Here is a 144,179-nt window from a genome sequence, read left to right on the forward strand (position 1 = left end):
AATCTTTAAAAACTATATAAGAATTAGTTACATAATATAACAACCAAATAGATGGATCTGATGGCTGTAGTCTGTGTCTGAATCTATTTTACCGGGGGATCTCCTAGTGACGCCAAAACCTCAATTCCAGTGCTTTATCTGATAGGTACTGCTGTTTCATCCTTGGTTTTCGTTTTTGTTATGTCAAAGGGCTCTGTCGTGAGTATTTCTGTACATTTTCAAAGAATGCTGTCATGCAAATGTGTTATTTTGCGTTTGATTTCATGCAAGCAAGACGCATTTGTAGGATTTTAGTTACGCAAAACCATAAGTAATGAACAAATCTCCATACTCCATGTGAAGATCAAGATTCTTTTGTCTGAACCATTTGCCGAAACGGCGCGAAAACACTGGCGTCACGATATCTACCCGATGGTCCGTTTGCTACGCCGCAGGGAACAGAGCGGCCATAAACTTAATCCCATTAGGGAGACAACAGTGATTTGTGTTCAGCGTAAACTAGCTAATCGCTAATTCATGACTACAATCTTTTGATCCTGGTGAAACTCCCGGAAAAGGACAATTCCCCAAAGATCGTCTTCCCCCCTCGACATTCCACGAAGAGCCAGTTGTCTCGCGCACTTTGGCCGAGACCATCATAAACTGAGTCACGAATAAACAAAGAACATTGATCAATTCCAGATTGCCCGTTCTGGCCCGCCGAACTCTTACTGACCTCCGCTCAAGCAGCGTGGGGTTTTTCCACTCAAAACCCAGAAATACCCCACCGCGCAAAGAATGTGCGGACAAATATGATACAGAAAAAAAAAAAAAGATACCAAGAACGCTATTTCGATCACTCGAACTTACTATGCAAAAGGATAGGACACCCTCCTTTCTGTATGTCAATGGGTGTCGTGTATTCATGTACTTTACTATACCTTGTGCCTTAATTAATCAAGTTATTTAGCGTGTATCCCATGTGTAACCTTATAGTTCTGTATTTAGTCTCTTTCGAAAGATCATAACGACTGCAGGTTGTCTGAGTGAATGAGAATTTCATTTTGTGTGTATTGTATGCATTACGCTAGTTAACAGAAGTTAATAACTAAATCGCAGAGAAATCTATATCCCAAATAAAATTACATGCTAGGAGGAGTGGCATGGGTGCGGGACCCCGCCCCGTGGCCACCCCATTGGTTCGCAGCCCTCGGGGTGGTACTTAGGAAGACCCTTTAAAACTTACTGACCCGAACCAGAAATTTGGCTTGAATTGTGCTTGAAGTGCTGACTTGAACTGACCGAGAAGAGCCCTGGAAAACATCCTGAAAGACTCTAAACTTTCTCTGCCGAAGATCGCCTGCTCGTTCCAACTACAAGGCATTCTTGCCCTCCAGAACTCACAAGAAACTGCAAAAGACTTTCGCATCTCGATTTGAACCTTCAGAGCCTACGCGCCTCGCAACCCAGGCGCCAATCGAACTCTGAGAGCAACTCCGGTTGTCCAACCCTCATCCTGAGGAATTCCCAAAGACGTCATCCCGAAAGACCGACTAGCAACCAACCAACCAAGTCATCCGCTGAGACGAGCCTCCAGCCCGGACGGAATCCCCATTCCGGCCAAGAGCAAGTAAACAAGGTCTCCCATTTTCTTGTTGAAATCTGGTGCGTTTGGTTTAAGTTAGATCTCTGCTTGGTGATTGTCTGAGGTTGCGATTTGAGAAGCTAGTAACGGTAACATAACAAGTCTTGGGTTTTCTCAAAACTCATAAAATCCCATCTCTGAAACTGTATGAGTGTGCGTGTGAATGTGTGTGTGTGTGTGTGTGTGTGTGTGTGTGTGTGTGTGTGTGTGTTCGTGTTTTGAGTAGTTTAGCTTTGTAATCCTAGTGTAGTTTTCAATAAATCATTGTTTTCATTGAGAGAATTGTCTTGCCTTTTGTGTTCACAAAGTACTATTTTGCCTAGATCAAGCTACCTGGCTTTAGTTTCCCAAATTAATATTTAAGTTTATTTACGCTCCTGCAAATGAGCGTGAATAGACTTTGGAATTGATAAAGTGTATTGATTTGACCGATTCGGTGGACGACCGGTCAGGAAATATAAACTATTAATTCTAAATTGATTTCCCTGAAGTTTAGATTCGATTCTATATCCGAATCAACATTAAATTTGAGTTAATTTCTACACATTTTGCTTTCACTTTGCGTATGTTCAGATTTCCAAAGAAACATACTAATCGGTGGTTCAAAAGACCAAGACCTATGTTTATTGGTTGAATAGATGACAGTTTGAACCAATCTGGGCACAGGGGTGGGACTAAGCATCAACAATCGTTCCTGTTTGGCTCAGGACCGAAACGTATTGATTTCATCTGACGAATCAGTGCTGAGGAAATGCGATGACGTAATCACGCTCACCACGGAGCCTGTGAATATCCAAATGAGACAAATGCGATATCACTGAAAAGAGTAGACTCTGTACATTACGAGACTTTTTCAAAAGTTATTAAACATTTAAGAACAATAGTTATTTTTAGCCGCCGGCGGCGGTATCGGTCTTTGAGGGTTAAAGTGCAGTTGTCGCCATCTCCTGGCGAAGAGGATAAACGTTGCTCTACAAACGTGTTAGAAGATTTCGTTTTGATCGCTACTGTAGACAATGAGTGTTTATATCCAAACTATAAGCTTATCCCAACGAAGTCTGTAACGAAGAAATATTGATGATTATGTGGTTAAAAAGGCTGTTGCTTTCTGAAACCGCAGCAGTAAGAATGCAGATTTGAATGTCTTCAATAACTTTCACATCGTAAGCGTCAGTGGAGCTCGTGAAAGAGTTGTAATAGTAATATAATAATTTAAGTTTGTCTCGTTTACTGTGTAGAGCCCAGGTTGTATTTTGGCAATAGTTATCCTTTAACTAATGATCTCTGTCCTCCGAACTGTTACAGCATGCTCTGATCTGATCTACCAGTGTCTGGAGCGCAGACCAGAGAAGCGGCCAACATTGGAGCAAGTCTTACAGCACGAATGGTTTGAAAGTCCAGCATGAAAGCAGGCGTGGGATTCTTCTGTCATCTGGGTCAGACGTCAAACCCATGTCTGATGCATATGGTGCACTTAACTGGAAACACTTCTGGGCCTGTATTCATAAAACATCTTAGTGCAAAGAATTGCTCCTAGAGACAAAACTCTTAAGAAAATTCTTAGAAAATGTGGGTGTTTCCTCTTAAAATTAAAGAAAAGATCCTAATAAAGAGAAATGTAATTCACCATCTGAACCCTTAAAAGAGGTCTTAAGGTCCAAAATTGTTAGGAGTACGGACAAGGACTTTTAAGAGTTTCTTTAGCAGTGGAGAAAATTGACAAAACATGAGGAGGGCAATGAAATATTTTGCACACAAAACAGGAAAAATTATGGCTATAATTTCAAAGTGAAGGCTTAAACTAGACCCTACACTTAAAAGTGCCATTGCATTTCCTTCTTGGACAACCAACCAATCATAGTCTTCTAAAGGCTGTGTCATCGCTACCCGCCTCCTCACTAAGATAAAAGTTTTAGTCTTTTCTTCGCTCAGAGTTGCTCTTAGATTGGTCCTGAATCACTCTTAAGCTAAGACTCCTACATAGGGATTTTTAAGCTAAATTAGGAGCTTTCTGAGAGGATTCTTAGAATACAGGCCCAGGAATGTCGAAGTCGTCATGTGATTAGTTGAATTTGATCGGATTTCCGGTAGACGCGAGTGTCGCGTTTATTTTCGGTCCGCCGGGAAACAAAGCACAGACTGATTTACTCTGTGTTTTGCTAAAAGATGCTTATGCAGACGCCATTGTTGCGACGTTCACGAACAAATGACTGACTTACTGCTTGTTCAACCTCTTCTTCGTTAACTTTCAATGCTGGTTATTTCAATGACTGACTTGTTGCAGGCCAGTCTGTTGTGGGACATCTCCACTTCCGAAACGTGACGCTGAATGAAACAAACTGTGATTGGTTGTTTGACATGTCGATCAAACGGCCTTATGGGCGGGCCTTGGCCAATGAAAGCTGCAATGGATTCCAGACCTTCAGCCGTCAGTTTAGACAAGACGTATGGTAACGTAACAGGGCGAGTAGAAAACTACATTTGTTCATTAGAGGTCAAGTACTGTTGTATTTTTCAATTCTAAATTCTGATCAAAAACAAAGCAGCTATTGAACAGTACTGAACTGACTGGAGGCCACATTAATGTTCTGGTCCTTTTATAAATAACGTGACTAGATGATGATGTCAAGAATAATATGTTTAATTTAATTTACACACAACATCCAGTCGGCTGAAGAACACTGGACTAGATAGGAAATAAGACCCAGAGACAGAAACAATGCCAAATTTGAACAAAAACAGACCTCTAAAGGACCAGAGTGGCCATTTCTAAAAATGTTATTGGCTTCATAATGCAAAAGAGTGAATGCAGCGCTTCCAGGTTCTTCAGTCAATTAGTTTTTAATGATGGACATAACCAGCGCTGCGGCTCTGATGATCTGTTACGCTTTAGAATATGTAATGCGTAATAATTTATTATAATTCATTATCAATTCTTTTACAATTTGGTACAATAAAGTTTTTCACAGAAGGAATAAAGATATTTAAAGCATTATTCTAGAAGTCTTTCAGAGCTCCTTAATTTGAAAAATATATATATTACAAATTAATGAAAAAATCTATATATTAAATTATTTAATTTACAAGTGTCATGTTTGTGATTTTTATTTATGACTTGTGATTTTAACAAGTTGCTGCTTTATTTATACAGAAACACAAGTATCTTAATGTTTTTTATGCATTTCATTATTCAGTCAAAAGATTTTCAGGAAGACATATCGGCATCTTTTTAAACAAATCAGCAAAGTTTGCAATTTAAGACTTTATCGGCCAATTCCGGTAATGGTCCGATAATAACGTGCATCCCTACATTGGGGTACAAGCAGGGCTTGAATGAGTGGATGGTGTATTTATGAATAGTATATTATGAATTTAAATGCATCCATGCCCCCTCTCAGCCTCATTAAACAAAACTTGACTGGTTTAAATTGAATTCATTGTTTAGTTAAACATTTTAAAAGTTTTTTTTTTTTTTTAGATGAGACATTTACTAAAGTTAATAAAGTTTTTGAATTAAAAAATGTCATTACAAAGGTAAATAAAAATAAATAAATGAAAATGCTGGTGCAATTCACTTTAAGAAGTCAAATATCATCTCATAATGGGGAGGTTAATTTCTGTCATTGATCAGAAGATGCTCTTAAAAATTAAATATAATCTACAAATCATGTAATAATGTACTACTAAATAAGAATTGTTTTTGTGGAGGGCTTAGCTAGTCAGGCCATTTAGAGACTAATGATTCTCTTTTTTTTTATTAAATCATACTTTCATTTCACAAATCAATTTCTTTTCATTTTTTTTTTTAAATTTATATATAAAATAAGGGGTCATTAATGATGCTTACGTTCTAATGTGCAAATTCACACACAATGTATCTTTAATTTGGAGAATTGCTGGGTGCCTTGCTATCCAAGAATGTTTGGAGAAAATGTGATATAGATTGGAAAGGGTTTTTTAATTAAATACAATTGAACGGCAATCTAAAACTTTCTAAAATGACCATTTTTACCCACCCCTGGTTACAAGAGATCCTTCAAAAATGAGAAAAGTTGGGACAATCCATCTTTGCTTAGTATGCTATTGTTAACCAAGTTAAAAAATTTTAACGCGTTATTTTTGTGTAATTAATTAATCTAAATTAACGCGTTAAAGTCCCGGCCCTAATAATTAACAAAGTAGGCTTACTAACAAAAATCGACTTTTCTTCAATTAATTTTTATAATGTAAGAATTGTTTTTTAAACATTAATTACAAGATCGTCTCAGCTGTTTTTCCAGGTCAACCTGCAGCTGCCAGTCCGAGGCTTTGTGGAGGAGGCCTTTTGCTCATTGTGGGTTTCTCTCCAGCTTTAATGGAGACTGACTTCTTTGGAGCATGATGGTACTTGCTAGTGCTGATAGCTTTCAGCCTTAAACTCAATTTACTCTTTCTGAAGTTCGATTTATTTTTCAGCTGTAAATGTAGTCATTCCTTATGACAATTCACCATGTTATTACCATAGTGAAAGCCTAGTTGTGTTTTTGGCTGATCGATTACAACTGTATGAACACAGTCTTACTATAAATTAAAATCTGAATTAACAAAAAAACGTTATGCTTGTGTTCATTGTCATTTACCATGGTTTTACTATAGTGAAAGTGTAGTAATCATGTTATCTTTTCATGCCTTGCCTATAATCTCACATATTAAACACAGTTTGCTTGTAATCTTACTTATTAAACTCAATATAAACAGTCTAACTATAAATAAAATCATGAATGAAAAAATCACCATGGTTTTACTAATGTGAAAGTGAAATAATCATGTTTGGTTTTCATGACTTGCCTAAAATCTCACATATAAAACACCATTTGCCTGTAATTTTGCATAATAAACACATGTATTCTTTTTTTTTTCAGTTTGATTTGGATTTTAAAAATGTTTCGTTGTAGAAATAGTCATTTCTAATTAAAATGTAATGTGATTTTGCTATGTGTGACTGTAGTAATCAAGTTTTGTGTTTGCAGATGGATTACCATTTGTATAAACAAAGATAAAAGTGCTACAAATAATAATTAAAATGAAAACGCAATGTTATATAGACATAAAGGGAGGGTAACACTTTATTTTACATTGTCATTAATACACGCTATATGTAGTTACTATAGCAATAACAGTAAATTATAAATAATTGGATGCAACTAATTATAAACCAAACAAAACACTAATCTTACCCCTATAGTAACTGCATATGGTAATTTAATATTCAAATACTTATATGCATAATTGTAGTTTAACACCTTTGAATAAAGTGTAATCTTATTTTGCTTTATTAGTAATAAAATAATGTTTTATTGTTGTAATGGGTGCCATGATTTAGTTAGCTTGAATAGATATGATTGTATCATGATAAATAAATTCAAAACATTTGTGTAGTTGTCCAATACTTGCAAAAATACACATTACTAACTATTATTTCCCTATTATATTTAGATGAGCACTAAGCCAAAGAGCCACAAGGTCATGGGTGATGGCGAGTGGATGGCCAGGTCGAGGACTTTTGCCAGCTCTGGGGTTTGTCCGTCTGGAGGCAACAGACCAGCACCACGGCAGCGGAAGTGGTACAACCTCTATCAGAAGGTAAAGTTACCTGTATCTCATTGTAGAATATGTATGTGAACATTATTTGTCAAACATTTTTACACATGACTGTGTTTAATGTTTTTGAAAGAAGTGACTTTTTAAGCCTGCATTTATTTGATCAAAAATACTGGAAAAAACAGCAAAATAACTTGTACTGCATATTTGTATTTACTTTTTATTTTTTTTTAATGAAAACTGATATGTTTTGCAGAATTCATTGATGAATAAAAAGTTAAAAGAACAGCATTAATTTCTCTTTTGAACAGTCCTGTATATCGTTAAAGAAGATTTTCTATTTGATTTCTAATGCTGTTCTTTATTGAACTTTTTATTCTTCAATGAATCCTAAAAAAAGTATCACAGATTACATAAAAAAATACATTAAGCAGCACAACTGTGACCAACATTGGTCATAAATTAAATTCTAAAATGATAGCTAAATATTCAGCGTTGATGACAGAAATAATTTAAATTTAAAGTTTATGGAACTATAAATTTAAACTGTAATGACATTTTACAATATTACTGATGTTTTCTTTATTTTTATCAAATAAATGCAGGATCGATGAGCATAAGGCACTTCTTTCAAAAAACATTAAAAATAGTAATGTGTCCAAACTTTTGACTGATCCTGTATTTGTGTTTCTTTTTATTATTATTTATATATTTTTTATTTTCATAGGAGAGCTGCTTGGTGTTGACTACTTCCTGAGTCAGACTGGACAGCCCCTGGTAGTGGACCCTGACTCAGAAGAGACAGAGAACATGCTGGAGGATGTGGATGAAGGCGAGGATGAAGAAGACGAGGGCTTTGAGGAGGACCAAACACTTGACATTACTGTGTCAAGTCTTACCGATGACCCAAGCTTCTCTCTGTCCTCCACCCAGCCTGTGCCTTCCTTTACTCAGCCTGATGCCTCCTTCACGCCAGGTGCCTCAGCATCTCCTGACGAGTCTGTGGCATGTAAATATCTTGTTGTATGCATGTATGTAATTGTGTTTTATGTAATATTGTTAAATTTCTAGGAAAATATATATTTATATGTTTGTTTATTTTGTTCCACTTCACTGTACTCATAATGTTGTTCATTTCTGTTTTTTTTTTCTTTATATTTTTTCTCCCAGGCTTTGGATAGTGCTGGTGTGCTGGACAAAGTGGACAGCCTTGTGGAGTATCTTGTAGAGCTCAGTAATCAGCCATCTTTGGCTCTCACCAACCAGCAGGTCAGTTTCTCTACTTTTTCTTCTTGACCTGTCATATGTTAACACTACCACTTGTTTTGTTTTCTCATTTGCCATGTATTATATGCTCTTTCTGCTTAGGTGAGCAATATAGTTGGCAGAACCTGCTGGATTACGATAAGAAGAGAGTGGTGTTTGCTGCCAGACACCAGAGCAGGCTGGACACAGGTTCACTCCAGGGGTGGAGAGCGTGAAGAGGCATACATTCACCACCACTGCTCCACTTGCCCAGTGGCCAGATTGTTGTCGCCTGATAGAGACCATTTCAAGTTCTGTGCCATCCATAAGAGTCCAAAAAAGAAAGGGGATAAAGTTTTATTTATGTGTATTGTTTTGTGCTTTCTGTTCTTTTGCATTTGCAATGAATGCACTAGTGCCATGGACATTAAGACAGTTTTATTTAATAGTATAGTTTTGTTTTCTGTTCTTTAGCACTTTCAAAACATCCACAGGAGTCATTAATATTTTAAAGTTTTATTCATTTGTATTGTTATGTGCTTTCTGTTCTTTTCACATGCAGTTAATGCACAAGAGCCATGGACATTGGACGGTTTTATTTATATGTATAGTTCTGTTTTCTGTTCTTTTGCACTTGCAAAAAATGCACAGGAGTCATGGACAATAGAAAGTATTATTAAGAGATATTATTCTGTTTTCTGCACATGCAACATAACTATAAGAATAAAAATGTAAAAAAAAAAAAAAGAATAATGAATAATTGGCTATGACTGATTGAAAAATAAAAGTTTGGTCATGATTAAATAACTCTTTTTGTATGTCTTTGTTACAGTATCATTTAACGGTTATAGGCCCTTTTAAAAATGTTGATAAATTTGGGGATGATTTAATAAATAAATTTACTATTTTTTGTACTATAAGTTTTAGAACATAACTACAGCAGAAATATATTTAAAGTGCAAAAACTTTGAATAAGATATCAATAATCAGTAATATAAATCTAATAAAATATTATTTTTGTAATTTCAGAAATAATTTCATTCATTTGGACATCATTTATGTGATAATTACTGATAAATAAAACATTCAGTAAACACTTCAATGTATGGCAACACTAATATGAACTGGAAAGCTTGTGATCATCCTTACTCCCATATAAATGTACAGGAAAATAGAGAAAACATTTTTTTTCAGATAATTTATTGTAAATATACACTCCAAAAACAGTTCAAAGAGATAAAATTCCCTTTCATTTCTTTTCTCCTCATTTTTTCCTTTTTTCTCTCTCTTTTCTTTCTTTTTCTCTTTTCCCCCTTCTTCCCCCTCCTTCCTTTTCTTCCCCCCCCTTCCTTTTCTCCCCCCCCCTTCCTTTTCTTCCCCCCCCCCTTCCTTTTCTTCCCCCCCCCCTTCCTTTTCTTCCCCCCCCCCTTCCTTTTCTTCCCCCCCCCTTCCTTTTCTTCCCCCCCCCCTTCCTTTTCTTCCCCCCCCCCCTTCCTTTTCTTCCCCCCCCCCCTTCCTTTTCTTCCCCCCCCCTTCCTTTTCTTCCCCCCCCTTCCTTTTCTTCCCCCCCCCCTTCCTTTTCTTCCCCCCCCCCTTCCTTTTCTTCCCCCCCCCCCCTTCCTTTTCTTCCCCCCCCCCCTTCCTTTTCTTCCCCCCCCCCTTCCTTTTCTTCCCCCCCCTTCCTTTTCTTCCCCCCCCTTAAAAGACTATTGTTCCCCAGCTTTGGCGCAGCTGGTAGAGCGGAGGACTGTAGGTGAAGCGTTCGCAATCCTTATGTCGCTGGTTCGACTCCGGCTCGAAGGAGGTTGTTTTTCATGTGCCCACCTTTTTTGGGGGGGGCGGCCTTCTGAAAGCCCCCAGCAGAGCTTGATTTCACAGTCCGCCGTTTGGGGGGAGGGGGGCAAAAGAGAGTTCCCTGACCGGGAATCGAACCCGGGCCGCGGCGGTGAGAGCGCCGAATCCTAACCACTAGACCGCCAGGGAAGGGCTGATCTGATGCTGGCCTGCTAATATCATGAGAACAAGCAGACAGCAATACAGGCTTCTGTCATGTCGAAAACCAACAAGTCGGGCGCAAGCACAATGTGCTCCAGCCGGTGGGCCAGTGATGCAATGGATAACGCGTCTGACTACGAATCAGAAGATTCTAGGTTCGACTTCTGGCTGGCTCGCGTTACTCTTTTTGCGTAACGCAGTTTGGTTTTGATGTCACGGGCTTGCCGAATTGTTGAGCTATTCCTACGTGCCACCCAGGCTTTGAGAAAAAGTTGGACACGAAATGAAATCCGAACTAGCCAATAATCAGCAACTTATCCGGTTAAAACCGCATCTCAGTTTCATTGCTAATCTCATGATTTTTTATTTCTGTATCTTGACAGACCGGCGATAGGCTGTTTTTCCTTGAGATAACGGTTACAATGCAAGACCACGCTTGTTTTTTCGAATGCGTGGCGTGACTATTTTTGGAATCTTTTTTTTTACCCGGACAAGGCTTCCACTGACCAGTTCCAATATGGTCTAGCGATCAGGATTCCTGGTTTTCACCCAGGCGTCCCGGGTTTGACTCCCGGTATGGGAAGGCGGGTATGGGAAGGCGGGTTCTTCTTGGCTTTCCATTTCGAACGGGCCGCACGTCTTCCTGCGTCGAAGGCTGTTTTTTGGCCAGCAGTCGAGCTGCAGAAACCTAATAGGCCGAGGTTGTGACCCCACGTACCTGTGCCTTTGATAACTCAGCTGGTAGAGCGGAGGACTGTAGGTGAAGCGTTGGCAATCCTTAGGTCGCTGGTTCGACTCTGGCTCGAAGGAGGTTGTTTTTTCATGTGCCCACCTTTTTTGGGGGGGCCGGCCTTCTGAAAGCGCCCAGCAGAGCTTGATTTCACAGTCCGCCGTTGGGGTGGAGGGGGGCAAAAGAGCATTCCCTGACCGGGAATCGAACCCGGGCCGCGGCAGTGAGAGCGCCGAATACTAACCACTAGACCACCAGGGATGGGCTGATGTGATGCTGGCCTGCTAATAGCATGAGAACAAGCAGACAGCAATACAGGCTTCTGTCACGTCGAAAACCAACAAGTCGGGCGCAAGCACGAGGTCACCCAGTTGGTGGGCCAGTGGCGCAATGGATAACGTGTCTGACTACGGATCAGAAGATTCTAGGTTCGACTCCTGGCTGGCTCGCGCTATGCTTTTTGCGTAATGCAGTTTGGTTTTGATGTCACGGGCTTGCCGAATTGTTGCCCTATTCCTACGTGCCACCCAGGCTTTGAGAAAAAGTTGGACACGAAATGAAATCCGAACTAGCCGTTAATCAGCAACTTATCCGTTTAAAACCGCGTCTCAGTTTCATTGCTAATCTCATGATTTTTTCATTTCTGTACCTTGACAGACCGGCGATAGGCTGTTTTTCCTTGAGATAACGGTTACAATGCAAGACCACGCTTGTTTTTTCGAATGCGTGGCCTGACTATTTTTGGAATCTTTTTTTTTACCCGGACAAGGTTTCCACTGACCAGTTCCCATATGGTCTAGCGGTGAGGATTCCTGGTTTTCACCCAGGGGGCCCGGGTTCAAGTCCCGGTATGGGAAGGCGGGCTCCTCTTTGCTTCCCTCTTCGAACGGGCCGCACGTCTTCCTGCGTCGAAGGCCGTTTTTTGGCCAGCAGTCGAGCTGCAGAAACCTAATAGGCAGAGGTTGTGACCCCACAGACGCGTGCCTTCGATAGCTCAGCTGGTAGAGCGGAGGACTGTAGGTGAAGCGTTGGCAATCCTTAGGTCACTGGTTCGAATCCGGCTTGAAGCGTTGCTTTGGCAATCGTTAGGTCGCTGGTTTGACTCCGGCTCGAAGGAGGTTGTTTTTTCATTCGCACTCTTTTTGCTACCGTTGAGAGACTAACAAACCCCCCTAGTCAGATCCCTGGTGAACTGCTCTCTGACAGCAAGTGCGATGAGTTTGCTTCGTTCTTTTCTGAGAAGATCAATAATATCAGAAAGACAATTAGCACACCCTCAAGTTATGCAGAGGTCAGACAGATTCGACCGCAATTTCAAAGAGAAGTCATTATGTCTACTTTTGAAGAAATCGATAGCAACATTTTGGAAGAAACAGTACAGCCCCTCAAATCGTCAACCTGCAACCTTGACACACTTCCCACATCTTTTTTCAAAACTTTGCTTAACTGTTTAAAAGCAGATCTTTTAGAACTGGTGAACACCTCACTTCTTTCTGGGACTTTTCCAAACTCCCTGAAAACTGCAGCTGTTAAGCCCCTTCTGAAAAAGAAAAATCTTGATAACACCATACTGAGCAACTATAGACCAATATCAAATCTTCCTTTTATAAGCAAAATTATTGAAAAGGTTGTTTTCAATCAGCTAAATCACTACATAAACTCAAATGGATACCTGGACCATTTCCAATCTGGCTTCAGACAACATCATAGCACAGAGACAGCGCTCATAAAGATAATAAATGATATTCGCCTAAATTCAGATTCTGGCAAAATATCAGTGCTGGTACTACTAGATCTCAGTGCTGCGTTCGACACTGTCGATCATAACATTCTTTTAGATAGACTGGAAAACTGGGTCGGGCTTTCTGGGATGGTTCTCAACTGGTTCAGGTCATACTTAGAAGGGAGAGGCTATTATGTGAGTATAGGAGAACATAAGTCTAAGTGGACGTCCATGACATGCGGAGTCCCACAAGGCTCAATTCTAGGGCCGCTGTTGTTCAGCCTGTATATGCTCCCACTAAGTCAAATAATGAGAAAGAACCAAATTGCATATCACAGCTATGCAGATGATACCCAGATTTACCTAGCCTTATCGCCAAATGACTACAGCCCCATTGACTCTCTCTGCCAATGCATTGATGAAATTAACAGTTGGATGTGCCAAAACTTTTTACAGTTAAACAAGGAGAAAACGGAAGTCATTGCATTTGGAAACAAAGATGAAGTTCATAAGGTAAATGCGTATCTTGACACTAGGGGTCAAAAAACAAAAAATCAAGTCAAGAATCTTGGTGTGATTCTGGAGTCAGACCTCAGTTTCAGTAGCCATGTCAAAGCAGTAACTAAATCAGCATACTACCATCTCAAAAACATTGCAAGAATTAGATGTTTTGTTTCCCGTCAAGATTTGGAGAAACTTGTTCATGCCTTTATCACCAGCAGGGTGGACTATTGTAATGGTCTCCTCACCGGCCTTCCCAAGAAGACCATTAGACAGCTGCAGCTCATACAGAACGCTGCTGCCAGGATTCTGACTAGAACCAAAAAATCTGAGCATATTACACCAGTCCTCAGGTCCTTACACTGGCTACCAGTTATGTTTAGGATAGATTTTAAAGTACTTTTACTTGTTTATAAAGCACGCAATGGCCTAGGACCTACATACATTGCAAATATGCTCACTGAATACAAACCTAACAGACAACTCAGATCACTAGGATCGAGTCAGTTAGTAATATCAAGAGTTCACACAAAACAAGGGGAATCCGCTTTTAGCTATTATGCCGCCCGCAGTTGGAATCAGCTTCCAGAAGAGATCAGATGTGCTAATACATTAGCCACATTTACAGTTTTTTACAGACGCTAGGACTCATTTCTCAATACTTAGGTCACTTTTGCAAAACTCTTCACACAATTCTCCTAACCGACTTTCAGCTTGGCAAAGCAGTTCATTTCACATTCAAAATGCACTACAACTACCAAAACACTTTATTCAGGTCTCAAATAAACTCATTCTTCCAGAACACTAGCAAAGGTTGACAGAAGACAAACACACTTTGTCACCCACAAAACAATGAGCTAAAAAACACTAACAACATGTAGTATTACACACTGTTTTCTTGTGTAAAACAAGGACACATCTCTGTTTATAATTGCAATATATATTGTTTATAACTGCAATATATGTTACTGGAATGAATCAGACATGATGCAGAATTCGTCAGTATTTTATGTTGTTGACTCATTTTTATTTTTTTGCACTAAGTAATTCCAAAATACAAGAATTTGTATACACACCATCCACTGTTACAGATACAATAGTAATGCTAATCTACTTGCATTTTTAGATTTGAAATATGTTTCAATAAAATATTGCTGTTGAATTTTGCTGTCTTATTCAGTTTTGCATTATGTTATTGTTTTGAACATAAGTTTAACAGTTTTGAAAACAGTATGTAAGCATGCGCAAAATGTCCTGTACGTACAAAGATTTTTGGCAGTTGTTGTGTCTGAGTGAGAAAAGAATTCATGAAATTTGAGAGTGAAGAAGGTTTTTATTAATCAGAATCAAGTATAATCAATGTGATAATAGCCATTTATGCATCACTATTATAATCATGTATCTTTCTGGGGGTGTAAGGGCCTGCAGGAGAATGGAATGTGCAAACATTGCAAAAGTCACATATGGTGGACCTCATGTGATGACGCTATATGGTTTGTTTTGACAATAGACAAAATATATGTTGAGGTACACTAGCTAGGCCATGTCCACTAGAGAGGCCAGGGTAAGGAAGAATTTGTTATGTTAGGGGCCTCTAGCTGGTCCATGGTGGAGAAGAACATCTGTTTATAATAATAATGGTAAATCTAAGGACCCCCCAGTAATTCAGTATGACATGTGTGCGTGAGAAGGCAGGTATAAGAACCCTGCCTCGACAAAGCTAAGTTAGTTCTCTAGGACCAGACTGCAGAGCCTGTTCTCTGTGGATGGCTGGGGTGCTCGGCTTGATTGTTTCGGCAATAAAGTCTATTCTTTTGGTATCAAAACCCAAGTCTCAAAAATGTTTCTTCAATCGAGAAAGAGGGAAACCACTTCAAGAGATGTAGTCATTGAATGCATTTTGTGCCAAAACAATGATAATTGATCCTCAGTTTAGCCCACATAGACTTCTGTTGTGCTCACTGTGTGAAGAGTTTTGCAAAAGTGACCTAAGTTTTGAGAAATGTGTCCTAGCGTCTGTAAAAAACTGTAAATGCAGACTCAAAACTCACCTGTTTAGTTGGGCATTTATTGAATGAGCACTGTGCTACGTCCGAACAGACTGCATTATTTTATGTATAATCATTTTACTGTGCAAATTAATTTTAAAATCAAATTTTTAAATCATCTTAAATGTTCTTAAATTCTCTGTTTTTATTGTTTTAATTAATTTTTAAATCAATTTTTAAATAATTTAAAATGTTCTAAATCTGTGATTGCATGGTTGGGCAAGACAGAGTATAGTCTGACTGTCTGATTAGTAATTACTGTTTGATTGCGTAGTAAGGTAAGACAGAGTATAGTCTGACTATCTGTACTGACGTAAGAATACCCTCAGCGAGAGGCTGGGAAGAGCGCTATACAAATCGAAATACTGTGTGATTGCATGATTAGGCAAGACAGAGTATAGTCTGACTGTCTGATCAGTAATTAATGTTTGATTGCGTAGTAAGGTAAGACAGAGTATAGTCTGACTATCTGTACTGACGTAAGAATACCCTCAGCGAGAGGCTGGGAAGAGCGCTATACAAATCGAAATACTGTGTGATTGCATGATTAGGCAAGACAGAGTATAGTCTGACTGTCTGATCAGTAATTACTGTTTGATTGCGTAGTAAGGTAAGACAGAGTATAGTCTGACTATCTGCACTGACGTAAGATGATTTTTATGCTTTTTATGTGATGTGATGTGATGTTCTATTGTGATTTTAATTCATTTTTATGTACAGCACTTTGAATTACCATTGTGTATGAAATGTGCTATATAAATAAAATAAACTTGCCTTGCCTTGCCTTCATTGAAATTTATTTGAGCATCTTTTTTTTGTCATTTTTATATTTCATCCAAAAAAAGCCAGTCATCATTTTCCTGGAAAAAAAAATAAATTATATGTATCACGCAAGGTCATCAATAGTGCTCTGTATGAAAGTTTATTTTTACTTACTTTGAAGTTCCTTTTTAAGCAACTCGATTTCTAGTTGAACTTTTTGCCTCAGAGTTTGAAGTTCGATTTCACCTAGAAGCTTTTGTTTCTTTAGCTCAATATACTCCATTTTTTGCTGGAGACTTCTCTTATAGAGCAAACGGATGTCACCCTGTTTCATTTGTAGAGACAACATTTAACGGTCAATACATGTCATATAGGAAGTAAAATTAATCACAAGACTGCCCACCTCTGTATCAGGCCTCTCTGCTGGCCTTCCTGCCTGTCTCTCTGCCGGCCTCTCTGCCTGTCTCTCTGCCGGCCTCTCTGCCTGTCTCTCTGCCGGCCTCTCTGCCTGTCTCTCTGCCGGCCTCTCTGCCGGCCTCTCTGCCTGTCTCTCTGCCGGCCTCTCTGCCTGCAAATCATACTGCAGTCAGAAATACATAGAAGTACACAAGTAGATACAAATTCAGGCCAAATTATGCATGCACTTACAGGTACTTCCTCTAAACCACAGTCATCTGACAGGGTTGCTTCACTGCCCTGTGCAATGGAAACAAAATGGTGTTACAAAGGGATGTGGTACTGCCTATTGGTCTAAATAATAATAAAAAAAGTAATATATATATATATATATATATATATATATATATATATATATATATATATATATACATACACATATATACACACACACACACACACACACACACACATACTCGATCCCAACTTACTGTGCATGCTTCAGTGACCCCTTGCATGGGAACAGGTAAAAGTGATGGAGTGTTATGCAAAACTACAAAAAAAAACAAAAAAACACAATGTCAATAAATGTCAAAGTACAAAAAGCATTTTAATTAAGGCAACAACCAAATATTTTACATTGTACAAATACAATTAAACACTCATTTACCAGTTATGAAGGTGCTGCTGCTACTGCACCCCGGCTGCTGGTCTAAAGAAGAGCTGCCCCCAGGGATGCCCTCAACAATGGGTCTAGTGGCATTCAACCCTAGGGCCAGCTCCTCTGCCGGGGTGTGACGAGGGGGTGCAGGACCACCACCTGTCTTTTTTTGCTCTGCCCTTTTCTTGGTTGCTGTTATAAACAAACAAACAGATTATTTCAGAGTCTCTTTTCAAGAGACTAAAAGCAATATAAGTGATAAATATTACCATTCTGTAGAATATTCTTATATTTCACTTTTACTTGTTCCCATGTTCTAGTGGGTCCTGTTGTGGCTCTAATGTGAAAGAGGATATAATATAATATAATATAATATAATATCATATAATATAATAATATAATTACAATTACTTACGAGTTTAATTTGTCAGCACCTTTCTGCCAGCCCTCTCTCCTTGCTTTTGCAGCCTTTGCAGTGTTCCCTTGCGTTTTAATTAAACTCTGAAACTCCTGAAATCCCTCAATCAAAAGTTCTTGCTCTGCTGCAGAAAAATACTGAGCGCGCTCCTTCGACATTTTCGCCGACCAATCAAAGAGTTGCCGATCAATGTTTCTACTATCGATACGTAGCCCCTTTTAAGCCACCCAGTGATCTCAAATTACTTCATCCAGCTATACTAATCATCAACAACAGGTGCGTTCGGAGAACCGGAAAAGCGAGCTCATAGTTAGCGCGATGATTTGATCTTGGATGTGTCATTTGATCTTGGATGTAGTAAGCGAGGTACGGAGAACGGACCCAAGGTCGTTAAGCAAAATACATCACCTCTGGGTTCAGGACCTCGTGGCGCAACGGTAGCGCGTCTGACTCAAATCACCTTGAGGTCAGACAATCTGTTTTTGATCTCCTGAGTATGAAGTCCAAAATCAAGAATGTTCCTTGAGCACCGTATATTTACCGATTTGCATTCTGTGTCAAGGCGGTTAAGCAAAATACATCACCTCTGGGTTCAGGACCTCGTGACGCAATGGTAGCGCGTCTGACTCCAGATCAGAAGGTTGCGTGTTCAAATCCCGTCGGGGTCATGTGATTTCTTGTTGACTTGTAATGTGAAAGAGGTCCTGTTGTTGTGTGCTGCAGTGGTTTCCAATCCCACCGCTCTGTATGTCTCCCTTATTAACCACACTTGATTCAGATCATTAGCTCGTTAGGAGAGAGCTCCATGAACTCATCTGGTTGTGTCAGAAAAAGGAGACAGACAAAAATGCAGGGCCGCGTCTTCCAGAGTCATCGTAACCCTAAGTTGATTGTAACTCTATTGGTTTCAATGCGTCTACGTTGTATTAAGGACTGCAATGCTTTTGGGAAACACAGCCCAGAGCAGGGGGTCACCAGGATCAGGATTGAAAACCACCGGTGTACTGTGATAGATTTGTATCTTGACCTGTTACTTTTATTAAGCCTGAGATCTCATGTAATAACCATTCCTGTCATTGTGTACTGCAGGGGTGCCCAATACGTCGATCGCGATCTACCGGTCGATCGCAAAGGTGGTGTGGGTAGATCGCACGGCATTAATTAGACGTCAAATAAAGTAGACGATCAGCCAATGTAGTCAGCCAATCATCCGTCCTCACTATTAATTTTGTCACTTGATTGACGTACAAGGCAGCCAGTCTGACATCTGTCCTTTTATGACACGAATCACCGCGCATGAACGTGCATACAGCGGCGCCAAGTGGCTGATTCCATTCAGTGCAAGTCATCAGAGTAAAGTAATTACAAAAAAATGTGCTTGTATGTAGTTGTATTGTGCAATATGGGTTCATGTAGTTAAGCAAGCTACACCAACATATAAAGAATTCACAATATATTCATAAATAAATATATGTTTTTTTTATAGTAGGTAGATCATTTTGACTTCGTCATTTTATAAGTAGCTCACAAGCCGAAAAAGTGTGGGCACCCCTGGTGTACTGTGACAGATCTGCCTCTTGATGTGTTACTTTTTCATATCTTGCCCTGCAATCTCTGATAAATCGTAGAAACATCTACGTGCCGAATTCAAAAGCCAGCTCCTTCAAGCCGGAATCAAACCAGCGACCTAAGGATAGCCAATGTATCTTCTACACTCCTCCACTCTACCAGCTGAGCTATCAAAGACATGGTGACAAAAGGTGGCTTAAGCAGGAAACACCGGATAGGTTTGTGGTGTCTTGGGGTACAACGGTAGCATGGCTGAATGCAGATCAGACGGTTGCATGTTCCAATCACATCAGTTGATCTCTTCTTGACATCCATAGTATAAAGTCTACAGCCCTTTACCGTGATTGATTTGCAAATTGAATCAAAGCAATTAAGCAAGGAACGCCGACTTGTTTTCTCGACCTCGTGGCCGCGTCAGAGTCCGCCTGACCCCGGATCGAGAGGTTGCGTGTTCCAATTATGTTGAGGTCAAGCGATCTGTTCTTGACTTTGTGAGTGTAAAGACTAGCTGATTTGCAGAGTTTATCAAAGTGCTTAAGCATGAAACACTAAATAATTTTTCCGCTATCTTGTAGTGCAACGGTAGAGTGTCTGGCTCCAAATCACCTTGAGGTCAGACAATCTGTTTTTGATCTCCTGAGTATGAAGTCCAACATCAAGAATGTTCCTTGAGCACCGTATATTTACCGATTTGCATTCTGTGTCAAGGCGGTTAAGCAAAATACATCACCTCTCGGATCAGGACCTCGTGGCGCAACGGTAGCGCGTCTGACTCCAGATCAGAAGGTTGCGTGTTCAAATCACGTCGGGGTCATGTGATTTCTTGTTGACTTCTAATGTGAAAGAGGTCCTGTTGTTGTGTGCTGCAGTGGTTTCCAATCCCACCGCTCTGTATGTCTCCCTTATTAACCACACCTGATTCAGATCATTAGCTCGTTAGCAGAGAACTCCATGAACTCATCTGGTTGTGTCAGAAAAAGGAGACAGACAAAATATGCAGGGCCGCATTTTTCAGAGTCATCGTAACCCTAAGTTGATTGTAACTGTATTGGTTTCAATGCGTCTACGTTGTATTAAGGATTGCAATGCTTTTGGGAAACACAGCCCAGAGCAGGGGGTCACCAAGATCAGGATTGAAAACCACCGGTGTACTGTGATAGATTTGTATCTTGACCTGTTATTTTTATTAAGCCTGAGATCTCATGTAATAACCATTCCTGTCATTGTGTACTGTGACAGATCTGCCTCTTGATGTGTTACTTTTTCATATCTTGCCCTGCAATCTCTGAAGAAATCGTGGAAACATCTACGTGCCGAATTCAAAAGGCAGCTCCTTTGAGCCGGAATCGAACCAGCGACCTAAGGATAGCCAATGTATCATCTACAGTCCTCCGCTCTTAGTTTAGCTAAACGGCCCTAAACCGTTTCCCATTCATTCTCAATGGTAGTGCTAAACCACTACGGATGCAATATTATTTTGTCCACTGACGCTCTAGTGGCGCTCTTCCGTGTTTCGTCTCCCCGGGAAGTTTGAAGTCGCCATTTTCATACCGACTCGGAGCGTGAAATACACTCAGTGAAGATCTGCCTCGTTCATTTTATTCAGCACATCTATCAAAGGTAAGCTACTTTATTTATATTTATTACCGTATAGCTTACGTTTTTGGTGCCGTTAATAAGGATATCCAATTAGTTGTTGAGCGAAAACGCCCGCTTCGCTCCATTGGTCGTCATTAAACTTTATGCTGTCTGCTTTTGTTTACTATTATATCATCAAAGGTTGATTTGCACGCAAAGTTATGAATGAACATGATCGTTTTATATGTTCATGTGTACAGTTTTTATGTCATTCGGTTAAATTATCCGTTTAGTTACCATGACATCACTCGTTTGGCTTGTGGTAAATACAAGCTAAATAATGAATGAATATGTTGTTTTTTTACGTTTATGTGAATGGTTTTCATTTGGTGATGTTAAATAAGCTATGTATGGCATAGATTTCAGTAGTAATGTGTTGATAACTCGCAGATACACATTGCACTGTCTAAGGTAGCTTACTGCTGTAAATTCTTTGTGCAAATTAGATAAGGTAGCCTTTAATATATGTCCTTTACGTTGCACAAGGCTTAATAGCCTAATTTTAGAAACAAATGTATGGGCTTTATAATAATTTTACAACTTTCAATGTGTGAAATAATACACATCCATTAAACAACATAACCTTTTGAGATAAAGCTACCAAACCATCTGTAAAAATATCTAAATAGTCATGCACAAGACAGAATATTCCTTAATTATTTTTATATACACTACTAATAATAAAAGGAATATTCTGAAAAAAAAAAACTAGTCTTGTGCATGACAGGGAACAATATTTATAGATGTTTACAGTTGATTTGATAACTTTATCTCAGACTGTATGTGTGTGCATATATATATATATATATATAAGCCTTGCGCAACGTAAAGGGCATATATGTTATAACATAACAGTGCAAAGAGTTTGATTGGTTTTGACAAATAAACCTAAAATTCTGTTTTTCTTTCATGGTAGATCAAGATGCAGAAAAAAGTGCTGTTCTTCCCAGGGAGAATGTGCTTTATACTAACTGTCCTAAGCACTATGAATTTGTGCCATGATGAATTGATACCAACTACAATGAGGGTAAGTATGAATTTTTGTTCTGCATTCATGTTTCATTGGGTATTAACACTTGAATGCATGCTTGTTCACTGAGTCAGATTGCTCCTTGTGGGATTACAAATTTAAGAATCTGTTTATGATATGCTGACCCTAGATTCTTACATAGCATCACCGGAAAACCTAAAGTGAAGTACATTGAATTTATGTTCATGTGAGTTGACAGTTCAAAGAAGATTAAGTCAAGCAGCCCAGTCTTGATTGAATCAAGGATCATCCCTCTGCTTTGTTTGACTTGTCTCCACCTCCAAAAGTCCCACCTCCTTGTAAATGTATAAAAACTATACTGTATAGAACTCAGACAGACTTTGGTAACTGCAGCTACCGACAGCTTGTGATCTCAATAAAGAATCCTGCTGAAGATACAACCAAGTCTCCTGGTCTCTGAGAGAAAAGTTTACAACAGTTTTGGTGCCGTGACCCGGATAGAGTTCCAGCTTCTTCACCTGAATCCAGATTGAAACAGCAAGCTCAACAGAAGATCTGCTTTCAAGACTGCATCTTTTGGAATCCAGAGCGAAACTTCCAGCTGAACAAAGATTTCCATGAATCTTCCTTTACAACCAAGGGTTGGTGAGTGCTACTCTATTCAAAAGAACCGCTAAAGACCAGTACATATAGTTATCCTCTGCGCCGTCAGAGAAGAGTTAACAGACAGCTGTAGGGTTTAGTTAACTAAGTTATCCTCTAAAGGTGTTCTTTTAGAGATGAAAAGTTACCCTCTGTTAATTCAGGGAAGTTTAGCATTACGTGCTAAAGTTGTTTATCCTCTTTTCACTCAGGGAAGATTAACATTACGTGTTAATATTTGTTATCTTCTGTTTATTCAGGGAAGGTTAACTACAGCTATTACAGTTTAGTTAACTAAGTTACCCTCTAAAGTTGTTCTTTTAGAGAAGAGTTGTTTATCCTCTGTTCACCCAGGGAAGTTTAGCATTACGTGCTAATATCTGTTATCCTCTGTTTTAAGCAGGGAAGTTTAGCATTAAAGTGCTAAAATTTGTTATCCTCTGTGTTGGCAGAGAAGTTTAGCATAAAGTGCTAGTAGTTTGTGTTTACCTCTGTTAATTCAGGGAAGGTTAACAATAGTTGATCTGTGTTAACAAGCGTACCCTCTGTTGATCAGAGAAGTTTTAGTGTTGTTATTGTGTGGTAACAAAGAAACTCGCAAAATGGTTAGAAAGAATGCTAGGCTGATCCCCACAACTGAAAAGGGTGGTCTCGCAACTCCTTTGTGGTCAGATAGTGAATTCAAATCACTGTTAGGAGAGCAAATGAACCTAATAGTAACTGAAAAAGTTAGACAGGAATTAACTAAGAAATATGAGATCCATCCAGACAAGACTTGGTCAGTAGATGAGTGTAAGAAAGTCCTTGGAGCATGTATTCGTAAGAACAATGTGAAAGGCATTATCTGCTGCCACAGAGAATTTGGTTTAGCGCTAGCTACACAACAGTCTCAGCGTAACTCAGAGCTAGAGGAACAGAACAAAGAACTCCGGGCTAGAATATCCGCTTTGACTAAAAAATTTAACCGCAACAAAGCTTCAGAAAAAACTGATATGGAAGTTAATCAGCCTGATAACAGTTATCCTGACTTACAAGCTTTCTTTGAAAATGATGTAGCCATCCAATCAGTGTCTGATGTGCCTGTAGATTCGGTGAGGGTTTGTGGTGCTAGAAGACGATCTCAGGGAATTGAAGGAATTGAAAATATTCCTCCCAACTCTTCTGTTGTTCAGGTACAAGCAATTGCAAGAATGCTTGGACCTGAAGATATAGAGAGATTGTCCCAGAGCTTACCTTCAGCACGCACAAGTTTTTCTGAATTCAGAAGAGCATTGAACAGCAAAATGCGTCTTTATGACATGTCGTTAGCAGAAGTCACACAGCTGATGTCACAAATTCTAACTGAATCTAAATTCAACAGTTTTGAGTCTGCTGTTACTTCTGAACTACAACATGTCAGTAAAGGCGATTTGAGAGAAGGTGTTTTGAAAATTCTAAAGAATATCATAGGACCCAAAACAGACTGGTCCAGAATCACTAACTGTGTGCAAAAGAAGGATGAAACTATAAGTGAGTACACTGAAAGGTTTTGTCAGTCAGCTGCAGCATACAGTGGAATAGCTGACACTCCAGAGAAGGTGCTAGATGATAAAGGACCACTAGCTCGTACATGGTTTGATGGCCTTTTAATTGAATATAGAAATGCACTGCCTTTCTTAGATCTCACATGGTCCAATAGAACCCTGCAAAGCAACTTGGACAGGTTAGCTACTTGGGAAAGAAACTCTGATGTTAAAGCCAGAGTAAAGATTGCAGCAGCTTCCTTTAAGTTGAAAACAGAGAACCGACAGGAAAGTAAATGTCCTAAGAGAGAGGGTAGTTGTCATTACTGCGGTAAACCTGGACACAGGATGAAAGAATGCAGGAAAAACAAAAAATACGTAAAAGAAATGAACAATGTAAATCAGCTTTTACACAGTCTGCTAGCAATGCTAAAACAGCACCTCCCCACTACACCAAACTCACTGGGCAGCTTGCTGAGGTGCTAACTGTTAAGGCTGTGAATTCTTAATTACCCCAGTAATCTACAACAAAGATGAAAGACTCTTTGTTAACAGAGCAAAGGGAAGTTGAATATCACTCCCCCCAAACTTGGGGACACTTGGTTAAGTACACTCACAGCCATAACTGTTATATTGAATATTCTATTCAGTCACCCATCCTCTGTTATGATGTCTACCAGGACTGATGTTTAATTAGAGGACTGAAATGTAGTGATTGCATTGTTTTGGAAATACATGTATTTTTGTTCTGCATTAGGAACTTATGTCTCACACTATACAGTGTGCACAACACCTACAGGGATAGGATAGGACACACAGACCAGTGAGGAGCCCAGGGAAGAACCGAATGCATCAGGCTTTCGGGGGTTAACCCTGAGGTGAAGATTTTCCTCATAGGCCTTCCCCATCCACTAGTCCATCCTTACCTCACTGTTTCTTTAGGTGTCACGGGAATTAAGAACTAGGGAAAGAAGGAACAACAAGACTAGACTCAGATTGAACAGAGGATACAACTCTATTGTTTGCAGTCTTTTACAGAAAATACTGCTCTGTCGTCTTTTGTTTTCTTTCTTAATCTGTGCAGATACCCCTGGATGGCTATCCTGAGACCTATACACATCGACTCCCTCACCTGTGTATAAAGCTACAAAGACCTACTGCCGAGCCAACTGTCACGGAAGACAGAACATAAAAAAAAAACAACGCAGAGAATCACATGAGAGAACTTCAGTCATCCATCAACATGATCAAGATTGCCATTCTAGTAATCACCATGAACATTGCAACAGAATGCAACAAGACATTCTTGATCTTTCAGCAAAATTACACCAGATGACTGAAGATAGTTCTTCATGGTTTGGAAACTTGTTAGGAAACCCTGGCTGTGGATCAAGGAAATAGCAGTTCTGCTATTGATTCTCCTACTGGTGTACTATCTATGCGTCCACAGTATCAAGTGTTTCATTCAGCAAATGACCCACGACCATCATGCTGAAATGACTGGTCCAACCAGAAAAGACTATTACCCGTAAGAACTTAACGGGCCCTAGCTGCATGTTTGTTTCTGTGTCAACATGCCGTTACAAACATATCACCACAGAGCAATTACTATGTGCCTGTAACAATCAAAGGTTACAAGAACGAACTTTTAAATGTTTAAATTTGTATTATGTGAGAGTTATTAGAACTCTCAAAGGGGGAACTGTGGGATTACAAATTTAAGAATCTGTTTATGATATGCTGACCCTAGATTCTTACATAGCATCACCGGAAAACCTAAAGTGAAGTACATTGAATTTATGTTCATGTGAGTTGACAGTTCAAAGAAGATTAAGTCAAGCAACCCAGTCTTGATTGAATCAAGGATCATCCCTCTGCTTTGTTTGACTTGTCTCCACCTCCAAAAGTCCCACCTCCTTGTAAATGTATAAAAACTATACTGTATAGAACTCAGACGACTTTTGAAGAACTGCAGCAACGAACAGCTAGGATCTCAATAAAGAGAAACTTCTGCTTCAAAGATATCCAAACGTCTCCTGGTCTCTGAGAAAAGTTCACAACATCCTCCTACATTGGTTTGGCATGTCTGTGGGATTTAATTAAGTTTTACTTATATAGCTATCTTCAGGGTTAGGCCACATGTTTCCAAACATGATTGGGGCCATTCATGAATTGAATTGAGAATGAATGGTAAATTCCAGTTCACTTCCTGGAAGGGAATTGGATTTGGAATTGGAAAGTCAGGAAACAGAATTGAAATCAAATAAATTCCACTAAATTCCACTTGTGTTGCCAAATAAAATAATTTGAATTGATTTGCTTTATAGTTTATAGTACATCAAATATTGTAAATCACATAAACAACAAACATATAAAAGAAATACAAAGTACTGTATGTTTAGTATGTTAAGCATGATCATTTCACATGCCACATTTCAGGAAATGATGATAATTCGATGCAATAGAAAGTGAATGAAATACATGAATGAACATGATTCATTTGTTTGTGAGTTGAGACATATCTTATGTGGTAATCATATATTGAATGTATAGTACATCCAGAAACTTATCACCACTGTTATTCAATTATTACAGTTTTTTTTTTCAGTCTCTAACAAGCGTTTGTCCAAACAGTTGTCACATTTTCAAAACTCTAAACACAATTAGCACAGCATCGGTCTTTTGTGGCCATACCATTCACACATTTCATGTCGTTTTCACCAAATATGGAGTCAGTGAACACATTTCCACAGTGCTTACATTTTCTTAACAGACAAGCTATACCTACCAACAAAATTATGGATTGTTTTTGTAGTATTTACGAATGTTAACACACAACATCCCACAATAGCAACATCCAACAATATTCCAAACCTTAGATACAGTATAAAAACCTCTGCTTCTGCAATGATATCGGTTCAAAAACAATATCAATATCAATATCAAAAATATATCTCAGCTGATAATAAACAATTGAATAATTGACACACAGCTGATTTATGTTGGGTAAATTGGGCCAACCACAGCTGATTCCAGTGAGAGATGCAGTGAGAGGAGCAGGAGCAGTGAGAGATGCAGTGAGAGGAGCAGATGCAGTGAGAGATGCAGTGAGAGCAGTGAGAGGAGCAGATGCAGTGAGAGATGCAGTGAGAGATGCAGTGAGAGCAGTGAGAGGAGCAGATGCAGTGAGAGATCCAGTGAGAGCAGTGAGAGGAGCAGATGCAGTGAGAGATGCAGTGAGAGCAGTGAGAGGAGCAGATGCAGTGAGAGATCCAGTGAGAGCAGTGAGAGGAGCAGATGCAGTGAGAGATGCAGTGAGAGCAGTGAGAGGAGCAGATGCAGTGAGAGATGCATGTATTTTTGAGACGAAAATTATCCCTTTGGCTAATTATGTTTTGTAGATGTGAGTCTGTGTTAAGAGTTTAGAAAAAGTATCTGAAGTATGGGTAAGCGCTTGTTAGCGATTGAAAAACTGTAATTCATACTTTTTTACAGGATACAGGTTTTTATACTGTATCTAAGGTTTGGAATATTGTTGGATGTTGCTATTGTGGGATGTTGTGTGTTAACATTAGTTAATACTTCAAAAACAATCCATAATTTTGTTGGTAGGTATAGCTTGTTTGTTAAGAAAATGTAAGCACTGTGGAAATGTGTTCACTGACTCCATATTGGGTGAAAACGACATGAAATGTGTGAATGGTATGGCCACAAAAGACCGATGCTGTGCTAATTGTGTTTAGAGTTTTGAAAATGTGACAACTGTTTGGACAAACGCTTGTTAGCGACTGAAAAAAAACTGTAAGATGGTCTCAAGGTACACAGTGTGTAAATGTAAGCATTTTAAATCTATGACAGGCAGGAGAAGGAAACATATGGCTGTTTTAGTTCCTACTAACACCAACACTATACTATTACTAGCATATATTGTAAACTCTGAAATGACTGATGGTTTTGTATGTTGTAGTTCCATCTGCTGCACTATCCAAACCAACTCCTGATACAAGTGCTGGATTGAAGGCATCACCAGCTGATGGTAAAAACACTGTAATCTAGATCATGTAATCAAATGTTGAGTTAATTTTGGTTGCATAAATATAATAATTGGTCTTTTTACGTTTGTGTAGCTCCAGCCTCTCCAGGCCTAAAGGGGAAGACACCTGTGCTCTTCCAGCGGAACTGATGTTCCTAGTGAAGGAGACCTCAGCAGAGAGGCCTGAGTCAACTCCAGGTATGTTTTCATTTTAGTGTAGGGCTGATGATCAGACAGGGTTTCCGCGGGGCATTAAAAGTATTAAAGTCAAGAAAATTACATATGATGTAGCCTAGTTAAGCAACGTGAGTGGACCAAAAGAGAAAGCTGTTTTCAGGACATTACCACGATTGCAGATTTGTCATTCAATTAACAAGTATTAATTAGTGTTTTGTTACAGAATAAATCAGCAAGTTTTTTTTTAGTTTAATAATTTGAGTCAACGAATCATTGATACATTCATAAAGACAGACACTTGATTGATTCTTGAATGAATCAGCAGAAAACTATTTAAGGGGAAGATATCATGAATATGCTGATTTAAGTAAGGTTAGAAGTGATGCAGTTTAAATTATAAAGATTTTCTCACATATCCAAGACTATCATCATTGCATTGTCAAATTCAATGGCACTTAATTTAAAACATATAACCGGTCAAAGTTTGGGATCATTAAGATTGTTTAATGTTTTTGAATAGTCTATATAGTGTGACCCCCACATGGTGTTCAGGTCTTGTATATATATTGTATTTATGATGTAAATATGCTCATTTCTATGTATTTATATAACTTTATTGTCATGAATGAATATATTAAGGAAAACAAAGTTGCATTTTCTAAACACTAAGTGGCAGTTGAGAGAAGAGTTGCCATGGCGACTACGGCGCATCTTCAGTCAACAAAGAAGACTGCTTAACTGAAGGCAAACTCTTGTCTCTCTCCTTCTTTATTGCAAAAAAGGTTAGTAAAATGATCAAATGTCAAGAAAAACAGCTACTATTCACATTCTTTACTGTCCAATGAATGTGTTTTCAGTTAGATATGTATTTTATTAGTAATTTTAGAACAGTTGTCATGCCATAGGGTTCACTTGTGTTTTACATTTTATTGACTTTGAAGTGGTCAAGTTTATGAGTAACTGTACATAAAGTAAGCATTTCAGTGTATTTACTAAAAGAGTTTGTTTTAATGTTAAAGTTATAAAATGTCAGTTAGTGTGTACAAAATGGTATGGGTACAGATTACCAGACACTGTTGTTACTTACCTTTATTACTTACCTCTGTTACTTACCTGAATCCAGTCTGCTATGTGAGTTGTGGGAAACATTTATAGGATTTTGTTAACTTGTTTAAATGTTTATTTGCTGACAATGAGTACTTGTATATACTTATACATCTTTTCCTAATGTGGAGTACTGTGTGTTGAAGTTTCATGAATGTTCATGTGTATTAAAAGTCAACAAAGAAGACTGCTTAACTGAAGGCAAACTCTTGTCTCTCTCCTTCTTTATTGCAAAAAAGACTATTCTCATCTGTTGAGTGGACTCCCAGAGCGGGGTCTGCAACAGATTTGTGGGGGCTCGTCCGGGATCAACTTCGTACAACGCAGTGAAGCTGATCCAGAGATTTCTGAACCGTGGGACCAGAGACGTGGTGGTACTGGAGCCGTGGTGCCGGTGATCGCCAGGTCTACAGAGACGTCGAGTTGCAGAACGTGTGAAAGTGGTGAAAAGGACGGCTGACTCTATCTTGGGAATCTGACTGAGACAAAAGGGACTGCGGGAAGTGTCATCATGGCGGATCGTGCGAGAAGCCTGGTGTGGGACATTAGGAAGTGTTTGATCACGCTGTCTGCTGATGAACTGCTCCGAGTTGCCAAGATCGTTGGTCCAGTACCAGGAAGAGACCAGTCAGAACTAGATCCAAAAGACTCTGAGAGTTGTTTTGATCACATTAATGCCTTCATGTCCAGTGAGTTTTTGCTTGAATCAGAGGACCAAGGTATGAGTGAATTGTTATCGTTGCAAGAGACTGTGAATTCTGTTAAACAAATGTGCACAGGTGCATACTCACAAGAGATTAACAAAGACATACACACTACATTTAAACCTCAATTACTCAACACTACTGATCCTGTTCAGTCAACATCAACATTCAATGTAATTGGATCAGGGGACATTAGAAACATCGGAGTTGACACAGATACAGAAGTACAGAGGATGCTTTCTGATTATGAAGAGCTTAGTAGGAAACTTCGTCAATATGTGTCTACACCCACACAACATATACAAACTAGTGAGACAACACAACATACAAGTCAACCTGAAGTTGCAATGCAGCTCCACTCTGATAGGGTGTTCCCTATAAGCAGCCTTTCTTACATTCCACACAGGGAATTTAAGATATATGGGGGTCAAATTGGGGATCACACATCAGATATTACCTATAACAATGTTTGTAGGCAAATAGATAATGGTGTAAAAGAGAACTTCAGTGATGCGGAAATAGTCAGAGGGGTACTACGGATTATAAAGCCAGGGTTTTTCAAGGACATGCTAATGAACAAGGAAGACATGACCATCAGAGAACTTAAGGGGTTTTTACAGTCGCATTTGGGTGACAGAAGTAGCACTGAACTATTTCAGGAGTTAATGTGCACCAAACAAAGTGAACATGAAACACCCCAACAGTTTCTGTACAGGGTCATGGGGCTTAAACAAAAGATACTCTTTGTACGTCTAGACATTGGTGAGGGCCTCCTGGAGATACACTCGAAGACTAGCCCTTATGTGTCTATACCTATTGGGAACAACACTTGGAGTGATGTGACAATACCACGAGGTACAGTAATTGGAACAGTACAGTTAATCGACAAAATAGTGGACCTTAAACAATCAAATAAAGCAACACACACTGCAATGATTCAAACTGCTGCCACTGCAGAAGATAAGGTGAATTCTCCATTGTGGCATCCACCCATTGATCTAAAACATCTAAATGAGAGACAGCAAGGAATCGTCAAGAGAATGCTGTATGAGGAGTCTGGAGCATTTAGCAGAGACACAGATGACATGGGGTGTATACCAAGCTTACAAATGCAGATAAACCTAAAGGATGACATCCCAGTTCAACGAGCTTATTCATCGGTACCAAAGCCTTTGTTTAAGGCGAGACACGGCAGGCAAAAACATCGTTTTTTTTTTTATTGGTCAATTTTGAGATTTTTGGATATTTGTCTTCAATAACATGTCTTCTTTTAGACTTGTGGTGAAAAAAAGTCCGAAATACACATTTAGGTCTTCATTTTACTGCACTTTGTCTGTTTGCGTCTGTAGATTTCTCATAAATTCAACAAAAGTTGGCGTTCTAAATCAACATGCTGCTCCGCGATCTCTGTCTGTACCCAGTCATCACGTACACTGCTGGAAAGCTCTCTCTCTTCTGTTCAATGCTGTCGGATCCAAATATGGTTATTTCCTTTTTATCAGCAACCAATCGTGAAAGTAAAAGAGGGGATTTAACTCTAAATGCGCAATCTCATTGGCTGAAGATAATTTCTGACAACGTGATTCGTTCAGAATCGTCACATGGTATGCTTTGACGCTTCCTTGTTTGGTTTTGCTTTCCGCGGTATCTTTTGAGTGAATGAATGAAAATAACTTCGCGTCAATCATCGAAAAGAGTACAGCAGTTGTCACTTGCAAGGGGGAAATGAAAATTAGTAATGGATTACATGGTGAAATTCCCTCGGGAAGCGCATCTGAACGTAAGCTGTCGATGGGAACCCAGGGTGGTTTAGATATAAGCCAATCTATAAATAAAGTGCACTCTACACAACAGTGGCTGCTTGTTCATGTATTTGTGGTTCTCTGTGGTTAGTTGAAGGTCTTATTTGGCAATGTTGTTTTATTCAGTTTACATTGTTATAAATAATTACTTGGCCAGTTGTTTTGCTTGTTAGCAATGTTTTCATATAAAAATGTGTGGAATTTTTACAATATAAATTTTTAAAGCCCATTTTCTCAAAATGACTTTTCTCTCATACTCCAAGTCCGAAATCTCCACTTCAGTAGCACCTATATACACCAAACTTTCCAGTCTTGTACCTAGTTATATTATGAAGACTATTACAGAGGGATTTGTAAATATATTATTCCTAGCCTGATTTATATAACATTTTATTCCAAAAAACATGGCGAAAATACATTTTTTAAGGCTATTGACAGTTTATTCTAATTTACAGGATAACAAAAGTGGATATCCATAAATCCCTCTGTAAATTTTTTCCCATCTAATATGTGAACACAATGAAAAAAGAATTTTGAACCTGGCTTCATCCAATTCTGAGATTTCGTTTTTTAAAATATAGGCAAATTAGCGCATATTTACTTAGATAATGCCTAATTTGCATATTTAAACATAAAATTACAAAAACTTTGTAATACATTTTTTTCTCATCTTACTGTAGGTAATCAACTGGGAAAGTTTCATGGTGATATCTGCTAGTTAAAAATTTTACCCTATTCACCTGTAGTGTCTCGCCTTAATGAAGTGAAAAGTTATATACAAGACCTCTTAGCGAAAGGATGGATAGTTAAATCAAAGTCTCCATTTGCTGCTCCTGTGGTCTGTGTCCGAAAGAAGGATGGCAACCTGCGGCTTTGTGTTGATTATCGCCTTCTGAACAAAAAGACAGTCCCAGACAGACATCCATTACCCAGGATCCAAGACTTGATTGATACTCTCGGAGGTTACTCCTGGTTCAGCATCTTAGACCAGGGTAAAGCATACCATCAAGGTTTCATTGCAGAAGGATCTAGGCACATGACAGCCTTTATCACTCCTTGGGGACTATATGAGTGGGTCAGAATACCCTTTGGCTTGTCAAATGCACCAGCAGCATTTCAACGCAGCATGGAAGAAATGCTTGACTCTCTGAGGGATGAGTGTTGCATACCTTATCTGGACGATATACTATGCTATGCAAAGTCCTTTGAGGAACATGTGGAAAGCATACGTAGAGTTCTTAGGGCCCTCCAACATCATGGCGTCAAGTTGAAACCTGAGAAATGTGAGTTATTTCGCAGTGAAGTCCGGTATGTTGGACGCCTGATATCAGCTGAAGGGGTGCGAATAGATCCTAAAGACTTGGAAGCTGTTCGATCGCTTACAAATAAGACACCCCACACTGTTGGTGATGTAAGGAGACTACTAGGCTTCCTTAGTTATTATCGTTCTTACATTCAGGACTTCTCCAGAATAGCAAAGCCATTATATGAGCTGCTACAGGCAAAACCTGATACTCCTAGTGGTCTGCATAGTCAGAGGAAGGTCAAAGGTCCACAAGTTCCATCCAGAAATCCAGTGGAATGGACTAACAACCATCAGAAAATTCTGGAAGAGTTAATCAGCATGTTAGTAAGCCCACCAGTGCTGGCTTACCCGGATTTTAACTTACCATTTACGCTCCACACTGATGCATCTGAGAGGGGTCTGGGAGCTATCCTCTACCAACGTCAAGATGGAAAGTTAAGGGTCATTGGCTATGGTTCCAGAACGCTGACTGCAGCTGAAAGGAATTATAGACTACATAGTGGGAAGCTTGAATTCTTGGCGCTAAAGTGGGCAGTGTGTGAGAAGTTCAGGGACTACTTGTTCTATGCTTCACATTTTACCGTATACACTGATAACAACCCCCTGACCTATGTCATGAGTACAGCAAAACTCAATGCTGTGGGACATCGCTGGGTAGGAGAACTGTCTGACTTTCGGTTTGATGTCAAGTACCGTCCAGGAAAAGCTAACATTGATGCAGACACACTTTCTCGCATCCCCCTGGATATGGAAGCATATGAGGCAGAGTGCACAGAGCAGTTTTCCCTTAGAAGCAGTGCAGGCAACATGGCAGGGAAACCATGCTGCTAAACAGAAAGATGTGGCTTGGATTGCTGCCCTTCATGTGTCTTCTGTGAAGGATGAACAACTCTTGCATAGCACATGGATACCAACGATAAGTCAAGATGAGCTGATCAGGGCTCAAGAGGAAGACTCAGTAATCTCTCAAGTAATGAAGTGGAAGAATGAGAACATCACACTTACCAATGAGGTGAGAGGAGAGGTGACAGGGGTTAGCAAAAAGCTCTTGTATGAGTGGAACAAGTTATGCCTGGAGGGAGGACTTTTATACCGACGGACAGGGGAGAGGAAGCAGCTCGTCCTTCCTAACAAGTACAAACAATTAGTGTTGGAGTACCTTCATGACAAGATGGGGCATGTGGGCACTGAGCGGGTGCTGAATCTAGTGAGAGAGAGGTTTTATTGGCCTTACATGAAGAAGGAAGTGGAGGAGTACGTTACTAAGAGATGCCCATGTATAAAGCAGAAAAAACCTTCTGTTCATGTTCGAGCACCTATGGGCAGCATAACATCACACTCTCCAATGGAACTGGTGTGTGTTGACTACTTACACCTGGAGCCAAGTCGTGGAGGTTACGAATATATCCTTGTAGTCATGGATCACTTCACAAGGTTTGCGCAAGCCTACCCTACAAAAAACAAGTCGGGACGGACTGCTGCTGAGTGCCTTTTCAATGATTATATTCCACGATTTGGTTACCCTGCCAAGTTGCATCATGACCAGGGTCGAGAGTTTGAAAATGAACTCTTCCGTACACTTCAACAGTTTGCTGGAATCGGCCACTCACGAACATCACCGTACCATCCTCAAAGTAATCCAGTCGAAAGGTTCAACCGAATTCTCTTACAGATGTTGAGGACTCTGGCAGACAAAGAAAAGGAAAGGTGGAAAGAACACCTACCACGAGTCGTGCATGCATACAACTGCACTAGGCATGAGTCCACTGGGTATTCCCCTTTCTATTTGTTATATGGACGAAATCCTCACCTTCCAGTAGACCTAATCTTTGGTCTTGTGGAGAAAGCAGACGAGGTCACACATAAAGGGTATGCTGACCAATGGGCAACAAGAATGGCTGAAGCATACCGAATTGCAGAGGAGCACAGCCGACAATCTAGTGCTAGGGGTAAAGAACAGTATGATCGGAAAGCAAGAGGAGTCATTCTGAAGCCAGGGGACAGGGTACTTGTCCGAAACCTTGGAGCACAGGGAGGACCTGGGAAGCTGAGATCCTACTGGGAAAAGACAATTTATGTGGTGAAAGAACAGGTGTCAGACAACCCTGTATATGTAATTTGTCCAGAGAACGGAGGTAACAGAAAGACCAGAACGTTACATCGGAACCTACTTTACCTGGTGAACGACTTACCTGTGGAGGCTCCACTGGAGTCACTGTGTTCAAAGAAACCTGCAAAAGAAAGAAATGCACATGTACAGACAAGCAAACACTCTAAACACAAAGGAAGAAGAAACTTTATCAGAGACAGTGACACAACAGACTCAGATGAGGATGGTGACTTGGGAGGATACTGGTTGAGAGTCCCAGTCAGTTTAACAGAACCTGGGAGAGATGATCCACCTGAGCAAGTACCTGCAGTACCTGTAGAACAGTTTGGTCAAGCACAAAAAAGAGACAGTCAAAACCAAGTACCATTCAGGAAGAAACAAAGAACACTATGGAGACATGATTCACCTGAACAAGTGCCTGAGCGAGTGCCTGCAAGAGAACTACTCAGTCAAGTGCAAAGAAATGAACCCATACTTGATCATACCCCACTTGCTATTGACCATGACAATGGTGCAAATAGTGTGCATGCTATACCTGAAGAGATGTCAGATGTAGTAGTTGAAAGCCCAGACCTGGATGATCTAGTTGAAATTAGGCGATCTACCAGAGATAGGAGACCAAGGCAGACGTTCATGTATGAGGCATTAGGTCAGCCAAGATCACAGTCACATACAACAGTTAACACTGTAGGTTTTTTTGGGTCACCAGCTAGATACGGGGGCTATACATCATACTATCCTACACCAACATACTTACCTCCATACTACATTCCTCCAGGTGAACCTTTCATGCCATGCCAGACATTCACACCATATACTTACCCTGTATGTGTATATTGAGACTAATGGTGTTCAAAGACATTGGGAGATACTATCTTCTTTGTCTGGGAGAGTGTGACCCCCACATGGTGTTCAGGTCTTGTATATATATTGTATTTATGATGTAAATATGCTCATTTCTATGTATTTATATAACTTTATTTCCATGAATGTATATATTAAGGAAAACAAAGTTGCATTTTCTAAACACTAAGTGGCAGTTGAGAGAAGAGTTGCCATGGCGACTACGGCGCATCTTCAGTCAACAAAGAAGACTGCTTAACTGAAGGCAAACTCTTGTCTCTCTCCTTCTTTATTGCAAAAAAGGTTAGTAAAATGATCAAATGTCAAGAAAAACAGCTACTATTCACATTCTTTACTGTCCAATGAATGTGTTTTCAGTTAGATATGTATTTTATTAGTAATTTTAGAACAGTTGTCATGCCATAGGGTTCACTTGTGTTTTACATTTTATTGACTTTGAAGTGGTCAAGTTTATGAGTAACTGTACATAAAGTAAGCATTTCAGTGTATTTACTAAAAGAGTTTGTTTTAATGTTAAAGTTATAAAATGTCAGTTAGTGTGTACAAAATGGTATGGGTACAGATTACCAGACACTGTTGTTACTTACCTTTATTACTTACCTCTGTTACTTACCTGAATCCAGTCTGCTATGTGAGTTGTGGGAAACATTTATAGGATTTTGTTAACTTGTTTAAATGTTTATTTGCTGACAATGAGTACTTGTATATACTTATACATCTTTTCCTAATGTGGAGTACTGTGTGTTGAAGTTTCATGAATGTTCATGTGTATTAAAAGTCAACAAAGAAGACTGCTTAACTGAAGGCAAACTCTTGTCTCTCTCCTTCTTTATTGCAAAAAAGACTATTCTCATCTGTTGAGTGGACTCCCAGAGCGGGGTCTGCAACATTATATAATATGTAATATATATAGTATAGTATATAATATAGTATAATATATAATTTCAATTTATGATCATTTTTATGTGAATGCATTTTAAAATATAACTTATATTATATGTGATTGTATTATGTGATTCAATTTGAATTATAGCATCATTATGCCAGTCCTTAGTAAAGTCACACTAAAATGCTGATTTGCAACATTTCTAATGATCAACATATACACACACATATGTTTTTGCTTCACAATTTTGTTGAAATCATGATACATTTTATTTTTCAGAATTATTTGATTAATAGAAAGTAATATATAATATTTCCCAAGGACAAATTAACTTGATCAAAAGTGAAAAGACATTTTTTATGTTAAAAAATATTTTATTTCAAATGAATGCTGTTATTTTTTTTACTTTCTTCCATCAAATAATAATACAAAAAAAAACAAAGATCATGATTTCCACAAAAATTGAAAATTAAAGGGAAAAAAATGTGTTCAATATTAATAAGAAGAACCATGGATAATGTTTGAGCACCAATAATCATAACAGAGCAGCAAATCAGTATATTAGAATGATTTCTGTAGGATCATGTAACACTGAAGACTGGAGTAATGATGCTGAATATTCAGCTTTTATCACAACAATGAACTACATTTTAACAGATACTAGCGTAGAATTTTTTTTTTCTTTAGCCTTGGTAAGCAGAACAGAATTGTTTTTAAACATTAAAAACCTTTGACCAGTTATATATTTATGCGCGTTTCTTCAACTAAGCTGAAGAAAATAAAAATGTGCGAAAGTCACATTACACAGACTCAAATAGTTTGTCAAGTTTTAAGGTCTCAAACTTAGATTACAAGAGAAATTGTTTATATTTTACTATTTTTTTGCAATGAACAACTGTAATTTCCACCACATCACAATATACAGCTGTTGTTTAAAAATAGAATAACTTATGTCACTCAGGAATTGTCTTAAGATCATTTTTGTAACTAGTTTTACCATTTTTTTTTTTCAGATTGTAAAATATTTATACAGTTGTCAACAAGACAAATTAACTGCCCTAAGGTCCAGATCATGAACTGTACACCTGTCACACTCTGAAACTAAACATTGGTTTGGGTAAGATCTTATTAGATAATAAATAACTTGAATTTTTATATTAAGTAGAGCATGATCTCATAAATTGTGGATGAATGTTTAATGAGTGATGAGACCTTTTGAAATATTTAAAAAAATGTGTGTGTTGGTGGAAATGACATGGAATTAACGTAATTGTAGGGAAACTTCATACCAATGCTGGAACGAATGACTGGATTGAAACATTTGCAGTCCTGCAAATCTACTGTCGATCTAATCCATATTAATTGTACTTTGTAACCATGAATGTTATTTCCACCACAAAGGACAGTGTGGTGGAAATGAAATTTCTGTAGATTATTTGTGGAAAAAATGGAAGATAGCTTCACTGATTGGCTTTGAATTAATACTTAGCATTTCATGTGTTTAAAATACTCTTATTTACCGAACATTTTTTGCTTTTTAATAGCACCTTTGAAGGAACAGCATGTGGTGGAAATTACACATAATAAATATATTAACTGATCAAGCAATATTTACTTTAATGTTTCTTAATTTGTTGTTGCTTGATGTCAGTCAACATTTTCATACAAACACACAGTGTTGTGGTGGAAATGACACCAAAACTGTGCGACAGCTATATTTTGTATAATAAGTAATTCTGACAGAGGTCTCGAATTAAATACTATAATATTTTTTTTTTATTATTTTATTAGTGCTTAATTCAGGTACATTAATAGTTACCAGATAAGTAATATTTATAAACTGTATTTTCATTGTTGAAGTTTAAAAGTCTGGGTGTGCAACAAGGTGACCTAAAAGGAGGTTGAAAAGTATGGAAAAATCATAATAGTAAAGTAGTAAAAAAAAAATTAAGGTGGTTTTAATTTTAGCTTAACAAAGGAAGAGGAATTTGTAAAAAAAAAATGACCAAAGAACAAAAAAAGTACCTATAAGTTAAGAATCACCTTTTTATTATATATTTATGTTAAATATTTATATATGGGTCGTGCGTGGCAGTAAAAAAATTAAATGCATTATAAAAAGTATTACATTTGATTTGATGAGACCAGCGGAAACCCTGTCAGATTTAGTTTAGTATCGTTATCACAAACACAACCAAAATTTGTCATCGTACTATGATGCTAATAACCTGTTCAAATGCAAAACATAAAGACTGTACTTTGTTTCAGAACTCTGCACAAGTGCTGCTGGCACCGCTTCACACAAATCACTTGCCTTTGAGGACAGTGGTGAAAATGGTAAGAATGAACAACATGTAGACAACCCCTCCATTTTGTAAACTTCTCTGACACTAAGATGTTGTCTTAACTCTGCTTTAGTCATTTTATTTATTTCCATCATTTCCATATTAACTCTGCAATTTATATTAACCATGTAATTAATTATTTTTACCCTGTCCATTTTTTTTTGTCTTTCTTAAATCTTAAACTTCTTTTTAATTCCTAGTTCCCTCAGCTCAGCCACCCGTTCTTGTTCTTCTGCCTAAGCATGACCATGGCATGAGCAGCTGGAGCTGTTCTCGAGCAGACCGCCTGTGCAGATTCTGCCACATAGTCCTTAAACAGGGACCCTTGGAGTGGCAGGAAAATACATTTACTGCCCAGAAATAGAAATAGAAAATAGAAATTCTAATTGTAATCATCCATTATTTTCATGTTGCACCATTCTGTTGCTCCATCCAGTCCTTTCAGTTACATTTTAATTGGTCATTGTTTTTGTCCTTAACATCCATTCTAGCACATAAGGACCTAAATGGAGCATATTCTGGTAAATTGCAACTGTTTGTAAAATGTGTACTGATTAATCTGATTGTTATTTGCTTGTGTACATATATCTAATTGACCTTGTTCTTTTTGTCCATTCCCATTGCTTTGCAGCAGCTATAATTTCCTTGGTTATACTTGTGTTTTGTTTTTTTTCTTCTTTTTTTGTTTACACTTGTTTTAGAACTCTCTAAATTCCACTGAAGGCATGTTTGAGTCAATTTAATAAAACATTGATTTTAAGTAAAGAACTTGTCTCACCTGATTTAATCTTCAAACACTATTTGGCTTATCATCAATTAGAATAGTGGGTTAAATTGTTTATTTTGTAGATAAATTTTTGAATGCAACATATTATACTGATATTACATACTTTATGGTCATTCTCTATACAAAAAAATATATACACATTTCAGGCTGAACTGATGTAGATTTTAACATACCTCTCATGTGAAATTTTGAATAACTAGTTCAGCACCTTTTAATCCACAACTCATGTCAATATTATTTTTATGTCATATAAATTAAAATGTTGTTTTTTTACTTTTAAATCTTTTGTTAATTTGATGTTTGTAGATTAAAACCTGACATTCATAAATAACTTTTATTTCTGCTTAATTTTGTCTGAGCTAAACTGGCCAATAAACACACATTTACAAAAATAAGCAAATAAAATTAATAAAGTAGAAATGCAACTAAAATACATCACACTTGTTTGTACCCACAAAAACATGTAAACTTTAAAAACAAATTTACAGGATTTACAGTTGCAAATTATATATATATATATATATATACAGTTGCAATCGAAATTATTCAACCCCCTTGACCTGAAGACATTTTTCTGCAGAGAACACAATTTTGTAAAAGCAACTCAACAAAGGCATCAGTACACTATTAGAGAAATGTATAAATACACATTTGAGTCATTCTGAAAACGGAAGCTGATGAATAATAATAAAAAAAATTTAATTGGCTCTAAATGTTCATGTTCAAAATTATTCAACCCCTAAAAGTCAAATTTTGTGCAGAATCTTTTATTCTTTAAAACTGCCAATAAACGCTGCCTGTAAGTGCTTTGAAGCTTCTGTCACCTCTCTACTGCAATCTTGGCCCATTCCTCACCTGAAAAAGCTTTGAGATCACTGATAATCTTTAGTTTTCACTTTGCCACTGCTTTCTTCAAATTAAACCAAATGTTTTCAATGAAAATTAAACCTGGAGACTGAACAGGCCACTCAAGTACATTCCATAACTGATCCCTGAACCAAGCATAAGTAAATTTTGGATGTATACTTTGGGATGACTGTCCTGCATATATGTTTTATTAAATCTGATGCTGTCCAAGGTGCTGATTCAATACTGTAGCTACTTTGGCCAATAACCACACATAAAAGAAATATCAATAATTGTTTCATGTAAATAATGATGTAACGTTTTTACTGGAAGGCTGTAGGGTGTCTTTTTTTGTTTACATTTGCTTTAAGTTCACATTTGAGCAGAGTGCAAAACTGCAGTGAGCGGGATTCGAACCCCAGTCCAGACGTTTACCCCAAATAATGTGAAAAAATCTGATTGGTTGTCGGTGTAATTCAAAACCTTGGACAGCGGCAACAAAGCTTGCATTTCATTGGCTGTCAGCGTGTTCCAACTATCCACGGCTGGCCACGCGGTGTTAGGCAAAAGTGATGACCACTACAGAACAGAAACTTGATTAGGATCCACCGTTCTTTTAACTCGGCTTGGCAGAAGGCCTTTGTAGTGTTGACGAAGAAAGCAACAGATCCCTACTTAAGCAATTTTGGAAAAAGCCACCAGCTGTTGCCGCCCAGTTTCGAACTGTGGAACTTTCGCAGGAGGGGAACGTGACAACCACTACACTATGGAATCCTGTTCAGAGAGGACTGCCAGCAATCTCCTGGTGATCGCTTGTGGAAGAGCGAACTAAGGAAAAGATAATTAAACACCTCACCTGACTTTGCAAACATTTCATGTTTTCCCACAAAAGAGAAACACTGTCTCTGCTCGGTAAATCCACTTGGCAGAAGGCATTTGTAGTGTTTACGAAGAAAGCAGTAGATCCCTACTTAAACAATTTTGGAAAAAGCCAACAGCTGTTTCAGCACAGTTTCAAACTGGGGACCTTTCGTATGTGGGGTGAATGTGATAACCATTACACTACAGAAACTTGTGCAGAGAAGACATCCAGCAATCTCGTGGTGGTCGCTTGTTGAAAAACCTATAAAGGAAAAGATTACTAAATCTCTCGTCTGACGATGCAAACAATTAATGTTTTACGTCCAAGGCAAAAAGCTGTTTCCGCTCAGTTTGGAACCGAGGACCTTTCGCGTGTAAAGCGAACGTGATGACCACTACAGAAACCTGACGGGGAGTCTCTCTTCTTTTAACACTACTTGGCAGAAGAGGCCTTTGTAGTGTTGACTAAGAATGCAGCAGAGCCTGGCTTATGCAATTTTGGAAAAAGCCAGTAGCTGTTTCCACCCAGTTTCGAACTGGGGACCTTTCGCGTGTGAGGCGAACGTAATAACCACTACACTATGGAAACTTGTAAAAAGAACACAGCCAGCAATCTCCTGGTGATCGCTTGCTGTAAAACGAATAAAGGAAAAGATAACTAAATCCCTCCCCTGACTTTGCAAACGGTTCATGTTTACCCACAAAAGAGAAACACTGTTTCTGCTCGGTTTCGAACCGAGGACCTTTCGCGTGTTAGGCGAACGTGATGACCACTACACTACAGAAACTTGATTAGGATCCACCGTTCTTTTAACTCGGCTTGGCAGAAGGCCTTTGTAGTGTTGACGAAGAAAGCAACAGATCCCTACTTAAGCAATTTTGGAAAAAGCCACCAGCTGTTGCCGTCCAGTTTCGAACTGGGGAACTTTCGCAGGAGGGGAACGTGACAACCACTACACTATGGAATCCTGTTCAGAGAGGACTGCCAGCAATCTCCTGGTGATCGCTTGTGGAAGAGCGAACTAAGGAAAAGATAATTAAACACCTCACCTGACTTTGCAAACATTTCATGTTTTCCCACAAAAGAGAAACTCTGTTTCTGCTCGGTTTCGAAGCGAGGACCTTTCGCGTGTTAGGCGAACGTGATGACCACTACACTACAGAAACTTGATTAGGATCCACCGTTCTTTTAACTCGGCTTGGCAGAAGGCCTTTGTAGTGTTGACGAAAAAAGCAACAGATCCCTACTTAAGCAATTTTGGAAAAAGCCACCAGCTGTTGCCGCCCAGTTTCGAACTGGGGACCTTTCGCAGGAGGGGAACGTGACAACCACTACACTATGGAATCCTGTTCAGAGATGACTGCCAGCAATCTCCTGGTGATCGCTTGTGGAAGAGCGAACTAAGGAAAAGATAATTAAACACCTCACCTGACTTTGCAAACATTTCATGTTTTCCCACAAAAGAGAAACACTGTCTCTGCTCGGTAAATCCACTTGGCAGAAGGCATTTGTAGTGTTTACGGAGAAAGCAGTAGATCCCTACTTAAACAATTTGGAAAAAGCCAACAGCTGTTTCAAACTGGGGACCTTTCGTATGTGAGGTGAATGTGATAACCATTACACTACAGAAACTTGTGCAGAGAAGACAGCCAGCAATCTAGTGGTGATCGCTTGTTGAAAAACCTATAAAGGAAAAGATTACTAAATCTCTCGTCTGACGATGCAAACAATTAATGTTTTACGTCCAAGGCAAAAAGCTGTTTCCGCTCAGTTTGGAACCGAGGACCTTTCGCGTGTAAAGCGAACGCGATGACCGCTACAGAAACCTGACGGGGAGCCTCTCTTCTTTTAACACTACTTGGCAGAAGAGGCCTTTGTAGTGTTGACTAAGAATGCAGCAGAGCACTGGCTTAAGCAATTTTGGAAAAAGCCACTAGCTGTTCCCACCCAGTTTCGAACTGGGGACCTTTCGCGTATGAGGCGAACGTGATAACCACTACACTATGGAAACTTGCAAAAAGAACACAGCCAGCAATCTCCTGGTGATCGCTTGCTGTAAAACAAATAAAGGAAAAGATAACTAAATCCCTCCCCTGACTTTGCAAACAGTTCATGTTTACCCACAAAAGAGAAACATTGTTTCTGCTCGGTTTCGAACCGAGGACCTTTCACGTGTTAGGCGAATGTGATGACCACTACACTACAGAAACTTGATTAGAATCCACCGTTCTTTTAACTCGGCTTTGCAGAAAGCCTTTGTAGTGTTGACGAAGAAAGCAACAGATCCCTACTTAAGAAATTTTGGAAAAAGGCACCAGCTGTTACCGCCCAGTTTCGAACTGGGGACCTTTCACATGAGGCGACCATGACAACCACTACACTATGGAAACTTGTAAAAAGAACACAGCCAGCAATCTCCTGGTGATCGCTTGCTGTAAAAAGAATAAAGGAAAAGATAACTAAATCCCTCCCCTGACTTTGCAAACAGTTCATGTTTACCCACAAAAGAGAAACACTGTTTCTGCTCGGTTTCGAACCAAGGACTTTTCGCGTGTTAGGCGAACGTGATGACCACTACACTACAGAAACTTGATTAGGATCCACCGTTCTTTTAAATCGGCTTGGCAGAAGGCCTTTGTAGTGTTGACGAAAAAAGCAACAGATCCCTACTTAAGCAATTTTGGAAAAAGCCACCAGCTGTTGCCGCCCAGTTTCGAACTGGGGACCTTTCGCAGGAGGGGAACGTGACAACCACTACACTATGGAATCCCGTGCAGAGATGACTGCCAGCAATCTCCTGGTGATCGCTTGTGGAAGAGCGAACTAAGGAAAAGATAATTAAACACCTCACCTGACTTTGCAAACATTTCATGTTTTCCCACAAAAGAGAAACACTGTCTCTGCTCGGTAAATCCACTTGGCAGAAGGCATTTGTAGTGTTTACGAAGAAAGCAGTAGATCCCTACTTAATTTTGGAAAAAGCCAACAGCTGTTTCAGCACAGTTTTAAACTGGGGACCTTTCGTATGTGAGGTGAATGTGATAACCATTACACTACAGAAACTTGTGCAGAGAAGACAGCCAGCAATCTCGTGGTGATCGCTTGTTGAAAAACCTATAAAGGAAAAGATTACTAAATCTCTCGTCTGACGATGCAAACAATTAATGTTTTACGTCCAAGGCAAAAAGCTGTTTCCGCTCAGTTTGGAACCGAGGACCTTTCGCGTGTAAAGCGAACGTGATGACCACTACAGAAACCTGACGGGGAGCCTCTCTTCTTTTAACACTACTTGGCAGAAGAGGCCTTTGTAGTGTTGACTAAGAATGCAGCAGAGCCTGGCTTAAGCAATTTTGGAAAAAGCCAGTAGCTGTTTCCACCCAGTTTCGAACTGGGGACCTTCCGCGCGGCAGCCGAAAATAGTTAAGCTTAACTTCCCTTAACTTTTCCCATTCATTCTTAACGGTAGTGCTTAACACTACGGATGCTATATATATTTGGCCACGTGTAGATTTCATGGCGCTGTTTCGCCTTTTCCCGTGGCGGGGAATTTAAGAAGTCTAGTGTCATCTGTCAATCATTCGCTGTGAGTGGAGGAGGGGAGAACAGTTTTACGATCGGTGGGTATCTGTTTACCGAATTGTTGTACAAAACAAAACTATTTTGCTGACAATAATTTATTGTCTAAAGTACCTTTGCTCACACTTTACCTTTTTCAAAAAGTGACCGCTCAGATGACCGCTGTTTTTACGTCGAGTTCGAGATCAACGCAATTAAAGCCATCAAACCGAGAAGGTAAGTTGAATGCTATACTTTAGCAGTATTAACTTACTCTATTTTATTTACAAAATCATATAAATTGCATGTATATTCTCATGTATTGGTTTTGTGAGAGTGAATGTTTCATCATTGATCTCTTACTATGTACTTCAAATGTTTAAACAAATGTTAACATTGATAAAATACTTATAATGTAATTAATATGTATTACACACATATATTACCTTTAAATGACAAAAAAGTGCATGTAATTTACTGTCATAATTTAAAAGGTGTGTATAAAACAACATTTTTAATTAGTTAAACTTGTTTTTATTTATACATTTGCATATTAAATATTTTTATATACACACTCACACATATATTAAATGAAATATATAATAAATATTACATAACACAAATTTATTAAACATTACTTTAAATTTAATGTATCTTATGCTCTAAGTCTGCATTTATTCAGCTAATAAACAGTTATATTATTAAATATTATTGCAATTTAAAATAACTATTTTATATATAACTGATGCTGATGTCTTATTTCATTATATTATGTATTTTCATGTGGCCATGATTTCAGAGCAGCATCATGAAGAAAACAGTTTTTTTTCCTGGGACAGTCAAGGTGTCTTTCAGGAAAGGACCATCGGGTCATTTACGCCGGGACCCATCAGAAGAGGCAAAAAGAATTAAAGACAACCCTTCACTGCAGGATAAGTCAACACCTCAAAGAGAAGATCTGGTCAGGATGAATGCCCGTTCTGTTGTCTTACAGAGAGGAGGGGATGTCTCTGACAGGCAAGAGGTGTTGGGAGAATACATTCTTCAGTTCGGCAAGTACAAGGGCAAGCCTTTCAGGTGGTTATTGGAGAATGATGTCGGCTATGCTTTGTACCTGTTCGATAAGGTTGAGGAAGAAGAACAGGCTGGGCAGTTTAACCCAGAGGGTCCTTGCAAGGACAGCCTCATTTCCTTTCTTGAATACTCAAGAAGCTTTAAGGAAATTGAGGATCTTAAACGGTATCTGTCTCAAAGGCCAAATCCAGTGCCAGTTTTGATAGAGGATGACAATACTGTTGGATTTGGAACAAGAGCAAAAGATACTTGGAGAAAAATTTGGGATACCAGGGCAGACGGATATGCTTTCTTTATAATGAAGCAGAAGTGTGTTCCAGGCAGCAAAATGTACAACTTGCAGCAGTATCTTTTAAAACTGCAGCAAAAACAGCTAACGATAAACACTCCTCCATTGCAATCACCATCAGCTTCTACTGGAAGACCACCTGTTACTTCCAGTAGTGCCTCTGATCAGCCTGGTAAGTTAATAAAATTCATGCAAATTTGCTTATATTGATTATTAAAGCCTACTGATGCATTGATTTTGTTTTATAGTGATGGAGGAGGATGAAGAACTGGAGAAAATTATGCTGAGTCTTTCTCCAACAAAATATCTAACACAGCTGAGTAAGTGAATTAAGAATCACGTCATGTGTGTTAGACAGAGCCATGTCAAGTTCAGCATGTTTATGACGCATTAAATTGCACACACTGGAGGAAAACTATTCAAATTGTAATGCTTAATTTTCAGGATCATCTGAAGCCATGGGATCCACAGTCGTTTCTACAGCAGGTTAATTTATCACATCAGATTTGGAGGCTTATTCTGTTACATACAGACTTCTGATCCTCCATGTCTGAATTTAATTATCTTAGTTGTTTTTTTGGCAGTGTTCTTGCCTGTTCTAAAAAACATGTTCTTTTGTTCTAACTACTGTTAAGGGTTGAACATGCCAGTGGTGAGGGTGAGTGCACTTCATGAATTGTATGCATGGTATTTAAACTGGTCTTATTTGTTGTTGTGGAATGTTTATTATAACTTGCATTACAAGAATAAATAGAATGATAGAATAAACAATGATTCTAGTAGTTTAATGTAGTCAAGACAATTAAATACACATTGTGTACATTCTGTGTTTTAATATATATTTTTATTTTCTCCTTGTGCTGTTTCATGCAGGTCTGCTGCAGCCTCTATCTACATCAGTTCCTGTGTGTAGGCCTTCTCCATGGAGTGAAGTCTCTTTACCACCTGCAACAACACAATCAACACCTGCACCAATGCCGTCTGCACTGACCAAAGCCCCTGTTCCCAGCTACTCGACCAAAAAAGGTTAAGATAGTTAACCACACATCATGTGAATTAGATGTTTTGTTATGTTTTTAATTTCCTCCTTGTGCTGTTTCATGCAGGTCTGCTGCAGCCTCTATCTACATCAGTTCCTGTGTGTAGGCCTTCTCCATGGGGTGAAGTCTCTTTACCACCTGCAACAACACAATCAACACCTGCACCAATGCCGTCTGCACTGACCAAAGCCCCTGTTCCCAGCTACTTGGCCAAAAAAGGTAAAGACAGTTAAATGCATATCATGTGCAATCAGTGTTTTACACACGCGCACACACACACACACACACACACACACACACACACACACACACATATATATATATAAATATAAATTAATAAATTTACTTTTACTTTGGGATTTATGCAGTTCTGCCGACATCACGCGCAGTCTCTAGTCCTCCCAGTCCCAGTATGCCTTCTTCACAGACTGATGGCTCTGTACCATCCCCTGCAGCACAATCAGCACCTACAACTCCTGCATCAATGCCATCTGCACAGACAGAAGCACCTGTTCCCAGCTACTTGCAAGATATTAGCCGCTGGAACTGTTCTCTTTATCAAAGAATTTGGATGAAGACAGAGATGGAGTCCATGGGGCTCTGGCCAGGATCATACCCAGTAAGAAACCTCATGAATATGGTCTCCTTGTGGCGCTATCCACCTCAGCCTGAGCTTATAGAGACAAACACTGGTCTTCCGTCACCCAAATACTTCCAGCTCCATCCCTTTTTCATTTGGAAACCTGAGCACAGTATAATGGAAAGGCTTAGGAACAATTACATCCTGCCTTGTCTCTACGGCTGTCAAAGTCCTAATGTTGTGTCCTCTGGTGTGGGAAGACCCCGAGTGGTCCTTGGTACTACCAGCCAATATTACATCCTTGCTTCACGTCTGTGTTGTAAGGCATGCAAAAAATACTGGTTCGCTAGACATGCTACCACAGCGATTCACAAACATCTTGCCAGCCTTCCTCACCCATAAGAAGGCAATCTGTAAAACAGTAATGGATGAACTGAGGCGCTCTGGAAAATCCCCTAATGACATGGCCAACCAGCTGTCTGAGGCACTTCACCTTAAATATGAAAGAGCCCATCTGGCCTACCTTCTCAGTGTGCAGAACGTCAGGGATGCTGAAGCAGGGCTGTATGGTCAGAAAACCATCACTGGGGCACTGAGGAAGGATGACACACCTGGACCGTTTGGGGGTTACGAAGACACTGATGGGTGGCATGGGGTGTCTGTCTCTGCACACTATTTAGTAGAGTGCCTTCTTCATGAATATCAGCGGCAGGAAGCAGCTCTCACTCAGCTCCTACAAGGCACTTTTGGACAGGTGTTCAGGTCAGATCACACACGCAAAGTTGCTAGAAAAGTGACCCTCTCATCTGGCACAATGTCATCCTATGCTGTGATGAATGAGAACTGGATGATTCTGTCCTGGGTGATGCTGCAGAGTGAAAGTGAGCACTCCCTGGAGTCAATGTACTGTGGGCTGGCCAATCGCTACAGTGCTGCTGGTATTCCCAAGGCCAAGTACCAGTGGGTGGACAGGTATGAATCACGAATCAAGGTTATGCATGTCAAATACATTAAACTTAATTTAACTTTCCCCTTTTATGTAATTAGGGACTGCTGTGCCGCTTTCAGAGTGATGGACCCAGGACCTTATGAGCACCAGCAGTGGGAAGCCTGGAGGACCACTGAAGCTATTGTGGCAGAGGTTACATCAGGAAACCTCAAGAATTTACATGCCGCTTGCCGGAAGTTCAATGAGGACATGGTTGTTAAACTGGACTTGTTTCACTGTATGCGGCGGTTCACCAGGGAGTGTTTTTCGGAGCACCATCCTCTGTACAGCTCATTCTGCCAGTTCCTCTCTTCTGCCTTCTCTGTAGTTGATCAAAGTGACATGGAAAAACTGAAGAAAGCATACAAATTCTGTGGTATCGAGCCTGCTAATCCCACCAAGCAGCACATCAGAGAGCACTGCAGGACAAAAGTGCCACATCCCAGAGAGCTGCTCCAAAGAGTGGAAGAAGTGCTTCACCATTTCCATCTGGCAAAGGATCCCAACAACATCTTTCTTTTTAAACCATCAATGTTAAAAATGTGGTGGATTCAGCGTATCCACATTCTTAGAGGCTGCCTAAGTGACCCTGAGGTGGAGGAAGGAATCCTCTACAGGCATGGTGGAACCCTACAGCTCAATCATGTCAAGGGTGATGGAGCTGCTGTCCCCATTTGGATCCCCGTCAGAGGCACTTCCCAGCAGGAGGGGTTTCATTTTCACCAGGCTCAGTGGGTAACAGGCAATCGCGTCTCTCCTGAGTTGTTCCAGGCACAGGGAATGACTGGTGTGGCGCGCTGGAATTATCAGCGGCTAGTGGACCTGAAGCAGCCTGGGGTTGTCTTACCTGGAGTGTTTGACCCTGTTTTGATGATGGAGTTAAACAGGGCATCTATAAGAGTGACAGGGCAACCCAAATATCCAGCTCTGCACATCTCCAGCAGGGACACAAGAGAGAGGTTTGGCCTGCAATATGTGGAGCCAGGCTGTCGACCTGTGCCTCTTGACTTTGGCAAACACAAAAGCATGAAGACAGACCTAGGAGATGCAGAGATGCAAGAAGTGTCTTCATCTGGCATTCCATTCTCATTTCCATCTCAGGTGAGCCTTTAAACTTTTTTGATAACAGACTATGACTATTGATTAAAAAAACTAACATTTTTTATTACACTCATTTTGCTCAATTTCAGGAATGCTTAGACGATACCTCTTCTGCTGAGACCCCTCTTGCTCCAGAACCAGAGACCACCCCACAGACTGTCATTTTTCACCAGTTTTCCACTCCAAGTGCTGTGTCAGTGAAGGAACAAACATCTGTGGAGTGTCTATTAGATGCAGGTAATCATATTATGCATACAGGCGTCAATGTGTGTATTCTGTCTGCCTCATCTATGCACACAAAAAATAAATACTTAATTTAGTACTTTTGTGAATCTCTTTTAGAACTCCCAAGCACATCACCACTGCCTGTAGCTGCTTCTCCCTGTGCTGCTCGCACTGGACCGATTAAGACAGGTGGCAGAGTCTTTGTGTTGGACCATAACAGATGGACGGATCCAATGAGAAATGCCATTGATAGTTTGCTGGCTAAGCACCATGGGAGCAAGGACCTACTTACAAAGGTGGATGCTGAATATGCTGCTATGGTACAGAGTGCCTGCACTGACCCCAACAGCCTTCTGCACTCAACCACAAAGCAGCACATAAGCAGGTACATAAAACACCTTGCTAAAAAAAAGAACACCAATGCTTCTCTCAACACCAGCCCTGAAAAGCTCTTGGAGACACAACAGTTGTGGCAGCGTCTTCACTCAGGTAGTGAAACTACCAGTGTCCCAGTGACAGTACTGCCACCTGCCCCAGTCAATCCACCTGCAAAGACTGTTCCTGAGGCTGTCCCTCTGGACCAGACAGCACTCGAGAAGATGGTGAAGGACATCGTAGAGAAGCAGCAGGCCTTTCAGCAGCAACAACAACAGCAGCAGGCACCACAAAAAAAACAAACTAGATCCTGTTTAGCCTGTGGCCAGCCTAAGTCTCGATACATGGGTGATGGCTCCTCAATTCATTTCTTTTATCAAGGTAGTGATGTTAAATACTTCTACTGCTCCAAGAAAGTATTTGACACATATTCAGCAGAGGGCCTGACGAACCCCAGAATGCCTTTTGAAGACTTTGCAGAGACTCCTTTTTTTCAGCGGGAACTAGAGGCCTCTAAGCAGAGAGGGGCAGAAAGGAAGAAGGTCACTGAGGAGAGGAGCAAGCGGAAGTCAGCAGTGGAGCATCCTTCTGGCCGTTTGTGCAGATTCTGCCACCTGCCACTAAAACAAGGACCCAACAGTCCTCATATACATGCTGGTTTCCCTGGAGTGGCTGGCAAATACATTTACTGTCCTGCTAAAGTGTTTTCCCTTTATCAGGCTCAGGGAATGAATGCAGAAATGTCGTGGAGAGACTTTCAGCAGTCTCCGTTCTATGAGGCTGAGAAACAGAGGTGGATGGAGGAAAAGAAAAAATGACTTCACTGTGTTACAAAACAGTATTTGAGGTCTGGGCATGTCATTTGCCAATAATAATCCTTGCACAAAGTTATGTATGTGGGTATATATATTTTGTTGCACTTTTAAAATTATTATTTTTTTAAATTATTTAATTTATTTCTATTTGTTCACTGAAATACCACAAGTATTGTATTTTATTATATTTTATTATATTTCATTGTATTTTAGTGGGGGTTTATTTTGTTGACTTGCATTGTTTGTGCCCAGTTTTGTAAACACTATATGTTAATAACGGTTACTGTTAAACTCTGTACATAATTATTTAATTTTAAAATATTTGTTCATGTCTTTTCCTGTATTATCTACAACTTAAGTTTCTATTATTATTATTTATTCTATAATTTAAAATTATTTAATTTATTTCTATTTGTTCATTAAAATACCAAAAGTAATATTGTCTTGCATTGTTGTTGTTTTTTTTGTTGTTGTTGTTTTTTTATTGACTTGCATTGTTATTTGATCTTGCTTAGTTTTCTAAACGTTAGTATAATAACTGTTACTATTAAACTCTGTATTTAATTGTTTTTTTCCACTTGTGTTTTAAACAGCTTTAGATTTTGTTATTATTATCATTATTATTTAATCTTTAAATTTAAATTGTTTCATTTATTCCCATTTGTTCATTAAAGTACCAGTATTGGCCACATTTGCATTGTGTTTTGGTGTTTTGTTAATAGACTTTTATAGACTTAAGTTAATTTTATAGACTTGCATTGTTATTATCTTGCTCAGGTTTGTAAACACTAAATGTTAATAACTGTTACTATTAAACATTCATAATTGGTCATAATTATTTAATAAAGAACATATTTTTCTAGTTTTTCCTGTGTTCTTCACAACTTTAGATTTTATTATTGTTGTTGTTTAATCTATAATTATTTAATATATATTTAACTATTATATATTTTGGTTAGTACTGTACTGTAATTACATTTTTTCAGTTTTATATAATATGTATATTATTGAACTAGGCCTATAAAAAAAATTAGAAACTTACTTTTTTGCTGTTTATTGGTTATATTTCATATATAGGGGTTTTCTGAACATAGTTATACAAATATGAAGTGAATGTCTCTTTAAACATAGAGGTCTAAAATATGATCAAAATGTTATTATCAGTTAGTCACATTCAAATATTTTCTATATCAAACATAACTACACCCTATTATAATGTAAATGTTTATTAAGATTGTACATTTTGTACATTCTACACAAGAATAATTATTTAACATTTTATTTTATCTTTGTGCACAAAGTTCGTTTATTATATATAAATCGTTCTTAGCGTGTATCTACATGAAAGACGATTACAAATTCATTTTGCGTTATTTGTGGCCGAGGCGGGATTCGAACCTCTAATTGTGTGTAATTTATTCGGCCCGCCTCCATGGCCCGTCCTTTGTTCCTATTGGCTAGTCAGCGCTCTACACCTACGTGCGGCTGGCCTCCGCGTGTGAGGCGAACGTGATAACCACTACACTATGGAAACTTGTAAAAAGAACACAGCCAGCAATCTCCTGGTGATCGCTTGCTGTAAAACGAATAAAGGAAAAGATAACTAAATCCCTCCCCTGACTTTGCAAACAGTTCATGTTTACCCACAAAAGAGAAACACTGTTTCTGCTCGGTTTCGAACCGAGGACCTTTCGCGTGTTAGGCGAACGTGATGACCACTACACAACAGAAACTTGATTAGGATCCACCGTTCTTTTAACTCGGCTTGGCAGAAGGCCTTTGTAGTGTTGACGAAGAAAGCAACAGATCCCTACTTAAGCAATTTTGGAAAAAGCCACCAGCTGTTGCCGTCCAGTTTCGAACTGGGGAACTTTCGCATGAGGGGAACGTGACAACCACTACACTATGGAATCCTGTGCAGAGATGACTGCCAGCAATCTCCTGGTGATCGCTTGTGGAAGAGCGAACTAAGGAAAAGATAATTAAACACCTCACCTGACTTTGCAAACATTTCATGTTTTCCCACAAAAGAGAAACACTGTCTCTGCTCGGTAAATCCACTTGGCAGAAGGCATTTGTAGTGTTTACGAAGAAAGCAGTAGATCCCTACTTAAACAATTTTGGAAAAAGCCAACAGCTGTTTCAGCACAGTTTCAAACTGGGGACCTTTCGTATGTGAGGTGAATATGATAACCATTACACTACAGAAACTTGTGCAGAGAAGACATCCAGCAATCTCTTGGTGATCGCTTGTTGAAAAACCTATAAAGGAAAAGATTACTAAATATCTCGTCTGACGATGCAAACAATTAATGTTTTACGTCCAAGGCAAAAAGCTGTTTCCGCTCAGTTTGGAACCGAGGACCTTTCGCGTGTAAAGCGAACGTGATGACCACTACAGAAACCTGACGGGGAGCCTCTCTTCTTTTAACACTACTTGGCAGAAGAGGCCTTTGTAGTGTTGACTAAGAATGCAGCAGAGCCTGGCTTAAGCATTTTTGGAAAAAGCCAGTAGCTGTTTCCACCCAGTTTCGAACTGGGGACCTTTCGTGTGTGAGGCGAACGTGATGACCACTACACTATGGAAACTTGCAAAAAGAACACAGCCAGCAATCTCCTGGTGATCGCTTGCTGTAAAACGAATAAAGGAAAAGATAACTAAATCCCTCCCCTGACTTTGCAAACAGTTCATGTTTACCCACAAAAGACAAACACTGTTTCTGCTCGGTTTCGAACCAAGGACTTTTCGCGTGTTAGGCGAACGTGATGACCACTACACTACAGAAACTTGATTAGGATCCACCGTTCTTTTAACTCGGCTTGGCAGAAGGCCTTTGTAGTGTTGACGAAGAAAGCAACAGATCCCTACTTAAGCAATTTTGGAAAAAGCCACCAGCTGTTGCCGCCCAGTTTCGAACTGGGGACCTTACGCATGAGGCGAACGTGACAACCACTACACTATGGAATCCTGTGCAGAGACGACTGCCAGCAATCTCCTGGTGATCGCTTGTGGAAGAGCGAACTAAGGAAAAGATAATTAAACACCTCACTTGACTTTGCAAACATTTCATGTTTTCCCACAAAAGAGAAACTCTGTTTCTGCTCGGTAAATCCACTTGGCAGAAGGCATTTGTAGTGTTTACGAAGAAAGCAGTAGATCCCTACTTAAACAATTTTGGAAAAAGCCAACAGCTGTTTCAGAACAGTTTCAAAAGGGGGACCTTTCGTATGTGGGGTGAATGTGATAACCATTACACTACAGAAACTTGTGCAGAAAAGACAGCCAGCAATCTCGTGGTGGTCGCTTGTTGAAAAACCTATAAAGGAAAAGATTACTAAATCTCTCGTCTGACGATGCAAACAATTAATGTTTTACGTCCAAGGCAAAAAGCTGTTTCCGCTCAGTTTGGAACCGAGGACCTTTCGCGTGTAAAGCGAACGTGATGACCACTACAGAAACCTGACGGGGAGCCTCTCTTCTTTTAACACTACTTGGCAGAAGAGGCCTTTGTAGTGTTGACTAAGAATGCAGCAGAGCCTGGCTTAAGCAATTTTGGAAAAAGCCAGTAGCTGTTTCCACCCAGTTTCGAACTGGGGACCTTTCGTGTGTGAGGCGAACGTGATGACCACTACACTATGGAAACTTGCAAAAAGAACACAGCCAGCAATCTCCTGGTGATCGCTTGCTGTAAAACGAATAAAGGAAAAGATAACTAAATCCCTCCCCTGACTTTGCAAACAGTTCATGTTTACCCACAAAAGAAAAACACTGTTTCTGCTCGGTTTCGAACCGAGGACCTTTCGCGTGTTAGGCGAACGTGATGACCACTACACTACAGAAACTTGATTCGGATACACCGTTCTTTTAACTCGGCTTGGCAGAAGGCCTTTGTAGTGTTGACGAAAAAAGCAACAGATCCCTACTTAAGCAATTTTGGAAAAAGCCACCAGTTGTTGCCGCCCAGTTTCGAACTGGGGACCTTTCGCAGGAGGGGAACATGACAACCACTACACTATGGAATCCCGCGCAGAGATGACTGCCAGCAATCTCCTGGTGATCGCTTGTGGAAGAGCGAACTAAGGAAAAGATAATTAAACACCTCACCTGACTTTGCAAACATTTCATGTTTTCCCACAAAAGAGAAACACTGTCTCTGCTCGGTAAATCCACTTGGCAGAAGGCATTTGTAGTGTTTACGAAGAAAGCAGTAGATCCCTACTTAAACAATTTGGAAAAAGCCAACAGCTGTTTCAAACTGGGGACCTTTCGTATGTGAGGTGAATGTGATAACCAATACACTACAGAAACTTGTGCAGAGAAGACAGCCAGCAATCTAGTGGTGATCGCTTGTTGAAAAACCTATAAAGGAAAAGATTACTAAATCTCTCGTCTGACGATGCAAACAATTAATGTTTTACGTCCAAGGCAAAAAGCTGTTTCCGCTCAGTTTGGAACTGAGGACCTTTCGCGTGTAAAGCGAACGCGATGACCGCTACAGAAACCTGACGGGGAGCCTCTCTTCTTTTAACACTACTTGGCAGAAGAGGCCTTTGTAGTGTTGACTAAGAATGCAGCAGAGCACTGGCTTAAGCAATTTTGGAAAAAGCCAGTAGCTGTTTCCACCCAGTTTCGAACTGGGGACCTTTCGCGTGTGAGGCGAACGTGATAACCACTACACTATGGAAACTTGCAAAAAGAACACAGCCAGCAATCTCCTGGTGATCGCTTGCTGTAAAACGAATAAAGGAAAAGATAACTAAATCCCTCCCCTGACTTTGCAAACAGTTCATGTTTACCCACAAAAGAGAAACACTGTTTCTGCTCGGTTTTGAACCGAGGACCTTTCGCGTGTTAGGCGAACGTGATGACCACTACACAACAGAAACTTGATTAGGATCCACCGTTCTTTTAACTCGGCTTGGCAGAAGGCCTTTGTAGTGTTGACGAAGAAAGCAACAGATCCCTACTTAAGCAATTTTGGAAAAAGCCACCAGCTGTTGCCGCCCAGTTTCGAACTGGGGAACTTTCGCATGAGGGGAACGTGACAACCACTACACTATGGAATCCTGTTCAGAGAGGACTGCCAGCAATCTCCTGGTGATCGCTTGTGGAAGAGCGAACTAAGGAAAAGATAATTAAACACCTCACCTGACTTTGCAAACATTTCATGTTTTCCCACAAAAGAGAAACACTGTCTCTGCTCGGTAAATCCACTTGGCAGAAGGCATTTGTAGTGTTTACGAAGAAAGCAGTAGATCCCTACTTAAACAATTTTGGAAAAAGCCAACAGCTGTTTCAGAACAGTTTCAAAAGGGGAACCTTTCGTATGTGGGGTGAATGTGATAACCATTACACTACAGAAACTTATACAAAGAAGACATCCAGCAATCTCTTGGTGATCGCTTGTTGAAAAACCTATAAAGGAAAAGATTACTAAATATCTCGTCTGACGATGCAAACAATTAATGTTTTACGTCCAAGGCAAAAAGCTGTTTCCGCTCAGTTTGGAACCGAGGACCTTTCGCGTGTAAAGCGAACGTGATGACCACTACAGAAACCTGACGGGGAGCCTCTCTTCTTTTAACACTACTTGGCAGAAGAGGCCTTTGTAGTGTTGACTAAGAATGCAGCAGAGCCTGGCTTAAGCATTTTTGGAAAAAGCCAGTAGCTGTTTCCACCCAGTTTCGAACTGGGGACCTTTCGTGTGTGAGGCGAACGTGATGACCACTACACTATGGAAACTTGCAAAAAGAACACAGCCAGCAATCTCCTGGTGATCGCTTGCTGTAAAACGAATAAAGGAAAAGATAACTAAATCCCTCCCCTGACTTTGCAAACAGTTCATGTTTACCCACAAAAGACAAACACTGTTTCTGCTCGGTTTCGAACCAAGGACTTTTCGCGTGTTAGGCGAACGTGATGACCACTACACTACAGAAACTTGATTAGGATCCACCGTTCTTTTAACTCGGCTTGGCAGAAGGCCTTTGTAGTGTTGACGAAGAAAGCAACAGATCCCTACTTAAGCAATTTTGGAAAAAGCCACCAGCTGTTGCCGCCCAGTTTCGAACTGGGGACCTTACGCATGAGGCGAACGTGACAACCACTACACTATGGAATCCTGTGCAGAGACGACTGCCAGCAATCTCCTGGTGATCGCTTGTGGAAGAGCGAACTAAGGAAAAGATAATTAAACACCTCACTTGACTTTGCAAACATTTCATGTTTTCCCACAAAAGAGAAACTCTGTTTCTGCTCGGTAAATCCACTTGGCAGAAGGCATTTGTAGTGTTTACGAAGAAAGCAGTAGATCCCTACTTAAACAATTTTGGAAAAAGCCAACAGCTGTTTCAGAACAGTTTTTAAAAGGGGGACCTTTCGTATGTGGGGTGAATGTGATAACCATTACACTACAGAAACTTGCGCAGAAAAGACAGCCAGCAATCTCGTGGTGGTCGCTTGTTGAAAAACCTATAAAGGAAAAGATTACTAAATCTCTCGTCTGACGATGCAAACAATTAATGTTTTACGTCCAAGGCAAAAAGCTGTTTCCGCTCAGTTTGGAACCGAGGACCTTTCGCGTGTAAAGCGAACGTGATGACCACTACAGAAACCTGACGGGGAGCCTCTCTTCTTTTAACACTACTTGGCAGAAGAGGCCTTTGTAGTGTTGACTAAGAATGCAGCAGAGCCTGGCTTAAGCAATTTTGGAAAAAGCCAGTAGCTGTTTCCACCCAGTTTCGAACTGGGGACCTTTCACGTGTGAGGCGAACGTGATAACCACTGCACTATGGAAACTTGTAAAAAGAACACAGCCAGCAATCTCCTGGTGATCGCTTGCTGTAAAACGAATAAAGGAAAAGATAACTAAATCCCTCCCCTGACTTTGCAAACAGTTCATGTTTACCCACAAAAGAGAAACACTGTTTCTGCTCGGTTTCGAACCGAGGACCTTTCGCGTGTTAGGCGAACGTGATGACCACTACACAACAGAAACTTGATTAGGATCCACCGTTCTTTTAACTCGGCTTGGCAGAAGGCCTTTGTAGTGTTGACGAAGAAAGCAACAGATCCCTACTTAAGCAATTTTGGAAAAAGCCACCAGCTGTTGCCGCCCAGTTTCGAACTGGGGAACTTTCGCATGAGGGGAACGTGACAACCACTACACTATGGAATCCTGTTCAGAGAGGACTGCCAGCAATCTCCTGGTGATCGCTTGTGGAAGAGCGAACTAAGGAAAAGATAATTAAACACCTCACCTGACTTTGCAAACATTTCATGTTTTCCCACAAAAGAGAAACACTGTCTCTGCTCGGTAAATCCACTTGGCAGAAGGCATTTGTAGTGTTTACGAAGAAAGCAGTAGATCCCTACTTAAACAATTTTGGAAAAAGCCAACAGCTGTTTCAGCACAGTTTCAAACTGGGGACCTTTCGTATGTGAGGTGAATGTGATAACCATTACACTACAGAAACTTATACAAAGAAGACATCCAGCAATCTCTTGGTGATCGCTTGTTGAAAAACCTATAAAGGAAAAGATTACTAAATATCTCGTCTGACGATGCAAACAATTAATGTTTTACGTCCAAGGCAAAAAGCTGTTTCCGCTCAGTTTGGAACCGAGGACCTTTCGCGTGTAAAGCGAACGTGATGACCACTACAGAAACCTGACGGGGAGCCTCTCTTCTTTTAACACTACTTGGCAGAAGAGGCCTTTGTAGTGTTGACTAAGAATGCAGCAGAGCCTGGCTTAAGCATTTTTGGAAAAAGCCAGTAGCTGTTTCCACCCAGTTTCGAACTGGGGACCTTTCGTGTGTGAGGCGAACGTGATGACCACTACACTATGGAAACTTGCAAAAAGAACACAGCCAGCAATCTCCTGGTGATCGCTTGCTGTAAAACGAATAAAGGAAAAGATAACTAAATCCCTCCCCTGACTTTGCAAACAGTTCATGTTTACCCACAAAAGACAAACACTGTTTCTGCTCGGTTTCGAACCAAGGACTTTTCGCGTGTTAGGCAAACGTGATGACCACTACACTACAGAAACTTGATTAGGATTCACCGTTCTTTTAACTCGGCTTGGCAGAAGGCCTTTGTAGTGTTGACGAAGAAAGCAACAGATCCCTACTTAAGCAATTTTGGAAAAAGCCACCAGCTGTTGCCGCCCAGTTTCGAACTGGGGACCTTACGCATGAGGCGAACGTGACAACCACTACACTATGGAATCCTGTGCAGAGACGACTGCCAGCAATCTCCTGGTGATCGCTTGTGGAAGAGCGAACTAAGGAAAAGATAATTAAACACCTCACTTGACTTTGCAAACATTTCATGTTTTCCCACAAAAGAGAAACTCTGTTTCTGCTCGGTAAATCCACTTGGCAGAAGGCATTTGTAGTGTTTACGAAGAAAGCAGTAGATCCCTACTTAAACAATTTTGGAAAAAGCCAACAGCTGTTTCAGAACAGTTTTTAAAAGGGGGACCTTTCGTATGTGGGGTGAATGTGATAACCATTACACTACAGAAACTTGCGCAGAAAAGACAGCCAGCAATCTCGTGGTGGTCGCTTGTTGAAAAACCTATAAAGGAAAAGATTACTAAATCTCTCGTCTGACGATGCAAGCAATTAATGTTTTACGTCCAAGGCAAAAAGCTGTTTTCGCTCAGTTTGGAACCGAGGACCTTTCGCGTGTAAAGCGAACGTGATGACCACTACAGAAACCTGACGGGGAGCCTCTCTTCTTTTAACACTACTTGGCAGAAGAAGCCTTTGTAGTGTTGACTAAGAATGCAGCAGAGCCTGGCTTAAGCAATTTTGGAAAAAGCCAGTAGCTGTTTCCACCCAGTTTCGAACTGGGGACCTTTCGCGTGCGAGGCGAACGTGATAACCACTACACTATGGAAACTTGTAAAAAGAACACAGCCAGCAATCTCCTGGTGATCGCTTGCTGTAAAACGAATAAAGGAAAAGATAACTAAATCCCTCCCCTGACTTTGCAAACAGTTCATGTTTACCCACAAAAGAGAAACACTGTTTCTGCTCGGTTTCGAACCGAGGACCTTTCGCGTGTTAGGCGAACGTGATGACCACTACACAACAGAAACTTGATTAGGATCCACCGTTCTTTTAAATCGGCTTGGCAGAAGGCCTTTGTAGTGTTGACGAAAAAAGCAACAGATCCCTACTTAAGCAATTTTGGAAAAAGCCACCAGCTGTTGCCGCCCAGTTTCGAACTGGGGACCTTTCGCAGGAGGGGAACGTGACAACCACTACACTATGGAATCCCGTGCAGAGATGACTGCCAGCAATCTCCTGGTGATCGCTTGTGGAAGAGCGAACTAAGGAAAAGATAATTAAACACCTCACCTGACTTTGCAAACATTTCATGTTTTCCCACAAAAGAGAAACACTGTCTCTGCTCGGTAAATCCACTTGGCAGAAGGCATTTGTAGTGTTTACGAAGAAAGCAGTAGATCCCTACTTAATTTTGGAAAAAGCCAACAGCTGTTTCAGCACAGTTTTAAACTGGGGACCTTTCGTATGTGAGGTGAATGTGATAACCATTACACTACAGAAACTTGTGCAGAGAAGACAGCCAGCAATCTCGTGGTGATCGCTTGTTGAAAAACCTATAAAGGAAAAGATTACTAAATCTCTCGTCTGACGATGCAAACAATTAATGTTTTACGTCCAAGGCAAAAAGCTGTTTCCGCTCAGTTTGGAACCGAGGACCTTTCGCGTGTAAAGCGAACGTGATGACCACTACAGAAACCTGACGGGGAGCCTCTCTTCTTTTAACACTACTTGGCAGAAGAGGCCTTTGTAGTGTTGACTAAGAATGCAGCAGAGCCTGGCTTAAGCAATTTTGGAAAAAGCCAGTAGCTGTTTCCACCCAGTTTCGAACTGGGGACCTTCCGCGCGGCAGCCGAAAATAGTTAAGCTTAACTTCCCTTAACTTTTCCCATTCATTCTTAACGGTAGTGCTTAACACTACGGATGCTATATATATTTGGCCACGTGTAGATTTCATGGCGCTGTTTCGCCTTTTCCCGTGGCGGGGAATTTAAGAAGTCTAGTGTCATCTGTCAATCATTCGCTGTGAGTGGAGGAGGGGAGAACAGTTTTACGATCGGTGGGTATCTGTTTACCGAATTGTTGTACAAAACAAAACTATTTTGCTGACAATAATTTATTGTCTAAAGTACCTTTGCTCACACTTTACCTTTTTCAAAAAGTGACCGCTCAGATGACCGCTGTTTTTACGTCGAGTTCGAGATCAACGCAATTAAAGCCATCAAACCGAGAAGGTAAGTTGAATGCTATACTTTAGCAGTATTAACTTACTCTATTTTATTTACAAAATCATATAAATTGCATGTATATTCTCATGTATTGGTTTTGTGAGAGTGAATGTTTCATCATTGATCTCTTACTATGTACTTCAAATGTTTAAACAAATGTTAACATTGATAAAATACTTATAATGTAATTAATATGTATTACACACATATATTACCTTTAAATGACAAAAAAGTGCATGTAATTTACTGTCATAATTTAAAAGGTGTGTATAAAACAACATTTTTAATTAGTTAAACTTGTTTTTATTTATACATTTGCATATTAAATATTTTTATATACACACTCACACATATATTAAATGAAATATATAATAAATATTACATAACACAAATTTATTAAACATTACTTTAAATTTAATGTATCTTATGCTCTAAGTCTGCATTTATTCAGCTAATAAACAGTTATATTATTAAATATTATTGCAATTTAAAATAACTATTTTATATATAACTGATGCTGATGTCTTATTTCATTATATTATGTATTTTCATGTGGCCATGATTTCAGAGCAGCATCATGAAGAAAACAGTTTTTTTTCCTGGGACAGTCAAGGTGTCTTTCAGGAAAGGACCATCGGGTCATTTACGCCGGGACCCATCAGAAGAGGCAAAAAGAATTAAAGACAACCCTTCACTGCAGGATAAGTCAACACCTCAAAGAGAAGATCTGGTCAGGATGAATGCCCGTTCTGTTGTCTTACAGAGAGGAGGGGATGTCTCTGACAGGCAAGAGGTGTTGGGAGAATACATTCTTCAGTTCGGCAAGTACAAGGGCAAGCCTTTCAGGTGGTTATTGGAGAATGATGTCGGCTATGCTTTGTACCTGTTCGATAAGGTTGAGGAAGAAGAACAGGCTGGGCAGTTTAACCCAGAGGGTCCTTGCAAGGACAGCCTCATTTCCTTTCTTGAATACTCAAGAAGCTTTAAGGAAATTGAGGATCTTAAACGGTATCTGTCTCAAAGGCCAAATCCAGTGCCAGTTTTGATAGAGGATGACAATACTGTTGGATTTGGAACAAGAGCAAAAGATACTTGGAGAAAAATTTGGGATACCAGGGCAGACGGATATGCTTTCTTTATAATGAAGCAGAAGTGTGTTCCAGGCAGCAAAATGTACAACTTGCAGCAGTATCTTTTAAAACTGCAGCAAAAACAGCTAACGATAAACACTCCTCCATTGCAATCACCATCAGCTTCTACTGGAAGACCACCTGTTACTTCCAGTAGTGCCTCTGATCAGCCTGGTAAGTTAATAAAATTCATGCAAATTTGCTTATATTGATTATTAAAGCCTACTGATGCATTGATTTTGTTTTATAGTGATGGAGGAGGATGAAGAACTGGAGAAAATTATGCTGAGTCTTTCTCCAACAAAATATCTAACACAGCTGAGTAAGTGAATTAAGAATCACGTCATGTGTGTTAGACAGAGCCATGTCAAGTTCAGCATGTTTATGACGCATTAAATTGCACACACTGGAGGAAAACTATTCAAATTGTAATGCTTAATTTTCAGGATCATCTGAAGCCATGGGATCCACAGTCGTTTCTACAGCAGGTTAATTTATCACATCAGATTTGGAGGCTTATTCTGTTACATACAGACTTCTGATCCTCCATGTCTGAATTTAATTATCTTAGTTGTTTTTTTGGCAGTGTTCTTGCCTGTTCTAAAAAACATGTTCTTTTGTTCTAACTACTGTTAAGGGTTGAACATGCCAGTGGTGAGGGTGAGTGCACTTCATGAATTGTATGCATGGTATTTAAACTGGTCTTATTTGTTGTTGTGGAATGTTTATTATAACTTGCATTACAAGAATAAATAGAATGATAGAATAAACAATGATTCTAGTAGTTTAATGTAGTCAAGACAATTAAATACACATTGTGTACATTCTGTGTTTTAATATATATTTTTATTTTCTCCTTGTGCTGTTTCATGCAGGTCTGCTGCAGCCTCTATCTACATCAGTTCCTGTGTGTAGGCCTTCTCCATGGAGTGAAGTCTCTTTACCACCTGCAACAACACAATCAACACCTGCACCAATGCCGTCTGCACTGACCAAAGCCCCTGTTCCCAGCTACTCGACCAAAAAAGGTTAAGATAGTTAACCACACATCATGTGAATTAGATGTTTTGTTATGTTTTTAATTTCCTCCTTGTGCTGTTTCATGCAGGTCTGCTGCAGCCTCTATCTACATCAGTTCCTGTGTGTAGGCCTTCTCCATGGGGTGAAGTCTCTTTACCACCTGCAACAACACAATCAACACCTGCACCAATGCCGTCTGCACTGACCAAAGCCCCTGTTCCCAGCTACTTGGCCAAAAAAGGTAAAGACAGTTAAATGCATATCATGTGCAATCAGTGTTTTACACACGCGCACACACACACACACACACACACACACACACACACACACATATATATATATAAATATAAATTAATAAATTTACTTTTACTTTGGGATTTATGCAGTTCTGCCGACATCACGTGCAGTCTCTAGTCCTCCCAGTCCCAGTATGCCTTCTTCACAGACTGATGGCTCTGTACCATCCCCTGCAGCACAATCAGCACCTACAACTCCTGCATCAATGCCATCTGCACAGACAGAAGCACCTGTTCCCAGCTACTTGCAAGATATTAGCCGCTGGAACTGTTCTCTTTATCAAAGAATTTGGATGAAGACAGAGATGGAGTCCATGGGGCTCTGGCCAGGATCATACCCAGTAAGAAACCTCATGAATATGGTCTCCTTGTGGCGCTATCCACCTCAGCCTGAGCTTATAGAGACAAACACTGGTCTTCCGTCACCCAAATACTTCCAGCTCCATCCCTTTTTCATTTGGAAACCTGAGCACAGTATAATGGAAAGGCTTAGGAACAATTACATCCTGCCTTGTCTCTACGGCTGTCAAAGTCCTAATGTTGTGTCCTCTGGTGTGGGAAGACCCCGAGTGGTCCTTGGTACTACCAGCCAATATTACATCCTTGCTTCACGTCTGTGTTGTAAGGCATGCAAAAAATACTGGTTCGCTAGACATGCTACCACAGCGATTCACAAACATCTTGCCAGCCTTCCTCACCCATAAGAAGGCAATCTGTAAAACAGTAATGGATGAACTGAGGCGCTCTGGAAAATCCCCTAATGACATGGCCAACCAGCTGTCTGAGGCACTTCACCTTAAATATGAAAGAGCCCATCTGGCCTACCTTCTCAGTGTGCAGAACGTCAGGGATGCTGAAGCAGGGCTGTATGGTCAGAAAACCATCACTGGGGCACTGAGGAAGGATGACACACCTGGACCGTTTGGGGGTTACGAAGACACTGATGGGTGGCATGGGGTGTCTGTCTCTGCACACTATTTAGTAGAGTGCCTTCTTCATGAATATCAGCGGCAGGAAGCAGCTCTCACTCAGCTCCTACAAGGCACTTTTGGACAGGTGTTCAGGTCAGATCACACACGCAAAGTTGCTAGAAAAGTGACCCTCTCATCTGGCACAATGTCATCCTATGCTGTGATGAATGAGAACTGGATGATTCTGTCCTGGGTGATGCTGCAGAGTGAAAGTGAGCACTCCCTGGAGTCAATGTACTGTGGGCTGGCCAATCGCTACAGTGCTGCTGGTATTCCCAAGGCCAAGTACCAGTGGGTGGACAGGTATGAATCACGAATCAAGGTTATGCATGTCAAATACATTAAACTTAATTTAACTTTCCCCTTTTATGTAATTAGGGACTGCTGTGCCGCTTTCAGAGTGATGGACCCAGGACCTTATGAGCACCAGCAGTGGGAAGCCTGGAGGACCACTGAAGCTATTGTGGCAGAGGTTACATCAGGAAACCTCAAGAATTTACATGCCGCTTGCCGGAAGTTCAATGAGGACATGGTTGTTAAACTGGACTTGTTTCACTGTATGCGGCGGTTCACCAGGGAGTGTTTTTCGGAGCACCATCCTCTGTACAGCTCATTCTGCCAGTTCCTCTCTTCTGCCTTCTCTGTAGTTGATCAAAGTGACATGGAAAAACTGAAGAAAGCATACAAATTCTGTGGTATCGAGCCTGCTAATCCCACCAAGCAGCACATCAGAGAGCACTGCAGGACAAAAGTGCCACATCCCAGAGAGCTGCTCCAAAGAGTGGAAGAAGTGCTTCACCATTTCCATCTGGCAAAGGATCCCAACAACATCTTTCTTTTTAAACCATCAATGTTAAAAATGTGGTGGATTCAGCGTATCCACATTCTTAGAGGCTGCCTAAGTGACCCTGAGGTGGAGGAAGGAATCCTCTACAGGCATGGTGGAACCCTACAGCTCAATCATGTCAAGGGTGATGGAGCTGCTGTCCCCATTTGGATCCCCGTCAGAGGCACTTCCCAGCAGGAGGGGTTTCATTTTCACCAGGCTCAGTGGGTAACAGGCAATCGCGTCTCTCCTGAGTTGTTCCAGGCACAGGGAATGACTGGTGTGGCGCGCTGGAATTATCAGCGGCTAGTGGACCTGAAGCAGCCTGGGGTTGTCTTACCTGGAGTGTTTGACCCTGTTTTGATGATGGAGTTAAACAGGGCATCTATAAGAGTGACAGGGCAACCCAAATATCCAGCTCTGCACATCTCCAGCAGGGACACAAGAGAGAGGTTTGGCCTGCAATATGTGGAGCCAGGCTGTCGACCTGTGCCTCTTGACTTTGGCAAACACAAAAGCATGAAGACAGACCTAGGAGATGCAGAGATGCAAGAAGTGTCTTCATCTGGCATTCCATTCTCATTTCCATCTCAGGTGAGCCTTTAAACTTTTTTGATAACAGACTATGACTATTGATTAAAAAAACTAACATTTTTTATTACACTCATTTTGCTCAATTTCAGGAATGCTTAGACGATACCTCTTCTGCTGAGACCCCTCTTGCTCCAGAACCAGAGACCACCCCACAGACTGTCATTTTTCACCAGTTTTCCACTCCAAGTGCTGTGTCAGTGAAGGAACAAACATCTGTGGAGTGTCTATTAGATGCAGGTAATCATATTATGCATACAGGCGTCAATGTGTGTATTCTGTCTGCCTCATCTATGCACACAAAAAATAAATACTTAATTTAGTACTTTTGTGAATCTCTTTTAGAACTCCCAAGCACATCACCACTGCCTGTAGCTGCTTCTCCCTGTGCTGCTCGCACTGGACCGATTAAGACAGGTGGCAGAGTCTTTGTGTTGGACCATAACAGATGGACGGATCCAATGAGAAATGCCATTGATAGTTTGCTGGCTAAGCACCATGGGAGCAAGGACCTACTTACAAAGGTGGATGCTGAATATGCTGCTATGGTACAGAGTGCCTGCACTGACCCCAACAGCCTTCTGCACTCAACCACAAAGCAGCACATAAGCAGGTACATAAAACACCTTGCTAAAAAAAAGAACACCAATGCTTCTCTCAACACCAGCCCTGAAAAGCTCTTGGAGACACAACAGTTGTGGCAGCGTCTTCACTCAGGTAGTGAAACTACCAGTGTCCCAGTGACAGTACTGCCACCTGCCCCAGTCAATCCACCTGCAAAGACTGTTCCTGAGGCTGTCCCTCTGGACCAGACAGCACTCGAGAAGATGGTGAAGGACATCGTAGAGAAGCAGCAGGCCTTTCAGCAGCAACAACAACAGCAGCAGGCACCACAAAAAAAACAAACTAGATCCTGTTTAGCCTGTGGCCAGCCTAAGTCTCGATACATGGGTGATGGCTCCTCAATTCATTTCTTTTATCAAGGTAGTGATGTTAAATACTTCTACTGCTCCAAGAAAGTATTTGACACATATTCAGCAGAGGGCCTGACGAACCCCAGAATGCCTTTTGAAGACTTTGCAGAGACTCCTTTTTTTCAGCGGGAACTAGAGGCCTCTAAGCAGAGAGGGGCAGAAAGGAAGAAGGTCACTGAGGAGAGGAGCAAGCGGAAGTCAGCAGTGGAGCATCCTTCTGGCCGTTTGTGCAGATTCTGCCACCTGCCACTAAAACAAGGACCCAACAGTCCTCATATACATGCTGGTTTCCCTGGAGTGGCTGGCAAATACATTTACTGTCCTGCTAAAGTGTTTTCCCTTTATCAGGCTCAGGGAATGAATGCAGAAATGTCGTGGAGAGACTTTCAGCAGTCTCCGTTCTATGAGGCTGAGAAACAGAGGTGGATGGAGGAAAAGAAAAAATGACTTCACTGTGTTACAAAACAGTATTTGAGGTCTGGGCATGTCATTTGCCAATAATAATCCTTGCACAAAGTTATGTATGTGGGTATATATATTTTGTTGCACTTTTAAAATTATTATTTTTTTAAATTATTTAATTTATTTCTATTTGTTCACTGAAATACCACAAGTATTGTATTTTATTATATTTTATTATATTTCATTGTATTTTAGTGGGGGTTTATTTTGTTGACTTGCATTGTTTGTGCCCAGTTTTGTAAACACTATATGTTAATAACGGTTACTGTTAAACTCTGTACATAATTATTTAATTTTAAAATATTTGTTCATGTCTTTTCCTGTATTATCTACAACTTAAGTTTCTATTATTATTATTTATTCTATAATTTAAAATTATTTAATTTATTTCTATTTGTTCATTAAAATACCAAAAGTAATATTGTCTTGCATTGTTGTTGTTTTTTTTGTTGTTGTTGTTTTTTTATTGACTTGCATTGTTATTTGATCTTGCTTAGTTTTCTAAACGTTAGTATAATAACTGTTACTATTAAACTCTGTATTTAATTGTTTTTTTCCACTTGTGTTTTAAACAGCTTTAGATTTTGTTATTATTATCATTATTATTTAATCTTTAAATTTAAATTGTTTCATTTATTCCCATTTGTTCATTAAAGTACCAGTATTGGCCACATTTGCATTGTGTTTTGGTGTTTTGTTAATAGACTTTTATAGACTTAAGTTAATTTTATAGACTTGCATTGTTATTATCTTGCTCAGGTTTGTAAACACTAAATGTTAATAACTGTTACTATTAAACATTCATAATTGGTCATAATTATTTAATAAAGAACATATTTTTCTAGTTTTTCCTGTGTTCTTCACAACTTTAGATTTTATTATTGTTGTTGTTTAATCTATAATTATTTAATATATATTTAACTATTATATATTTTGGTTAGTACTGTACTGTAATTACATTTTTTCAGTTTTATATAATATGTATATTATTGAACTAGGCCTATAAAAAAAATTAGAAACTTACTTTTTTGCTGTTTATTGGTTATATTTCATATATAGGGGTTTTCTGAACATAGTTATACAAATATGAAGTGAATGTCTCTTTAAACATAGAGGTCTAAAATATGATCAAAATGTTATTATCAGTTAGTCACATTCAAATATTTTCTATATCAAACATAACTACACCCTATTATAATGTAAATGTTTATTAAGATTGTACATTTTGTACATTCTACACAAGAATAATTATTTAACATTTTATTTTATCTTTGTGCACAAAGTTCGTTTATTATATATAAATCGTTCTTAGCGTGTATCTACATGAAAGACGATTACAAATTCATTTTGCGTTATTTGTGGCCGAGGCGGGATTCGAACCTCTAATTGTGTGTAATTTATTCGGCCCGCCTCCATGGCCCGTCCTTTGTTCCTATTGGCTAGTCAGCGCTCTACACCTACGTGCGGCTGGCCTCCGCGTGTGAGGCGAACGTGATAACCACTACACTATGGAAACTTGTAAAAAGAACACAGCCAGCAATCTCCTGGTGATCGCTTGCTGTAAAACGAATAAAGGAAAAGATAACTAAATCCCTCCCCTGACTTTGCAAACAGTTCATGTTTACCCACAAAAGAGAAACACTGTTTCTGCTCGGTTTCGAACCGAGGACCTTTCGCGTGTTAGGCGAACGTGATGACCACTACACAACAGAAACTTGATTAGGATCCACCGTTCTTTTAACTCGGCTTGGCAGAAGGCCTTTGTAGTGTTGACGAAGAAAGCAACAGATCCCTACTTAAGCAATTTTGGAAAAAGCCACCAGCTGTTGCCGTCCAGTTTCGAACTGGGGAACTTTCGCATGAGGGGAACGTGACAACCACTACACTATGGAATCCTGTGCAGAGATGACTGCCAGCAATCTCCTGGTGATCGCTTGTGGAAGAGCGAACTAAGGAAAAGATAATTAAACACCTCACCTGACTTTGCAAACATTTCATGTTTTCCCACAAAAGAGAAACACTGTCTCTGCTCGGTAAATCCACTTGGCAGAAGGCATTTGTAGTGTTTACGAAGAAAGCAGTAGATCCCTACTTAAACAATTTTGGAAAAAGCCAACAGCTGTTTCAGCACAGTTTCAAACTGGGGACCTTTCGTATGTGAGGTGAATATGATAACCATTACACTACAGAAACTTGTGCAGAGAAGACATCCAGCAATCTCTTGGTGATCGCTTGTTGAAAAACCTATAAAGGAAAAGATTACTAAATATCTCGTCTGACGATGCAAACAATTAATGTTTTACGTCCAAGGCAAAAAGCTGTTTCCGCTCAGTTTGGAACCGAGGACCTTTCGCGTGTAAAGCGAACGTGATGACCACTACAGAAACCTGACGGGGAGCCTCTCTTCTTTTAACACTACTTGGCAGAAGAGGCCTTTGTAGTGTTGACTAAGAATGCAGCAGAGCCTGGCTTAAGCATTTTTGGAAAAAGCCAGTAGCTGTTTCCACCCAGTTTCGAACTGGGGACCTTTCGTGTGTGAGGCGAACGTGATGACCACTACACTATGGAAACTTGCAAAAAGAACACAGCCAGCAATCTCCTGGTGATCGCTTGCTGTAAAACGAATAAAGGAAAAGATAACTAAATCCCTCCCCTGACTTTGCAAACAGTTCATGTTTACCCACAAAAGACAAACACTGTTTCTGCTCGGTTTCGAACCAAGGACTTTTCGCGTGTTAGGCGAACGTGATGACCACTACACTACAGAAACTTGATTAGGATCCACCGTTCTTTTAACTCGGCTTGGCAGAAGGCCTTTGTAGTGTTGACGAAGAAAGCAACAGATCCCTACTTAAGCAATTTTGGAAAAAGCCACCAGCTGTTGCCGCCCAGTTTCGAACTGGGGACCTTACGCATGAGGCGAACGTGACAACCACTACACTATGGAATCCTGTGCAGAGACGACTGCCAGCAATCTCCTGGTGATCGCTTGTGGAAGAGCGAACTAAGGAAAAGATAATTAAACACCTCACTTGACTTTGCAAACATTTCATGTTTTCCCACAAAAGAGAAACTCTGTTTCTGCTCGGTAAATCCACTTGGCAGAAGGCATTTGTAGTGTTTACGAAGAAAGCAGTAGATCCCTACTTAAACAATTTTGGAAAAAGCCAACAGCTGTTTCAGAACAGTTTCAAAAGGGGGACCTTTCGTATGTGGGGTGAATGTGATAACCATTACACTACAGAAACTTGTGCAGAAAAGACAGCCAGCAATCTCGTGGTGGTCGCTTGTTGAAAAACCTATAAAGGAAAAGATTACTAAATCTCTCGTCTGACGATGCAAACAATTAATGTTTTACGTCCAAGGCAAAAAGCTGTTTCCGCTCAGTTTGGAACCGAGGACCTTTCGCGTGTAAAGCGAACGTGATGACCACTACAGAAACCTGACGGGGAGCCTCTCTTCTTTTAACACTACTTGGCAGAAGAGGCCTTTGTAGTGTTGACTAAGAATGCAGCAGAGCCTGGCTTAAGCAATTTTGGAAAAAGCCAGTAGCTGTTTCCACCCAGTTTCGAACTGGGGACCTTTCGTGTGTGAGGCGAACGTGATGACCACTACACTATGGAAACTTGCAAAAAGAACACAGCCAGCAATCTCCTGGTGATCGCTTGCTGTAAAACGAATAAAGGAAAAGATAACTAAATCCCTCCCCTGACTTTGCAAACAGTTCATGTTTACCCACAAAAGAAAAACACTGTTTCTGCTCGGTTTCGAACCGAGGACCTTTCGCGTGTTAGGCGAACGTGATGACCACTACACTACAGAAACTTGATTCGGATACACCGTTCTTTTAACTCGGCTTGGCAGAAGGCCTTTGTAGTGTTGACGAAAAAAGCAACAGATCCCTACTTAAGCAATTTTGGAAAAAGCCACCAGTTGTTGCCGCCCAGTTTCGAACTGGGGACCTTTCGCAGGAGGGGAACATGACAACCACTACACTATGGAATCCCGCGCAGAGATGACTGCCAGCAATCTCCTGGTGATCGCTTGTGGAAGAGCGAACTAAGGAAAAGATAATTAAACACCTCACCTGACTTTGCAAACATTTCATGTTTTCCCACAAAAGAGAAACACTGTCTCTGCTCGGTAAATCCACTTGGCAGAAGGCATTTGTAGTGTTTACGAAGAAAGCAGTAGATCCCTACTTAAACAATTTGGAAAAAGCCAACAGCTGTTTCAAACTGGGGACCTTTCGTATGTGAGGTGAATGTGATAACCAATACACTACAGAAACTTGTGCAGAGAAGACAGCCAGCAATCTAGTGGTGATCGCTTGTTGAAAAACCTATAAAGGAAAAGATTACTAAATCTCTCGTCTGACGATGCAAACAATTAATGTTTTACGTCCAAGGCAAAAAGCTGTTTCCGCTCAGTTTGGAACTGAGGACCTTTCGCGTGTAAAGCGAACGCGATGACCGCTACAGAAACCTGACGGGGAGCCTCTCTTCTTTTAACACTACTTGGCAGAAGAGGCCTTTGTAGTGTTGACTAAGAATGCAGCAGAGCACTGGCTTAAGCAATTTTGGAAAAAGCCAGTAGCTGTTTCCACCCAGTTTCGAACTGGGGACCTTTCGCGTGTGAGGCGAACGTGATAACCACTACACTATGGAAACTTGCAAAAAGAACACAGCCAGCAATCTCCTGGTGATCGCTTGCTGTAAAACGAATAAAGGAAAAGATAACTAAATCCCTCCCCTGACTTTGCAAACAGTTCATGTTTACCCACAAAAGAGAAACACTGTTTCTGCTCGGTTTTGAACCGAGGACCTTTCGCGTGTTAGGCGAACGTGATGACCACTACACAACAGAAACTTGATTAGGATCCACCGTTCTTTTAACTCGGCTTGGCAGAAGGCCTTTGTAGTGTTGACGAAGAAAGCAACAGATCCCTACTTAAGCAATTTTGGAAAAAGCCACCAGCTGTTGCCGCCCAGTTTCGAACTGGGGAACTTTCGCATGAGGGGAACGTGACAACCACTACACTATGGAATCCTGTTCAGAGAGGACTGCCAGCAATCTCCTGGTGATCGCTTGTGGAAGAGCGAACTAAGGAAAAGATAATTAAACACCTCACCTGACTTTGCAAACATTTCATGTTTTCCCACAAAAGAGAAACACTGTCTCTGCTCGGTAAATCCACTTGGCAGAAGGCATTTGTAGTGTTTACGAAGAAAGCAGTAGATCCCTACTTAAACAATTTTGGAAAAAGCCAACAGCTGTTTCAGAACAGTTTCAAAAGGGGAACCTTTCGTATGTGGGGTGAATGTGATAACCATTACACTACAGAAACTTATACAAAGAAGACATCCAGCAATCTCTTGGTGATCGCTTGTTGAAAAACCTATAAAGGAAAAGATTACTAAATATCTCGTCTGACGATGCAAACAATTAATGTTTTACGTCCAAGGCAAAAAGCTGTTTCCGCTCAGTTTGGAACCGAGGACCTTTCGCGTGTAAAGCGAACGTGATGACCACTACAGAAACCTGACGGGGAGCCTCTCTTCTTTTAACACTACTTGGCAGAAGAGGCCTTTGTAGTGTTGACTAAGAATGCAGCAGAGCCTGGCTTAAGCATTTTTGGAAAAAGCCAGTAGCTGTTTCCACCCAGTTTCGAACTGGGGACCTTTCGTGTGTGAGGCGAACGTGATGACCACTACACTATGGAAACTTGCAAAAAGAACACAGCCAGCAATCTCCTGGTGATCGCTTGCTGTAAAACGAATAAAGGAAAAGATAACTAAATCCCTCCCCTGACTTTGCAAACAGTTCATGTTTACCCACAAAAGACAAACACTGTTTCTGCTCGGTTTCGAACCAAGGACTTTTCGCGTGTTAGGCGAACGTGATGACCACTACACTACAGAAACTTGATTAGGATCCACCGTTCTTTTAACTCGGCTTGGCAGAAGGCCTTTGTAGTGTTGACGAAGAAAGCAACAGATCCCTACTTAAGCAATTTTGGAAAAAGCCACCAGCTGTTGCCGCCCAGTTTCGAACTGGGGACCTTACGCATGAGGCGAACGTGACAACCACTACACTATGGAATCCTGTGCAGAGACGACTGCCAGCAATCTCCTGGTGATCGCTTGTGGAAGAGCGAACTAAGGAAAAGATAATTAAACACCTCACTTGACTTTGCAAACATTTCATGTTTTCCCACAAAAGAGAAACTCTGTTTCTGCTCGGTAAATCCACTTGGCAGAAGGCATTTGTAGTGTTTACGAAGAAAGCAGTAGATCCCTACTTAAACAATTTTGGAAAAAGCCAACAGCTGTTTCAGAACAGTTTTTAAAAGGGGGACCTTTCGTATGTGGGGTGAATGTGATAACCATTACACTACAGAAACTTGCGCAGAAAAGACAGCCAGCAATCTCGTGGTGGTCGCTTGTTGAAAAACCTATAAAGGAAAAGATTACTAAATCTCTCGTCTGACGATGCAAACAATTAATGTTTTACGTCCAAGGCAAAAAGCTGTTTCCGCTCAGTTTGGAACCGAGGACCTTTCGCGTGTAAAGCGAACGTGATGACCACTACAGAAACCTGACGGGGAGCCTCTCTTCTTTTAACACTACTTGGCAGAAGAGGCCTTTGTAGTGTTGACTAAGAATGCAGCAGAGCCTGGCTTAAGCAATTTTGGAAAAAGCCAGTAGCTGTTTCCACCCAGTTTCGAACTGGGGACCTTTCACGTGTGAGGCGAACGTGATAACCACTGCACTATGGAAACTTGTAAAAAGAACACAGCCAGCAATCTCCTGGTGATCGCTTGCTGTAAAACGAATAAAGGAAAAGATAACTAAATCCCTCCCCTGACTTTGCAAACAGTTCATGTTTACCCACAAAAGAGAAACACTGTTTCTGCTCGGTTTCGAACCGAGGACCTTTCGCGTGTTAGGCGAACGTGATGACCACTACACAACAGAAACTTGATTAGGATCCACCGTTCTTTTAACTCGGCTTGGCAGAAGGCCTTTGTAGTGTTGACGAAGAAAGCAACAGATCCCTACTTAAGCAATTTTGGAAAAAGCCACCAGCTGTTGCCGCCCAGTTTCGAACTGGGGAACTTTCGCATGAGGGGAACGTGACAACCACTACACTATGGAATCCTGTTCAGAGAGGACTGCCAGCAATCTCCTGGTGATCGCTTGTGGAAGAGCGAACTAAGGAAAAGATAATTAAACACCTCACCTGACTTTGCAAACATTTCATGTTTTCCCACAAAAGAGAAACACTGTCTCTGCTCGGTAAATCCACTTGGCAGAAGGCATTTGTAGTGTTTACGAAGAAAGCAGTAGATCCCTACTTAAACAATTTTGGAAAAAGCCAACAGCTGTTTCAGCACAGTTTCAAACTGGGGACCTTTCGTATGTGAGGTGAATGTGATAACCATTACACTACAGAAACTTATACAAAGAAGACATCCAGCAATCTCTTGGTGATCGCTTGTTGAAAAACCTATAAAGGAAAAGATTACTAAATATCTCGTCTGACGATGCAAACAATTAATGTTTTACGTCCAAGGCAAAAAGCTGTTTCCGCTCAGTTTGGAACCGAGGACCTTTCGCGTGTAAAGCGAACGTGATGACCACTACAGAAACCTGACGGGGAGCCTCTCTTCTTTTAACACTACTTGGCAGAAGAGGCCTTTGTAGTGTTGACTAAGAATGCAGCAGAGCCTGGCTTAAGCATTTTTGGAAAAAGCCAGTAGCTGTTTCCACCCAGTTTCGAACTGGGGACCTTTCGTGTGTGAGGCGAACGTGATGACCACTACACTATGGAAACTTGCAAAAAGAACACAGCCAGCAATCTCCTGGTGATCGCTTGCTGTAAAACGAATAAAGGAAAAGATAACTAAATCCCTCCCCTGACTTTGCAAACAGTTCATGTTTACCCACAAAAGACAAACACTGTTTCTGCTCGGTTTCGAACCAAGGACTTTTCGCGTGTTAGGCAAACGTGATGACCACTACACTACAGAAACTTGATTAGGATTCACCGTTCTTTTAACTCGGCTTGGCAGAAGGCCTTTGTAGTGTTGACGAAGAAAGCAACAGATCCCTACTTAAGCAATTTTGGAAAAAGCCACCAGCTGTTGCCGCCCAGTTTCGAACTGGGGACCTTACGCATGAGGCGAACGTGACAACCACTACACTATGGAATCCTGTGCAGAGACGACTGCCAGCAATCTCCTGGTGATCGCTTGTGGAAGAGCGAACTAAGGAAAAGATAATTAAACACCTCACTTGACTTTGCAAACATTTCATGTTTTCCCACAAAAGAGAAACTCTGTTTCTGCTCGGTAAATCCACTTGGCAGAAGGCATTTGTAGTGTTTACGAAGAAAGCAGTAGATCCCTACTTAAACAATTTTGGAAAAAGCCAACAGCTGTTTCAGAACAGTTTTTAAAAGGGGGACCTTTCGTATGTGGGGTGAATGTGATAACCATTACACTACAGAAACTTGCGCAGAAAAGACAGCCAGCAATCTCGTGGTGGTCGCTTGTTGAAAAACCTATAAAGGAAAAGATTACTAAATCTCTCGTCTGACGATGCAAACAATTAATGTTTTACGTCCAAGGCAAAAAGCTGTTTCCGCTCAGTTTGGAACCGAGGACCTTTCGCGTGTAAAGCGAACGTGATGACCACTACAGAAACCTGACGGGGAGCCTCTCTTCTTTTAACACTACTTGGCAGAAGAGGCCTTTGTAGTGTTGACTAAGAATGCAGCAGAGCCTGGCTTAAGCAATTTTGGAAAAAGCCAGTAGCTGTTTCCACCCAGTTTCGAACTGGGGACCTTTCGCGTGTGAGGCGAACGTGATAACCACTACACTATGGAAACTTGTAAAAAGAACACAGCCAGCAATCTCCTGCTGATCGCTTGCTGTAAAACGAATAAAGGAAAAGATAACTAAATCCCTCCCCTGACTTTGCAAACAGTTCATGTTTACCCACAAAAGAGAAACACTGTTTCTGCTCGGTTTCGAACCGAGGACCTTTCGCGTGTTAGGCGAACGTGATGACCACTACACAACAGAAACTTGATTAGGATCCACCGTTCTTTTAACTCGGCTTGGCAGAAGGCCTTTGTAGTGTTGACGAAGAAAGCAACAGATCCCTACTTAAGCAATTTTGGAAAAAGCCACCAGCTGTTGCCGCCCAGTTTCGAACTGGGGAACTTTCGCATGAGGGGAACGTGACAACCACTACACTATGGAATCCTGTGCAGAGATGACTGCCAGCAATCTCCTGGTGATCGCTTGTGGAAGAGCGAACTAAGGAAAAGATAATTAAACACCTCACCTGACTTTGCAAACATTTCATGTTTTCCCACAAAAGAGAAACACTGTCTCTGCTCGGTAAATCCACTTGGCAGAAGGCATTTGTAGTGTTTACGAAGAAAGCAGTAGATCCCTACTTAAACAATTTTGGAAAAAGCCAACAGCTGTTTCAGCACAGTTACAAACTGGGGACCTTTCGTACGTGAGGTGAATGTGATAACCATTACACTACAGAAACTTGTGCAGAGAAGACATCCAGCAATCTCTTGGTGATCGCTTGTTGAAAAACCTATAAAGGAAAAGATTACTAAATCTCTCGTCTGACGATGCAAACAATTAATGTTTTACGTCCAAGGCAAAAAGCTGTTTCCGCTCAGTTTGGAACCGAGGACCTTTCGCGTGTAAAGCGAACGTGATTCAATTCAATTCAAGTTTCAATTCAAGTTTATTTGTATAGCGCTTTTTACAATACAAATTGTTGCAGAGCAGCTGTACAAAAGTTTTAGGCTACTACAATATATTTAGTAGCTTATTAGTGGTGAATACTGTATGTTGAGTCAATGTACATATGATATAAATATTAAAATCAGTAACTGTGTGATCAAACAGATGATGAACACTAATTGCAATGGTTATGTGCTGTAATCGACTTGTAGGAAAATTATGTAGTGCTGTATGTTGTTTCAAGGCTGGCATCATCTGCGGTCCTCTGAGGGGTTGGCATCATCTCTTCTTCTGAATCCAGGCTGAATCTTGTGTAAACCCTAGTTACCACGGGATGGAATCCCGTGGCAGAGACAGAGAAACAAAGAAATAATTAGCGTAGCTGCTGTTCCAACTTCCGACCAAACAAAAATGATGTGTTTAGCCCAAGTTGAGGAATATTAATGTGCATTTGATCAGATGTAACTGAAATTACAACGTTATGAGATACATTATGTGAATGCTTGGCTAAAGAGATGAGTCTTTAATCTAGATTTAAACATAGAGAGTGTGTCTGAACCCCGAACGTTATCAGGAAGGCTATTCCAGAGTTTGGGAGCCAAATGAGAAAAGGCTCTCCCTCCTTTAGTGGACTTTGCTATCCTAGGTACTACCAAAAGTCCAGAGTTTTGCGACCTTAGGGAGCGTGAGGGATTGTAGCGTAGTAGGAGACTAGTTAGGTATGCAGGAGCTAAACAATTTAGGGCCTTATAGGTAAGAAGTAATATTTTGTAAGTGATACGGAACCTAATAGGTAGCCAGTGTAGAGACTGTAAAATTGGGGTAATATGATCATATTTTCTTGACCTGGTAAGGACTCTAGCAGCTGCATTTTGGACTACCTGTAGCTTATTTATTGAAGAAGCAGGACAACCACCTAGTAGTGCATTACAATAGTCCAGTCTAGACGTCATGAATGCATGAACTAACTTTTCTGCATCAGAAACAGGTAACATGTTCCGTAGCTTAGCAATGTTTCTAAGATGAAAGAATGCTGTTTTTGTAACATAGGAAATATGATTTTCAAAAGACAGGTTGCTGTCTAATATAACACCCAAATTTTTGACTGTAGAGGAAATAACAGTACATCCATCTAGTTGCAAGTTGCAGTTTAAGAGATTCTGTGTACTGTTTTTTGGTCCAATAATTAATATCTCGGTCTTATCTGAATTTAACAGTAGAAAATTATTGGTCATCCAGTCTTTCACATTTTTAACACACTCTGTTAACTTTGCTAAGTTAGAAGTTTCATCTGGTCTTGTTGAAATATATAGTTGAGTGTCATCAGCATAACAATGGAAACTAATCCCATATTTCCTAATAATATTACCGAGGGGTAACATGTAAATTGAAAATAGTAGAGGACCTAGGACAGATCCTTGTGGCACTCCATACTTTACTGGTGATAACTGCGATGACTCCCCGTTTAAATAAACAAAGTGGTAGCGATCGGACAGGTATGATCTGAACCATCCTAAAGCCTGCCCTTGAATACCTGTATAGTTTTGTAATCGATTTATGAGTATTTCATGATCTATAGTGTCGAACGCAGCACTAAGATCAAGTAAAACTAGCAATGAGACGCAGCCTTGATCTGACGCAAGTAGCAAGTCGTTTGTGATTTTTACAAGTGCAGTTTCTGTGCTATGATGGGGCCTGAAACCTGACTGAAATTCTTCAAAGATATTATTATTTTGCAAGAAGGAGCACAATTGAGCAGACACAACTTTTTCTAGAATTTTAGACATAAATGGAAGATTAGAAATGGGTCTGTAATTTGCCAATTCACCAGGGTCTAGCTGTGGTTTCTTAATAAGAGGTTTAATAACCGCTAGTTTGAATGGTTTTGGGACATGACCTAAAGATAACGATGAGTTAACAATATTAAGAAGCGGTACTTCTGCTACAGGTAACAACTCTTTTAGTAATTTAGTGGGTACAGGATCTAATAGGCATGTTGTTGGTTTAGATGTGGTGATAAGTTTATTTAATTCTTTCTGTTCTATAGTTGTAAAGCACTGGAGTTTTTCTTCCGGTGTAATGACTAATGTTGAAGTATCAGTTGCTGTGGTATCTATATTAGTTATTGTGTTTCTAATGTTGTCTATTTTATCAGTAAAGAAATTCATAAAGACGTTACTATTAAACTGTGCAGGAATATTCAGGTCAGGAGGTGTTTGGTTATTTGTTAATCTAGCCACTGTGCTAAATAAAAACCTTGGATTGTTTTGTTTTTTTTCTATGAGTTGGTGGATATACTCGGCTTTAGCAGCTTTTAAAGCCCGTCTATAGCTGGACATACTGTTTTTCCATGCAATTTTAAAAACTTCTAAGTTAGTTTTTCTCCATTTACGCTCAAGATTACGAGTTTCTTTTTTGAGAGAATGGGTATTACTGTTGTACCATGGCGCAGTACGTTTTTCTCTAACCTTTTTTAGCTTGATTGGGGCAACAGCTTCTAATGTGTTAGAGAAGATAGTGCCCATGTTACTAGTCATTTTGTCTAGTTCATGTTTATTTATGGGTGCACAGAGCAGTTGAGATAAATCAGGCAGGTTATTTGCGAATCTATCTTTGGTAGCAGGAACAATAGTTCTGCCCAGACGATAGCGCGGAGCTATATAGTTAACATCTGTAATACGCAGCATGCACGATACGAGGAAATGATCAGTAACATCATCGCTTTGAGGTACGATATCTATATCAGTAAGATCAAGTCCGTGCGATATAATTAGATCTAGTGTATTATTAAAACGATGAGTGGGCCCAGTGACATTTAGTTTGACTCCAAAAGAGTTTATCAGGTCAGTAAACGCAAGTCCTAACGCATCATTTGTATTATCAACATGAATGTTAAAATCCCCAGCAATTAATGCTTTATCAAAATTAACCAATAGGTCAGAAAGGAAATCTGCAAATTCTTTTAGGAATTCTGTATACGGCCCTGGAGGTCTATACACAGTAGCCAGAGCAAGAGATAGGAGAGATTTATTTTGCATATCTGACAGAGTAACATTAAGTAGGAGTACTTCAAATGAATTAAACCTGTACCCTGTTTTCTGAGTAACATTGAAAATATCACTATAAATTGTTGTAACACCAACGCCACGACTAATCTGACGAGGCTCATGCTTATAACAGTAGTTTGGTGGAGTAGACTCATTCAGACCAATATAATCATTTGGTTTTAGCCAAGTTTCAGTCAAGCAGAGTACATCAAAGCTATTATCTGTGATCATTTCATTTACAATAAGTGCTTTGGGTGCGAGTGATCTAATTTTTAGGAGCCCAAGCTTTAAAAATTGTTTTTGTTCATTTACAGTGCATTTTTCTGGTTTAATCACGATTAGATTTTTTCCAGATCCTGCATAAAATTTTAGTTTTGACCTCACTATTCGAGGAACAGACACAGTCTTTATAGATTGCACAGCACCAATACTATCGTTTAAATGTGCATAACAAAAGCCATCAACACAACTATTTGAAGATTTGCTTACTAGTCAAATGGAGCGCAGCGTCCTGGAGATGTTGTCCGACAGCAGTTCTGCTCCGACTCTGCTGGGGTGCAGGCCATCAGCGCGGAAAAGCCTAGGGCGCTCCCAGAAAAGATTCCAATTATTGACAAAGAGCAGTTTCTGTTCTTTACACCATGACAACAACCATTCATTTAGAGCAAAAAGTCTACTGAAACTTTCGTGTCCACGTCGATACGTGGGAAGCGGTCCTGACACGATGATTCTCGTCGCGGGCGCTGTGCTGCGAACCGTCTCGATCAGGCTCCTGAAATCCCTCTTCAGGACCTCCGTCTGCCGCAGCCTGATGTCGTTCACCCCCGCGTGCAGGACGATCGCGCCGACGCTCACATCGTCCTTCAGGATGGCAGGTATCTGTGAAGAGACATCAAGATCGCGAGCACCAGGAAAACAGCGAGTGTGCACTTTACCGTTAGCTAAGTTAGCACGAACGTACCGGACGATGGAGTCTCCGACGATCACAGCGTCGCGTTCCGTCTCGCGGAGGGGAGCGAAGCGGTGCCGGGTGGAGATCTGGAAGACCGGAGGCGGGGAGGTCCTGGCCCGGGGCCTGGCTCGCGCTTTCCTCTGCTGCTGCACCCAGGGTCCGTGGTGTCCCGGCGCCGGAGTGAACGACATCTGGGAGGATCGCGTCCTGGGTGCGCCGGATCTGTGCAGAGAATCACACGGGGTAGAGGTTATGGGAGTGTTAGGATCGAGCTGTACACTTACCCGGGCAAATTCGAGTGCGGTCTTTCGTTTACGCAGCTCGATCTGCCTAGCCAGGAGCTCCTGGATCTGCTTCTCCACGGCCTCCAGCTCCACCAGCACCGGGTGCAGCTCGAACGTGTCCTGCACTCAAAGGTAGACACAAATTCGCCATTAAAGCAAGTAACAGTGAGTAAACAGTTGAAATGTGTGTGAATAGAGAATAAACAATGTATGCAAGATTAGCCGCGACCGCGCTGGAAATGCTAAACGGGCTATAAGCTAGCTGAGTAGCAGACTCGGGAAAGCAAAAATAAAAACTAATGATAGCAAGGCGTTCCGATTTGTTTTTGTTGTACAACACGACAGGGGGTATATTCACATGTTATGAAAAACAAAAATGATGGTGTATAGAATTGTTTTTAGGTTTAAAAAATAGAAAATAGTAATTTGACTCGACGGAGCTTCAACTCAAGGTGTGCGCTACGACAAACGGGAAGTGCTTGGGCTAAACACATCATTTTTGTTTGGTTGGAAGTTGGAACAGCAGCTACGCTAATTATTTCTTTGTTTCTCTGTCTCTGCCACATCCCGTGGTAACTAGGATTTACACAAGATTCAGCCTGGATTCAGAAGAAGAGATGATGCCAACCCCTCAGAGGACCGCAGATGATGCCAGCCTTGAAACAACATACAGCACTACATAATTTTCCTACAAGTTGATTACAGCACATAACCATTGCAATTAGTGTTCATCATCTGTTTGATTACACAGTTACTGATTTTAACATTTATATCATATGTACATCGACTTAACATACAGTATTCACCACTATTAAGCTACTAAATATATTGTAGTAGCCTACAACTTTTGTACAGCTGCTCTGCAACAATTTGTATTGTGAAAAGCGCTATACAAATAAACTTGAATTGAATTGAATTGAACAAGGACAGGTGTACACAATAATCCAAATCAACACAAACGAGGAGAGGAAGTCCATACAAGGGCAATGGGTGAAACCAAGAACACAGAACAATAGGGGAAGACAATGGGAGAAACCAAAACAGAACAGTCCAATGACCAGAAACACAAGGAGACACGTAACAATAGGAAAGACTTGATACACAAAGAGTGGATTTGTACATTACTCTCATCAGTTTCATCAGTCTCATCAACTCCTCTGCTTTTTGAACATCATCATCAGTGATGCATCCCAATCTGAAATTTGCCAACTTTAAATTTGACGTCAAATAATTGTGAGCATTTCTGTGATAGCCTACTTCTAAAAGATCATTGATTTCTTGTGCATGGAATCATAACTCGCAATAAAATTACACCCATCCTTTTCCATTCACAAGCTTGTGATTGAGTCAACCAAACACCTGGAGTCCATGGAAGCTGTCTTTATGACAGAATATTCTTCAAGAAATCTGTCTATCATTAGACAGAGCAAATTCCAGCAACTATTGTCTTAAAATTAATCAATTCTATCAATCAATATTATTTATTATAATTATTTTAAAATCTCCTTTCAGAACAGCATTTTTTCCCTGACATCTTTCCCTTTTGCTTTACTGACTTTCCCTTGAAATTAACCTGTTATATATTGTTAATCATTTGATGTTAACTTTTACTTCAAATTGTTGGCAAGACAATTGTTTATATTCACAAAGTTTTATAAATATGTAAGTTGATGTATGGAATCTTATTAAATAACCTTCGTCTGAATATCATTGTGCTTAACATTTTTATTACTTTCAATAGTTACAGTTTCCCAAGCTGGTGTTTGTGAAAGAGTTAGGGGGTTTATGAGTTTAACGAAAATCTAATAATTAATTAAATCATTAAAAAATGGCAAAAAAAATTTAATGAAAAATGAAACCTTTGTTAGGAGCAGTTTGGAGAAAACATATTTTTTTTAGATGAATATGAAGTTGGAGATTTTGCTTGTATTGATCACCATTGTGTGTCATGTTCATGATTCACCAATTTCAAGACTTCATAATTCACCAATTTGGTTTTGAATTGGGAAAAAATTTGACTTTTTTTTCTGAAAACAAGACAATCATTTTTACTCATCTAGAAAATCCTTCTTGATTTAGAATTTTTAGATATTTTCATAAAAAAATTCATAAAAAAATCTAAGCTAGTAAAGCATTTTTTGCAGTGTTAAAGTTGTTATAAGTCACAAAAATGTATTATATTTCTTAACATTTGTATTACTTTTCATGTGAGAAAATAAAGTCATATATGTGGGACAGTGTGAAGTTGAGTTAATTTGTTAGGAAATATTTTTGTTTGCAATATACCCTTAAACTGTTTCAGTTATAATTCAACTATATCAACTATAAAATTACTGTTAGATAACTTAATTGTCTTTTGGTGTGTTTTCATCAAAAAAGTATTTTTTGACATTTGGTGAATGCAAATGAGTTTTTAATATTATAGTTTGCCCAAAATATTTTAACAATTTGCAATAATGGAAAAAATTGGCATGTTTTATTTATTTATTTATTTATTTATTATTATTATTTTTATTTGTGGTCATGCGTTTGTTTCATGTATTTGAAATGTTGAAGAGTGAGCAGGACTTTTATTTTGGAGTGGTGCTGTGAAGTCATGCTGCAGCGTCTCTCTCCTGCATCTGTTGTGATTCTGCTGAGTTAAAGGATTTTTTTTTTTTTTTTACATTTACACTGTTTTAAATCAGTGCAACCCGTCGAGTCTGTTTTATAGTTTTTACTAACAATGTAAAGTTAATTTGTTAAAATTGACTGCAACATTAATGCTTCATCTAACGTTTATGCAGGTTATTTTGTTCGAGTAAAGCGCATTCACAGGTGAGTAACGTTAAAGGAGAACTCCGGTGTGATATTGACCTAAAGTGTATTGAATCATGATACCGAGTGTAAACGTACCTTGCATATCTCATTTCGTCTTGTCCACTGCTGTCCGAAATCTGGGGTCAGTTAGCCGATGCTCACAACAGCTTGTCAATGAGACCAATGGGGCATCGAAGCAGTCATGTAAATAAATCACTGTTTTACGCCATTTACGAGGCACAAAGTAGCGCCACACTTCATCGGTAGACTTCCAAGGGCCCCGACATTTAAAACGCGACATTGAAAACTCATAAAAAGCACCGGTAGTTTATTTACGAGAAGATTTATACAGACAGTAACTTCAAGGAGTTTAGCGATCGCCGCCATCTTGAATGTAGTCACGATAAGTCGAATGTCGAGCACGAAGGAAACTACAACCTGATAAGTTGAAAACCTGATACGTTCCTTCCTGCTCGTCACTCGACTTAACGTGACTACATTCAAGATGGCGACGGCCGCTAAACTTCTTGCCGTTACTGTCTGTATAAATCTTCTCGTAAATAAACTACCGGTGCTTTTTATGAGTTTTCAATGTCGCGTTTTAAATGTCGGGGCCCTTGGAAGTCTACCGATGAAGTGTGGCGCTACTTTGTGCCTCGTAAATGGCGTAAAACAGTGATTTATTTACATGACTGCTTCGATGCCCCATTGATCTCATTGACAAGCTGTTGTGAGCATCGGCTAACTGACCCCAGATTTCGGACAGCAGTGGACAAGACGAGATGAGATATGCAAGGTACGTTCACACTCGGTATCATGATTCAATACACTTTAGTTCAATATCACACCGGAGTTCTCCTTTAACAGAATCGTGTATCAGTTTATCATACACATTATTAATTATTATGTATTCATTTATCGTGTCAGTTTTTAATCTTTTGTCTAATTTTGGCCTGGTTTTACAGACGAGGCTTAGTTTAAGCTGGCACTTCAATTATTTGAGTAGTTTTTATAAACGTGTCTTAGAAAAAAACATTGGTGGTGTGCATCTTAAGACAAAACAAAGACACTGAGACATTTTAAGATCAGTCAGTGAGTTTCTGTAAGTTAAAACAGATCAGACTTACATTTGAATCTAAGCCTTGCCTGTGAAACCATAGGTTTTTCATTTAAAGCCATCAATTATCACTCTGAACAAATCCATTACAAGTGTGCTGACTACTGAACTCTGGATTTAGTTTAGATGTATTATTATTTTTTGGATACTTATTCTCATCTAAATCATGACAGGTTGTCCAAAAACAAAGAAAAACTCCTGCTGACATCCACACACTATTATAAAGATGGCGTTTATTAAAGAGGAGGGTGAAGACGTGACGATTGGAGACATATTCATAGTCAAAATTGAAGATACTGAGGAACAAACAGGTTGGTTTTCATTTTCATTCAGTCCTTATTAAAATGCCAAGCTCTACCGGAATGCATGATCATTTTGAAGCATGTCTAGGGGTGTAAAATACTTGAGAAATGTAACTTAATTATTGTACTTTTTACTTTGGGGAATTTGTATTTTACAACTGAAACCTTTTGAACTTTTCCTTGATTTTATTTCTGAAGAAAAACTCATACTTTTTACTTGTCATAATTTTATTTCAATTAAATAATTTAGAAGTTGATACAATTAAATTAATTGTAGGGTAGTTGTGTCCACACACTGCTAAGACACCATGTAAAATCATGTAAAAGTGAATTTTGCATCTGATGACCCCTTCAACAACTAGAGCAGAAACGCATTGAGCTTAGCAGAATGTAACGAATGTAGACTCGGAAATAAACACCCATACTGATACACCTAACCACTGAGATGATTGACTATATCCTTCACAGATAGATGCATAAATACTCAATTGGTGACCACATAATAAAAACTGTTACTCACACTTGGGTGTTGCAACATTTTATGGCAAATAGTTTAGATGCTAGAACCTCATTTATTGGTTCCTACGCACACCAGTAAGTAAATCCCACATGTTCTTAAAGGAGTAGTTTACTTTCAGAATGAAAATTTACAGATAATATACTCACCCCCTTGTCATCCAAGATCATGTCTGTCTTTCTTCAGTCGTAAGGATATTATTTCACGTTTTCTCTCTATATAAGGGACTTCTGTGGTGCCCCCTGAGTTTGAACTTCCAAAATAAAGCTTCAAAGGGATCTAAACCAGTGGTTCCCAACCAGGGCCCCCTCCTTTACTGGTCAATTTTGCAAGGCCCCCCTTTGACTGACATGTCCTTATACTGTACTTCCGCTGTAAAAAGTATTTATTTTTAGACCTTTTTTTAATCAACCAAAACATTTGTTTTGCCTTATTATTCTTCCACTGCATGTTTAAAAAACCCCTCAAAATTCAAACTTTAAATAATACTTTATAACCTCAAGACAACCTGCTCAATTCGAACTTTTTAAAATAATAGATATATAATATAATATAATATAATATAATATATATATACACACACACACACACACACACACAGATTTAAAGTTCCTGATTTTTTGACATCAGAGTACTTTCCTTAATAAGTGAACCTACCTACCAAAGAGGACAATAAAGGAGATGCCAAAAGACTCACTAAACCTCCCTTTGAACTTGACTGAATATCTACTGTTTGTATCCACAAAAAAAAAACTTGATTAAAAATACAGCAAATATATTCTAAATCTGTTAAACACATCAATCTGAAGGCTGATCGGCAAAGATCAGTAAACTCCGTCAGAGTGAGTCTGCTGCTCATAATGACCGAACCTCACCAGATCCTCCTCTATCGGTGAGCATCCATTATAAAACACTCACAGGAAATTAATTTGGACAACTAGGCAAATGTATTTAGATTTCACACAAAAATACAATAGGGATCAGAGTCCAGAGAGCGCACATAGTTTGTGAATCATTAGCGGACTTATGCGTGCCTAATGTAAGATTCTTATATACACGAGTGTTATATATATAGGCACGCTCAAGTTCGTTATTATTACTCGAATCGTGTAAAGTACATTAGTGCTACGGTATTTCCTTCATGCATGTAGCCGAGATGTAGAATGCGCGCAGTGGTTGGAAGTTTTGAGCCGCCATTCAGTCAGTATTTAACAGTGCGTCGAGTCCGAAGCAATCAATCACAGAACGCAAGAGGCTGTGCTTTGATAATTTTTTATTTAGCTATAATATAATGAAATAAAACAATTATAGGATAATATTTAAATTAATTTTAAGATATCTCGCGGCCCCCCTGGAGGATCACTGAGGCCCCCTGGTGGGCCGCGGCCCACAGGTTGGGAACCACTGCTCTAAACGATCACAGCCGAGGAAAGAAGGGTCTTATCTAGTGATGCTCCGATTGATCAGCCACCGATCATGATCGGCCGATATTGGCTTAAAATAGCTTGATCGGTGAACCCCAAAAGCGCCGATCAAAAAAGCCGATCACTTGACGTAAATTACTCGCGGGACTTTTTCACGTGTGCATGCACGGCGCACAGGTAAACAACAGCAGAGCTTAACAGTGGCAACATGAGTACTAAATTCCTTATTTGTTTTGTAAGGGTGGTCTTGTTATTGGGCATGTGACTAAGTTGTGCGTGTACAGAGCGCTGACTGTAGTTTTGCCCAAGTTCAAGTTTACTTTAGGTTTCATTCTCTGCTATCTTCAGGGAGCGGTAAATGTGCGTGCTTGAATGTAAATGAATGTATCTTTCTATACCCGTCATACTGCAATAATGTTACCGTTGAATGTCTGATTGTTGTCATCAATTCATGTTGTAGTTCAGGTCATATTAGGAGAAACGGTGCGCGTGTAATTCACGTGCGTATGTTTAGCGCCAATTTATCCCATTGTAATTAAGCAATAAGGTACGAGAGGCCGTGCTGTATCATGAATACAGCACGGCCTCAAGTACCTTATTGCTTTTATAAAACGGTTACCACACAATAAAAATATTAAAATCAAAAATATATATTGATTTATATATATTAAGTTGTACGTTTTCATAAAGTAAAATCATTAACTGCCTTCCGCTGTAAAAAGTAGTCCCTAACTGCTGCAGCTGTGTTTACGTTGCTAAGGGGGTTCAATGATACACAAAACCGTTGAGTGAAGCAGTCATAGCAGTGCCGTATCATGAATATGACACAGCTGCTGACCAATCAGAATTGAGGAATGGAACTAACCGTTTTATAATTCTAATTAACGCATACAGATGTTACTGAGGTGAATGTTTATGTTTCCTATATACAGGCGGATTCTGATATCATATTTAATTCAGTCTAAACCACATTTTACTACCTTTATCCTAATGACTGTGCAATGCTGGATAATGTAATCCTTACATCATCTTTAAAAGCAGCCACCATACCTGCAAACGTGTCGCTTTTCGGCGACAATTGCCGTTTTCATTGTCAATTGGGTCATTCACGTGAATCATGTAGAACCAGAGAGTTTTCTTGGGGGGGTTTGGGCTTGCGTTAATTGACATCTGGGCCGATCGGAATCTCAACTGAGCTCGCGCCTGTCAAGAGAGGGAGGTGGGGGTGGGCTTGCGTGCCATGTAGGCCATTATTGGACAATTCTTATAAATGACATTTTTCCTGGACCAATCTCAGTGCTTGCTTCAGTATCTTGAAACACACTGCCATCTGTGTTCTCGCCTGTCAAGAGACACATGACCTACTGTGGAAGATCGTAAGTTTCCGCTAAAGCTCATATTATATGTGCTATATATTAGGTGGACACTCTTGAGACTGATCTACTGCCTTGTTCTTATCAGAAACTGAGAAAAATGATAATTGCAACATTATAAACAATGTTAGCGGCGTGAACATTCAGTTTCTTATTATTTAACAACATATCATTTAAATGCGGAGCCTGGTAATCCCGTACTCTCCGTATCTGCACAGTTGTACATTTAAATGCTGACAGCTAAACACTATCATAACTTGTTTAGGCTAACGTTAGCTAGCAAGCCATACTTCTCTTCAAGGACATCTTAATCGTATTCTTGATAATCACTAACTTGCCTTCAAAGTCATGAACACATTTTTTAAATCTTATCACAACATTTTAAAGCCTTTATTATTTTCCAACTCTACAGCTGTGAAATAAAATGTACTTCAAGCACTCATTTTTTCATTCATAAAAAACTGCATCGGACAAAATTGCTTTTCGCAGAAAACAACGTCTTTTTTAAAAATAATATGGAATGACCCATATAACTGTTACGGGTCCCGGCTGCGGAACTCGTAGGCAGATTAAAAGTGCCTGAATTATCAGGAGAAACAAAATCACATAAAAACGTCAGTGTCTTTCCTCAAGCGCAGCTTAGTAGCGTCTCTTTATTAACATTCATATTACAGCAAAAACATCCTAACAAATCATATTTCATGTAATCAAACAAACAGTTTTGTTCCCTTCTTTTGTATAGTTCTTATACAACAATAAAGTCATCAAATACTTATACACTCTGTGCACTTTTATATAACACAATTAATTATTATACCTGCTGTATATTTATCAGTATGATACAAAAAATACACTTTAAATTCTTTCAGTCAGACATCTTTCTCATTTTTCTCTGTAAATACCTCCATATATAACCATTTACCATTGAGCTACTAAACTCAATTGATACAATCATGCGTCTGTTATTTGTATCATTTAAATTGTAACGGTTACACTTGACACCAATCACCAATGTTACTCTCATAAACTTTATACATTACTCTAACACATATTCATTTACGTTTTCTAAAGTCATTTTATGTTTAATTATCACGTACTGAGATAAATAGATATTATTTATAGGGGAGACAGTTGTAACAAACGTAACTCAGACCAACTGTCATTTTACCGGTACTTTCATCTGAATGACTTTACTCAATTCACTACCGTAAACAAGCTATTCGCTTTCAAACACATAGGAAATTTGTACTTGCATGTATTTACATTCATGATAACAAACATATTCAATTTTTATGAAACATACCTGAATTATCAGGAGAAACAAAATCACATTAAAACGTCAGTGTCTTTCCTCAAGCGCAGCTTAGTAGCGTCTGAGGTAAACACAACGTGCATCGCCATGGTAACCCACAGCGCGTGCTTTCTCCAATGCTGATGATATTTTGTTTTAAACACAGACGTTAGTAGTGACAATTAATAAATGACTTTTCACAGTATAAATATATAAATAAATATATACATTAATAACAAAACAAACATTACAATTGTGGATACACAATGGTGTATCACACACTCCCCGACAAAGAAAGATGGCTCCTGCCAGCATATTTTTTATAACACCTCTTTTATCTTTAACCTTCTAGTACCCTATTATCATAGGAGGTACCCAAAATGGAAATGTGACTTGTGGCGTAAGGAGGGAATAAGGTGTACTAATGTAAGGTGTAATGTGGTAAGGTATAGTTTGGTAGGATGGTAACCCCCAATGTGGTGTCTGATTCATCTCGTAAGTCTCTAAACTGTTTACTGTCGGGTATGACTGAATTGCTGGCTGACCTAGCATTTCATAAGTTAACCTAGGTGTGGGTCTTCTGTCACGTGTGGATCTTCGGACTTGGCTTGTTTGGTCAGTTTCCTCTGAACTCAAGGTAGGTATTTTGAGAACCTCTTGCTTAGGTGTGTCACCTTCATCTGTCTCACTACATTCTCCCTCAACCTGTTCCTCTTCTTTTTCAGATTGTCCTGCCAGTGTTTCTGCCCATGTCACTTGTCTTTCACAGGTAAGTTCATTCTCATCAGGAAGATTACAGGTAAGTCTCTCGTTTTCTGTAGGTTGTTCTCCCCAAATCTCTGTCCGTTTTCTTGGTCTTTCTCTTTCAGGTTGTTCACGGGATTGTCGTCGCAAAGGATCACAGGTATGTTTCTTGTTCTCTCTAAGTTGTGGTCTCAGGGTCTTCGTCCACTGTCTTTGCCTTTCTCTTTCAGGTTGCATATGGTATCGTTGTTGTGGAGGATCACAGGTAAGTTCCTGGGTTGGTTGGTTAATGTTAAGTCTTTGGTTGTTCTCTCGGGTGTCTCGTATCCTTAGCCAATAGTAGTTCTCGTCATCCTGTTCATCACTATCAGACTCACAGGGTGATCCGGTCTCATTTTGCGGCCTTGTTTGATTTCTCTTGGTTCTGTGCTTAGATGTTTCCTCTGGGATCTCTACTGGTAAGTCATTTACCTGATGCAGCAGATTCCTGTGCAGAACTCTCGATTTTGAGCTGTCCGTCTCTGCGACCACTCTGTAGATTGGTCCATCATTTATTTGCTCCTTGACAACGTACACAGTTTGCTCCCAATATGATCTCAATTTTCCTGGTCCACCTCTTTCGTTTAGGTTTCTCACAAGTACTCTGTCACCAGGCTGAAGAACGACTCCTCTGGACTTCCTATCATAGTACAATTTTCCTCGGGCACTTGAGTTCTTACTGTTTTCCGACGCGATTCTGTAAGCTTCTGCCATTCGCTTTGCCCACTGTTTAGCATATCCTCTTGGATCGTTACTTTTCTCTCTGTTAGTCACTTTGAACACAAGATCAATGGGTAATCGTGGATGTCGTCCATAGAGTAGGTAAAACGGTGAGTATCCTGTCGCTTCATGTCGTGTGCAATTGTATGCATGCACAATCTGTGGTAAATGTTCCTTCCATTTTTCCTTTTCCTTCTCTGCCAGTGTTCTCATCATCTGGAGTAGTGTTCTGTTAAACCTCTCAGCAGGATTGCCCTGAGGGTGATATGGAGAAGTTCTTGAATGGCTCATTCCTGACAATTGGCGCAAAGTTTTGAAGAGGTCATTCTCAAATTCTCTACCCTGGTCATGATGTAGTTTAGTTGGGAATCCAAACCGGGGAATGAAGTCATTGAAGATTCTTTCTGCTGCTGTTCTTCCAGACTTATTTTTAGTCGCATATGCCTGGGCAAATCTTGTAAAATTATCCACTAGAACTAGTATATACTCATAACCCCCTCTGCTACGTTCCAAATGCAGATAGTCTATTGACACTAATTCAAATGGGGAGCTAGTACTTATACTACCCATCGGAGCTCTCTCGTGTATCGCAGGCTTCTTCTGTTTGATGCAAGGACATTTTCGTGTAACATATGTCTCAATGTCTTTCTTCATGAATGGCCAAAAGAATCGGTCTCTTGCAAGGTTCAATACTCTCTCTACTCCCACATGACCCATGTCATCATGTAAGTGCTGGAATACTCTCTGCTTGTATTGAGCTGGTAGGACAAATTGACGTCGTTGCTCAGTTCTCCTGTACAATAGTCCATCATCCAGGTGTAGTCTTGACCATTCGTGCATTAGTTTCTTTACAGGTCCACTGGTTCTGTGCCTCATGTCATTAGTGATGCTTGCATTGGACTCTTTCATCCTAATAATCTCACCAATAGCTGGGTCCAGTCTCTGTGCCTTCCGCAGTTCATCATGACTTAGATTTTCTAAGACTTCACCAGCATCGCTCTCCAGTTGTTCTTCCTGAGCCTGGTTAAGAGCAGCGACCCAAGCAACATCTTTTTGTTCGGCAGCCTTCGTGCCTTCCCATGTGGTTTTGACAATGTCACTAGACAACTCTTCTGTGCACTCTGTGATGTACTGGTTGATGTCCAGTGGGCACCGGGAAAGAATGTCCGCATCCACATTCATCTTCCCAGGTCTGTACTTGATATCAAACCTGAAGTCTGACAGTTCCCCAACCCATCTATACCCCACAGCGTTAAGTTTGGCAGTACTCATTATGTAGGTCAGAGGGTTGTTGTCTGTATAAACTGTGAAGTGCTGGGCGTAAAATAGGTAGTCCCGAAACTTTTCACAGATTGCCCACTTCAGTGCAAGGAATTCAAGTTTGCCTGAATGGAGTCTGTAATTCCTCTCTGCCGGTGTCAGTGTCCTTGACCCATATCCGATGACTCTCATTTTGCCATCTTGCCGTTGATAAAGTACAGCTCCAAGTCCCTTTTCTGAGGCATCTGTATGAAGTGTGTAAGGCAAATCAAAATCAGGATACGCAAGGATAGGTGGAGTAGTCAAAGCTTCAACTAGTCTGCACAGTATCTTTTGATGTTCTTCCTTCCACTCAATAGGTGTTCGTGATGGTAGTTGAACAACTAATTAACAAGATTAAAAGTGCCTGAATTATCAGGAGAAACAAAATCACATTAAAACGTCAGTGTCTTTCCTCAAGCGCAGCTTAGTAGCGTCTGAGGTAAACACAACGTGCATCGCCATGGTAACCCACAGCGCGTGCTTTCTCCAATGCTGATGATATTTTGTTTTAAACACAGACGTTAGTAGTGACAATTAATAAATGACTTTTCACAGTATAAATATATAAATAAATATATACATTAATAACAAAACAAACATTACAATTGTGGATACACAATGGTGTATCACATAACCAATAGATGGCAGCAGAGGATTATTTATTATGCAGCTGCCTTTTAAACTCCCTATATTTTTCAAGACAGCTTTCTTTTTGATTTATTATACAATATCTAGTTTAATAAATTGTAGTACTTTTACCGTCCTTAAGTATATATATATATATATATATATATATATATATATATATATATATATATATATACTGTAGCAAGTGCAGAAAGACATTAAGCTCACACACAAACAGCCTATAAGGGTGAATTATTTAAATACTTATATATAGTTCACTACAAATACGTTAAATATTGATGGTATAAAAATTAAATAATGCACTCAATATGAATCGATAATTCCGATATATTGAAATATTTCATAATTTAATAACTACATCTTTTAAGTTTTATCTTGAACTGTAAAATATATTAAATAGTTTGTGAATGTATTTCAGTTTCTCTCCATGGCGTTTGTGTGCGTGTGTGTGTTTGTGAAACCCTTGTCCAGGCTAAGAAGGAAAAAATAATGTTTTTCAGTATAATATAATTTGTGTTTTGGTTCTTTTGTGTTTTGGTCACCTTTTTTCTTTTTCTTTTTTTCTTTTTTTGAGTTTGCAGGTCTGAGCTACAAATAACAAGCAAAGAACATTTTACTTTATCCAAAAAGTTCATCACTAACTAGTGTAGTCTAGTCTAGTGCGAGGTGCACTTTAAAAAAAAAGACTCCCGTCATAATCAGTTATCTATCTACTAGAGGTGGGCATAGATTAATTTTTTTAATCTAGATTAATCTAGATTAATTTTGGAATTAATCTAGATTAATCTAGATTAAAATGGCTAATTTGAATTCTGCTGAAGGCATTCAGAATATGTGTGCTAACCAAATAATGAGTAAAAGTAGCCTAATTCTTTGAGAACGGGTTTCTTAAGCCAGGTGGCGCATTAGACCAGGGCCCATCTCCTGTTTCCAAAATGCATCACAAACTGCTTGACAATTGCATTTACAACACAATTAACTATACAAACTTGTGTAACCAACTATTTCCACACTGCATGTAGCCTACTTCTGAGTAAAAGGCTGCGCGACGTGCGCGTTGCAGATTAATACACAGATGCACAAGGGCATGGATATTAGTGGTGCAACAGATCACAAAACTCACGATTCGGATCACATCATGGATTTGGAGTCATAGATCGGATCATTTTTCGGATCAGCAAAAAACAAACAAAACAAAACAAAAAAGTTTGTTTTTTTACTAATTACTGAATGCTTACTTTAAGTAGGCTACTTCTAATCCACAGCAAACACTACTAGCTGAACTAATAAAGTCAGTAACAAAACAAGAACAATTACACAAATATCAAGTGTAAATGAATACAACATAAAGTTACTAATAAAATCAATAACCCTAGAATTCAGGTGCGGAAATTTAATAATTAATTGTAAAATAACTAGTGCTTCTCACTGCAGGTATTTATAGGATGCTGTCTCTTTAAGGCCTAATGCACGTACCGACTACTGGCACGCATCTCTTTCTCAGCTGTTTCGGTTCACTGAAGACATAACCGACTGTGTTTACCAGAATACCAAAACGGGTATTAAGACATGACTTTGTATGTGTGTTTCCGTTCAAAAAGAAGTTAATAAGAAGGAATCAGTGTGAATCTCGCCTCTCTCTCTCTCTCTCTCTCTCTCTCTCTCTCTCTCTCTCTCTCTCTCTCTCTCTCTCTCTGAGCGGATGTTGGGGGTGAGTGGGCGGAGTTTGCTGCGAGAGTGTTGCTGGAGTGTGTGAGTTTCCCTGCTTTCTCTTAACTTTTACAGTGTTTCTGCTTAAAAGAGAATTTACTTAAATCATTCTCTCGTGTTTTGGTTATTTAGTACAGATTAGAGTTTATTTGGGTAGGAAGAGAATCGCTGCTATCCAGCGTTTGCTGGGTGGTAATGGCGTCTTCCGAGCGGGTGAGCTTGGACCGGTTGTCGCGTAGACACGGTATCAAGCTCGCGCCTGTGAATAATGTTTCGGTGGAGCAGTGTGCTTTGGCTGTTGGACAAGTTGTCGGTTTCGACAGTGTACTATCAGCTTCCCGCATGAACGGTGCTGTTGTTGTTTTCCTGGATTCTGTTGAAAAAGTAAACAGCATTGTACAGAGTGGTGTTGTCATACAGGATACCTTGACTCCGGTAATGCCGCTGCTTCAACCGGCGAAAAAAGTAATCTTGTCCAATGTTCCCCCGTTCATTAAAGATGAGCTTTTGATAGCAGAGCTTTCTAGGCATGGTAAAATAGTATCCCAAATGAAAAAGATTCCGCTTGGATGTAAATCACCGCTACTTAAACATGTTGTTTGTTTCAGACGTCAGGTTTATATGGTTTTGAAAAATGATGCGGAGGATTTAAGCGTGACTTTTAAATTTCGGAACGATGGGTTTGACTATGTGGTTTTTGCTACTTCTGATATAATGAAGTGCTTTCGTTGTGGAAAACTATGATAATGAAGAGTTGGGAGAGACTGTTGAAGCTGGGACCAGTGCTGCTGTTGCTGGGGAAGACATGCATACAGATGATGTGAGAGTTGAGGCTGAGGTTGTAGGGGAAAACGTCAGTGATAGAGTAACAGGTGCAGGCATTTTACATGAAGATGTGGCAGATGTGGTAGAATCTATTGTGACTGAAGAAAGTTTAGATACTGAGATGATGAGGGATGAAGCACTTTTTAAAATTCCCTCCACAAAAAGAAAGAGACCAAGAAGAGGCCTAAAGCCAAAAAGTAGTTGGCAGGGGACTGAAGAATCAGTTAATAAAAGTGATGATACTGAGTGTAGTACACTAGAGGATTCTGATGGTGAAGCTGCTGTTAGCAGGAATAGACAAGATCACCAAGGTGTTTACACATTTGGAAAAATAAGATCTTTTTTACAAAAAAACAAGAATATGAAAAATGTTCAGGTTGAGGACTTTTTTTCCCGATCGTAAAATGTTCATTGATTCAGTTGCAATGATGATGAGGGGTGATAGTGAGGAGCATTTCACTGCTCAGGAAGTGTTCAGGTTGAAGAAGTTTGTTTCAAAACTGAAACTAAAACAAAAAACTGAGGATGGTTTTGAAACGACATAGTTTTTTGTTTTTTTCTAAGCCACTGTTTATATCTTATTTTCTGGTATTATATCTCTTAATGAGTGTGGTAAAGTTGGGTCAGGGGCGCAACTACACTGTTTTCGGGGGGTATGCAACATCGATTTCGGCGCCCCCCCTATACCCCCCCCCCCATACCCACCCCCCCTTTGGCACAAAAATAAAAGCATGTTTTAGTTAGGCTACAGAGGCAACAGATTTATTAACACGTATTTACACATATTACACATTTACACATTACACATTATCACAGTTACTATCCAGCCCACTGGCCTAAATGGAACTCAGTTCCCACTGGAACTAAATTGTGACATGTCGTGCCTTAGCACTTGCCCATTTGTCAAGTATCGACTCAAAGGAAATAGACCTGGCCAGAGTATTTTCAATAGAGATCACTGACAGCTGTGTTAATCTGTCATTACTCATGGTTGACCGAAGGTAGGTCTTTATCAGCTTCAGCTTGCTGAAGGATCTCTCAGCAGAGGCAACGGTCATTGGCATTGTCAGGAACACTCTGAGGGCCACAGTCACATTGGGGAAAACCAGGTCAAGATTTTTCTGTAGCAGATAGTTCAATTTGTCTATAGCCTTTTTGCATCCCTTTAACAGGCGGCTAGCAGGATATATCTCTTGAATTATGTCTCTAGAGACATCACTGGTAGACAGGGCATATGTGGTCACAGATTCCTCTAACTCTGCTTGTGTCATCTGGTCCATCTGGGCTATGAACCGGAATCTTTTGGACACAAGAAACAGATTTTCAAATCTGTCTGACAGCTCCTGGATGACAGTATCAACAATTACATTGAAAACCATGCATCTGAAGTTCTCTTCAGGTTCCTGGTGCAGACGTTCACTGCTGCTGGTGTCATCATAAAACCTTTTTGGTTTTCTGACACGCCTTTGTTTGAATACTGGACATCCGTCCATTTCAACTGCTAACTTGCGTGCAATGTCAACTGATTTCTGGAACCCCTCCTCTCTATACTTGAACATGAATTCCTTTAAGGAATCAATCATTCTGATAGCCATGTCCATTGAGACATCAGCTGCTTGCAGGGCTTTGCTAACAAAGCTGATTTCAGACAACAGGTCATACCAGATTATGAGGCACACAAGGAATTCCATGCAAGTCATTTCTTCAGACAGTGATTTTGCCTCTGAGACAGTTTTGCTATCATCAGAGGTTTCTTCTAGCTGTTCCAAAGCATCGAGAATGCCCCCTAATTGATAGCGTACAGCTTTCACTGACTCAATTTTGGCTTCCCACCTTGTGTCACTCAAGGGTTTAAGGGTTATGTCCACAAACTTCTGTAAGACATCCCATCTCTTTACCGATGATGAGAATGTAGTGTAGAGCATCTGTAGTGTTCCAAAGAATGTCAGACACACTTTATTTGAAGAGGCTGCATCACATAGCAGAAGGTTAAGACTGTGACTACAGCAGGGGATGAACAGAGCCTCTGGATATTTCTGTTGTACTAGGGCTTGAACACCTTTGTGCACTCCTCTCATATTGGAACCATTATCATAACTTTGGCCCCTACAGTTAGCAAGATCTAACCCCAGACCATCAAGAACAGCAGACAGGGTGTCAGTGAGGCCTTGCCCAGTGGTATTTTTTACAGCGGTGAAACCCACAAAGGACTCGTGTATCGTTGCCTTTTTGTTTTCGTCTGTATGTACATAACGAATGATTACTGAGGCCTGCTCTTGTTTTGAAATGTCAGGTGTGCAATCCAGTTCCACAGCAAAGTACTTGGAGGCTTTTATCTGAATGCAAATTTTTCCAAGTACACATTCAGCAATAGAATGCAAAAACTCATTCTGTGTGCACCATGACAGGTAACTTGTTGTTTCTTTGGAGGCTACCTTTTGTAAATGTGCTGCCATAATCAGGTCATATCTGGCTAAGACCTCAAGAAAACCCAAGAAATTTCCATTTTTCGGACTGCCTAATTTAGCATCTTTTCCCCTCAGAGGGAGGTTTCGTTCAGCAAGGAAGAGTATACAATCAACCACCCTTGTGAGCACACCTCTCCAGTGTGCCTTTTCACGGTCTAGTGCCCTCTGTATGTCATTATCGATTGTTTTCCCTGTGCGCAAACGGGCTGCTAGTTCCTTCCACATGAGGTAAGCATTGATGTGAGACGTGCTGATTTCATGATTTTGTAAAGTTTTGGAAAGGCACTGCCAGTTACTGTACCCCACAACAAGGCGCTTATCCACCACTTTAGCTCCACCAAAAAGCTTACATGCAAAGCAGTACACTTTGTTTGCAGTTTTGGAGTACAATAGCCAATCCCTATGTACTTTTTCTCCATTGGATAAAAGGCGTGAGCAATAAGCTTTAGAAAAACACCTTCTGCTTTTCTCTGATCTGGGGTATGGCCCATCAGGACATTTCGGTGGGCCATTCTCTACCATGAGCTGTCTCAGAGTGTCCCCTATCTCATGTGGTGCAGGCCAGTCAGATGGGTCTTGTGGCAAAGTTCTTTCTCTAGCAGCTCCTCTTTGTTCCACCTGCACTTCTTCCTCTACCTCAAGTGGCTCTCCATCACTCTCTGATCTATCATTTTCCAAAAGGACACAGTAAAAAGGCCAGTAAATAACTTTCAACCACCCTGCATTAGGTCTGATTTTGTGTAATCAACACTAAAATGCTTCCTACCTGATGTCATCATGGGCCTCCTCCTCCTCCTCTCTGCCTGTTGCCATCTCCTTCTCCTCCTCCTCTCTGCCTGTTGCCATCTCCTTCTCCTCCTCCTCTCTGCCTGTTGCTGTCTCCTCCTCCTCCTCTCTGCCTGTTGCTGTCTCCTCCTCCTCCTCTCTGCCTGTTGCTGTCTCCTCCTCCTCCTCTCTGCCTGTTGCTGTCTCCTCCTCCTCCTTTCTGCCTGTTGCTGTCTCCTCCTCCTCTCTGCCTGTTGCTGTCTCCTCCTCCTCCTCTCTGCCTGTTGCTGTCTCCTCCTCCTCCTCCTCTCTGCCTGTTGCCATCTCCTTCTCCTCCTCCTCTCTGCCTGTTGCCATCTCCTTCTCCTCCTCCTCTCTGCCTGTTGCTGTCTCCTCCTCCTCCTCTCTGCCTGTTGCTGTCTCCTCCTCCTCCTCTCTGCCTGTTGCTGTCTCCTCCTCCTCCTCTCTGCCTGTTGCTGTCTCCTCCTCCTCCTTTCTGCCTGTTGCTGTCTCCTCCTCCTCTCTGCCTGTTGCTGTCTCCTCCTCCTCCTCTCTGCCTGTTGCTGTCTCCTCCTCCTCCTCCTCTCTGCCTGTTGCCATCTCCTTCTCCTCCTCCTCTCTGCCTGTTGCCATCTCCTTCTCCTCCTCCTCTCTGCCTGTTGCTGTCTCCTCCTCCTCCTCTCTGCCTGTTGCTGTCTCCTCCTCCTCCTCTCTGCCTGTTGCTGTCTCCTCCTCCTCCTCTCTGCCTGTTGCTGTCTCCTTCTCCACCTCCTTTCTGCCTGTTGCTGTCTCCTCCTCCTCTCTGCCTGTTGCTGTCTCCTCCTCCTCCTCTCTGCCTGTTGCTGTCTCCTCCTCCTCCTCTCTGCCTGTTGCTGTCTCCTCCTCCTCCTTTCTGCCTGTTGCTGTCTCCTCCTCCTCTCTGCCTGTTGCTGTCTCCTCCTCCTCCTCTCTGCCTGTTGCTGTCTCCTCCTCCTCCTCTCTGCCTGTTGCCATCTCCTTCTCCTCCTCCTCTCTGCCTGTTGCCATCTCCTTCTCCTCCTCCTCTCTGCCTGTTGCTGTCTCCTCCTCCTCCTCTCTGCCTGTTGCTGTCTCCTCCTCCTCCTCTCTGCCTGTTGCTGTCTCCTCCTCCTCCTCTCTGCCTGTTGCTGTCTCCTCCTCTCTGCCTGTTGCTGTCTCCTCCTCCTCCTTTCTGCCTGTTGCTGTCTCCTCCTCCTCTCTGCCTGTTGCTGTCTCCTCCTCCTCCTCTCTGCCTGTTGCTGTCTCCTCCTGCTCCTCCCTGCCTGTTGCCATCTCCTTCTCCACCTCCTTTCTGCCTGTTGCCGTCTCCTCTGTCTCATTTCTCTCCTCTCTCTCCCTCATGTCTTGTCCACTAGCCCATATTAAACAACTAAACTAAATCCAGAACAGAATAGTGACTGCCCTACACTTCCACCTCATATTAGACCTACCTGCTACTTGCCCTTTCATTTCCTGATCCATCTCCATCCTCACACCTGAATAAAATTGACATCTCATTAAATATAGTTGATTTACACACATAGGCCTGGTTGAAACATGCATTAGTCCACTAAATAACTATTCATTGTTGTGTGTTGCAGTCTACTGTTAGCTTAAATATTCACAATTAGAAAACAACAACAACAAAAACAGTCTGTTTTGCACATCAGTATGTTGAAGTGATTCTCTAGTTACATCTGGCCGTGAGCTACTTGTTAATGTTTCCTATGACATAAGGGAAAAAAGGTATAGGCCTACGGTAGGCTACATCATAACACTGTGTCAAGAAGATTAACTGTACGTCATTTTGGCTTAGCCTACTATTGGTGATACTCATGAAAATGTCAGGCCTAGCAAGTAGTGTTAAAAATGATTAATAAATCAGTACATCTGATTTCACATCATGTAAGCAGCCACAAACCAGTCCCATCAGGATTTCCAGCCCCTTTTTGTTGTTTTCTTTACTTAAATCAAAAAGTCTAAACAGCTTAATAAAACAAAAACAAGGCAGACAGATTGAGAAACACCGTTTCCTATTTATTTTCTGTAAGAATCTTAACATTAGTACTGGAGTGTAAAAACGTATTACCCCAGTACTGAGTGAGGCGAGATAATTAACCAAAACAAACAATCAAAATGTTTAGCAGTCACACATATGCACAATGCACTGAGGACAGTCCGCCCCGGTCGACAATCGCGCCGGGGATGAGAGGACCACGGGCGAACCCCCGGAGAGGGCGCAGCGAGCACTCGGTCCACGCCCCCCCCCGGTAAGCGACGAGGGCCGGAGCTGCGAGCCACCTTCGTCCCCGAGCCTTTCCAAGCCGGAGCCGGTCGCGGCGGTGTGTGAAAATGGCTGCGCGTGTCACTGCCACATAACAATTAATATCACAAACGATTTCTAAATCCTGACCTAGAACTGTCTGCATAAGCAAGAAATCACTACAATTTCAGTTTGCCTGACCAAACTAAGTTATGTTAGCTAGCAGCAGCACAGCAGCATCTAACGTTAGCCTTGTTTTCTGTGAAGTTATTTGTTTCATTGTAAGTTAGTTCATACCTGTTTCTGTCTTTCATCCATTTCATGATTTTCTGCCGCATTCCTTCAGACGCCTTCTCCTTTTCTTTTTTCCTCTTTCGAAACTGAGCTCCTGACAACTTTTTTCCCTTCTCCATCTTTCTTCAATCACCACATCAATCGCAGCGCCCCCCTCCCCCAACTGGGGTTTACAAGCACGAAAAGCCTAAGGAGATTGAGGGCGCCCACCACATTAACGTCGCTGATTATAGCAAATAGCAAATTTACCAGTGGCCAGGCCTTATATTTTAAACATATTTTGAGAATAGTCATGAGTTAAAATCTCACACACACACACACACACACATATATTTATGTACACACACACACATATATATATATATATATGTATACATATTATTTTGTCCCATCCTTGTTTTGGCGCCCCCCCTGGCGGTGCGCCCATATGCACCGCATATACTGCATACCCCCTTTTTGCACCACTGAGTTGGGTACCCTCAACCTGAATGGTTCAAGAGATATTAAAAGAAGGGCAGTACTTTTTGAGTTAATTAGACAAAAAGCATTAGATGTTATGTTTGTTCAAGAAACTCATAGCGACAGTTTTAATGAAATTGACTGGAAAAAGGAATGGGAGGGGGAAGTAGTTTTTACTCATATGAGTTCGGTCAGAGGGGGTGTGGCTGTTCTTTTTGCAAAACATTTTCTGCCTGTTTCTTATGAGCTGAAACAGGTAATACCAGGTAGACTTATGCTTTTAAAAGCAAAGTTTGAAAGTTTTAATTTTGTTTTCTTGAACTTATATGCTCCTAACAGCGGGCCTGAAAGAGTTAACTTCTTTAGTAATGTCAAATGTATTTTGCAGAATTGTAATTTTGATGATTATTTGTTTCTTGGTGGAGATTTCAATTGTACAGAAAACTATGTATTAGATCGGAACCACCTAGAGCCTCATGCTGCTTCTGCTCGTGCAATGTGTGAACTGGTGGAGACTTATGATTTATGTGATATATGGCGGGGGCTTAACAATGATGTCAAACAGTATACTTGGGCGCATACAAGAGAAAATGTCATCTCTCTAGCCAGAATTGATAGGTTTTATTGTTATAAGCACCACTTTAACATTGTGAAAAAATGTGAAATTTCTCCAGTAGGTTTTTCTGATCACTTTTTAGTTACTTGTCAAGTCTCTATAACAAATGTGAAGGCCAAAAGTGCCTATTGGCATTTTAATACATCTTTGTTAAATGATAAGAATTTTAGGGATGTTTTTTGTTTCTTTTGGGATAATTTTAAGTCAAGAAAACAGGACTTTGAAAACCTACGTCAGTGGTGGGATGTTGGGAAGGTTAAAATAAAGATGCTTTGTCAACAATACACTTTCAGTGTTACCCGGGACATAACACGATCTATGAAAAAGTTAGAAACTGAAATAGTTGAGTTACAGGATTTGGCTGATGTTACTAAAGAGCAAAGATATCTGGAGACCCTTAAGTCTAAAAAATCTATTCTTGTAGATCTTCTAGGAATTAAAGCACAAGGAGCATTGGTCCGATCTCGATTTTTAAATATTTCACAGATGGATGCCCCTTCTAAATTCTTTTTTAGTCTTGAGAGAAAGAATGGTCAGAGTCGTCACATTCACTGCTTATACTCTGAAGATGGACGGGAATTAACAGAACCCTCTGAAATAAGAAGGAGGGCCGTACAGTTCTATGCTGGGCTGTATAGCAGTGAGTATGTAGAGGATGATGATTTGTCTGCTCACTTTTATGAAGGTCTGTCCAGTGTTTCAGAGAGCTCTAAAAAGGAGCTAAAAAGGCCCCTAAGTGGGCAGGAGCTTTTCACTGCACTACAAGACATGGAGAGGGGTAAAGCCCCCGGTATGGACGGACTCCCTGTTGAGTTTTACAGGGAGTTTTGGGCAGTTTTAGGTAATGACCTCCTGGCTGTTCTCAATGAGAGTCTTACTGAGGGGTTATTGCCTTTAAGCTGCAGAAGAGCAGTGATTACCTTGTTACCTAAGAAGGGTAACCTACAAGACATAAAGAACTGGAGACCAGTGAGCTTGTTATGCTCTGACCTGAAAATATTCTCTAAGACTTTGGCTAATAGGTTGAAGAAGGTGATGGGGCAGATCATTCATATTGATCAGACTTATTGTATTCCTGGAAGATCTATTTTTGACAATGTTTGTCTTATACGGGACATTTTAAATGTTTGCAATTGTTTTAATGTTGATTTGGGTCTTGTTGCTGTTGACCAAGAGAAGGCATTTGATAGAGTCGAGCACAGATATCTTTGGAAAACTTTGGAGGCTTTTGGATTTGAATTGGATTTTATCAAAATGATCAAAGTTCTGTACCAGGATATTGAAAGTGTGTTGAAAATCAATGGTGGTTTGAGTGCCCCTTTTAAGGTTTTTAGGGGTATTAGACAGGGCTGTGCATTATCCGTAATGTTATACTCTTTGGCTATTGAGCCTTTGTTGAATAAATTAAGATCAAAAATTGAAGGTTTTTTTTTACATCATGGTGATATACATCATCAAATATCAGCCTATGCTGATGATATTATAATTATGGTTAATGGGCAGCGAGATATTAACTATATGGAGGGTATTATCAATGATTTTGGAATTATTTCATCTGCTAAGATTAACTGGGAAAAGAGTGAGGCATTGGCTCTAGGAAAGTGGGAACAGGGTTTACCAGTTTTACCTGATAAAATATGTTGGAAAAAGGGAGGTTTTAAATATTTGGGAGTTTATCTTGGAGACACAAATTTTCAGCAAAAAAACTGGGATGGAATTGTAGAAAAAATAGTTGGTAGACTGGCTAAATGGAAATGGATACACTCACAGTTATCTTTTAGGGGAAGAGTGTTAATAGTTAATAATCTAGTTGCATCGGTATTGTGGCATAAGTTGTTTTGTGCAGATCCACCAATAGGGTTATTAACTCAATTACAAAGAATTTTTGTGGATTTCTTTTGGGATCGACTACACTGGATTCCACAAAGTGTATTGTTTTTACCAAAGGAGGAAGGCGGGCAAGGCTTGGTGCATTTACCAAGCAGAATGGCAACATTTCGTCTGCAGTTCATACAAAGATTCTTAACAGGCCCTGTGGATCTGGTGTGGAGAAACCTGACTAGAGTTATTTTGCAAAAGGTGGAAGGACTTGGACTTGATACTGCTCTCTTTTTTATGGATTACAAGAAGCTGCACCTGAATGGATTATCTTCTTTCTATTGTGGACTTTTTAAAATATGGGGACTCTTTATGTCTAAGAGAAAGGACACTTCGGACTCATTATTTTGGCTTCTGGAGGAGCCCCTTGTTAAGGGGTCCCGCCTAGATATAACAAACGAGGTGTCTGGCCTCTCTCATATGCTGTGTGCCTCCAGAACTGTGAAGCTAATGCAAGTAGTTGAGGCGGCTGGTCCTGATTTAAGTGATGTTGCAGCAATAGCCCTTTTGCTGGGGTATAAGTCAATTCGTTGTATGAAATCAATATTAGATTTGTGGAGAAAGAAACTCAGAGATGACGAAATCTCACTACTGATGGATTTTGGAAAGGGTGTTCTGGTTCCTGATACAAAAGATCCTTTTCCGAAAATTATGATTACTCCAGATCTGAAGGGCATGTCAGGTCCTTTACTAGACCTTCATGAGCTGCAAGACTTGGATTTGAATAAGGTAAAGGGGAAAGTGTTATATCGTTGTTGTGTTAAAGTGCTTAATAGAGCTATCTTAAATGGGAAAGATAATACAGTTTGGAAGGAAAAGTGTGGGATGGGTGAAGGAGTAAAACCATTTTGGAGAGTATTTTACAAACCACCATTGATAAAGAAATGTGGAGATTTGCAGTGGAGAGTTTTACATGGTGTTGTGGCGGTTAATGCATTTATTTCTGTGATTAATCCAAGTGTTAACGATCAGTGTGTGTTTTGTGGTCTAAGAGAAACTGTGTTCCATTGCTTTTCAGAGTGTGTAAGACTTAGACCACTTTTTACTTTGTTGGGTCATTTGTTTTTAAAATTTGGTGAAAAGTTCACACTTAATGCTTTTATTTGTGGAGCAGGGTATAGTCAAAAACAAAGGGTAAAATGGCAGCTGATTAATTTTTTGATTGGTCAAGCAAAACTTGCAATTTATATGAGCAGGAAGAACAAAATAGAGAATAGATCTGGTCAGGAAATTATGTGTCTGTTTAAAGCCTATATTAAGTCCCGAATCCTTGTTGATTTTAAATATTATAGCTTAATGAGTGATTTGATATCTTTTGAAACACTGTGGTGCTATAAAGGTATTTTTTGTTTTGTGATGGAAGGGAATTTATCCTTTTCGCTTTTTTTTCTTTGAAGTGTAATATAAGATGCTTTTGGAATTTGTGTATTGACTGTATGGAATAAAGTTGTGTTTAAAATTCAAATTCTCTCTCTCTCTCTCTCTCTGTCTCTCTCTCTCTCTCTCGGTGCGCGTGCTCTCTTCAGGTGTGTGCGTCGGCGTGCGTGTTCCCTTTTTAAATTGTTTGAATTGGTAAATTGGCAAGACAAAACATGTGCCAATTATAAACTTTTACTCTATGTAGTTAAATTTAACAGTTAATCCGTGAATCACATGCGTGCCGAACCAGTTTGTTCCGTACGGATCACGGATCATCATACACTCAATTCGGCTAGGTAGACATCCGCGCTAAACTATCAAGGTGAAGGTCATCACAGTTTACGTAGTATAGACCCAGCTCCCAACCCAACTTTGAGAATAGATTAACGGCGATATTTTTTTTATCGCCCGATAAGAGTCTCACGTTAACGCAGCACGTTAACGCCGATAACGGCCCACCTCTACTATCTACACTGTATGATGAATAAATCTCTTCCCCATGTGGCGCGTTAAGGCGATGTAGCCACTCTATGCGTGTGTTTATACCGCGGCAAGTTTCGGAAGCATCCTAGAACCGACTCTCTGCACTGCACCGCTAAAGTTAGGCGCCTTTCTTGCTATCGTCAAAGGCATCAGCAACTGCACTGTCAGAAAAAATGTGCAAAATTTGTACCTTCAGGGGTACAATGGCTTGTCACTGGGGCAGTACCCTCAAGGGTACACCCGTTGTACCCTTTCACATGGGTACAAATCTGTACCCTTGCAGTATGTACCTTGCTGAATTTAGTGCTGGGGTACCATAATGTCTCTTTAAAAAAGGTACAAATTCGTCTTTTTTAAGGGTACTGCCGCAGTGACAAGCCTTTTCTACCTTATAGTGGCAAATCTGGACTACATACAACATTAAAAAGGCCAGGATGCTGTTTATCACATTTACTAAACATTCAAAGCATTACATTCTCACATTTTTCACAGGATGAATGTTTTAAGCTCTATCACAATGTCATAACAGGATGTATATTGCAAAATTTTACTTTAAAAAAATATATACTCAAAAATGTTATTATAAAGCAAATGATTTTTTCCAACAGTGCACATTTCATTAATTGATTATACCCTAACATTTTATCACAAAATAAGCTCTACCTCAATGTGTCTTAACAGGATGCAAATATTGAGCAATTTTTTTCCAAAAACAATTATTTATACTATTTCTAACTTTTTAAAACCTTTTATAAAATTGTAAATATCAAGAATATTAAGCTTAATATTACATTTTTTTCATAATCAATAATACATCCCATTAAGTAATTTTTTTACTGCATTCTACATTTTCAAAAAAAAAAAAAAAAAAGTTTTAAACATTAAGAATAAAAAAACAACCTTTTCCCAACAGTACACATTTCATTAATTGTAACTTTATACGCGTAAATTTTTTTGTTATCACAAACCCATTTTTACCAAACGCAGTACTACACTAATACACAGTAGTAATTGTAACTTTTTAAACATTCTTGGGGATCACAAACTACTTATTTATCATAAGCAGAGTATACAGCAAGGGCCTGAAAGTCCATCTCTTGCCCTAGTTTTAACACTTCATTCAAAGTCAACTTTTACTGCGTATGCATGGAACTGTGAATCATACGACACTGGTATTTAAAAAAAATTGCCACACAACATATATACACACTATTGACATTTTAAAATGCATTGAATTTGGTAAAATAGAAGAATTTCCTCTGCATGGACAGTCAACTTTGAAAATATTGCATACTTCACACTGCCAATCGTCACTTTTGAAACACTGAATCTAGAAATCTTCACCCTTGTGCATCGATATATTTGGCATTTTTAACACAGGATATTAATTATTTGGGTAATAGTTTTTGGAAGGGGCTTGCCACCCACCTCAGTTATCTTTGCTATGGCATGCTGCCAGGAGGTCAGGGAATTCACTGAAGGCTGTGCATTGTTGTGATCCTTTCTTGCACAACTCCACACAATCCACTTTGAAAAGTTGTACCCTCTTGGAGAAAGCCATTTTCCAGTCAGTTTCTGCCAACTGTTTGGTTGGGTATGGTATCAGCATCATACTGAGAAGAAAAGAAAATATTAAACATCTATCAGTAAAACAATGCAATGTGCTGTTTTAAATGTTTTAAGACAAATAATGTAAACATTTATGCCATAAACTACCTTGTAACCAATCAAGGTGTAGAGTTATATTCGAGCAATTTTAAGGCATGAAGATTTTTTTTCACACAAAGAAAAAACATTTAAATATCTAATTTTGGTGATCAAAGATGAGTTTTAAGGGATACAATCTGACTACAGAGGGACTATCAGTTCTTAAAGCTTAATAGATAATAAATAGATAATCACAAAACCACTATTTGTTTATACTGTTTATGTCAATACCTAGATCTTCTGCAAGCATCTTCTCGCTTGCTTCTTGTAGACTTCATCCAATGGCGCATTTCTTTGAACAAGCTGAAGCACCTTGGGCACAATACTGGTAAAGCCATCCCTGAAGTGCCGGCTTAAACTGACAGTTGATGAATGCATTCGGTCAGCTTCATCACACAACTGAAAATTTACAAAAAGATAAAGTTAATCATTTAAATTAACTAAAAATACTTCAAAACAATCAAATCAGACATTTTAATATTCTTTCATTGCCATTTCCCTTTAGTAATACAAATATTTCTAAGATTGAATTCACAAATATTTGTTTACCTGAAGATTTAGAAAATTACATTTCTACAAAAATTTTATAACTGTAAATTATCATTATAGCATACTGTTTATTTATATTGACATTCAACATTAATTTTAAACTGATAACTGAGGATGTTCATCTGTCTTATCTTCCCTGGCTCAAATTTGTAATTTTGTTAATATTTTAATCAATTTAAATATTTATTAACATAATGATAAAAGCCAAAATATTAAATGTAATAAATGTATATTGACTGAGTAAAATCTACTGACTTTAGCAATCTACTACTATTACATTGCTATCGGTGAAAATGGGAGAATCCCTTGTTTTTGCCTGAAGTTTGCAAGCTGGTAACAGAAAAATAATTAAAGATACCTTAAAAGTCTTTCAAATTTTCTTTTTTATAGCATTAATTCAGCCCAAAATTTTTGTTTGGTCATTAATTATTAATCTTCATGTCATTCCAAACCAGTAAGACTTCATCTTCGGAACACAATTTAAAATAATTTTGATGAAACTAACTCTAACTCTCCCGACTTTCCTTGTGTGTGCTGACTGGCCACCCTGCTTTTAAAAATATTGGCATCAGGCATTAAAAAAAATCAATACGGTTAACCACTAAACATAGGACAAATATAATACACAGAACTCAGTGTTATACTTACATTTCTGTAGTTGAAGTTTGTTGATAGGCTTCTGCTGGCACTGGTACTAGTGTTACTGTTACCACCTCCATCTTGTGTACAAATTTGTTAAATCCACCTTATTTTCTAAAAGGAAAAAAATGCATAGTCTGTGTGAGCTTGAGGTTTTAACAGCAACAATAAAATCTCTGTTTCAATGGACATTCATCATTATAAAAACATTGCTTTAATTTAGAAAAATACACAATAACTTTTTACTTATACACTTCCAGAAAAAGGTACAATACTGTCACTGGAACAGTACCCTAAAGTACAGAAGCTAAAAGGTACCAATATGTACACTTAACAAACTAACAGAGAACTATACTTTTTTTAAACTGAGAGTGTATGATTAAAAGCCAAATTATTTAAATTTGCAGCTCACAGACTAGAAACATATTTCACAAGTTGTGATAAATAATGGTAACTTAAACCAGTTTTACTTGCTGTCCTTGGAAGGGCTCGATACGACAAATGATTAGGACTCTCCTGGACTTACGTTTATAACGTTAGTTAAATATGTAACGTTACCAAACAAAACTGATATAAATCAACACGGATAATATTCGTAATGTATATAATTCCAGAAAGACTAGGAGAGGTGTTAAAATAAAAAAAAAGGCGTTCGCTCACATCCGGAGTGAATACGGGTGAATTAACGTTAACGTAACGTTAACATTAGAGTAGTAAGAACATTTTGGTAAACTGAATTTATAAATCTATGGTATAAGCAAGCACAAAACACGATATTCCTAAGCTTTTTCTATGGCCGTTTCACCGCTGTTTTGTCAGCGTCTCGTGCCATCTCTCAGTGGAGTATGAGTTAAACGAAAAATTATATCTTAATTTCTGGCAAAATGATAAAAAAACAAAACAATTGTAATAATAACAATAAGCTTAAAATGTAATGGCAATGCGTTGGTTTTGCCAGGTCAGTTTTCGAAGAAAGGTTTCCCTCAGGCGTCAGGTAACGTTTGGCCTGGCTGCAGACGCAATGTGAAAGGTCCCATATTGTCAAAATCTAAATTTCCTGGCTTTTTTCATGATAACTGAGGTCTAGGGGCTATGTAACTACCATATGCGTTTCAAAACAGTCAATCCACTGCAAACTGCACACAGCCTGCTTAAAGCAGCTGATCATTTTCATGAGCCGCTGTGACTTCCGTAACGATGTGACGTCCGATCTACTTAAGTCACCGCCTTGAGCGCCAACCACCGTCCCACCCTCCTTTTGTCAAACCCAGACAACGCATCCATTCCATTGTTGAGCAACAACACGAAAACAAGTCGAGAAAAACCTGTTCAGACGATAGATGTCGAAACTACATCATTGCACAGGCTTCAGAACAACGTGAATATAAGAAACCAGTGGCACGTCAACTTCAGCCTCTTTCACACAGCCATTCCGCTAAATACACGGATAATGTGTCCCATGATTTGTTCCGGAGTTGTTTAATTTGGTTCATTCACAGTTGTTTTCCGGAATCTGTGCGTGCTTTTCACACAACCCATAAAGACATGTGACATCTGGATGTGAGATGTAATGCGACGCGTACGTTTCACGAAACTGAAACTAACCTGAACAAACTGTGCTTCAGCGCTGATAGTGAGGAGCTGGCTCTGCCTGATCGCCACTTCATTCCACTTTGCACGTATTTTTTCGTTGTGAAGAGTCGCATGATAACGTCATCATCACTACAACACTGCCTTTATGGTTCTGGCTTTTGTTCACACAGCGCTCGTTCCCGTAATTTTCCAGAATCAGCGTGCATTGTGAAAAGGGCTTTACTGAAGCAACAGTTATGTAGCTTACTGCATTCGGTGTTTGAAAAAGAAAAAAACATTAATGATCATTCTGAAATATCCTGTTGAGTATCAGCAGGCTAAGCTCTCTCTATGGCTCTGGGCTCGGCTAAAGCACACATGACCGTAGTTACCTGTGATTGGCCTGGCTTTGCGTCACTCAGAAAACAACAGGCTAATCAGAAGAGAGGCTCATGAATATTAATTAGATGGGCTAAAATCGACCTGTTTTTGACAGAGCTCCTAAAAAAGGAGCTGTAAAAATATATTGAGATGGATTTTGGCACTTATACCGCAAATATATATTCTTAAGGACATCAACAACTAAAATAAACCTCCAGAAATGTGTACAATATGGGACCTTTAAGTTAACATAAATCGAAAGGGAACCAACAGATTTTCACAGTACTTAAAATTAAACTTACCTCTAAATTTCTGTGCTTTGCCTTCAGTGACATGTATTCCAGGCAGCTTCTTTCCGTTTTTTGAAGAAGATCCTCCGTGCCTCCGTCCACAGCGTCAGAAATGAATTGAATGATGTATTTGAACTGAGGCAAAGTAGTACACCATATAATGTTTAATAAACGTTAAATAGTTTTCTCTACTACATTGTGCTTTTGTTATGTAATATTAATACGTGTATTTGTTTAACTCTACATTTAAAAACAAAACTTAAAACAGCTCTTATATCAGTTTAAAATTACAATTAAAAATGCAGACCTACTTTAATACATATGCTTTACATTTAAAAGTTATTATCTTGATGTCTGCATAATCACTAAAATGTAATTTACGTGTGTACTGTTCAGAACTGGTCAGAAAGATGCAGGCTCTTGAGCATATTTGGTTATTTTGTTATTTTTATCTCTTCCAAAATAACCAACAACTCTGTTTAATTTTGGGTCACTATTTCATAGACATCTGGCTTACTCCTTTGGTCACACAAGTGATTGTACCTTTCTTTGGGGATTAAATGGTACAAACATGGACCCTCTGGCAGTTGGAAACATATCTGTATCTTTTTTACCCCTAAATGGTACATATGAGTACTCTAAGGTGCAACTATGACCCATCGAGGGTACAACTTCACCATTCGTACCCTAAGTGTCACAAATGGACCCCAACCGTACCCTTTTTTTCTGACAGTGTGGAGATATCTCTAACTATCGTCTATGTCTACAAACCCTAACTTGGTGGTTCTTCAAGATCTTGACTGTAGCCTATTTCTACCGTTTTTTTTTTTTCAATATAGTTAGTTTCATTTCTACAAATGGTGCAAACTCTGCTAGATTATAGGTAAAAGATTCCCATTCCCTTGCCATTCTGTGATCGGCGATCGGCAGATCATGATCTTGGTAATCGGTGATCGACCCAAAAAAATACTGATCGGAGCATCTCTAGTCTTATCATCAGGGTCTAGCAAAACGATCGGTTATTTTCTATGAAAAAAGTACAATTTATATACTTTTTAACCTCAAATGCTCATATTTTTTAGCTCTGTGTGTACTCTGTGTAAAGATTATAAAGAATATGAATATTTAGAAAAAACATTTATTTTTAGAAAATAAACGATCGTTTTTCTAGACCCTTCTTTCTTCAAAGCCCTTTAAAGCTGCATTTTGGAAGTTCAAACTCAGGGGCACCACAGAAGTCCACTATATGGAGAGAAATCCTGAAATGTTTTCCTCAAAAAAACATAATTTCTTTACGACTGAAGAAAGAAAGACATGAACATCTTAAATGAAAAGGGGGCGAGTACATTATCTGTAAATTTTTGTTCTGAAAGTGAACTACTCCTTTAAGTACCATGCTCGTTCACGTTCATGGTCATTTACACTCATGTATTTAACATGAGTTCACACTTCATCATAATTGAAGAAACTGTGAGCATGTAACATTGTAGTTCTGTCAACAGTTAGGTTATAAAAGTACCAAAATCCAATTAAACTGCAAAACTGTGCATGTATGTACAGTCAAACCAAAAATTAATCAGACACCTGATATCACTTTTGATGTTTCTTTCCTAGTGGGTGCAGGACACAATGTGTGCGTGAGAATGGCAAAATAATACCAGAAAAAAAATAATAAAATATGGGACCAAAAGTTATTCAGAGACTTTGGCCTGCCTATGTTTTGCTTTAGTGCTTATTGTTTAATCGCTAATGCAATCCGTGATGGACAGATCAACAACGGCTGGTCTGTGTGGTAAAACAGTACATTGGGCAGGACATCCAAATGCTCACCTATCATTCATCGACCTCAAATACGGCTTATCGCCTAAAATATTTAAGTAGTAGCAAGTTGACATGGCCGTTCAATCTAATGTTAACATAGAAAAATGCGTGCAATTGAAGTGCGAAGTGTGGAAGCTGAATAATAGCCCATTTACTGCATGATAGATGGGGCTTGCCCTTAAAATACTCCTTCATGTTTGGTCTTACAGATAAAAGTAATACATCTTTCAAGTCTTTAAAGACTCTGTTTTTATTTGTGTGCACTTACAATAACAACGAAACATTGCGCTTTTGTAATGTATTTAAAATAAACTGTGCTTCCTGCCGTCTCGATCTCTGTGAACTTGAAAGCAAAACTGTATACTTCAGGGGTGTCAAACTCAGAGAAGGGGCAAAAATTTAAAACACAGTGCAAGTCACGGGCCAAAACAGATTAACATTTTATTGAACAGACTAAAATCACTTTTTGTTTAATCAGAAATCTGAATTTGAACCACCAGAATACTGTAAATATTCTCAATAACACAAATTAAATAATAAAATAATACATTTTATAAAATAAATTAAATAAAAAAAAATATTTTGTTCAAATAATTTTCAAAAAGAGCACATTTCAGATATAAACAAGCTTGTGAAAATTGTGCAAATCTTGCAGATAAAACTGTATGTTGATTTCAGGAAAAGGTGCAAAAAAATAAAAATAAATAAATAACAAAAATATTTTTCTTTTCTTTTTATGTCATTTTGTCCTTTTGGGTTGTTTGGCATCTTTTCTTGGCTACAAGTTCATTAATGTTTGGGGTTAGGTTCTGAGCTGTGGAAACTCTTAGAGTGGAGTGGAGGTGTTCATCAGTGAGACGGCTTCTGTGTGCGTTTTTGTTCATCTTCATCAAAGAAAAAAGTTGCTAACACAAATACGTACTACCAAACATGCAGAGCATTTTATCGTGGGCCGGATGTGGCCCACAGGCCTTGAGTTTGACATGTCTGGTATACTTGCTTTACAGACATGAAAAATATGTATATAGAGAATGAAATGGCTACTCAAATTTAACCAATTCAAATAGAAAACAAGTAATATCTAGCAAACATGTTGGTCAATGTTTTGATATCTGTTTCTTTTTGCTAACTTTCATTTGCCTTTTTTCACCGTAGACCTCATGCCGCTGAAAGAGGAGAGCATAATACCGAATGAAACTGAAGATAAAGAACAATATGAGACTCATCATGATTCTATAACTGGAGAAGAGTCTTTCAGTTACACAGTTCACATTGGAGAGAAGCCTTTCACCTGCCAACAGTGTGGAGACGTTTTCAATAGAAAAGGAGAACTTAATGAACACATGAAAGTTCACACTGGGGAGAGACCTTTCACCTGCCAACAGTGTGGAAAGTGTTTTACTCAAAAAGTAGGCCTTAAAAGGCACATAATAATTCACACTGGGGAGAGCCCTTTTACCTGCCAGCAGTGTGGAAAAAGTTTCAATAGAAAAGGAGCCCATAAAGTGCACATGAGAGTTCACACTGGAGACAAGCCTTACACCTGCAAACAGTGTGGAAAGAGTTTTACTCAAAAAGGAGGCCTTATAAGGCACATTATAATTCACACTGGGGAGAGCCCTTTTACCTGCCAGCAGTGTGGAAAAAGTTTCAATAGAAAAGGAGCCCTTAAAGCGCACATGAGAGTTCACACTGGAGAGAAGCCTTACACCTGCAAACAGTGTGGAGTCAGTTTCACTCACGAAGGAAACCTTTACAGGCACATGAGAGCTCACACCGGAGGGAACATTTTCACTTGCCAACAGTGTGGGAAAATATTCAAAGCAAAAGTCAACCTTAATAACCACATGAGAGTTCACACTGGGGAGAGCCCTTTCGCCTGCCAACTGTGTAGAAAGAGTTTTAATCAAAAGTTAAACCTTAAGAGGCACATGAGAATTCACACCGGAGAGAAGCCTTACACGTGCCAACAGTGTGGATTCGGTTTTACTCAAAAAGGAAACCTTTACAGGCACATGAAAAAATTACACTGCATATTTCAACCACAACCTTGAAGAGCACATAAGGATTCATTTGAGAGAACTGTTTTATGTCAGCAGTGTGAAAGGAGTTTCGCAGACAGAAGTGAGTACCAGGAGAATCTGGTGTATATTCAACAGGATTCTATATTGACCGTTAGAGGTGGGGTACTCGATCTTGGATTTGGCCTCAAGGTTCATTCCGTGTCAACTCAACCAGAGGTCCCCAGCTCAAATTTTAGATTTTGCTAATATTTATTCTGAAGAAAGATAGACGCATACAGTGATGAAAACCAAAATATTAAATGTCATGGATGAATAATTACTGAGTAATCATCTATTTGTAGAGCGAGCAATTTAAAATGGCAATTTTCCTCTTAGATTCAATAATTTTGTGATATCTTCTTGAGTTATAGGCATAAATAATATTTATGGCACTCAGACTTGTATGCAGTTTCTTTTGACAGAATGAAACAAGATACATATCTAGTTTTAGCATTATTTGTTTTTCAGACATTCCTTTTTAAAACAAAATAAGTATATTTTTTCAAACTGACCAACATTTGGTTTTTGACCACTGGAAATTTACCACTGGAAATTTACTCCTGGAGCCATATTGAAATTCCAATTTTATTAAAGGAACACTCCACTTTTTTTGGAAATAGGCTCATTCTCCAAGTCCCCCCCGAGTTAATATGTTGAGTTTTACTGTTTTGAAATCCATTCAGCCGTTCTCCTGTTCTGGCGGTATCACTTTTAGCATAGCTTAGCAAAGGTCATTAAATCCTATGTGTAACATCTAAGGGATAGTTGACCCAAAAAATATTTGATTATTGTTTAATTACCATTAAGTACTGTATAAGAAAAATGACTTGTAGCTGACTTATGAGCTGCATGGATCCAATATACTGTTATACATGTATTTGCATTCTCAACTGTTTGTTAATTTGAGACACGAATAATCACCAAATGCCTTTTTTTTTTTAGGACAGTTCTGGAAAGGTGGGGCTGCTGTGAAACTTAAAAATGAGGTGAATGAAGTTCTCCTGTATATTTACTTTAGTAATTTAAGTTAATTATTTAAGCAAAGTTATTTCTGTGCACTTTGCAAGTTGAAACTTGTAAATAAAAGACAAGTGGAATTTCTGGAAATTGTTTTTTTTTTCTGTAATTTTACTCAAGATTTTCTTTATTTTCTGGAGCTTTTAATTTTCAGTAAGGAAGTTTACTTAAATATTGTGGAAAGTTATGTAAAACCAATGAAATTATAAATTTTGAACACTGCTTTAATTCGAAAATAATTCAAATAAGCAGCCGTAAAAGTGTTAATTGTAGATAATTTATTCAGATATCTGCAAGAATATATCAGTATAGGTTGTTTCGGAACTGCAATTTACTCTTCTATTTACTATTCTTTGTCCAATACTACAAAGACATATCAGCATAAAGATTATAGCACAACTACAATATAGCAAGTTTGTTCATAACTGTAGTATAACAATAAACCTTTGATCACAACTGTAACAATACTTCAACAATTTGGTTATAACTGCAATAGTATAAAAATATTTTTTAAATGATCATAACGCAACAATATTCAAATATAAAAATTTGTCCAAAAGGTAAAATTAGGTCACAACTGCAACAACATAACAATTCATGACTGAAACAGTATAAAATTATAAAAAATATATATAATAAACTTAACAATACACAATAAAAGGATTTGTTCAAAACTGTAACAATATAGCTGTTTGGTAAACAAATAACAATAATTAAATTGTCCTTAAAACTGAGCTACCTGTGAACAGATTAATTCATTTTGACAAAAGTCGAGGCATGAGAAAAACCAAATAATTTAACCATGAAAGCAAATTATCACCAACTATTTTAAGTCACTGACACTGCCAAGAATTTCTGCTAGGCAGTGAAGGAAGATCTGACACTCAAAGTTTTTACTCCAAGTTAATCAGAAAGAACCTTTGGACTGACTGCCATAGGTCCCATATTGTCAAATCCGAAATTTCCTGGCTTTTTTTAATGGTAACTAAGATTTAGGGGCTAGGTAACTACCATATAAGTTTCAAAACAGTCAATCCACAGTTAAATGCACACAGCCTGCATAAAGTAGCTGTTCATTTTCACGAGCCGCTGTGACTTCCGTAAAAATGTGACTTCCGATCTACTCAGTCACCGCCTTCAGTCACCACCCAGAGCACCAATCACCGTCCCACCCTCCTTTTGTCAAACTCTGACAACATCGCATTTATTCCATTGCTGAGCAACAACAATAAGAAAACAAGTTGAGAAAACGTTCAGTCGATGGATGTTAAGAAAACTACTTCACTGCACAGGCTTCCATTAATAATATAAAAGACCAGTGGCACGTCAACTTCAGCCTCTTTCACACAGCGATTCTGGAAAATACACGGATAATGTGTCCCATGATTTATTCCGGAATTGTTTGATTTGTTTCAATCACACAGTGATTTTCCGAAATCTATGCTTGCTTTACCCACAACGATCCAGTAAAGACATGTGACGTGTAATGCGACGTGTACCTTGCACTAAACTGAAACTGCTGCGGATAGTGAGGAACTCCCTAATCACTGATTAATCCAGTTTGCACACATTTTTTCGTCGTGAAGAATTGCACGATATAATGTGCATCAACACTACAACACTGCCTTTGTGGCATTGGTTCTGGCTTTTGTTCACACAGCGCTGGTACTTGTTGTGCCGGGACTGATCCCAGCAATGTTACTAGGTTCCCAAACCTGGGATCGTTCCCGGAATCAATCCCGGGACATGTTTGCGTTCACATAGAAGGCACTCTGGCAACTTTCCAGCAATTTTCCGGAATCAACGCACAGTGTGAAAGGGGCTTTACTAAAGCAATAGTTACGTAGCTTACTGCAATCAGTGTATGAAAAAAAAAAAAAAAAAAACACATTAATTACCATTCTGATGGTGCGTTCACACCAGACACGACTTGCGCAAAAAATTGCGCTATTCACGCGTAGTTGGACGCTTGAACATTTAAGTTTGCTCGCTTCATTCGCGCGTGACATTTACTTCACAACAGACGCGAATTCGCGTCATGGGAGGGGCGCCTGCCACTCGTCAGCGGGAAAGTAGTTATAAAATAGGTGAATGAGCTCAATTTGCCAGCTTTAGCTTGCTTGTAGTTTCAATATGTATGTAGGTCAGATTGAGTAAAGAGCGTTTTTTTAAAACTTACCAGATAGTCCGACCACTTCACTCACTTTCCTCCAAGCAAGATCCTTTTTATTCCTGATGTATCATACAGCACCGAGTAACAACAGACAGCAACGGTGATTTTGTCCACCGTTGTTGTTTCGGATTTCTGCCTCCGTCACTACTAGAGCTAGCTCCTGATTGGTTAACGGGGCACGAATTTTCGCCAAAGTTCAGATTTTTGAACACGCTCAATTCGCGCCGATTCATTCGCGCCGCCTCATTAGCGCGTTTCGCGCCGCAGGATGGCTATTCGCATTTTTGCATTGACTTAATATGTAAATCACTCGCGCTTGCCGCTTCATTCGCGTCCGGTGTGAACGCACCATGAAACATCCCGTTGAGTATCACCATGCACCAAGCCACAGCAGGCTACAGTAGTTACCTGTGGATAGCCTAGCCGTGTGTCACTAAGAAAACAACAGGCCAATCAGAAGAGAGGCTCATGAATATTAATTAGATGGGCCAAAATCGACCTGTTCATGACAGAGATCCTAAGAGAGGAGCTGTAAAAATATATACAGAGAAGGTTTTTGGCACTTATACCGCAAATATATATTCTTTAGGACTCCAAAAATGTGTTTTTTAAAAAACCTTTAAATGGCTGTTAACTATGACTTGGTCAACAGAAAACAAAGTTCTCTGCCGTCAAAGGGGATCTTCTTGTTGTTATGCATAAGAAAATGAAGGGATCAGTAACACTGACAAACTTAAATTCCTGCAAATACTAAATTTTACCATTTTCAAACATACTAGACACAGTAACGCAGGGGATACTTGGAAGAATATGATCGCAAGTCCAAACCTTGAAACCATCAAGACTTTCATTGGAGACTGTATCTGGACACTCGTCAACGACCAAGGCAATGCAAGTATCGTACATTTAACTAAATGAAACAGAGGTTTAGTTTAAGCTGTAGACCCCGTTGTAAATTGGTGGTGGTTTCAATCAGGTGGTTAACTGACAATTTTCCATAGCTGCATTTTCTTGTCTCTCTAATGGTTTCTCACTTACCCTTCCCCCATGTATTGAGTGGTTGTATGCTTTTTTTGTTTACAAAAGTTATGTTAGTTCTTCGTTAATAAAACTCTTGTGCACAAATTACATGAGTTTCTGATTCTGTCACTGCTTGTGGATATTGCCCCTTTTTCGATTCCTGATCTAAGCTACATTCTCTAATGCAATAGTACTTTAAGAAAGTTATTTTCTATGGCCAAGAAAATATAATTTCTTAGGGTTGACCAAAATTTTGGCTTGGGTGCACATTTAATTCTGCATTGAGTTTTGTGTGCTGTGGTTTATAAAGCTGTGGTTTTATGTTTTTTGGATAAAATCGGGGTCAGCACCCGGACATCCCTTTCAGACATTTTCCTCTTACGTCGACAGTTACTCCTGTTGGATGTGGTTGATCTTTTATAATGGTATGCTGACATTTCTGTGGAAAGTCCTGGGTCTGAGAGTTACGCAATTTAAATTCTCTGTATGTCCTGTACATGTGGCAGAATTGACAATAAAGTTGACTTTGACTTTGACTTTGACTTGACTGATTGTAGATGCACCAAAAATTGCTCCTCTTTTGAACTGTGATATGTCTATATATTTAATGTACAATTGTGCTTTTGCTCTGCTAATTCAACTTTACACTCTGGTCTTACTGTTAGAATGTAAAGTCAGTGAAAATTGGCCACCAACGCTAAATTGCTTCCAAGTCAAGTTTGGCGGCCACTTCCAAATCAAGCCCACCAGAAACTGCTTCAGATAAAAGTCCTCTTACTATTTAAAGAACCCTTCAATGGCCTCTGTTTTGGCACCATGGTCTCTGGCTCTGTCCAGGGAATCTGCCATCCTTGAGGTCAATTACGGATAGTTGGCCTTGAACCTGGTCCACCACACATCACTTGACCCCTTCTCTAAATTCAGAGCGGTTCTTTCGGTTCTGTTACTGTCCTTGATAATCCCAATAGCCAGTACTTTGACAAGGGATCTAGTCACTGGGAAACCATGTCTGGTGAAAAAAAAAAAAAAAAAAAAAAAGTCTAGGCTGGTTTTAGCTGGTCATAGCTAGTCAGCAGGCTGGTTTTAGAGGGGGTTTGGCCACTTTTCCAGCCTGGCCAAGCTGGTCTTAGCTGGGAAACCACCAGCTAAAACTAGTCTGACCAGCCTGGCCAGGCTGGGAGACCAGCTAAAAACAGCTACTTCCAGTTTAAACCAGCCAATCAGCCTAGGCTGGTATTAGCTTTAATTTCAGCAGGGTTGCCACACTGTAACACATTTCTGTAGTTTTCACAGCATTATTACTGTAAAATGAACAAATCCATACTGTAGAATATGTATACAGTACGTTGCTGTAAATCAGTAAAATTATATTTTCCTGTGAATCACAGTACAGTAGTTGTGATCGGCATTTTTCTCTCAGCTGGATTAACCGACGTAATGGGCATATTTTTTCCAATTTGATCTCAGAAAGGTAAAGTTGCTCTTTATTTTTCCATATTTTTTGTCATTATTGTTATATTTGCAGTTTTCACTCTAGACATTATGCGTGTTTAACTTTCAGAGAGCGTGAGAGAGAGAGTAGACCGTGAGAGGGAGCGGTGGAACTGGGCGGACATCCACATTAACCGGTAAGTGTTCGCATATTATTGCAAAAAGCATTACATTTTTTATATATTTTCAGGCATGGCAACATTTTATTGCTAAAGCCATTATTTCGGTAAAGAACTGACATGGCTGAATATAAATTAATCTGGAAGTGCGTCTGTGTGTGTGTTTGTGGATTAGCCGTTTGAAGCTAATCCACAAATCCACATGTGTTTTTCTCTTGCTAGATACTGCGCGATGGATATTTCTTTAAAACGAACGAAGATGCAGAAACAGGTAAGGCATTAAAACTGCAAGACATTTTTCATAGGACTATGTGTTTTTTACTCGAGCTGCGTCAGTCCTCGTATATAAGTTAAAATGGCTTTGCGCCACAAACAAAACGCTATTGTCAGCAAAACTGCGTCACTCAGGACTAAAGGGCTAAAGGCGAAACGGCCTCAGACTAAAAGACATCAGATCTCATAAGCCTCCGTCTATCAAATAATTAATAATAATGCTTGTTATTTAATGGTTACATGTTAGTAACATATCCGCTGTCACAATGCATCGATTGTCTTTCGTTCGGATATTATAATACATAACAATACAGGGCTCGCAAAATCGCTAACCCAGTGTCCCGGGGCTATTGTGTTTTCCAGTCGGGCTGGCAAAATGTTTCACCAGCCTGCTCGGGCTATCTTATAGGAGAGGGCTCCTGTAGGTCCTTAAAACTCCTCAATTCAGTTGTTTCACATTTAAGACCGTACAAAGTGTTTAATACGTTAAACAGTATAAGAAAAGTCTTAATTATAGTTGTATAAGGTCTTTTACAGTTAGGGACAGAAAGACAAGAATCGCGATAGGGCTGGATTAAACTTAAAAAGGCAATGATATATGCGTGCTGCATGTTTCAAAGTCAACATGCAGCACGGATGTCTTTATATGAATGTATCTGAAGGGAACCGACATATTTCAGCGCTCCTGAAGCGCCCCCTCGTGAGAGAGAATGAATTTTTAATTCCAATACATTTTTTAAGCTGTTTATGGTCAAATTATAAGTTATTGACCCATGTTTTTATGCAAAAAACACATAGAGTTGTAAATGTGAAAAGTTAATGTGCCTTCTAAATATCTAAACAATTAAGACAGTAACATTTATATTTTAAATAAATATTATAAATTATATACTTGATTTATCTCTTTTAATGGTATAAAGGCTGAAATACCGTTGTATAAGTTTTTTTTTGTGTGTGTGTGTGTGAAAACCTTTATCTGAACTGTATGTCTTTTTATGGCTTCATATGTTACCGTACGTTGTCCATACCACTCATCACCACATAAAAAGTGAAATAAAATTCCTTCCTTGATATTTGTGTACTGAAAATATTTTTGGTGATATGTAGACCCCTATCTGATTTTCTATATTTTAAAATATAATGAAGCTGTCAGTTTTGCTTATAAACTTCCACATTAATAACATTTTTTTAATCTACTGCAGGGAAGAAGACTCCAGCCCAGGACAATGATGCCAGCTCATGTCCATCTCAGGAAAGAAAAAAGGATCCATGCTGAACGTCACACGCAGAAACCAGAATTATTGAATGACATTTTTGGTCTTCTGTTCGCACTTGTTACATATAGAGCTGTTTTACTTAAAATGCTTTGAAGAAAAGATACCAAAATATAAGCTTAATTGATGTCTGTAATATATGAAGACTGATATATATATATATATTGGTGGCCAAAATTATTAGAACACTAGTGTTTTTACCAGCTAAACATGGGTTTAAGTCAGTTGTTTTTTTATCTTTTGCTGTAGTGTAAGTAGGAAATATCAGTTTACATTTCCAAACATTCATTTTTGCCCTTACTTGTAATAATCCAGTGGAATTTCTGTGAGATTTCAGCTGGTGAAAATACCAGTGTTCTAATAATTTTGGCCACCACTGTATAAATGTTAATTGTTTGTTTATTGTTTATTTTCACTGATATTAAAAAATTATATTAAAAACACTTTGCTAAGTTAGCTTCTTAACTCAAAATAAAATCAATTGATATTGCTGTTATTTTATAATGCTGTTAAAACTTTCTCTGACAAGCAGCAGTAATGAAAACCATTTTCTGGTTTATCATGTAATGTTTGATATATACCCTGTACTGGAACTGAAGATTTTATAGTTCGAATCTATACATTTTTAGGTTTACGCAAAATAAAAAAATGTTTACACACTGAAAAATACAAAATTTTCATGTATTGTATGCTATGCTATTTTATGTATTTTCACAATTTAAAGTCAATAAATGTTATTTTTGTGACAAAAACAGTGTCTTCTTTTTAGACTACACACAATATAAGCAGTAATGTTCATTATAGTACAGTATACTAGTTACTATTTGTTAAAAAATAAATTTATTCATGAATTAACTCATTAAAAAAGAGCATTCTATTAATCTGAATGCGTTTATGGTACTGTGATATTCACTGTATAAAAATTACAGTAGTACAGTAAGTTACTGTGATTAAACTTACAGTCAGCATACTGTGGAATATATTACAACAACTTACTTGCCAATTGCTGCCAGTAAGTTACTGTAAATTTCACAGTAATCTTGTTACAGTGTATGTATGTGTTTTATGAAGCAAAACCAAGAAATGCATCGGAATTGTGGTGTGTAACACAATCGTTCTGGGGTGGAATACCTGTTCACAGGTGCCAGAAGTTAATTCTGTGTGAAGGAGGTCTGGTCATCCAACTAAATATAAGTTCAGTGATTCACAAGAAAGCTAAATCTGCAAAGATTTGTTCAGTTTATACAGTAAATGTTTGACTTTGTAAAGTTAAATGCAGACACTACTACTTTTTTAACAGCTTAATATTTATTTTTCTTCCTTTTCAGTAAAGTAATAACAACTTTGATACATTTTTCTTCATGTTTTGATTTATAATAGAATTTGCATGTTTGCATGTCTGCTCCACCATGGCCTCCTGAACTGTCCGCCCTGCCATGACTCACCGAGTTCCCCAATCTGCCATGGCTTCCTGAGCTCCATGATATGCCATGGCATGTGATCTGTCTGTACAGCTATTGCCCCCCGGGCTCCCTGATCCACCATGGCTTTGTGAGCTCCTTGATTGGCCCCCTGGAGGCCAATAACTGAGGGAGGGGGGAGTTATGTCACGTTCATGGGAGGTATATCCAACTGCAGACCCGCAGCAGCCCCAGTTTCAGAACCCCAGCCACAAAACCGGATGTGAGGGGCTATTAACAACGAGATAAGCATGGCGGAGATGACGGTGAGGAGTCGCTAATGTTTTTGCTGTCATATGGTGAATAATTATCGTATTTATTAGGTTAAGTGTTTATACTTATTTTGTGATTGGCTTTATTATCCTATGGAATCTTCAATTTGTTGTCATTTTTAAGGTGTAGAACTTTTTCTGCGGATGTTTTGATTAATTTGTGGATCGCGTGTTGTAAATGGGCATTGCGGTGAAGTTTTAAAGACGCTAATTATTCATAAATATAAACAGGTTGTTCCAGTTTCCTCTGTTTTATGTATTGTTTGTGAGTTAATGTTACCTTTTTAGTTTAGTAATGTTAATCCTATTTGTCAGATAATTGTGTGGTGCTTTAATTTCTTATAGACACATATAACCAAGATATATTACAGTGCAGATATGCTTCAAGAGGCTCTTCCAAGTGAACAAGGAGAACAAGTTGAGCTTAGCAGCAGTGAGGTATGTCTCAAATATGATATATGTATACAGTAGTCAACATTTCAAGTGGATCAAAACGTATCATCAAAGTTGTCCTAAAATCAAAACAATACCTGTTCTTGTCTTAGGACAACTTAATGATTAACTTCCATCTACTTCAAATTTAAGATGTTGACTACTCGCACACATGGTGTAGTTAACCGCAGCAACATACAAAAACATTTTTGAGAAATATTAAAATTATTTTTTCCTTTAATATTTTGTAATCAAGGAGCTCCCAGTGATCGAAGACATGGCAGAAGCTGTGAAATGGATCTATTCAAATAAGCATCTGCTCAGGCCAGTGGAAGAGCCTCTTTTCCTCAAAATGAACGAAGAGGACAAGGAAAAGGCCCTCAACAATCTCCTTGAACAAACAGACTCTTCAAGAGTGCCCTTCAAATTTAATTTTGTTTTCAGGGATGACATGGAGTTATTTCTGCAAGAATGTCGTGACAAATGGGCCTAAGAGTGAACTGTTCAGTTGATACATTTTAATTTGAATTAATGCAAGATTGTCATGACAAAATGTGCGAATTGTGTGAATTGTTCATTTTGTAATTTTTGATTTTAATTTATACATGATTGTCATGACTAACTGGGCATAATAGTGAATTGTTCATTTGGTAAACTGTAATTGTTGTAAAGTTTTAGTTTGTTTCTTTTAAAATTATGCTGCTGTTTGTGTGAGTGTGGAAAGTTTTATTGAAATGTTTTAATTTTCTTGTAGAGAAATGCATGATGCGTGTTCTTTGCTTTGGAGTAAATGTTTATTTGTGTAAGGATTTTAGATCAAATTTATAATGATTCAAATAATGAATCGAATCGACAGATTCGAAACTTGATTAAATTGATTCAGAATTAATAGATTTCACTTCTTGACCATTCGTCCGGCGAAGTAGTCAATTCAGTATACTGTATCAACTCAAAAAGGTTTATATTATACTCCTGGCCAAGATCACAAATAAACCAAAATATTACCTTAGGAAATTTTAAAGCTGAGGCAGCTTGGATCTAAATACAGATAGAACTTTCGTGAACATAAAGTCAAGACACTTCTTTTAATGAAACAATGATTTATTGAACTACTCTAAGAAACAAAACTAATCTACTAAAACACAAACACACATACATTCACACTTACCCTCATACAGTTCCGGAGATGATAAATTACTGAATTGAAGAGAACCCCAAATGTTCTAGTATCTGCTACTAGTTCCTAAATCGCAACCTTAGAAAACCACAAAAGCAGAGATCTAACTTAAATGATATCGCACCAGATTTCAGCAAGAATGTGAGACCTTGTTTTACTTGCATTTTGTGCCGGTGTTGTGCCGAAATCTGTGACCCGTCGAAAACTGTGACCAGGGGTCGCTGTTCAGCAAAAAATTAGCTCGGGAACGTGCTTGGCACTCGCGCACGTGATCGTGAGCGCGCTGACTAGATAGACCCGACGCTGTGGAGTGGAGCGGTGATCTGATCGCAGTTTCTTAGATAAACACGTCCTAGAAATACTATAATAAGGGTCGCAACGAGTGAGCTGAAAATAATTGCTTCAGCCATGCTGCTTATATATATATATATATATATATATATATATATATATATATATATATAGGATATGTGTGTGTGTGTGTGTGTGTGTGTGTGTGTGTGTGTACACATTTGTATGTACAACATTTACTCAATAAAGGATCAAACATAATGAATATTACATTTATCTTTGTCCTCATTTCTAAATATATTTGTATGTATCAATATAGCCAAATATTGTCAATGCATTTAACACTACTTCCAAATATATGGAAATGTATTATGCAGTGTATCAAATTACATTTAGCAGTATATTCCCATATATTTTATCTTGTAAGGGCTTGTTGTTTTGTTTACATGACTGATCATAATGTTTAATAAACTTGTGAAGATTCAGCCCATCTTCTTTCTATTCTTTTAAGCATATTGGCATCTTTACACCATATTTCCATTCTCCTAATGCTGGATTTTTTACACCTGTCCTACAGAGGGCTTTCTCTAGCACATCTGATTCAATTCAGCAGCTCATTCTGGTCCGTTAGCAGCCCATGCAAGACAGGTTTGCAATACCCTGCCAAACCAATAAAAGGGCACTTTCAACACCCATGCTTTTACAAGTGTCACCTAAGTGATGAGTTTAATGAGTGTTTACTTGGTGTGCTCCAAAAAAGTGATTTGGGTACAATAGTAACCATTCTGAATATTGAGAGTAATTTGAAAATGGATCCTTCTATTTACAAAGAAATTGTGGATTACATTTCTACAAATCAGTATCCACCTGCAGCAACAAAAGCTGCAAAATTTGTAATTAAAATAAGGGCAGCTAACTACATTATTCAAGGTAAGTTTCTAATTACATTTGTTTGTTTTGATGAAGCTCACACACAGTCACAGACTTTTAAAATATGGAACACAATATTAATACTAATAATAATGTAGATTATACGTAATATTTTGCAATTATAATCAGATGGAGTGCTGCACTACATAAAACACAAGGGCACTGCCAAAGAACTCCATCTAAATGTTCTTTGTGGCTCCCAGGAGGCTGACAAAGTGTTTCAGGAATTTCACTCGAGTCAATTTGGTGCTCACTGTGGCCAAATAAAAACCAGAGATGCCATTACTAAAAGGTACTACTGGCCTGGAATGACTTCGGATATTGATGGTTGGGTAAGTACATATTTGCTGTCTGTGATTATAATATTAAAACTTTATGTAGCACACATGCAGTTTATAGAAATACATCACCCAAAAATGAAACTTACTTAATAACTAACTTAGGCCACTGAACATATACAACTTGTTTTCTTTATGTAAGAGAACTTAACAATGAATTTCCCACTCCCATGCAAATAAAACAACATCTAAAGAGACTTTTGGAGGTCCAAAAACCAATGCCCATTCACTTGCATTGGAGGAGGGACATTAATAATATAAAATGTTACTTTCTCTTCAGATAAAGAGAGTATATAATCAGATACCTATTATAAATTATCAGCCGGTTTAACTTTTTGGTTAAACTTGAGTGAATAGTTTTGGATAAACCATCAATTACAGCAGTCTAATAACTGAATAATGTTCGTTGTGCTGAAGGTTGCCAGGTGTGTAGTATGCCAGTCAAAACGCAGTGATATAAAGAAGCCAGTGGAATACATCCCAATAGAGGTATTGTAAATTGTTTTAGTAGATATGTCCATTAGTAATTTGGGAAACATTTTGCACAATATTTGGCTTGCTTTAATGTGTTTTAACTAAATTGTATAATTTGTTTCATAGGTTAGCAGCCCTTTTGAGCTTGTCGGTATGTACCTTATAGGGAAACTAACCCCTACTGAGGATGGACATCAATATATTTGCGTTTTGGTGGATTATTTCACAAAGTGGCCCCAGGCATACCCTCTCAAATCAAAGTCAGCAAGTGAGGTTACAAATTGCATTGTCAAATTCTTCTACCAGTTTGAGGCCCCCAAAAGAATTCTGACTGATCAGGGAAGGGAATTTGTCAATGCAGTATGTTTCATGATATATGTTGATATATGCACAGTTTTGGGAATTAAAAGGAGCTTGTGTGCACCCTATCATCCTCAAACTAATGGGTTGGTGGAGAATTGAATGGGACAATACAGAGGTAATATATGGATTTATTATTGTTAATTATTTTTGTCTTAATTGTTAAATGTTGTTAGGGCTCACAAAACTTAAGGTACTCCCTGAAACCCTGTTGGATCTCACTCTTCTTGTTTGTGTGTGTGTGTGTGTGTGTGTGTGTGTGTGTGTGTGTGTGTGTGTGTGTGTGTGTGTGTGTGTGTGTGTGTGCGTGTGGTTGGCTGGCTTAAATGCAGAGCACAAATTTCACACGTCACATCCTTTCCTTCCTTTCCTAGTCTCAAACTTGAGTACAGTTTTACTGGCATTTGGTTGATGTTAATTTTGTGCCATGCAGGTAAAAGAACCTTGGGAGGTGCTTGGATTGGATTTGATTGGACCACTTCCAGAAACAGCACGCAACAGCAAGTATTTCCTTACCATGACTGACCTGTACACCAAGTGGGTGATTGCAGAACCTATGCAATCACCCACTTGGTGTACAGGTCAGTCATGGTAAGGAAATACTTGCTGTTGCGTTTTCAGCATTTTCAGTTTGCTGAGAATCAAGCATGCCGTCTCCAGTGTTTACCATCCGCAAACCAATGGGCAGGTAACTCTTTGGATACCGGTTCTGTAAAATCTATTGTGGCCTTATGGATATTCATTAACTTTATTAATGCATTGATATGTACAGGATGAAAGAACTAATCAAAATATCAAGCGTGCTCTCAGGAAGTATGTGAATGAAAACCACAATGACAGGGACCTCCACCTTCCTGCATGGTGTATTTGTATATCATCAGATGGACCAGCAGAGAGAAAGTTTCTCCAGGACCACTGCTACTCAACATTCAAATGGCAGACAGAGCACCCATATGCTTGTTCAGGTGCAAAGTGGGAGAAGGATTTGGGCCCTATTCAAGATGAACTGGTAAGTATTCCTTATTTAGTGGCACTTTGCATATTTAAATGATAACCATTATTTAATCTGTAAAACTTTACCTTTTTAGTTAAAGTATGTGTTGGACAAAAATCGACCATCAGAAGAGCTGATCATAAAGCATGGGAAAATTTGCCTCACACAAGAAGACTTCTGGAGCTTGGGTTTAAGCCAGTTCTGTCACAGTCAGGCGGGGTTGAGGAGTGGAGATGGATTAGGAGAACCGGAGTGAATGAAAATATATAAGTTTGTTAAATAAAATACTGATTATAATAACAAACAAACAAAAACCTGGAGCATTAAACGGGAACATGTAACATCAACGACGGACAGCTGGGAGTGATCAGACACAGACTTAAATACACAGAACCAGGGCTTAAAAACGAAAAAAAAAAAAAAATCCATTCGGTTGACTCCGAGCAGTATCGATATTATAACGTTTCTGTTCTTGCGTTCCTCATTAAAAAATACGTTCCGAAAATGGTTTTCTAAAAAAAATACCGGTTAATAAACGTTATTTTATTACACGGCGCGACAGATAGATAGATAGTGTGTGCCTTTTAATAACATGTTTGGCATTATGTTTACAAATGATTAAACCAAATTCCGTGTTCGTGTCATTTGAACTTCTTGTCTTTAAAACCGAAAGTAAACGAGTTCACCAGGAAACTCGTTACAAATGTGCTAATAATTAAAAAAAAAATTCTTGTTTGATAATACTATAGAGAAATAAGACCCTAAAACCATCCGTTTAACATCCTGACCACACGGCTTAATCTGCAATAAAAACCTGTTGACTTATTCCTTACCTAATATACATAATAGCCCATTATAGGCTATTTTCACTCAAACAAAACAGAACTCCAGATAGTTATGATTTTACATTTAATGCATAAAAGTAAAAGAAAACGTAATGCATTGTAACATTATAAAACAACAACAGATTTTTTTTTTTACATTTAACACAACAGATCAACAACTTAAATTATAATATATCAAATAGGCTACTGGAAAAACAGGATGGGCTTCAGCAAAATATTTTATATAAAAAAAAAAAAATCTATAGCCTACTTAAAGTCCATATACTTTGGGTTTAAACGTACAAAGAGAATGTCCTCTAGGACTGGATAGGCTTCAGCAAAATTAATATTTTATATAAAAAAAATGCAGTCATTCTATGGCCTACTTAAAGTCCATATACTTTGGGTTTATTCGTACAAAGAGAATGTCCTCTAAGACCTGTGCATTCATTGATGACCTCAGAGGGGAAAGAATGTACTTGAGGCAGGAAAATGCACGCTCAACAATTACTTGCGTTACAGGTAGCGCAATTACATTCATAGCAAGTTTGTGCAAATCTGGCTTAGTGGTAGCAATGCTTGCCCAGTACTTAAAAAGACACTCACTTCTCTTAAGACGGGGTTCTCTCGAATACATATCCAAAGCAGATGAGATTGACACTCGAGTATGTTTTACAGTTGTGATTTCTTTTTCTTTTTCCATCGTCATCGTCGGATGCCTGCGATGGACTATGTTGTACAGTGTTGGTGTTTGCCGACAAATTTTTAATGGCATCCCAGGCACGACTTAAGTGAATTTTTGCCCTTTCGGATTGAAGATCGCTGAGGAAAAACCTGTATCTCGGATCGAGAAATAAAGCAGCCACAAAGGCATCGTTGTCAAAAAGCGCTGTTTGTCGTGACTTAAGACATTGAACCAGTCGTTTTGCAAAAAGATTGTCAATTCTGTCGGTGCACAAGACACAATGAAGCCAAACACCATAGAAGTCGCCGGCGGTGAGCTGTTCCGACTGAAGGCTTTTCGTAGCAACTTTCGCTGGTTTTAAAGCGCTTACCAAGTTGGCTATTGCTTCCCATTCGTTTCCACTTAAATTTATTTCTTTAATATTTGGTGACATGTCCTGGCAAAAATTCTTGAGCTCCAAAAGCCGCTCTAGCATATCGTGTGTTGAATGCCAGCACGTTGGGCAGTCCACAATGGCTCTCTTTAGCCCCATCCTTTTTAGAAGAACAACTACATTCTGTGTGCGTAACTTTTTCGCAACACGTCTCGCTTTAGAAAGCAAATTTGTTGACCGTTGCTCTTTTAATGCATCATCAACTGCCAACTGCAAAGTATGAGCTGAACACCGCACACTGCGCAACACATGTTCTTGCATCACAGAATCAAGTTCGATGGCCAAATCCGGTACCAATTCCTGACTTTCGTCTTGGATATCAGTCTCATCCCCATCCTCTTCTTTATCCATGGTATCAGCCTCATTTACCTCATTACACATGGTGTCCTCTTGTATGTCAGATAGTAAAGACACTGCCTTTATCATATTAGCGCCATTATCCGAAGTTATTGAATAAACTTGCCGTAATTCAACATCATATTCGTGTGAGACATCTTGCACGACGGATGAAATGTATTCAGCCGTGTGTCTGTCATTGAGCTCTCTTACGGCCAAAGTGCGCAGAACAATTTTTTTCTCCGTCAGTGTATTGTACATTTACGCCCAGAACTGATGCATGTGGCAGAATCAAATTTAAGCATTAGTAGCCTGCCTTTTAAGTCATTTTTCAGTTCTTCTCTGCCCTCCTGAGCAACACTTGACACCATGTCACGGATATTTGAGGAGTTGATGACGAAATTATTTTCCATTGCGTTTTGTAGTGGCTCGATAATTTTTCTAAAGCCAGTGTCTTCCATTAATGTAAATGGTCTCCCGTTGACCGTCACAAGCTCTATGCATGCATCTTTTAGACATTCTGGAGACATTTGAATATGTAGCCCTGTTGTCTTTGGCTTTTTCACTACGACCGCGTCTAGAGTCGTTTGTCCATCAGCTGCTGACCTTTTATTGCTAGTCGAATCAACATATTTCGTTGGATGTTTACGTTGAATGTGTCTCTGCAGGTTACCGCCATGATTCCCAGCTATTTCTGCCCCGCATCCTTCAATATTACAGATCGATTTATCAGACGATTTGTCATATAAAAAAAATTGACGAAAGGGATTTTCTTTATGGCGACCCATCTAAAAACAATAGACAATCAGTAATTATTTTTTGTAATTTTAACTACAAGTTTTAATTAGGCTACAATAACTTAAACCTAAACATACCTTTGCACATGAAACAGCCAGGTGCTTAACCTTAAGCTCGTCGCATCAGAAAGGGATCTGCTTATGACGTCTGCTTCGCGGGCATTTCACGTTGTATGCGTCACCGTCGCATTTGCGCACACAATTTGAATTCATGTTTTTGGTCTGCCAAATTGTTCAGAACGATTAAAATTGATTTTGTTTTCGTTTTTGTTTTTGTTCCTGTTCAGTGTCATTTGTTTTCGTTTTTCGTTTTCATTCCTTGAACCGGTTCAGAGCCCTACGAACGAGACAACAGGATAACGAGGGGGAAATACAAATATGGGCATGGAGGGAACCAAAAACACTAAACCAAAAGTACTGGAAACAGAGGGGAAAAAACACTAGGAAAACAGGACAGGACAGGACAGGACAAAATACTGACAAGTACATGGAATCTAATGTGCGTATGTTTAGTGTCTTAATTTATTGCACAAAAAACAAATTCATAGATCAGTGGTTCTCAAAGTGTAGTAGTCAGGTTCCCTAGTGGTACGCAGAGGAATCACTAAATTAAATATTAATTGTTAAAACACAATACAATTTAATTTAAGCTTTGAGTAATGTTTTTTTTTTTTTTTACATGTACAGAACATTTTTTTATAGGTACAACACATTTTAATTTAATATTTTTATTTTATTTTATTTACCCGTTTACCTGTGCAGTGTTCAAACTGTATTTACAATGTTAAAGTGCCTGACAACATTAAAGGTGCCATAGAATGGAAAACTGAATTTACCTTGGCATAGTTAAATAATAACAGTTCAGTACATGGACATGACATACCATGAGTCTCAAACACCATTGTTTCCTCCTTCTTATATAAATCTAGTGTTTGCAAAAGACCACCGAAAAATAGGTCAATTCCAACATAAAACCGATTGTTACGAAACTTTTCTGGGATCGTTAATAGTTACGGCTCCAACATTTTCGTCGCCCAATCATCACTAACGTCAGCACATCAGTAAAACAAGGCAAGCCACTGAAGGGACACAGTTAGCTTAATGCTAGTGCTAGCCTGTTACATTGCAATACATAGGATTTCACTTACCACATAAACAGAGAGATGACTGCGCTGATGATGGTGAATGATGGAGAAATAACTGCGCTGATGATGGCAAATGATTTACAGATCCAGAGTATCACCGAGAAGCAGCTGAATGTGCGTGGCAAGGAAGCACTCCCTCTGCATTATAACTTTACACAGAGCACATGCGATCACAATAGTGAGAGGAAAATGTCGCCGATTCAAAATGGCAGATTTAACAAACCGCATATTAAAAGCGGCTAGAGCTCCTAATTAAATATATATTTTTTATCAATGTGCGAGCTATAGATAAGCAGCTCTGTGAAACAGCCAATCAGAGCAGAGCTCATTAATATTCATGAAGCTTCCAAATAAGGCAATAACAGAGCATTTCATTCTAGGGACAAATCCTAGGGTTGTAAATGGACCTGTAAAACCATTTCTGGAGATTTTTTGCCCTTTCCTATGCAATATACCTTCTATGTAGATATCAGAGAACAATTTAAAATATTCTCTCAATGCATTCTATGGCACCTTTAATATTAAACAGTATGTAAAAGATTTACAAACATATCCCATACCTGATATAACACGCAGAATAGGCAATATTTACAATCTGGCATGAAAAAATACATGTAGTTAAAACGTCGCCTCCTGGTTGATGAATGTCGCCGAACAACGTTGCCACAGCCTTTTCGCGTCTTACATTTCCACGTTGTTACAACGTTGCGAGCACGTAGACGGCGACGTTGCCATTATAAAAATGGAACGTTGCACAGACGTCGCCACAACGTAAATGTGTTTGCTGGGTATATATTGCAAGAATGATATTAACAAAATCATAACATAATCTTAACAAAAACTAAAAATGATCACCTTCATGAAGGATGACTTGTTGCAACACTGTTTAATTTAGACTGCATTTTTCCAAGGATAACTAACATCAAAATTGTAATGTAATAGGAAGTGGTCAATCACTTGTACTTGACAGCAAGCTGTGTAACAACAACACTAAAATTATGAATACGTCTATACTCATACATACCTCTGCAATGATACTTGACAACGCCAAGGTGGTTTTGTCCTTTTTCAAGCACTCTGGAAGGCACTAGAAAACATACAGCACAAAATTATTATTACATGACAGTTGTTCAAAGTGACAAATAAAACTTCATTACAATTATGACAGATTTGCATAATTGTGTAAAAGTTAACATTAGCTCCTATGTTTCTGATACTGCTGAAAGTTCAATATTTAAATATTTTATGTTATTTTATATGCTTACTTCTTCTCCCGAATGATCTTTGATTGGATTTTTTATTTTTTTTTCTTCTTTTTCTTTCTCTCAGAGGAAGACGTGGAAGATGAAGATGAGGATAAGGTTGATGAAGAGTAAGTGGAGGTTAAAGATTCTGACGAGGATGTCACCCTCATCCTCTTCTTTCCTAGTTTCTCTAAACAAACATAAATGTAATTTAAGTGTCTCTGCATTAAAAAGTACCTGTTAAAAACAATTGTAACAACAATGTTACTTACTGTAGCTATGAGGACAGGCAGGCACAGTTGATGGACCAGGCGCTGGGGCAGCAACTGAGTCCAACAGCCGATTCAACTCTGTTCTCAGCTGATCTCGCTGTTGCATCAATGCCCTCTTGTCTTCCTTCAGTTTTTGAAAAGTGATAGAGGCAGTTGGGGAAAGGTTCCCTCCATCACTAGAACCAACAGCTGGGTGGGGGTGGGGTGGGGACGTCTTCATCACCTATGGCATTAAATCTACTAAAAAGAAGACTTCCCTTACAAAAATTCCTGCAGAAGCACTAACCACGTAGTTTACCTGATAAGGTTAATCACATAAACCTCCAGTTTCACAAACCAGGCTTAAAGGCACAATATGTACGTTTTCGCTGCTAGAGGGCACAAATTCAAAACAAACAAAGATGTTTGGTAACGTAGTGATTGAGTGTGGAATCATGGGAGTTGTTGACTTCATCCTCACAGCCAATGCCATCCAATGGGACTCGGGCAGAAGTCATGTTAATGAATGAGCTAATGTATTAAAGACTAATTAAGGTTGGGTCTGAAAGTCATGGAAGCAGAACAAGGCCACTGGGGCAATTACTAATGAAGGACGAGTGCAACACACAGCTTGAAAGAAGTGGAGCTTTTATTATGCCACAGTCGACCGCTTCCGCTTCTTCTGGTCATACATATGTAGGAAAAGCAGCGCTGTATTTTTATCAGACTAGATACATTTACCTGTGTTGAAAGTTCTGTTATAATGCTACTCTGTGCGTTTGTCACCTGTCTAATGAAATGCAGAAGCATATTAAAGCGTGTTTGTGGTTTCCATGTTTTCTACAAAATTAAACCAGAAAATCGAGGGTGCATGTCGACACAAGGACATGGTAGGTAACTCTAGTTAAAATAGTTTATTTCTCTGTATTTAAAAGTTCTTAACATCTGTGATAATGTAAGAGCACAAGTGAGCAAAATGTATAACACTGTTCTAGGGTTTTGGGAATTAAAAAATAAAAAATAAAATAAAAAAAAAACTTGCATGTTGTGCCTTTAAGGCTAGACCCAGACTAAAATGCATGGTTGAGCTCAAAAAGTTGAGAAAACAACTTGCATTGACATATCTTAAAATATGTAAATGATATTGTTTTGTCTCAAGGTGCACACCAGTAAATTTTCTAAGGGATTTTTACAAAAAGATAAGTACGTATTTTAATTTATCTAAGGCCTAGTCCTGGCTGAGCCATGTCTGTGAAACCGGGCCATATGTCACATATATACAGATCTTTTTTTACAACGTTGTTGCACTTCATATAATATCCACCAGGTGGCGCAAGGAACAACATTCTGTAGCCAAACACCATGGCCAGCTCTAGGGGGCGTTGGTCACAAATACCAGTACAATAGTTCAATGATTCCTCTTTCCTGAAATTATGGTTCAAACCAATAGCAAAAAGATAGCCTATTCATAAGCAGGTGCAGTTGTATTGTTATTTTGTTTTCTTTCTTTCTTTTCCTGACGAACATTTATTAGACTGCATCGGAAATAGAAATGTTAATTTCGGTTATTTTATTTTTCCAACCGACAACTGACGTAAACCGCTAAATTCGTTTTCAGGGATTAATTATACACAAGCAAGAAGAAGCATAAACATCAGAACCTCACGCGCAGAGCTTATGCACAGAGAAAAACCCAATAAACCTATATATAATAATAAATAAAATAGGCCCATATAAGAAATATATGTTTTTCTTTTCTGAATGAATAATAATTTAACAAATTAATAAGTAGCAAGCCTGTATGCAGAATTTTAGGCAATTTCTGTGATGCGCCCTTAAACCAGCATCTTGTTTCCATTTTTTTTTTTTTTTTTACAAATAGCCTACACATCTGTTTTTTTTTATTGTGATTGTACACAAATAACAGAAATATGTAAAGTTTTGAGCAATGCCGTACTCTTGAACGAGTATTGTAAGCTGTATCCACTTTATTAAGGGGAAAAAAATCAAGTGATCCTGACGGCACCGCAGGCAGTTAAATAACTCGACAACTTTCACCTTCAGAATAAAATACATTATATATTTCAGCGTTTTAAAGCAACATCAAATTAAGATATGCATGTTTAAGAGGTAGTTCGTCTTTTTCTTTTTCTAAGATACACAATTTTAGATACACTGACAATTAATTTGAGTAGAGAGAAATAGAAATGGAGAGGATAAATATAAACTACAGTTTTTATAGAGTTAAAAATTAATTAATTTATTATTATTATTATTATTATTATTATTATTATTATTTTGATTTGTTTTTGCGATTTTGGTGCTTAGAAATTTATTCTAAGCGGGCAGCGGGCGAATAATATAGTTAATATAGCAGGAGCGGGTGGATGCGGTATAAAACCTCGTGGAATCGGGACTGGAAAAGCACTTTGTTATATCCTATAGACTATACTTCATCATCAATCATGGGCGTCGGAAGCAAAATAAATGTGGGTGGGTCCTCCCCCAGAAAAAAAATACTTTAGTATATGCCATTTTCTGTAGTCTGGTGCCTTTTATTTAATGTTTTTACACAATGCAAATAGGCCATATTTACAAATATTACAAAAGACGGCTATTGCACAACATTTTCAGTGGCGCAAGTGATAATACCAGTAACATAACGTTTTTGACGCGGGAGACCAGAGTTCGCGTCCGCCTTTTGATGAAATCATTTTCGAAATCGTCTCCCTTTTCACTTATATCACATCGGAAAGGCATTTGTTTATTTGTAAATTAATGAAATAATTGAAAAGTTGAAATAAAGTATCAACTAGGGTTAGGTCACCTAACTTAAGTGTATCTGAGCACTATAGGCCTTTATCACACTTCCGCATTCGAAAAGCGGAAGTTTCAAATAGTAGCGTAAAATAACTTCCGCTCAAGTCCGTGTCAATGGCGGCGAGCACAGGGAGAAATTGTTGTTGCGTCCCTAAGTGTTCTAATAGTTCAACAAAACAGCCATATCTTAATTTTCATTCTTTTCCAAGTGAGGAAGAATCTAAGAAACGGTGGATTCACGCAATTCGGCGGGATGAAGGCAAAAGCTTTGCAGTTTCGAGAGGGAGTACATACGAGTGCAGCCAGCATTTCACGGAGTCTGACTACACATCTGCAACCGGTCGTAAACGCCTGAAGCGAGGAGTTATACCATCAAAATTCGAATGGAACAACTGGGGTAGTGTTCACCATAAACGTCCAAATGTATTGGATAGGATAACGCGAGAAAATGACAGTCGATCGTCTGATATCGGCGATGGACAGCCTGCAGTCTGTCAGGGACCCGCTTCACTGGTGGAACACGACTACTCAACGGCCCCTTCTGCTGGTGTTTTGGATGCTGCAGCTGAGAGAATAAGAGACTTGGAGGCTAAGGTCCAAGCTCTTTCTGTCACTCACATACACATAGATCGATTTTGTCTCTCAGATGACGATTTACGATTTTATACACGCTTTGCTTCAGAGAGAGTTTTCAGGATCTTCTGGGAATCTATTGAACCATCGGCATCAAACCTTGTTTACTGGTCAAAGGCGCAGAGACAGGGACTTGAGTCTGTACCTGGATCAAGCCCCAACAGGAAACTCCAGCTCATTGATGAGTTTTTTCTTTATTGCTGTCGCGTGTCTGCAGGTCTACGAGAGAAGGTCTTGGCAGATATCTTTAATGTGAGTACAACAACTGTCAGCAGAGTCATCATAACATGGGCAAATTTTCTGTACCTGATTTTGGGATCCTTGCCTATATGGATGACAAAAGAACAAGTCAGGGCAACCATGCCAGCAAAATTTCTGAAGTACTGCTCAGATGTCCGTGTAATTTTAGACTGTACTGAGATCAGGTGTGAAAACCCCACAGCACTGACACTGCAGTCAGAGATGTTTTCCCATTACAAAAACTACCCCACCTTCAAAGGCTTGATTGGAGTTGCTCCATGTGGGGTCATAACCTTTGTTTCTCAGCTTTTCACCGGATCCATCTCTGACAGAGAGATAACAAAGCAGTCAGGACTTTTGGACCTGCTGGAGCCTGGAGACTTTTGCATGGCAGATAAAGGCTTTACCATAGAGAGACTGCTTGAGAGTGTGGGAGCCAGACTTGTCATTCCTCCTTTCAAACGAGCAGCCCAATTCTCAAAAGAGGATACAAAACGCACACAAGCAATAGCCCGTCTTCGGATTGTGGTAGAGAGAGTCATTCGACGAATTAAAGAAAATCACATCTGGGACTCAACCATTCCTCTCACCCTCACAGGCACAGTGAACCAGATCTGGGCAAACTGTTGTCTAATGGCTAATTATCAAGGCCCCCTTGATACCAAAGATGATGTTGTTTTGTAACCGTTTTGTACACAAAACACATAACTCACCCACAATTAAATATTTTCATGATGTAATATTTTCTTCCAAGAATGAACTTTTGTTTATAGTTTATTAAAGACACATTTGTATATAGTTTATGAAGTTGTTTCCAGTTTATAGCTTAAACTGTACAAAAATAATACACAAACTTGTAAAAACTTGTATTTGATGTTGCAAAATTTATTTGTGTTGTGTGTTTAAAACAACAGGCTAACCAAACAGAATACATGAAAAAAAAAATAATTTGTTGCATTGTTTAAAACCAGATTTGACACATGTACAGATGATATTAATTGCATTTTTCCGATACTAATAAAAAGTTAATTGTTAACCTGTCTCCTTCATTTGTACAATATTTACAATGTTACTATATCTTTTTAAACTATACAAAATTACAAACTTTTTAGTTACAAAAGAATAAATGCTGTCAACTTTTCTTTATATACAGATAATATTTTAAAGAAATTAAGAAAACAATTACATAATTATTTACAAATCACCATCACAACTAGCTTAACAGCTCTTTGAGGCAAGATACACATCCATGTAGGTATTGAAGAAGAACAAATCAAGTTTGTCCTTCATCAAATCAATAAATCTATCATCCCTCCAGATGCGCTCAATGGTGACATCAGTTTTGGTGTTTGTTATAAAATCACACCAGCTCAGACCCGTTACTGCCAGCTGTCCCTGTACCTGCCAGTAGTATTTGTGGCTTTCCTTAAGCTTTGCTTGACCATTAAGAAATCTGATGTGTGTTGCCTGAGAAATATCACCAACATCAGGGCATTTCACCTCCGCAAGTCCAAAGGGAGGGTTTTCAGATGGGTCATAAACTCTGCCAATCAGGGCTTGTGCCAAGGTGTGGAGCATCAGGATGCACATCAAACCCACACTGTGAAACATTGACATTCATCATGTCGGAGTACTGAAGTAGGACTTCAGGCTCCAGTTCCAATCCCCGCTTCATTGCAGAAGTCTGCCGAACCCCTTTAATTATTCGGAAAGCTAGCGCCTGGCTGGATGTTTCTCCCCTCACATGACACACCTCACGGAATCTACTTGATGTAATTCGAGGTAGACGCATTTGATTCCACAGAGGAGACTGTGACTGATCCCGCGTGTCTGCCTCAATTATTGTGCTGAGCTCTTGTGTTACTGCCAAGCTTTCTAGAAACCACATCTCGTGGTAATTAGGGACAAATTTAAATCTCCCTTCTAATTTGTACCCATCCAAAGGAAGTGTAGGAAAGGTCGGGGCTTCAGCATGCTTGACAATATCCCTCGATGACACGGAAGGGCACTGATAAGACAACAAAGAACCTTTGGGCACTAGCCCGAACATTGACTCCACCAGATTAATTTCTGACAAGCCATGCAGAACCTTGCAGATCAGTGGCTGGGGTCTGACACTCATTAAAGATTCCACAGAAGAGAGAACCAAATTGTTTGGAATAGGACCTAAAAAAAAAAAACAAGTATTAAAGGCACAAATACCACAAGTGAGTGAGAGTGGTATTTGTGTGTGTGTGTGTGTGTGTGTGTGTGTGTGTGTGTGTGTGTGTGTGTGTGTGTGTGTGTGTGTGTGTGTGAGAGAGTGTTTGTGTGTGTGTGTGTGTGTGTGTGTGTGTGTGTGTGTGTGTGTGTGTGTGTGTATACCTGGTATTCATCACGTTGTGGGGACCAAATGTCCCCACAAGGATAGGAATACCAGTAGATTTGGACATTTCTCAGGTTTATAAGACTTATAAATCATGCACAATGAGTACAAGTATGCAAAATGTCGTGTGAGGACTTGGTTTAGGTGTAGGGCGATAGAAAGTACGGTTTGTACGGTATAAAAACCATTATGCCTATTGAATGTCCCCATAAAACATGTAAACCCAACGTGTGTGTGTGTGTGTGTGTGTGTGTGTGTGTGTGTGTGTGTGTGTGTGTGTGTGTGTGTGTGTGTGAAATTGTAGGGTGGTTTTCGGGGTTTTTTTTTTTTTTTGTTTATTTTCTGCATGTCTTCATTTGCCTTTTTCTTCCTTAAACCTTGTGTACACTTATTTTTTATTTATATATATATATTTATTTATTTTTGCCTTTTTTCAATTAAAAATACTCAATTACAAGTTCACTACAATGCATTGTAAGCTTATAGACCAGCTGTTCTTGAGAAGATTTGTTTTTTTGTTGAGGGATAAAAGGAGGGGATATAATATAAAGGGGTTATAAAATGCGTAATGTCAGTCCTACATATAAATTTTTATGTTGATTTATAAATGTCATTTACTTTTCTTTAGGCTCTTCACTAATGCTTTAATGGCGCAGTTCAATATGAAGGGGAAGGGGAAATGGGCAAGAAATCTTTGGAGAACACCGACGTTTATAGAGCAATAAAAGGTAAGCCCATATTTCATGTTGACCAAGTAAAGATGATTAGCTCCTGCCAGCCTGTGAATAATGATCTGATTGGACAAAACATTTCCTTTCCAGTTGACTTAAAATTCACCGCTAACTGTAACACAAAACCATTAAAATTGCCATGGTATAGTCCAGTATAGGCAGTTGATGCATAGTGTTGTTTTTGCTTACAAATATGGGGACTTGTGTACAGGGGCGGATCTAGAAAATTATTCATGGGGTGGCAAGGGGGTGGCATGAAACTTATGAGGGGTGGCAACACTGAAGCAAGCATCCTTGCATGTTTTTTTGTGGATTCAAGGAACGCTATTCTTTTTCGGTGTATACACCAGGGTGCACATTTTTACATTGTCCTATAAAAATTAAATAAAATCTGATGTGTGATTGACTTGAACCTGATATCTGGATTGGAAAGTCAGATTTAATTAGATGGTATGGTATATTTAACTTCTCTTTACTGAGTTCTATGCAAACCTGTAGCAAGTTTAAGTCTATGCCAAGTTTAATTTACAAAGCATGACAAACAATGCAGACTGCATATGGATACAAAGTCTCAGTGG

At 39.3% G+C, this 144,179-nt stretch overlaps 25 non-coding genes across 25 annotated transcripts; 4 read left to right on the forward strand and 21 right to left on the reverse strand.

The window, feature by feature from the left end:
• Nucleotides 1-11,550: 11,550 nt before the first annotated feature.
• trnar-acg (transfer RNA arginine (anticodon ACG)) lies at nt 11,551-11,623 on the forward strand. The gene has a single exon. It is a non-coding gene; the product is annotated as a tRNA-Arg (tRNA).
• A 336-nt stretch (nt 11,624-11,959) lies between these two features.
• trnae-uuc (transfer RNA glutamic acid (anticodon UUC)) lies at nt 11,960-12,031 on the forward strand. Its single transcript has one exon. It is a non-coding gene; the product is annotated as a tRNA-Glu (tRNA).
• Nucleotides 12,032-18,279: 6,248 nt separating this feature from the next.
• trnaw-cca (transfer RNA tryptophan (anticodon CCA)) lies at nt 18,280-18,351 on the forward strand. The gene has a single exon. It is a non-coding gene; the product is annotated as a tRNA-Trp (tRNA).
• Nucleotides 18,352-19,994: 1,643 nt separating this feature from the next.
• Nucleotides 19,995-20,066, forward strand: trnaw-cca (transfer RNA tryptophan (anticodon CCA)). Its single transcript has one exon. It is a non-coding gene; the product is annotated as a tRNA-Trp (tRNA).
• A 22,300-nt stretch (nt 20,067-42,366) lies between these two features.
• On the reverse strand, nt 42,367-42,439 carry trnav-cac (transfer RNA valine (anticodon CAC)). The gene has a single exon. It is a non-coding gene; the product is annotated as a tRNA-Val (tRNA).
• Nucleotides 42,440-42,565: 126 nt separating this feature from the next.
• On the reverse strand, nt 42,566-42,638 carry trnav-aac (transfer RNA valine (anticodon AAC)). The gene has a single exon. It is a non-coding gene; the product is annotated as a tRNA-Val (tRNA).
• A 1,151-nt stretch (nt 42,639-43,789) lies between these two features.
• Nucleotides 43,790-43,862, reverse strand: trnam-cau (transfer RNA methionine (anticodon CAU)). The gene has a single exon. It is a non-coding gene; the product is annotated as a tRNA-Met (tRNA).
• A 126-nt stretch (nt 43,863-43,988) lies between these two features.
• On the reverse strand, nt 43,989-44,061 carry trnav-aac (transfer RNA valine (anticodon AAC)). Its single transcript has one exon. It is a non-coding gene; the product is annotated as a tRNA-Val (tRNA).
• A 306-nt stretch (nt 44,062-44,367) lies between these two features.
• trnav-aac (transfer RNA valine (anticodon AAC)) lies at nt 44,368-44,440 on the reverse strand. The gene has a single exon. It is a non-coding gene; the product is annotated as a tRNA-Val (tRNA).
• Nucleotides 44,441-54,409: 9,969 nt separating this feature from the next.
• On the reverse strand, nt 54,410-54,482 carry trnav-cac (transfer RNA valine (anticodon CAC)). Its single transcript has one exon. It is a non-coding gene; the product is annotated as a tRNA-Val (tRNA).
• A 126-nt stretch (nt 54,483-54,608) lies between these two features.
• Nucleotides 54,609-54,681, reverse strand: trnav-aac (transfer RNA valine (anticodon AAC)). The gene has a single exon. It is a non-coding gene; the product is annotated as a tRNA-Val (tRNA).
• Nucleotides 54,682-55,464: 783 nt separating this feature from the next.
• On the reverse strand, nt 55,465-55,537 carry trnav-cac (transfer RNA valine (anticodon CAC)). Its single transcript has one exon. It is a non-coding gene; the product is annotated as a tRNA-Val (tRNA).
• Nucleotides 55,538-55,663: 126 nt separating this feature from the next.
• Nucleotides 55,664-55,736, reverse strand: trnav-aac (transfer RNA valine (anticodon AAC)). The gene has a single exon. It is a non-coding gene; the product is annotated as a tRNA-Val (tRNA).
• Nucleotides 55,737-56,508: 772 nt separating this feature from the next.
• On the reverse strand, nt 56,509-56,581 carry trnav-cac (transfer RNA valine (anticodon CAC)). The gene has a single exon. It is a non-coding gene; the product is annotated as a tRNA-Val (tRNA).
• A 982-nt stretch (nt 56,582-57,563) lies between these two features.
• Nucleotides 57,564-57,636, reverse strand: trnav-cac (transfer RNA valine (anticodon CAC)). The gene has a single exon. It is a non-coding gene; the product is annotated as a tRNA-Val (tRNA).
• A 126-nt stretch (nt 57,637-57,762) lies between these two features.
• On the reverse strand, nt 57,763-57,835 carry trnav-aac (transfer RNA valine (anticodon AAC)). The gene has a single exon. It is a non-coding gene; the product is annotated as a tRNA-Val (tRNA).
• A 1,839-nt stretch (nt 57,836-59,674) lies between these two features.
• Nucleotides 59,675-59,747, reverse strand: trnav-cac (transfer RNA valine (anticodon CAC)). The gene has a single exon. It is a non-coding gene; the product is annotated as a tRNA-Val (tRNA).
• Nucleotides 59,748-60,730: 983 nt separating this feature from the next.
• Nucleotides 60,731-60,803, reverse strand: trnaa-cgc (transfer RNA alanine (anticodon CGC)). The gene has a single exon. It is a non-coding gene; the product is annotated as a tRNA-Ala (tRNA).
• Nucleotides 60,804-70,967: 10,164 nt separating this feature from the next.
• On the reverse strand, nt 70,968-71,040 carry trnav-cac (transfer RNA valine (anticodon CAC)). The gene has a single exon. It is a non-coding gene; the product is annotated as a tRNA-Val (tRNA).
• A 982-nt stretch (nt 71,041-72,022) lies between these two features.
• Nucleotides 72,023-72,095, reverse strand: trnav-cac (transfer RNA valine (anticodon CAC)). Its single transcript has one exon. It is a non-coding gene; the product is annotated as a tRNA-Val (tRNA).
• A 126-nt stretch (nt 72,096-72,221) lies between these two features.
• On the reverse strand, nt 72,222-72,294 carry trnav-aac (transfer RNA valine (anticodon AAC)). The gene has a single exon. It is a non-coding gene; the product is annotated as a tRNA-Val (tRNA).
• A 772-nt stretch (nt 72,295-73,066) lies between these two features.
• On the reverse strand, nt 73,067-73,139 carry trnav-cac (transfer RNA valine (anticodon CAC)). The gene has a single exon. It is a non-coding gene; the product is annotated as a tRNA-Val (tRNA).
• A 982-nt stretch (nt 73,140-74,121) lies between these two features.
• trnav-cac (transfer RNA valine (anticodon CAC)) lies at nt 74,122-74,194 on the reverse strand. The gene has a single exon. It is a non-coding gene; the product is annotated as a tRNA-Val (tRNA).
• A 2,038-nt stretch (nt 74,195-76,232) lies between these two features.
• On the reverse strand, nt 76,233-76,305 carry trnav-cac (transfer RNA valine (anticodon CAC)). Its single transcript has one exon. It is a non-coding gene; the product is annotated as a tRNA-Val (tRNA).
• A 983-nt stretch (nt 76,306-77,288) lies between these two features.
• trnav-cac (transfer RNA valine (anticodon CAC)) lies at nt 77,289-77,361 on the reverse strand. Its single transcript has one exon. It is a non-coding gene; the product is annotated as a tRNA-Val (tRNA).
• Between the last annotated feature and the right edge of the window lie 66,818 nt (nt 77,362-144,179).

This window comes from Garra rufa, chromosome 2, assembly GCF_049309525.1.
Source record: "Garra rufa chromosome 2, GarRuf1.0, whole genome shotgun sequence".
NCBI lineage: Eukaryota > Metazoa > Chordata > Actinopteri > Cypriniformes > Cyprinidae > Garra > Garra rufa.